Source organism: Schistocerca americana, chromosome 1 (assembly GCF_021461395.2).
Source record: "Schistocerca americana isolate TAMUIC-IGC-003095 chromosome 1, iqSchAmer2.1, whole genome shotgun sequence".
In the NCBI taxonomy this organism is placed as follows: Eukaryota; Metazoa; Arthropoda; class Insecta; order Orthoptera; family Acrididae; genus Schistocerca; species Schistocerca americana.
Window position 1 is genome coordinate 544,917,278 of NC_060119.1, and position 127,315 is coordinate 545,044,592.

The 127,315-nt window shown below is 41.1% G+C and overlaps 1 protein-coding gene across 2 annotated transcripts; it reads right to left on the bottom strand.

Annotated features, from left to right (window-relative positions):
* Positions 1-8,107: 8,107 nt before the first annotated feature.
* On the bottom strand, positions 8,108-66,711 carry LOC124605787 (serine--tRNA ligase, cytoplasmic). Of its 2 annotated transcripts, XM_047137681.1 has the most exons (12): positions 66,437-66,711; positions 66,047-66,117; positions 53,225-53,494; positions 43,462-43,704; positions 39,618-39,758; positions 37,804-37,959; positions 23,915-24,112; positions 17,612-17,801; positions 17,252-17,349; positions 11,352-11,481; positions 9,411-9,490; positions 8,108-8,321 (listed from the first exon to the last, which is right to left on the bottom strand). In XM_047137681.1, the coding sequence occupies exons 1-11, from the start codon at positions 66,570-66,572 to the stop codon at positions 9,429-9,431; spliced, it is 1,695 nt and encodes a 564-aa protein (XP_046993637.1). In that variant the 5' UTR covers positions 66,573-66,711; the 3' UTR covers positions 8,108-8,321; positions 9,411-9,428. The 2 variants fall into 2 exon arrangements, with proteins under 2 accessions (XP_046993637.1, XP_046993644.1); XM_047137688.1 differs by lacking the exon at positions 53,225-53,494 and having other exon boundaries at positions 66,437-66,710.
* Positions 66,712-127,315: the final 60,604 nt, after the last annotated feature.

A 127,315-nucleotide genomic window follows, 5' to 3' on the forward strand; every position in this document is an offset into this window, starting at 1 on the left:
TACAGTCAGGTGTCAGGATGCTTTTGATCACATAGTGTAGCTCATAACTGTAATCATTCTTATGATGATACCTCAGAATCATATTTAGAAAGAACACGAAGCACATTTGGTATTGGTGGTAAACCAACCTTAATACCGCAGTGTGCGAGTGTTCTTATATGTAGTTACATTGTAAGTTCTCTGCCACATAGCTCAGTGTATGTTGTGAGGAAAACATCAGTCGATTGTACAGTGCTTAAAGAAGTGTCTCCTGCAGACCAGTGTAGTAGTGTTCAAATGATTTTACTTTAAAACCGCTGTAGAACTTATTCATCTGCATGCTCAATCTCCTGGCAATATTGAGTCTGCATTATAGTGTAAGTTGTAAAAGCAGACCTTTGCTATCATAAGCATTTGAGGCCTTGCTCAGCAAGACTTGCCAGGCAAACGTTCTTGTTGAATGAAATAACACTTCACATCAGTATCTAGGAAGAACTGTACATTATGGAACATGACGCAAACTTCGTATTGGTGATAAATTGTTGCAGCCAGCACATCCAGAACCTTGTACTGCCGAGTGTGAGCATTTTTATATGGGGTTACTTAGCATGTTCCCTACCACATAGCTCTCTCTCTGTCGCACAAAAAGCATCAGGTGGTCATGCAGCACTTAAAGTGTGTGTCCTCCAGACCAATACACTACTGCTTTGTTGATTTTACTTTAATATATGTACTCACAGACTGTTTGATGATAAGTCTTCAACAATACGCTTGCATTGTGAGTGAGAGATCGGGGTGAGCTATTGTCACGTTCTGTTCTCTTCGTAATGTTAGTACAATATGAGGAGCATACTGTTATGTTCAAACCTGAATAGCTGCTGCCCTGCAAATGTCTATTTTCGTCAAGGAATTTGCTTCCTTTGCACTGGTCAGTGAAGTGACATGAAACATGAGCTGCTATGAATGACACGATGACAGCTTACCATAGGCATTGGTTAAAACCAAAAGCACAAGCTGAGAACATGTACGAGGGCAGTTCAATAAGTAATGCAACACATTTTTTTTTTTCTGAAACAGGGGTTGTTTTATTCAACATTGAAATACACCAGGTTATTCCCCAATCTTTTAGCTACACAACACTATTTTTCAACGTAATCTCCATTCAATGCTACGGCCTTACGCCACCTTGAAATGAGGGCCTGTATGCCTGCACGGTACCATTCCACTGGTCGATGTCGGAGCCAATGTCGTACTGCATCAATAACTTCTTCATCATCCGTGTAGTGCCTCCCACGGATTGCGTCCTTCATTGGGCCAAACATATGGAAATCCGACGGTGCGAGATCGGGGCTGTAGGGTGCATGAGGAAGAACAGTCCACTGAAGTTTTGTGAGCTCCTCTCGGGTGCGAAGGCTTGTGTGAGGTCTTGCGTTGTCATGAAGAAGGAGAAGTTCGTTCAGATTTTTGTGCCTACGAACACGCTGAAGTCGTTTCTTCAATTTCTGAAGAGTAGCACAATACACTTCAGAGTTGATCGTTTGACCATGGGGAAGGACATCGAACGGAATAACCCCTTCAGCGTCCCAGAAGACTGTAACCATGACTTTACCGGCTGAGGGTATGGCTTTAAACTTTTTCTTGGTAGGGGAGTGGGTGTGGCGCCACTCCATTGATTGCCGTTTTGTTTCAGGTTTGAAGTGATGAACCCATGTTTCATCGCCTGTAACAATCTTTGACAAGAAATTGTCACCCTCAGCCACATGACGAGCAAGCAATTCCGCACAGATGGTTCTCCTTTGCTCTTTATGGTGTTCGGTTAGACAACGAGGGACCCAGCGGGAACAAACCTTTGAATATCCCAACTGGTGAACAATTGTGACAGCACTACCAACAGAGATGTCAAGTTGAGCAGTGAGTTGTTTGATGGTGATCCGTCGATCATCTCGAACGAGTGTGTTCGCACGCTCCGCCATTGCAGGAGTCACAGCTGTGCACGGCCGGCCCGCACGCGGGAGATCAGACAGTCTTGCTTGACTTTGCGGCGATGATGACACACGCTTTGCCCAACGACTCACCGTGCTTTTGTCCACTGCCAGATCACCGTAGACATTCTGCAAGCGCCTATGAATATCTGAGATGCCCTGGTTTTCCGCCAAAAGAAACTCGATCACTGCCCGTTGTTTGCAACGCACATCCGTTACAGACGCCATTTTAACAGCTCCGTACAGCGCTGCCATCTGTCGAAAGTCAATGAAACTATACGAGACGAAGCGGGAATGTTTTAAAATATTCCACAAGAAATTTCCGGTTTTTTCAACCAAAATTGGCCGAGAAAAAAAATGTGTTGCATTACTTATTGAACTGCCCTCGTATGTTGTGTACCGTATCATTCTAAAAGCTTCTGGATAATTGAAAAGTATATCACCAGGTAGATATGTAAACTCAATATTTGAAATAGCACAAAATATATCAAACCTTTATGACTATGATTGTAAAAACCTTTCGCAGATACAGTTGAATCTTTCTTTGACTTTGTAAGATCTACAGAAGAAGCGGATGGAATGGTTCTTGGAAAATGACAGATACTGTATGACACAAAAATTCCCTCCTTTAAATGCAAATTTCATTGAGTTCGAGATGATCTTATTGATTTCAACATAAAACTGGTGTGAAAATTCGAGGATTTACTGTATGCACGATACTGAATATATCCAACTTTGCTAGCAAATAGAATTATCACTCATTGCTGACCAGTTATGATCACGAAACCCTTCTGCAAACTGAATGGCAAAGTGCACTCAGTCATGATAAGGTATCTGGGTGGTAACTTTGGCACCTACCTAGCTCCACAGAGCATCAGCCTTTGGATGTGGGCAGTCTGAGCAGTGCCAACTGGTGGGAGCTGTCAGTGTACTACCCAACCATGATATTATATTGCACTTGGACTCCAATGACTGTTATTTGAAATATGTTGTGATGTTACAGTAAACAAGTACAGTCATGATTAAAGAAAATGCATCATGCTGTGAATGCTTTCAGGACACTTGTGCCTATATTGTCAAGTGGTTCTGCATGTCCTCATGAAAAATGATGATAGAAACTCATTATAAGCCAACTGAAGTGCCCTCACTACCAGGTGCAATAATATTGTGATCAAATGTGTTTACGAATGGGTCTACTGCCTATCAGCCGCTAGATGGGTCTCCGCTGTGTAGCTGGTGATAGTGATATTGTCCATGGCATTATTGATAACATTTGTGTTGAAATACTATGCACATGATAATTTTCACCCATTACTTTTGTAAAATGATTTTTTTTTTCATCATATATTTTTTCGATGTTTAATTGAGAGTTATTATCTGAACTATAAGTAAATAGAAATGTGTGTCTTTTTTAAATGTGTTTGATATATGCCTGGTGTATATGTAAGTTCACATTTTGGATGGCTCTGTCCTGGCTGACTATGGCCAAACCAGGTTACTGTTTCATTCCCCCCCCCCCCCCCCCCCCCCCAGCCAGCAGTATCCATCCATCCATCCAGCCAGCCATTTGTCAAACCCACACATAATTTTTCTTTTCGATGGAATTTACAAACCTGGGTCCATAAAAAGATGCAATCCATGTACCATAAAATTTAGAATTCAAGAATAAGCTGAAACTGTTAGAGGAGGGTGCATCCATTCATGATGCAGATGATGTGTCTAGCATGAGCGGCCAGATCAGCAGAAATAACAATGGCAGTGCATGCAACACCGTCAAAGTAAGTCAATTCAACCCCTGTACCACATGTTATGGGGACAGTACCATATCTTCCAACATGTTTTATGGAGGAAAGCATACAACAACAAGAAAATGGATTTATTTTCACAACTCGTTTAGAAGTTCTGTACCTAACAGCTGGAATGACAAGCAAAAGATTAAATTCATTGCAGTATTTGTGCAGGGAGACTGCTTTATGGGTGAGCAATGCATAGGAAAAACATCTAAATTACAGTGAGTTCAAGAAGGTATTTTCGGCCAAATACTGATCAAGAGTGATTAAAAAAGAGGTATTCAATCCTGCTACATTCAAAGTAAACAAGGAAACCAGAGTGATTATTTTGAAGAATGCATGAACAAGACAAAATATTGGAATAAGGTCCGCATCCATAGCGTAGCGGTAGCATTACCACTTACAACGCAGGGGGGCCTGGGTTCAATTCCCGGCAGGGGACTAGGTGTTGTGTGTCCGTCATCACTTTCATCGTCATTGACGTGCAAGTTGCCGAATTGGCGTTAACTAAAGAGGACTTGCAACACGGCGGCCGAACTCCTCCGAATGGGGCCTCCCAGCCAACAATGCCATATGATCATTTCATGTCACCGGAATAAGGAAGTGGCTCCCACTGATGTCTTAAAAATATTAAAGTTAAAACTACCCCCTAACATCAGGAAAAAGTTAGTGGCCACACCTGATCACAGTGTAGACAAGTTCTAGTCTGCAATCTGTATGATTGATTTGCTGGGAAGAAGATTGGCACAACACCGAAAACAAGTCATGCATCAAATGGTAACAATTGCAGGCATGTAATGATAATTGCAATGCACGAAGTTCAAGGAGACAAAACAATGGGAGCTGGGAAAAATCCTTCCACCACTCTCAAAAACCAGCCACAAAGGAGTAGGCCCTTCATCATCCAGTACCACCCCAGACTGGAACAACTGAACCATATCATTTGCCAGGGGTTTTATTACCTATCATTGTGTCCTGAAATGAGGGACATCATACCTGAGATACTTCTCCCCCCTCCTAAAGTCCTCGTCCATCCCTATGCCACTCCCTATCCCAACCCTTTGCCACAACGATCATATCCCTGTGGAAGATCCAGGTACAAAACTGCCCAATCCAACCACCCAGAACTTCTTATTCCAGTCTTGTCATAGGTTTATCCTACCACATCAGGGGCCGGGCCACCTGCGGAAGCAGCCATATCATTTACCAGCTCTGCTGCAATGATTGCATAGCTTTTTATATTGGTATGATTACCAACCAGCTGTCCATCAGCATGAACAGCCACCGTCTAACAGTGCCAAGACAAAGTAGATTACCCTGTGGCACAACATGGCGCTGAATATAACACACTTGATTTCAATGGCTGCTTCACTATCTGAGCCATCTGGATCCTTCCCCCCACCACCAGCTTTTCTGAACTGTGCAGATGGGAGTTATTCTTACAACACATTCTCTGCTCCCTTAATCACCCCGGCCTCAATATACGGTGACCCATTGTCCCCATCCCCCCCACCTAACAGTTTCCAACCCCTCTGTCGTATCATCTCCTCCACAATCTCATCTTCCACCCTGTTTATTTGCAGGCCTCTACCAATGCATCCGCCCGTCTTTCCCCTCCTCTCCTTTTTTACCCACCTTCCTGCCCCACAACCTCCTGAAACTGCGCCTATTGGCAGTCTAGTCCCTGCACACTCCACAGGACAACATTCATCCCTCTCCCCACCCATACACTACTATCCCTTCCCCTTCCCCACCCCCTGCAGATAGCTGCTTGCATCCCACATGATGTTGCATTATGGTCCAAGATGCTGGAGTTGGAGGTCAAGCGTGCGTGAGGTACGGTTGTGTGTGTGTGTGTGTGTGTGTGTGTGTGTGTGTGTGAGAGAGAGAGAGAGTGTCTTTTAACCATACCTGTTGGCAGCTTGATGCACCTTCTTTACTGTAGGTAGCAGTCTATCTTGTCCTACATTGTTGACATTCCTACCTGGAGTTTCCATTGTTTAATTTAACTGTTTCAATATATTTAAAATTGCTAATTAATTGTTTGACACTGTGAGAAATTGTGTGTGTGTGTGTGTGTGTTTTGGCAGCAGTGGGAATCAAACCCAGGCCAACTAATCACTACTCAGTGCAGCTACCCACTTGCCCACTGAGCTATTACTGCAATCATCCCTTAAAAAACTCCTCATGCCCTAAACTTGCACTATACATAACATGCAGTTTCAAAGAAAAATGCTGATCTAGTGCTGTGAGCAATGTAGCACTCTTAGTGCCAAAAGGGATAACCTCACATCAGAGCACGCGCAGCTGAAAACAGACAACTGCATCCCTTCTCTGAATTGGTCATAGGGTACTGACAGTTATTACAACACTCGTTTTTTTTTTAAGAATAGTGGGAGAGTTATGTTTGTATGACTTGTTTTTTGATAACTTAAATCTCTTGCAGCTGCTTCCAAGTGTATCTATACAGATTCACAGCATTCCTTGTGTCACAGCAGTGGAGTATTGTTTCACATTAAACAACTGGAAAGCTTAAAATTCTAGATGGCTCAAATACAAAATTGCGAACTTCGGTGATGAGCAGTACTCAGATCAGCAACATGTAATCACTGACAATTCAGAGTGTGCTGTTTGACAATGAAACATGCAACACATCTTTCTATAATTGTCACTGATCTGAGGTTAATTTTTTGAAACTCTGAACTTCAGAAAAATAAGCTCTCTTTATGCTTTGAAGAACACTTACTGATACAGACTAAACTATCCAGTTGGTTAGTGCTCTTAACATATTATGAGGAAGTACATAAGCTATTTGAACATTTCATCAAGGTTGTGAGAAATGGGTTTCACATGTCACTCCCAAATCAAAACAATAATCAGAAGAACAGCAGCAACAACATTGTCTCTGTTCAAACTGAAAGGCAGACAAACAATGCAACACAGTGGTTAGCGTGTTGTTTTACACGAACACTACTGTGTTAACATTACACCCCAGTACTACTGACTTATGAGGGGCATTCAACAAGTAATGCAATACATCTTTTTTTTGTCAGTCAATTTCAGTTGAAAAAATTTGGAAACTGTTGTGGTACATAGTGGAATATTCTCACTTCAGTGCCTGTAGTTTCATGAAGTTCCAATAGGCGACAACACTACAGGAGCAGGAAAAGCGCCTGTAACAGAGGTGTGTTCCTAGCAGTGAGCTGTCACTGTGTTTCACTGGCAGAAAACCATAGCAATGCAGATTTTAACAGGCATTTGCAGAATATCTGCAGAGATCTGGTAGTGGACAAAAGCATAGTGAATCATTGGGCAACGTGTGTCTCATCATCACAACAATGATGCATAAACCTGTTGATCACACACCTACTGGCTGGTCACACACAGCTGTGACTCCTGCAGCTTTTTCACTGCCACAAAAATGCAAATGAACTCCCCTTTCTCCTTGATGATTCAAGGACCCATACAAGTCAGCACACCTGAGAGGAGCTCACAAAACTTCACTTGACTGTTCTTCCTCATCCACCCTACAGCACAGATCTTGCACCTTTAGATTCCCATCTGTTTGGTCCAATGAAGAATGCACTCCAACAGACAGAGTATGTGGATTACAGAGAGGTTATTGATGCACCAAGACGTTGGCTCTGACGTCGACCAGTAGAGTGGTACCATGAGGGCATACAGGCCCTCCTAGTAAGGTAGCATTGCATTAAACAGAGAATATGCTGAAAAACAGGTCTTTGTAGACAAAAAGTGGTATATTGGAATCCTGAACAAAACCAAAATTCTTTCCGAAAAGAAATGTGTTGAATTACTTATTGAGCACCCATCATATTTCCTTTAAATGAAGTACACCAACTTAAATCTTTTGTTATGAGCAGCTTTTCCCCCTTTTCATTCAGGTCTCCAAGATCTAATATTGTACACTTTTGCCAAACATTTGTTTCTCATAGTCAGATCATGTGAACTGTTCTGTTTAAGTTAATGCCTTCACCTTGATTTCTTTCACAGCTTCACTTTCCACATTTAACTATCTTCATTATCCTTAAAGTTTGTTATTCAAATTTAATTTCTACTGGACATAATCAATTTTGTCATCATTTCTTCTTCCTACATCATTACTGGCATGTCACATGTTCATATCTCATAACAGATTTAACATAAACTGAATAGATGCTAGGGGTAAATTTTTTCCTGTAGTCACACCAGATCAAGTCTTCACCGTAAATTCTAGATTTTTTTTCAAGCTCACCTCACATGTCACACACTTCACCCATCTAAGCAACCAATTTTACTTTACATGAACTACTGGTCTGCTCCCATTCTCAAATACCACAGTAAAGGAAACATCCATACTTCGGTGAGAGATTTTTTTAAAAAATCATTTCAATTTATTTTCTCATACAAATCAGTAATCGTGGGACTTACGATAAAATATGACAGTCTCTTTATTGATGGCAAATTGTACTAGATCAGCTATGCAATAGAATGATGTGTCTTCCAGATCACCGATGTTGCACTGAGATGAGAAGCTGATAATCTTTTTTCCAGTTCACACCAACTTTATATTCTGAAAATGAAAAAGTTCAAATACCTCATACAGCATTCATACAAAATTATTTTGTCTATAAGGTAAGCTCTGCAACAGCACTAACAAGGAGACTGAAAAGTTGCTGGCTTCGACATCTTCCACTTGGAACTGAAACAGGGATTCGGCATCATACAAAAGTTTAATATCTTGTCATATTATGTAACTGAAATATCACACTTTTCTTATTCTTACAACTATTTTTAATTTAAGGAAGAATGTGAAATGGTCAGCGGTCAAACAAGTTTCACATCTGTAGCATCATCAAATATACAACGGACAATTATACGGAGGGTATTCGCATTATGATGCCACAAACATTATGGGAGAACTGTCCATTTTATATCACTGTCATAACCTGCACATTTCACTACTTTAGTTGAATTCCGTGGGTTTGGCTACAAAGGATGCTGTCCACATTCTGAGACTTGGGGAGCAGGGTATATCTGCCAAAAAGGTAGTTGAGGTTCTGGACATTTCCCAGGAAGGAAGTGATTCAATTATTAAAAATGTCCTAGACATGAGGAAGCTCGCAGTGATGTGGGTCCTGAAATGTTTGAACAGCAGGCAAAAGGAGGCATAAATTGAGACAACCAAAGCTGTTATGGGCCACTTTTATGCTATAAAGGATTTTGTAGCTAGATTAGTGGCTGAGCATGGAAACTGGCTCCTCACTCATGATCCCTGAACTGAGGAACCATGAAACAAACAACATCACACAGTTCCTATGACCATGGAAGTTCCTCACCCAGAAATTGCCCGGATTTTATTGTTCATTTTCTGGGGCAGAGACAGTATACCATTGACAGAACAGAAGAGATGAAGCAATGATCAAACAAGTGCATCAATCTGAGGGGGGTTAGGGTTACGTTGAATAAATGCGTACAGTCAAAATTCTGACTATTCTTCTTCTACAAAGCTAGGAACTTTTCAGTTCTCCCTCATTTATGAAAATATTAAGTTGCAATAACAGCACACGTTACAAAAGTGCAAGACAGATTCAGGAGAACAGTAAACAACTCTAAAACAAAATATTTCTATGCTTGAAGACGAATCACGAAAACATTTTACCTAAACTGCTGAACCACGCTAAGATTCCTTCGCTGGAACTGCTGGCGCCTTTTTCACAAATGGAATCAGTTCTTGATATTCTGAAAAGTAACAATTGTTGGAACTCATGATATGAATTAAAAGAAATTATGACACAAATTTATGTACCTAAAGGACCTCAAATTAATTGTCTGCTTACAGATAAACAGTTTACACTGAAAATTAAATATGATTCTGCAGAATAATCATAATCAAATACATGCATAACACCTGACTGTTTATGAAATATAAACATTTATTAACTATAAAGCAAACACGTAAGATCATCATGCCATAGAATTTCAAACTACATTTTCTTCAAACAAAATATTACCATTACTGATCACACATGAATATTAAGTGCATATAATGTAAGAACTTTTAGGTAGTCATGAAACAGAGACAGAAATTTCAGTGGCATAACAGTAACAATAAATCTTTCTTCACTGACATGCCCCTCAAGTTTATCTGTTGTATTACATGCACTCATGCGAACGCAGCTCTCTCACACACATGACCACTGCCTCTGGCTGCTAAGGCCAGACTGTAAACAGCTGTGCATGATGAGAGAAGCCATCTGGATGGTGGGGGTAAGTGGGAGGCTGGGGCAGGGTGGAAGAGGGATAACAGGGTAGGGGTGGGACAGTAATGAGCTGCTTGTGGGAGCATACAATAACAAAGTGGAGAGAGGGTAGGGCAGCTGGGTGCAGCCAGGAGCTTAGACAGAGGGCAGGGGGATGTGGATGGAGGGGTGGAGTGTGGGATGGGGGGGGGGGGGGAGCGAAAAAGGAGAGAAGTAAGGAGACTATGGGTGTGCTGGTGGAATAGAGGGCTGTATATTGCTGGAGTGGAAACAGGGAAGGGGATAGGTGGGTGATGGACAATGACTAATGAAGGTTGAGGCCAAGAGGGTTACAGGAACGTAAGATTTATTTATTAAAGGAAGAGTTTCCACCTTCACAGTTCCAAAAGGCTGGTGTTGGTAGGAAGGATCCATATGGCACAGGCTGTGAAGCAGTCATTAAATGAAGAACATAGTGTTGGGCAGCATGCTCAGCAACTGGGTGATCCAGCTGTTTCCAGGCCACAGTTTGTCAGTGACCATTCATGCAGAGAGAAAGCTTCTTGGTTATCGTGACTATGTAGAACATAGCACAGTGATTGCAGTTTAGCTTGTAGATCACAAGACTGGTTTTCACAAGCAGCCCTGCCTTTGATAGGACAGGTGCTGCTTTTAACTGGACTGGAATATGTGGTGGTGGTGATTGTGGTAGGATGTATGAGAGGTCTTGCATCAAGGTCTATTACTGGGATATGAGCCATGAGGCAAAGGGCTGGGAGCAGGGGTTGTATAGGGATGGACGAGGATATCATGTAGGTTCGGTGGGCAGCAGAATACCACTATGGGAAGGGTATAGTAGGTAAGATACTCCTCATTTCATGGCACACCAAGAGGTAGTCGAAACCCTGATGGAGAATGTGATTAAGTTTATCCAGTCCTGGGTGAGGAAAATGCCGTCATGACTAAGTACCAATCAGGACTGGAACAGCAGAGCTATTCTGCCACCCACCGAACCTACACAATATCCCCATCCACCCTAAAATCGTACATCCTATGCATCTAGCTCCAACCAACATTCCACATTCAAAGTCTGTTAAGTCCTGTCATGCGGCCATAATCGCGTTGGAAACCTGTTCACATGCACCACCTGAGTACAAATGACAGCTCCGCAAATGCACTGTCTTATATACCTTGTGTACATGATACTACCATCATTTGTACATGTGCATATCACCATACCATTACTTTTGTCACTTCACTTTATTGAGCATGGTTAGATATAACAGCTGCGGAATCTTTACATATAACACATACCACAGGCAACATCACATTCAAATGAGCAGCAACTGCAAAACAATTACCTGGAGGCATGTAAGGCTTCAGTGCAGCAGGAACTTTAATGCCATCATCTGTCTGGTGGACTTCCAACAAGGCACAAATGACTCTAGTAGTAGCACACATTGTTGCATTAAGCATGTGTACAAATGGAATCTGCAAAAAATATGCCAAATGATCAAGTGAAATAGCAATGACAGTGAATCTGACTACATTACAGGTATTTCAAGTAGTATTACACCAACACTTGCAAGCTTAGTCTCAAACAAACTACAGACAAGTGATGGTAAAAATATGACTAGTGTTCATTTAATAACTGACCATTGTAATTGTTATTTACAGACTGGAAATTTTGCTGAAATCATTTCAGTATGCACTGTATATGTGATAGTGATAAGCTACACAAAGTGCAAGATTCTGCAGCATTATTTATAAGGTGGACTGAGGAGACAGTGGGCAATTTGTAAAAGTTATTATCTCCAGTGTAAGAAACGTTCAAGAATACTTCTGTCACTTTGGAAGCTAGTAAAATGTGATCAATAATAATAATAATGATGATAATAATAATAATCATCATCATCACTGCTACATCAACGCTGTGTTTAATAGCCTGCTAAAGTTACTGCAGTTCACAAACCTTTCTGACTAACAACAAATATTAGCTCAAATCTGAAGTCACAATAACTGGCACGTATGGATGAAAATATAAACAAAATATAAACCCACGACCTGTGCATGGAAAAGTTTCCTTTGCTTCAATTAAATACGAACATTGTGTGATATAAATCTGGTTTAGTTCGAAAATACTATTGCAGCTACCCTATTCACCAGAATACTGCACTATGTGATTACTATTTGTTCTCTTCATAAACATATGTAAGACTGATGTTCAGAGCCCTCACTGGGATGAATTATGTGCTGGGTGACCAACCAGGGTGTATACGTAGATAAGTAAAAAAAAATTCTGGATTTTTCCCAGTTATATATACATTTTCCCCCGGGTGAAAATACACTTTTTCCGTGTTAAGCGACAGTATACTTTCCCTAGGAACTTTAGAAGTTATCAGTTCTTTGAATGACTATGGTTTTATACACCAGCTTAGAATGTCTAGTCACTTTAGAAAATGAAACTCAGGGGGAAAACAAACACATTTTGGAAAGATCTTTGACGTGCAGCAACATGTACGCTGCATATTTTCAAATGCAAATCCCACCAAACACCACATATTACTTGCTGAAGCACTGAAATCGTGATTGCAAATGTGTGTTTGTAAGCCAGGCACAGTGCAAGTCATGTGATCTCACCAGCCGATGACAGTGGATATTCAGAGCATAGGGTATATGATGATGTCAGCCAACAGCAACATAACTGTTGAGTAGTTTGAACACACAAATAGAAAAGTTAATGTTTTAAATTAATGTACATAGTGTTGCTATGAGAAAAGCAAAATCTTTACATATAATATTGGTCTCGAAGATCTGTGGGGATGTAGAACCACTAGCTCACCTCCCAATGATATCGCTACCATACTGCAGCGAGAACAACTATATCTATTCCAGACCAGTTCTCTGTAGTACGCGCTCTGTGCTACACGCATTGTGTATATGCTGCGAAAATAAAAGTATTCATAGTAAGTGTCGGGAGTGCAAGTGATTATTTATTGTCATAATTACCAAGCCCGCTCTCCACTACCTATAGAATAATAAGCTGCAAGAGAAGCTAAGCATTCAAATATAATGTTGATCTTTTCTATGCTTGTTACACTTTAAGATACATCAAACAAATGTGTCAGTAAAATGTTTACTAATGACTTAAATGTCTGATCTTCCAGGCTTGAAATTCTTCTAAATGACTCATCCTCGAAGAGTTGATTTTTAATTGAGAGTCAAACACTCTGTGATTTAAGAAATTCATCGTACATTCTCGCACATGGTTCATCTTGCACAAAAGGAAATTTACTTTGAAAGTAAAGCCTAGTTTACACGACGCTACTAGGTTGCAGGCAACTGCACTACCAGTCACTGCGCATTTGCCCAACTCGGTGAAACTAAACACTCTCGGCGTGTTTCAACTTTGGCGACACTAGTTGCAAGAGTTTCAGATTGGGTGTGTTCATGTTTCTCACATGTTTTCTTACATTATGTCATAAAAGAAACAAGACATCAGAGGATACTCCAAGAGCATCAGAATTTCGTGAACCATACTAAAATGCATAATTTGGCTTATAGTGCACCTTCGCATGTCCAGATTACCAATAAAGTAGGAATCAACCTCAGTGTGGTTTTTGGAATGTAAATTTTCTTGGAGTACCAGTACTGTATTATCTCATGTTTGGTTCTTTATAATGGCATAATGCCATATGTGCTAGAAGACGAAAACGTGCACTTGAAATGCAGCGAACAGCTAAAACTAGCCAATAGCGTGGAATTAAACACTTTGTTTCAAATTAATTGACTGCCTCAGCGGAAAAGATTAATAAAAGCCAAATTTCTATAGCAAGCCGTCAAAAATAACTTCATTGTTCTGCAAGGTGATTAATACTTGACAATCAGAAAGGTGGTAATAAAATGAGATCTGAAACTAATAACATTTTAGCCCTCAGTGAATATATTTTAATTCACTTGATAGCTCGCAGTCACAGAAATCCGTTTTGTTTTCAGTTGACGTGAGAGCAGCGAACAAAGAGGAAACACCAAAATCACTAAACGTAAACAAGGGACATGTGGACACCTCCCCACTACAACTCAGACTGCTCTGCACAGCTGCCCAACATCTACAATACTTCCACCCCCCCCCCCCCCCCCCCTCCCAAGCGTTTGAGATGGATGCCAAACTTTTTTCAAAAAATGTTAATTTTGTAGTGTACACCTTTCTGAACAGTCTTAAACATAAAACATATGTTCGAGGAAATGTAAGACATGTTATTTGGTCTTAAGTGTGCCCAATTGCAGCGCCACGCCTCTTCACACAGCATTCTTCTATCGCACATCATTGTTTTTCGCTCCGTGGAATTCAAACGTGAATATTTTGTAATCGATGCCATCAAACTGTGTTCACAACAGTGGAAATTAAAATGTCCTGTGGTGCCTCTCCTGCCACCACTCGGTCAGTCTGACATCCCGCCCCCTCTTAAAGAAAAACTTGCAGTTAATACTGGATGGGATTATTTGTTACCAGGAGAACGAGGAATCTTCAGAAAATTTGCACTCTTTATTAGCTAATAACTTGTTATTTTGTGTGACATAACATTAAATATAGGATACATAAAACAATAAAGAGACAAGTAAGACAGTACACATTTCTTCAATTCTTACATCCTAGCATTTTTCTCTCTCTACTCTTGCTGTAGCTTTACATGGCTTGTTTTCCTTTCTGCGAAAGAATCTATTAGCTCATCAAAGTTTGTCAAACATTTTGCTACATGAAGAACCGAAATATCATTGTATAATAGTGAAAAAGCTGTTAATACAAATAGTAGCCAAGACTGATATGATTTCTTGATCTGATCACGTCTATTTTGTCACGGTCTGCTAGATGAAATGAAATAGGCCTGTCTAATATTGCAGAAATTGCAACACACATAAAATAAATGAGACTGTTTTGGCACAAAGTACGTGGTCGAGCTATTTAGGCGCACTCTTACATCCTCCTATTTCATGTACAATGGCCAGTATTACGATCAGACAGACAGCGAACAATGGGTAGCCCGTTGGCTCCAGCTGTTGCAAACCTCTTCATGGAGAATTTTGCGGATATTGCCATAGATACTGCACCATTGAAACCGAAGTGTTTCTTTCGATGCGTTGACGACACGTTTGTCATTTGGCCACACGGACGCGAGAAACTAGACGAGTTTTTGGAACACCTCAATGGCATCAACAGTAATATCCAGTTCACCACAGAGGTGGAAAAAGATAATGCATTGAACTTCCTCGACGTCCTTGTCCACCGTAAGGGTGCCTTGGCCACAGCATCTACAGAAAACGCACCCACACAGCCCTGTACCTGCACGTCACCAGCCATCATCATCCAGCACAGAAGCGCACAGTATTACAAACATTGGTGCATCGTGCAAGAGTAATATCAGACGACGATAACCTGCTCCATGAACTGAACCACCTACACAAGGTTTTCAGGAATAACGGCTACAGCGCCCATCAAGTGAAAGACGTGATTTCTGGGAAATATCAGAAGAAGACCACTGATGAAGAGCAGGAAAAGAAATGAAAGATGTAGCTTATCATACTCCAGACCATAAGGTCTGGGGTTGCACCAGTGTGTCTTGGACAAATGCACTCTACAAGACAGCATTCACCAGGTCTACGTCGTACACGCAAACGACCATCACTTGGGAGCATGGAGAGAGTGCTTTCACCGCTGAAGACCATGGTGCGCCATTCCATCTTCCAAGTGATCCTCTGATGGCACCAGTCGAGTTGTGCATGTCAATGCTGTGGCATGGTGTGAGTGGAAGATGGGCTAGAGGTGTGCGTGCCTATAGCCCCCCTACTAATAACCTATCCCCAACAGTTCGCGTTGACTCATCTGGACTCACAAGCCCTCTTATCTGTGCTGTGGTAGTTGTGATACCCTTACAATATGACAATCCTGGTGGGCGTTAATGTTGCATGGACATTAAGAACCTTGTCTACAGGTGTGAGAATGCCCACGTGACCATCGATACCAGCATCATTGCACATCTGACGCAGCATGTTCGTCTTATGTGGCAATTCTCTGAAAGGATCATCCCGTCACTTGAAAGGTCACTACTTGACCCTTTTAAACTTACTCAGTTGACTGTACAAAGCATGAATACGTCTGTGTGGCATGATTGCCTGCTTGCTTCACACACTTGCACCACACTAAGGCTTCTGGCTGTGAGCATTCCCTGTTAAAGGGTAGACATAGATGGTGCTCTAGTTGTTATGCCACAACACTATCTGTTGGTGGACGGCACTGAAATCATCATCAGTATCTCTACTGTCCCTCAGGAGGCATATGCATCACAGGATCAAAATCAATGTTATCTTTCCAGGTGTACCAACTTCCTCTGCCCTCAGCATGGAATGCAGAGAGCACATCTGAAGCAGTGAAAGGGTTAGTAAAATTTCAAATACCAAATAGATGTTCACTTTGATTTACATGACTAACAGTAAGTCAGTACCAGAGCACTGCATTCATACGAATGAAATATAATAAAACTGTGCCAAATAAAGGATTAAAGAGTAGTTTCAAGTACAAAATAATAGCAAAGGGCATCAGTTATCTTCGTTGATCAATATTTTCACTTATATGATACTAGGAAGATTCATACAAAGAAATGCTGGCATTCAATTGTGTGAAATGACATTTACTGATAATGCCATAAAATATGAAAAGATTGGCAAACTATCCAATAACAATGAGATTCAATTCCCTGCTCTAACAAAGACAGAAAACAAAGAAACCACTAAGAGAGTATACTTCCAAATACCGTGAAAGTTTGTTTGAAAACAGCAGAAAATGATTATGTAGCATCCATACATTTGTGTTCATTTTAAATTTTTTTAAGTAAGTCGAACATGAGCACTAGATTACAACGATGAAAACCACCATAAAAGAATGGCAAGAACTTACTGAAGGCGAAATTGCCGTAGCTGCTGAGAGGCGCTACAATGAATGCCAACAGCTCTATGTACAAAACTTATCAGAAACAAGATACTGAAAAAATTTGAGACGTGTAATTGAAGGAATGAGAAACAATGAGATCTGAGCACTCCAGCAAGCACAGAGACAAGGCGCAATGGATAAATAACCTTAAAATTGTTGTAAAATTTATGGTTGCAGAAAACAGTTTAGCTCTTGTTTGGTCGGCAGTACTCTAATACTAAACAGTTACAAATAGTCAGGAACAGTTTATTTAATGCGTCACAAATGGAAACTTACAGCAGTGTTCATCTTTTTTGTTTTACCATATCGAACAAGCAACCTTCTTGCCTGATAATCAAGGCAATTGCTGCATGAGACAAGTTCACGGAAGGCACCTGGGACAAGATGAGGAAATTTATTACATATATTTCCACAACAATTGCATTTTTTAATATAATACTGACAATGAACATGTGAGGATATGAAAATAATTTATTTCTAATTGTTGATGGTAAGCAACTTTCAAAATGAGTTGAAAACACAATTCATATTAACTATTGATCTAAATAAGTGATTTATTAATCTATGGTAATAGTAAATAAGAACATATTCATTATCAGGTTGCTGCTCATTTTGATATATTGAGAAATATCTCACCAGAACCAGGGAACCAAGCTTCAATATCCCATTTCTTGGCAGCTGCATGGTTCAAAGCACCAGACACGATATTTACTACTCTATATGGAATTTCGAGTTTTTTGCAGAACTCCTCAGCATTTCCTAACATTTCTTCCATCATTTCCCATGATTTGTTGTCGTAAGGAGAAGTGAGGCAAAATTGCTCTACCTGTAAAAATAAGCTCCTATAATACAGTGAAACATTAATTTAATTTCAGATAATCACTAACAATAACTGGTAACTGCATTATTCAAAAAAAAAAAAAAAAAAAAAAAAAAACCACACACTTCGGTTTCAATTAAGCTGCTAATACAAACATACATGTGTATAAAATCAGCACACTTCTATTTGAAAGGAATACGCTGCAGTTCGTTAAAAGATACAAGTCACTGTGAACCTCAATATGTTTATTTTCAGTGCTTAGTGACAGACACACAATGACCACATGTCACACTTACTGACCACTGTTACTGGACCACTACACACGTAAGGTAACACCCATTTTGTTGCCTTATAATCTAATCTACTGTTTAACTTAGTTCTAAATAAATGCTTAAAAAAATTGTACAGTTAGAAAAAAATCATTTTAATACTTTCTTTATGAGTGACATACAGTGTACTACTTCATCACAAAGGGGTTATAACAGAGGATTATTTATGCACACTTGTATTTAATTAATGTGCTATCTGCATTATACATCTCATTCCTTTTTAAGTTTCTTATTTTATTGTATGGAATATTTGCTATGCTAATATAAAATTGGTGACAAAAGAGTAAAAAAATTATTACATATAATGTGTGTATTTGTATAAATTTCTGTTGTGATTGTATGTAATGCATGTCGCAAAAAGATCTGTGTACTTTACATAATCTGTACGATTTTGCTACAGCAGAAGATAAACTTGTTAAAACAAGAGACTGTGGGTAGCCATGCAGGTGTGTGAATGTGTCAGTCAAATGGTATGCTCTAATTTTGGGAACTTTAATATGGATGAGAGGGAATATGAAGTCAAGACTTAATATGAGCTGGGAACTATTTTGGATGACGTGGAAGAGGAGAACTGAGACGTGTTTTTCTGAACAGGGTTAATTTTCGAGGGCCATTCACAAGTTTTGTTTGCAACGAAAGATTGAATAAATGTGCACATTTCATAACAATAAACTTGAAGTGGATAGGTACACTGTATCCAGATATACAATGTTTCACCTAACATTCAAACCTAAAAATCCCATTCTGACATTTCTATGCCTACAAAAGACTCAAATATATTGAAAGAGGACTAAGTATCATCTTTACAGCAATGATCTTCTAAAAATGATATTTTCAAATAATTAACTTAAAATCTAGCAAAAGGGCATATATATTTGTTGTCAACAACCATCTTCGGCTGTCCCGCACAAGACACACGTATTATGCAGCATTAACGAGCAGTCACCCATCACAGACGCAATATGATGGTACGTCTTTGCAGTTCCATCACTTTTCTGGAACCAGCAGCCTCAACAAGCACATAACATGAGTGCTATGCATTTTATCAGATTTAAACCTGACACTTTAAAAGCTAGTCACCGTCTTTTGATTCTAGAGTTAATCAAAATATCCTCAAACGATGGAAACTCCAGGTAGCATTATCAACAATGTAGGAAAAGATAGATTGCTACTTACTGTAATAAAGACATGTCAAATTGCAGATGAGCACAGTGAAAAGATTCTAACACAAAGCTTTTGATCACAACCTTCGTCGGTAACCCACACACAACAAACCAACGCCAGCACCTCGGGCCAAGGTGCTGGAGTCAGCAGTTGCATGTGAATTGTGCTTTTGTGTGTGCGAATGGTGTGTGACTGTGTGTGTGTGTGTGTGTGTGTGTGTGTGTGTGTGTGTGTGTGTGTGTGTTTTACTGGTAACTGACGAAGACTGTGTCCAACAGCTTTATGTGTCTTAATTGTGTCTGTCAGCAACTTGAAACGTCTTCTTTATGGTAAGTAGCAATCTGTCTGTTCCTACATTGTTAAAGTATCCTTGTTCTGATAAAAGAGGAATCTTTATTTTGAAGTCGAACATAGCAAATTACTTTAACTTTACTATGTCATGTCATACAACTGCAATTCACACATTGCTTTACAGTTTGAACACTTCAGATTTTTTTGGATTAGTTTCCTTAAATTAAGTTCTTTCTTGCAGGACATCCAATGATACCACAATACCCTGTGCGTGGGTGGCAACTCTGAAATCTTCAATACAAACCCCATTTTTGATTGCAAATTACGATTCTATGGCAAAATCTACATCTATTTTGTCTGAAGCACTTTCTTCATTTCACCACAGATCATTCTGTAATTGGAGGAATAGAAATGGGTACACAATCATAATTTACAACACACTACTCAAAGGCTCTTGAATATCCAAAGGCTTGTGGAGACTCCACCTCCATGCTGCGAGGGAGGACAGGCCAGTATTTCACAACTTTGAATTGGAAACCCCATTCACAATGTTGTATTTGTCCAATATACTGAACAGAGAATTACTCGACGTGCCACTATGGCTGTGGCTCGGAGCAAACACTACTCTGCTTTTACAATCAGAGTAAGTGTTCAAACTTAGTACTGCCAACTTCAATACACTTTGGGATCTGCTTTTCAAATGACCGTACACAGGACGCAAGCATATCTGCAGGAATGTCAGCACAAGTGTTTCTTATGCGGTCTACCATGTCTTCACGGCCTGCTGCCACTTGTTAGCAAACCTTGTCTTTTAAATATTCCCACAGAAAGAAATCCGGCAACGTCAAATCTGGAGACGTAGTAGGTCAATGAACAGTGACACCTCTGCTGATCCACAGACCAATGTAAACATGCTCTAATACCTCCCGCACTTCAATTGCATGATGTGCTGGGAAACATGATGTATGTTGTCAAACATTTAGGGTAACATCCTACAGCAGTACTGGTAGTTTCTGTACCAAAAATGTTTGATATTTGAGTCAATTCAACATGCCGTTGATAAAATATCGATCAATGGGTTTGTTCCCCATGAAGCCACACCATATGTTAACCAACCACAGACATTGATAGTCAACTTGCCTTAACCATTGGGGATTGTCTATACTTCAGTAATGCATGTTATGCTGGTTACTGCTACCATGGTTTGTGAATGAAGACTCATCGGGAAATTGTATCTCGGCAAAGAACGTGGGGGTCATTTGCATTTGTTGATGTGCCCATTCACAAAATACTACCTGGTTGTGTAAATCGGCGCCATGAAGTTCTTGATGCAGTGACACGTGGTATGGATGATACTTATGACAATGCAGTATTGTGACAATAGTACCTCTGGACACACCGGAATTGTGGTGTAAGGCGAGCGCTTATATGTTGATTGTGGTGCACTGCCACTAGTACAGTTATTTCATTATCTTCTCCTGTAACATGTTTGCTTCATTTCCTTTTGACAGTCTGTAAGCTGCCATCAGACACAAAGGCATTGTAAAGACCTTGTAAAAGAAAGAACGAGAGTGAGTTTTCCCCGGAAAACGCTCAGCATACAAGCCAACATCAGCCTCAACATTTCTCGTACATTCTCCGTAAATCAGGATCATTTCAATTCTTTCTTCTGTGGTTGCAACATGCATCGTCCACTTACATGTCTGTTCTCCAAATGATAGGTGGGTGTGCAGGCAATAAAAACTGCACAAGTATTGTAATGTTTAGAGCTGCTATCTGTTCTATGACTGTATGATACGGGAGCTCTGGTTACAGTAGACTGCCTGTTATGATACACTGTAGTCTGCTATATGGCCATGGTGGCATGTCAAGTAGTCCCCTGTTTCGAGGAATACGTTTCGGATAGGGTTCCAACTAGAGATATGAAATACTGGCCCGTTCTACCCTCACAGCATGGAGGTGAGGTGCCATGTGCCATTGGATATTGAAGGGACATTGAGTAGCATGTTGTAAATTACAGTTGTGTACCCATTCCTATTCCTTTGATTACAATGCCATCTTTGGTGCCCAAGCTCCTGCATTCATTTCCGTGTTCTTTTCTCTTTTGGGTCCACGTCTTCCTTGTCTTCCGTTTCTGTTTCCCCTCAAAACCTATGTGTCTCGGTAATTTTTTTCTTAAGTTTGATGACACTCCTAAGAGAAGTTTCCAATTCTTGTAGATCTCACTGTGAATGATGCTCCTTTGGTTTCCTTACCTTGAAAGTAGGTTACTATCCTTGTGGTTGTCGTGTCTTCTGTATTCACTGTTGTTTTGATGGGACCATTTTTCTTTAAATCTCTCTTTGGTCTAATGTTCCTCCACTAGAGCTTTTTTGTTCACTGTAAGAGTCTGTGTTGCATATAGGGCCTCCAATCGAGTAACAGCGCAATAGTGCCTAATTTTTGCATTTAAAGATGTCAGTCTCATTATTATCGATGCCTTTAATTGGTTGGTAGACCATTCCCATTATGTTAATGGATGAAAAAAATCTCCAACAGGTTAGGCTCTATCCACTCACCTATATATTTTAAACTTTTCTGTTTGTTTCATTTTTCTTAGTCCAACCTCCAGTTCTCTTGGCACTGATTTTGTGTTTGTGCTTTCTCAAAGGAGATTTGGATCCCAGCCTTCACTGCCTGCATTTACAGTTAGCCAAGCTGTTTTGCTGCCATATCTATTGAGTCTAAAAAGACCATGTGCAAAGGTTAGACAGTTAATGGTAAGATTCATATACCTGTAGCCTAGCCTTACCCCATTTTTTACCCCTGAATTGCTCATTCCTTTATGCCATTCTTTGATGACCTTTTCTGAAACAGAGCTAAAGAAAGAGGTGATAGTTCATTCGTTGTCTCATCCCTATACTGATTTCAAAGGCATCAGATTTCCCTTCTCTGAACTTCACTTTGCAGGTGGTGTTGGTCGGGGTTTGCTGATAATAACTTTCATATTGTTAGCCAAGTCAAACTCTTCAAGGATTTAAAAATAGGTGGTTTAATCAATTCAGTGATGTGCCTCCCTGAAACTGACGAATTTCTCCACAATTGTCAGCATACAAACCATTCATTCAATGAAACATCATCAATATGGGCTTTCGGAGCTGAAGGTCCCCTCGTGTACCCTTGACAACTGCATGACACAATGTTTTACACCTCACCTGGACCCTCAACACTGACATTGCACTGTTGATGATGGAAACATATTGCCTGGTCGGCCGAGTCTTGTTTCAAATTGTATCGTGCAGATAAACATGTACAGGTATGGAGACAACCTCATAACTCCATGGACTCTGCATGCCAGCAGGGTACTGTTCAAGGTGGTGGAGGCTCTGTAATGGTGTGGGGCATTTGCAGTTGGGAGTGACATGGGAACCCTGATACATCTTGAAATGACTGACAGGTGACACGTATGTAAGCCTCCTCTCTATCACCTGCATCCATTCATGCCCACTATGCATTCTGAAGTACTTGGCCAGTTCCAGCAGGACAATGCAACACCTCACACATCCAGAATTGCTACAGATTGGCTCCAGAAAAACTCTTCTGAGTTTGAACACTTCTGCTGGCCACCAGACTCCTCAGGCATGAACATTATTAAGAATATCTTGGATGCCTTGCAACACGGTGTTCAGAAGAGATCTCCCCCCCCCCCCCCCCTTGTGCTCTTAGGGATTTATGGACAACCCTGGAGGATTCACGGTGTCAATTCCCTCCAGCACTACTTCAGACATTAGTCGAGTCCATTTAACATCATCTTGTGGCACTTCTGTGTGCTCGTGGAGGACCTACACGATATTAGGCAGGTGTAGCAGTTTCTTCGGCTGATGAACAGCATCGGGGACAGTGCACTGTCTTGCTGAACTCTACTCTTGGTCTGAAACGATAAAGAATATCCCTCTCCAACTTCTTTACTTCTAGTACAGTCCTCATACAGTATCTGGATTTTCCTACCCAGTCCTTTAGATATATTCCTTTTCCTCAAGCACATCCAGATCTTCTCCCCTGCAACACTATCATACATGCAACTAACAGGTTCTTGCATTTCTCCCAGTATTTTTGCATCAATATGCAGGCACTGAAAAATTAGATCCCCTGTTGATCTGTTACTTCTGACAACAAACTGCTCCTACTCCAGATGTGGTTCTATGATCATCCTCAATTTTCCCTGTATGATCACCTCTATAATTCATAGATGATGACTAAAAATGGTCAGAGAACCGTAGCTGGAATAACAGATTGCAAACCTTTAACAATTGTGGTATTAGGTTTCACATATTAATTCTCAAAGCATTTGCTCACCTTCTCAAACTGGTGCACCCTGAAGATACCACGTGTGTCCCTCCCATGAGCTCCAACCTCCTGCCGAAAGCAAGTAGACAGGCCTGCATAGCGTATGGGCAGCTCCTGTTCACCAATCCATTCATCCCGATGGAAAGCAGCAATGGGTTGCTCTGATGTTGCTATCAAGTATTTCTCATCTGAACCCTTTCCTGTCACCTGTAATGGAAGTAAAGTAAGTTTATTGTGATTAACACTTCCTCAGCCACAAATATATGGTACCTTATCTTATGTTCACAGTTTCCAAACACAGTGCAACGTAAATAGATGCACTATGTCACAGGATACTCTATTCCTTAGTATCTTTATGAATAGTTTAGGAAGACATCCACAGAACAAAATATTTGCAGTATCACTAAGTGTTGCATAAAATAAATACTCAAATTTTCAAAAGTGTAAGAATTTCATGTGATTTATTGGTATACTAAAATAAAAACATGTCACATAATGGGGAAATAAACTAGTTTTATAGCTGTAGTTTTTAACTATAAAGAACTATAAGTTTGTCTGACCTGCTTGCATATCATAATATACAGTTTGTTACCTTAGAAGACAAGGAGGTATGGCAGACACAGATCAATTACACATGATTGTTGGTCAGGTTTAGGCAAATGCCAGTCTGGTTCCTACACTCCAAACAGTTGCAATATGATGACACACACAACACAGTTTACACCACTCCCAGACAGATGGCACACAGAACATTTTTTTCCTTTGCATTATCTGATGACTGTTGTGGCAAGAGGGGATCCAGCAACAAAACTAAAAACAAATACATAATTACCAAACCATGGAGTAGGGCCATTCCACGTCAAAGGGACCATTATTAAAAAGTGTCCCCACTTGACCATCTCCAAATCTAATGAAATTTGGTGTGAAGGTTCTACATGGTCTTTGATAGTTATATACCAAATTTCAGTTCAGTACCTTCAGTGGTTGAATTCTTAAGGGATTTTAAAGAGAGGCTACTCACCTCCGCATCATGTACGAAGTTGCAAATGTGCCAACTTTGCTAGGCTTTTTTAAAAGTTCTAGCAAACATTTGGTCATTTGCTTCAATATACATAGACCTCTTTTTATGCTGAATCACACCATGACAAAAATTAGGGATTTAGCCATAACTAAATAAAGATACATACCTCTAAAGTGGCTAAAAAATTCGTTGCACTATTCTGAGAACTATGGTTTGACCAACCACTGGTACTTTTTGTGTGAGCCAATCACGCCAAAACTTCAGATGGCTATTCCTACCTATGATGTCTGTATATCAATCAAATTTAATTAGTACTGGGTGCTCAGGTGAAAAGATATGCAACTGCAAAGTTGGGCAAAACTTTCTACCTGCAAATTTTAGGGTATTTTTGGGGGGCAATATCTCAACTGTGTCTTCTTCAATCCTCTTTTTCTTGCCACAGCTGGACAGAGCATCCTTTAAGCTTTCAAAGCTATATTGTTTAATTTCTGGATCTTGCATATTGATGAGTAAGAATACCTATCAAGAGTAGGGAAAATGGATTACTGATAAATAAAAAAATTAATGCAATTTTCACAGTTTGTCTTTTGTGCGGTGTAATCTTTGATGTTGACACTGTACAATCTTAGTGTTGAGTACTGAGTGCTTGAACAAACAGTAATTATTGTTGTAGCTTAAGGTAAGCACTAAAACAATATGTTTTGATAGCCTAATTTGTATATTTTATAGAAAAACAAAACTGAATATTGTCTGAAGTCATCACCATTCTATCATTGCAAAAGGGAACTACGATCAGGTAAGGAAATGTCACCAACTGACAAGGAGCTTCTTCAGTGTAGGTCTGGGCTTGATCTTACTGAAGATGCCCAAATTTGTTCATACCAGAATGCCTTGTTGACGACAAAATTTCAATTCCTGCTGAATTTCTGCAACCCATTTGGTAAAGAAAAAATAACCAAGAAGGTTGAGACCAGTAAACACTGCAATGGTTCATAGGCTGAAGTTACTGACTAATAAAGTTTTTAAACCTGGTCTGAAAATTTGTACCAAATGTTGACATGAAATGCCCAAAAAGAATCATCCCGCCAGGATAAGCAAGAATCACCATCCACTGAAGCCATGGGTGTTGTTGATGCTTGCTTTGCTGCTAACACTTCATTATCATCACTAGGAGAATCACTACTAAATCTTCAGGATCAGCAAAAGGGATTCAGTGGGATACATAAAGTGCAAGTGAACAAGGCAGTATTACTAAGGTAATTGCCACAGTTACTGGTGTGAGCCAAGTAGTTACTGCTCAGATACAAATGGAAGAGTGCCACAAATGTAAAAATCTTAATTGAACAAATTAAGATTAAACTTCAGATTTCAAGCAATAGCAGTAAAGTTCAAACTTTGACCCTGGCCCCAAATAGCTGCACTACTGAAAAAATGGCTAAAGACTTTGCTGTTTCAACTAAGGTGCTGAAGAATGCTAAGAAACTAAAGATGGAAGATGGGATTTCAGCAAAACCTGCAAACCGTAAAGGGGGAAAAGCTTATTGATGAAATAAAACAAAATGTCCTCACTTTCTTTGAAGATGATGAGTTTTCTTGCTCATGTCCAGGCAAAAAGGATTGTGTTGCAGTAAGAATAAATGGCGAAAGATTCACAAGGAGAAATGCCTGCTGCTTTATAACCTTAAAGAACTGTTCATTGCTTATTGTAAGCAATATGGAAATGAACCAAGCTTATCAAAAGTTTGTGGGCTAAGGCTAAAATGGTGTAGTACAGCTGATGCTTCTGAATCACATTCAGTAAGTGTATGTGCAATTCATCAAAATGTCAAATTAATGTTGGCTTCAGCAACATCCATTCAAGATGACTACAAAGATTTGATGAAAAAACTGTGTGCAATTTGGAATCAAAAAATTGTATGCTCAAACATTGTGAGGATTGTCCAGGAAAAATGCGACTAGAGGCTTTTGTTGAAAACTCTTTTAAAGACTATGACCCTGACGAAACAATGGAATACAAGCAATGGGTCCATGCTGTCAGAGACACATTGAAGACTTGCCAGAGATATCATGGAGGCATTGATTTTGAAAATTATCAGTTTAAGAAGCCACCACTTTGTGTCAGAACACCAAAGTTTATATCTTAAGCAGCTAAAAAGAAATCTTACAGAAAATGAATTAATTATACTGATAGGTTTTGCTGAGAGTTATTCATTTGTTTTTCAGGATACTGTGCAAAGATTCCATTGGGAGAATAGTCAGGCCACATTTCATCCATCTGATGTCTATTTTGATGGCAAAGAACGTCTGTTCTGTCATAATACCATTGCTGTCTGTGCCTTTCAAATAAAGTTGATAGCATATTTAAAGACAAAGACTGAAAACATTAAGAATATTTACTGCTTTGGTGATGATTCACCTGCTCAATATAAGAATTTCAGAAGTTCCATCAATTTATGCCTGCATGAAAAGGATTTTGGCATCGCTGCCAAATAGAATTTTTTTGGAACAAGCCATGGTAAATTGCCTTGTGCATTGGGGGAACAGCAAAAGGACTTGCAGCCTGTGCTAGTGTGCAAAGGACCTTGGACAGCCAAATATTGACTTCATATGATTTATTCAAAATCTGTGATGATAGTATTCCAGGTGTAAAGCTTTTTTATGTACCAAAAGAAGAAATTGAAGAAATCCACCCAGATCAATAAAAAAGGTTTACGATGGGACATGCAGTATCTGGAACAAGAGAAAATCAATTAATTGTAATCAGCTCAGAGTAAGCATAGTTTCCAATGATGCTACAGCATTCACAGTTAACACCTTCGAAGTAGATGAAGAAATCCAGCACTCTCAATTCCAAGTTTACAACCAGGACAGTATGTTACTTGTATGGATGGCAATTTTTGGTATGTTGGAAACGTGAAGTTTCACACGAACAACAAGACATCCTCATCAGCTTTATGCACTCACACGGTCATTTTGGTTCCTTCCACTGGCCAACTGCTAAAGATACCTGCTAGATTCCTGAGCAACACATCTTCATGGCTTTAGAAGCCCCAATGGCTTTAGAAGCCCCATCAACATCATCACGAGGAAGACAACACAGTTATCCACAATCTGTTATTGACAAAATTGTAGAAGTGCTTAATGAAAAAGGGAACTGACTCTTTAGTAGTTTTGTTCTGCAAATTTGCTGTGTTTCGTACTACACTTGCTTTTATGTCATGTGTTAAATTAATGTTTGAAACTGACTTATACACTTGAATAAAAATAATTAATTATGGGACTCAATGAGCATAATATTTGACCCCAGAAAATAAACGAGCTTTCTTTGAATGCTTAAAGCATGCTTTTTCCAGCTGTGGCAAGAAAAAGAAGATTGAAGAAGACACAGCTGAGATATTTCCCCCCAAAAATACCCTAAAATTTGCAAGTAGAAAATTTTAGTCAACTTTACAGATGCATATATTTTCATCTGGGCATCCAGTGCTAATTAAATTTGATTGATATATAGACATAGGTAGGAATAGCCATCTGAAGTTTTGGCGTGATTGGCTCACACAAAAAGTAGCAGTGGTCGTCAAACCACGGCTCTCAGAATAGCGTAATGAATTTTTTAGCCACTTTAGAGGCTTGTATCTATATTTAGGTATGGCTAAATCCCTAATTTTTGCCATGGTGTGATTCAGCATAAAAAGTGGTCTACGTATATTAAAGCAAATAACCAAATGTTTGCTAGAACTTGTAAAAAAAGCCTAGCAAATTTGGCACATTTGCGCCTTCGTACATGATCTACACCTACATTGATACTCCACAAGCCACCCAACAGTGTGTGGTGGAGGGTACTTTACGTGCCACTGTCATTACCTCCATTTCCTGTTTCAGTCACGTATGGTTCGTGGGAAGAACGACTGCCGGAAAGCCTCCATGCATGCTCGAATCTCTCCAATTTTACATTCATGATCTCCTCGGGAGGTATAAGTAGGGGGAAGCAATATATTCGATACCTCATCCAGAAACGCACCCTCTCGAAACCTGGACAGCAAGCTACACCGTGATGCAGAGCGCCTCTCTTGAAGAGTCTACCACTTGAGTTTGCTAAACATCTCCGTAACACAATCACGATTACCAAATAACCCAGTGACGAAACGCGCCGCTCTTCTTTGGATCTTCTCTATCTCCTCTGTCAACCCGACCTGGTACGGATCCCACACTGATGAGCAATACGGAAGTATAGGTCGAACGAGTGTTTTGTAAGCCACCTCCTTTGTTGATGGACTACATTTTCTGAGGACTCTCCCAATGAATCTCAACCTGACACCTGCCTTACTAACAATTAATTTTATATGATCATTTCACTTCAAATCGTTCCATATGCATACTCCCAGATATCTTACAGAAGTAACTGCTACCAGTGTTTGTTCCGCTATTATATAATCATACAATAAAGGGTCCTTCTTTCTATGTATTCGCAATACATTACATTTGTCTATGTTAAGGGTCAGTTGCCACTCCCTGCACCAAGTGCCTATCCGCTGCAGATCTTCCTGCATTTCGCTGCAATTTTATAACGTTGCAACTTCTCTGTATACTAAAGCATCATCCGCGAAAAGCGGCATGGGACTTCTGACACTATCTACTTGGTCATTTATATATATTGTGAAAAGCAATGATCCCATAACACTCCCTTGTGGCACACCAGAGGTTACTTAAACATCTGTAGACGTCTCACCATTGAGAACAACATGCTGTGTTCTGTTTGCTAAAAACTCTTCAATCCAGTCACACAGCTGGTCTGATATTGCGTAGGCTCTTACTTTGTTTATTAGGTGATAGTGCGGAACTGTATTGAACGCCTTCTGGAATTCAAGGAAAATGACATCTACTTGGGAGCCTATATCTAATATTTTCTGGGTCTCATGAATAAATAAAGTGAGTTTGGTCTCTCACGATCGCTGTTTCCGGAATCCATGTTGATTCCTACAGAGTAGATTCTGGGTTTCCAGGTATGACATGATACGCGAGCAAAAAACATGTTCTAAAATTCTACAACAGATCGATGTCAGAGATATAGGCCTATAGTTTTGCGCATCTGCTCGACGACCCTTCTTGAAAACTGGGACTACCTGTGCTCTTTTCCAATCATTTGGAACCTTCCGTTCCTCTAGAGACTTGCGGTACACGGCTGTTAGAAGGGGGGCAAGTTCTTTCGCGTACTCTGTGTAGAATCGAATTGGTATCCCGTCAGGTCCATTGGACTTTCCTCTGTTGAGTGATTTCAGTTGCTTTTCTGTTCCTTGGACACTTATTTCGATGTCAGCCATTTTTTCGTTCGTGTGAGGATTTAGAGAAGGAACTGCAGTGCGGTCTTCCTCTGTGAAACAGTTTTGGAAAAAGGTGTTTAGTATTTCAGCTTTACGCGTGTCATCCTCTGTTTCAATGCCATCATCATCCCAGAGTGTCTGGATATACTGTTTCGATCCACTTACTGATTTAACGCAAGACCAGAACTTCCTAGGATTTCCTGTCAAGTCGGTACATAGAATTTTACTTTCGAATTCACTGAACGCTTCACGCATAGCCCTCCTTACGCTAACTTTGACATCGTTTAACTTTTGTTTGTCTGAGAGGTTTTGGCTGCGTTTAAACTTGCAGTGAAGCTCTCTTTGCTTTTGGAGTAGTTTCCTAGCTTTGTTGTTGAACCACGGTGGGTTTTTCCCATCCCTCACAGTTTTACTCGGCACGTATCTGTCTAAAACGCATTTTACGATTGCCTTGAACTTTTTTCATAAACACTCAACATTGTCAGTGTCGGAACAGAAATTTTCATTTTGATCTGTTAGGTAGTCTGAAATCTGCCTCCTATTACTCTTGCTAAAGAGATAAACCTTCCTCCCTTTTTTTTAATATTCCTATTTACTTCCATATTCAGGGAAGCTGCAATGGCCTTATGATCACTGATTCCCTGTTCTGCGCTTACAGAGTCGAAAAGTTCTGGGCTGTTTGTTATCAGTAGGTGCAAGATGTTATCTCCACGAGTCGGTTCTCTATTTAATTGCTTGAGGTAATTTTCGGATAGTGCTCTGTCCCTACCACCCGTCCAAAACATCCGAGTGTCCCAGTCTATATCTGGCAAATTGAAATTTCACCTAAGACTATAACATGCTGAGGAAATTTATGTGAAATGTATTCCAGATTTTCTAAATGATTAATGGAAAATCTCATATGAGATGTGAAACAAATACTAACAAAGAGATAGAGGGCCTGGCCAGTACTTACCTCAGCTCAGTACAGCCGATAGATACACATAAAATACATAAAACAGAACCGAAAATTTACGTTCCTAGCTTTCGGAACAAATGTTCCTTCATCGGGGAGGAGAGGGGGGAAAGAAAGGGCAGAAGGGAAAGGAGATTCAGTTACTCACAACCCAGGTTATGAAGCGACAGGGAAAGGAAAATAGGGAGGGTAGCAAGGATGGAGGCATGGTTGTCAGAGGGAAGCCAAAGATATTCTACTGTAAGTACTGTGCCAGCTTCAAACCAAAGAGGATGCATACAGAAGTAAAGAGGTATATAGTATAAAGATAAACACAACTATGTAGGATGAAAAGATGCGTGAATGGCTAAAGAGGAAAGGGAAAGAGGAGAAGACTGAAGAGTAAATGGGATTGAGGTTGTTTAACGTAGGTTCAGCCCAGGGGGATGGCGGGATGAAAGGATGTGTTGGAGTGCAAGTTCCCATCTGCGCAGTTCAGAGGGACTGGTGTTGGGTGGGAGAAGCCAAATGGCACATACGGTGTAGCAGGTTCCTAGGTCCCTCGAATTATGCTGGAGGGCATGCTCTGCTACTGGGTATTGGGCATCTCCTAGGCGGACAGTTCGTCTGTGTCCGTTCATGCGCTCAGCCAGTTTAGTTGTTGTCATGCCGATGTAAAAGGCTGTGCAGTGCAGGCATGTCAGTTGATAAATGACATGTGTAGTATCACACGTGGCCCTGCCTTGAATTGTGTATGTTTTACCAGTAGCGGGGCTGGAGCAGATGGTTGTGGGGGGATGCATGGGGCAGGTTTTGCAGCGGGGTCGGTTACAGGGGTAGGAACCGCTGGGTGGAGAAGGTAGTCTGGGAATATTGTAGGGTTTAACAAGGATGTTACGGAGGTTAGGGGGGCGACGAAAGGCAACTCTGGGTGGTGTGGGGAGAATTTTGTCAAGGGATGATCTCATTTCAGGGGTTGACTTGAGAAAGTCCTATCCCTGGCGGCGTAATTTGTTGATGTTTTCGAGGCCAGGATAATATTGGGTGACAAGGGGGATGCTTCTGTGTGGTCTGGGGGTAGGAACATTGTTGTTGGATGGGGAGGAATGTATTGCTCGGGAAATCTGTTTGTGGACAAGGTCTGTGGGATAGTTGCGGGAGAGGAAAGCATTGATCAGGTTATTGGTGTAATTGTTGAGGGATTCGTCACTGGAGCAGAAACGTTTGCCACGAATACCTAAGCTGTAGGGAAGGGAGCATTTGATGTGGAAAGGATGGCAGCTATCAAAGTGAAGGTACTGTTGTTTGTTTGTGGGTTTGATATGGACAGAGGTGTGGACGTGAGCTTCAACAAGATGAAGGTCAACATCCAGGAAGGTGACTTGGGTTTTGGAGAAGGACCAGGTGAAATTCAGATTCGAAAAGGAGTGAGGTTATGGAGGAAATTAAGGAGTGTTTCTTCACCATGAGTCCAGACCACAAAGATGTCATCTATAAACCTATACCAGGCCAGGGGAAGCAGCTGTTGGGTCTTCAGGAAAGCCTCCTCAATGCGGCCCATAAAGAGGTTGGCATAGGACGGAGCCACCCTGGTTCCCATGGCCGTTCCCCTGATTTGTTTGTAGGTCTGGCCTTCAAAACTGAAGTAATTATGGGTGAGGATGAAGTTGGTAAGTGTGATAAGGAACGAGGTTTTTGGAAGATCTTCGGGTGGGCGTTGGGAAAGGTAGTGCTCAAGGGCAGAGAGACCATGGGTATGTGGGATGTTTGTGTAAAGGGATGTAGCATCTATGGTGACAAGAAAGGTTTCAGGTGGGAGAGGAGTGGGAATGGATTTGAGGCGTTCTAGGAAGTGGTTTGTGTCTTTGATGTAGGATGGGAGTCTGCGGGTGATAGGTTGGAGGTGCTGGTCTACCAGAGCTGAGATACGTTCGGTTGGGGCTTTGAAGCCTGCTACAATGGGACGGCCAGGATGGTTCTCTTTGTGGATTTTGGGTAATAGGTAGAAGGTAGGGGTACGTGGCTCAGGTGGAGTGAGTAAGTCTATGGAAGCCATTGTGAGGCCTTGTGAGGGACCTTGGATTTTTAGGATTTTTTGCAGCTCAGTCTGGATGGAGGGAATGGGATCCTGGGTAACAGATTTGTAGGTTGAGGTGTCGGAGAGTTGACGCAGTCCTTCTGCCACATATTCCACACGGTCAAGTATGACAGTTGTGGAGCCTTTATCCGCCGGGAGGATGACAATAGAGCGGTCTATTTCCAGCTCCTTAATGGCATGGGATTCAGCTGGGGTGATGTTGGGGGTTGTCGGGATGTTCTTCAAGGAGGACTGGGAGGCAACACTGGATGTGAGGAATTCCTGAAATGTCTGCAAGGGATGGTTTTGGGGGAGGGGAGGAGGATCCCTTTGAGAAGGCAGTCGGAACTGTTCTGGACAGGGTTCAACACTGGGTCTAGTATTTGGGGGCTGTGTTTGGGTAGTGAAGTGATATTTCCAGTTGAGGTTCCGGGTGAATGAGAGGAGATCTTTAACCAGGGCAGTGTGGTTGAATTTAGGCGTGGGGCTAAAGGTTAAGCCTTTTGATAGAACAGATGTCTCTGGCGGAGAGAGGGATCTGGATGAGAGGTTTAGGACTGAATTGGGACTGGTGATATGTGGCATTTGACTGTGGTTATAGTTGAGATTTGGTCTGTGTGGGGTACGTGCTGGGATGGGGAGATTGAGTAGGGTGGCTAGGCTAGGTTTGTTGGCTATGAGGGGGGTTTGTTGAAGGTTCTGTTGTGGTTGGTGTTTGTGAGGGATAGGGAGAGGGACCCCACTTCTTAGGTGTTGCACTAGTACTGTGTATAGTTTTTTCAGGTGGTGTGTGGCATGGAACTCAAGTTTGCAGCTGGCTTCTAGGATGATGTTCCTGAGTGTGTTCTCCAAGCAAGGGTTTGACAGGTGGAGGACTTTGAAGAGAGATAGGAGCTGTTGGGAGTGGTGGTTACATGAAGTAGTGCAGAGATTCAGGACAAATTGGGTAAGGGCTAAGGATTGAAGGTTCTGGAAGTCCAGGAGAGACTGGTGGAAGGAGGAATTGCACCCGGAGATGGGAACTTTTAAGGTAAGCCCTTTAGGGGTAATTCCAAAGGTTATGCAGGACCGGAGGAAAAGTATGTGGGATTGCAGTTTGGCTACGGTGAATGCATGTTTCCGGAATGAATGTAAATAATGTGGCATAGGATTAGGGTACATAGTGGGTAACTGGTGGGTAGGGAAATTAAATAACTAAAGTTGAAATAGTAATCATAAGAAGGAATAAAACGCGGAGGGAAGGACGAGAAGGAAAGAAATTGTGTTGGTAACGTTCAATACCAAAGGAAGACCACTAAATAAGAAAAATACGGAAAAAGTTGACCAGACCAAGCAAGTATGTCCAGATCAGGGGAAAAGAACACACGTCGCTTAAAAACCGAGATAGCGAGTGGCGAAAAAAAGATCGCGCGTGCCGCAAAAAAGATCGCGCGTGCCGCAAAAAAGATCGCGCGTGCCGCAAAAAAGATCGCGCGTGCCGCAAAAAAGATCGCGCGTGCCGTAAAAAAGATCGCGCGTGCCGCAAAAAAGATCGCGCGTGCCGCAAAAAAGATCGCGGGTGGCGCAGAAATGTCCCAAAAAATTTTCTTGTGGCAGAGAAAGATAGCCAATGGCACAAAAATATTGGCAGCAACAAGAAATCGACGGAAATGGATGATACTGGTAGGTGTAGAAGAGATTGTTGGCAGTGATTGTTGGCCGGAAAACAGCGGATAACGAACGTTAAAACTATGGAATGTTGAATAAATAAATCAATAAATAAAAAAGAGAACAGGACTATAAACGGAACAAGATAATAGGAGGAAGATGAAACTAGCACAGTTGGTGACGAAAATATTTATTTATGTAAATATAAAACACTGAAGAAGAGAAAGTGTTAAGATGACAGACGTAAGTGATAGCTAACAAAAGGGACAAAACAATGAAGGATGTGGACCATATAGGTGATCTAAATGATTAATGGAAAATCTCATATGAGATGTGAAACAAATACTAACAAAGAGATAGAGGGGCTGGCCAGTACTTATCTCAGCTCAGTACAGCCGATAGATACACACAAAACACATAAACAGAACCGAAAATTTACGTTCCTAGCTTTCGGAACAAATGTTCCTTCACCGGGGAGGAGAGAGGGGAAAGAAAGGGAAGAAGGGAAATTACACAAACATCCCACATACCCATGGTCTCTCTGCCCTGTGCCTTTGTAAAAATTTCGGCAAGATTTATCTCTGGCTTCAACCAGCTCTCCGTACCTATAATAATTTCAGCTTCAGTGCTTTCTATCAGCACTTGAAGTTCCGGTACTTTACCAACGCAGCTTCGACAGTTTACAATTACAATACCGAATGCTGCTTGGTCCCCGCATGTCCTGACTTTGATCCGCACCCTTTGAGGCTGTTGCCCTTTCTGTACTTGCCCGAGGCCATCTAACCTAAAAAAACCACCCAGTCCATGCCACACAATCCCTGCTACCTGTGTAGCCGCCTGCTGTGTGTAGTGGACTCCTGACCTATCCAGCAGAACTCGAAACCCCACCACCCTATGGCGCAAGTCGAGGAATCTGCAGCCCACACGGTCGCAGAACCGTCTCAGCCACTGATTCAGACCCTCCACTCAGCTCTGTACCAAAGGTCCGCAGTCAGTCCTGTCGACAATGCTGCAGATGGTGTGCTCTGCTTTCAACCCGCTAGCGAGACCGGCAGTCTTCACCAAATCAGATAGTCGCCGGAAGACAGGGAGGATATCCTCCGATCCATACCAACACACTTCATTGGTGCCGACATGAGCGACCACCTGCAGATGGGTGCACCCTGTACCTTTCATGGCATCCGGAAGGACCCTTTCCAAATCTGGAATGACTCCCCCCAGTATGCACATGGAGTGCACATTGGTTTTCTTCCCCTCCCTTGCAGCCATATCCCTAAGGGGCCCCATTACGCGTCTGACGTTGGAGCTTCTAACTACCAGTAAGCCCACTCTCTGCGACCACCTGGATCTTGCAGACTGAGGGGCAACCTCTGGAACAGGACAAGCAGCCAAGTCCGGCCAAAGATCAGTATCAGCCGGAGACAGAGCCTGAAACCGGTTTGTCAGACAAACTGGAGAGGCCTTCCATTCAGCCCTCCAGAATGTCTTTCGCCCCCTGCCACACCTCGAGACGACCTCCCACTCTACCACGGGTGAGGGGTCAGCCTCAATGCGGGCATTATCCCAGGCACCCACAGCCGTAGTCTGATCGGGGGATGCGTGGGACGGGCTGGCCGTCCATGACATGACAAACACCCGTCCGGACCCCCACAGTGATGCCCATTGGCTACAGCCTCAAGCTGTGTGACTGAAGCCAACACTGCCTGAAGCTGGGAGCGAAGGGATGCCAACTCAGTCCGCATCCGAACACAGCAGTCGCAGTCCCTATCCATGCTAAATACTGTTTGCAAAGAACGTCTGAACTAATCTACAGAGAGTACAAATAATTCAACACAACATTTAAATGGTTATTAAAATACAAGATTGCCTAATAAATGCAGTAATTCTGCTACTTGCGCCCTGCTGACACACTGCTTGGTGGCAGAAGGAGACTACACGATTTTACACTATTCAGGTACTAAAATGCGATGCTACAACTCTCAAATACTTCAATACGCCCGAAATTTATGAATTAAACTATGCAAGTACCCAAAAACACGCAAAGAAATTAAGAATTAAACTATGTAACAAATAAGTGAGCTAAGGGTATACGACTTGCTGCTGGCAGCTGCTTATCCAACGGTGGCAGGGAGGTGAGTAGCCTCTCTTTACAATCCCCTAAGAATCCAACCACGGAAGTTACTGAACTGAAATTTGGTATATAACCATCAAAGACCATGTAGAACCTTCACACCAAATTTCATTATATTTGGAGAGGGTCGAGTCGGGACCCCTGATCCCCTTGATGTGGAATGAACCAGTAGCACAAAAGTGATTTTCAAGACAACCATAGGAAAAAGAACTATTATAAGATTATGCATCCTGCAGGGATCACAAAAATTTGTCACACTCAAGGAGTTACTTTTGCATCATGTGGTAAAACTGCCTTGTCCACACGTTCATGGGTAATACACACACACACACACACACACACACACACACACACCTGCCTATGTTTGTAACTGACTGTATGAACACATTCTCATTCAGCTTTCCATGGAGAACCTTCATCACATCATCCTAATATCAGTGTTTCATTCTTCTTGGGGACTTATTAGAATACTTAATGCATTGTTTTTTGGGACAATGTAATATAAGAACGCTTTCTGGTATGTTCTATCCATTTCCAGCACACTGACAAAGAGGCTGTTTCACAGGCATTTAATAATCATTTTATCTCAAAATGTTCAGGACCTGACAGGATCTTCTCTACATATATATGTTAGCCATGCATGACAAAGGAGAAAAAACTATTTTTTATATCTTTGTAGCATATGTTTACAATTAAGTTGGCATATTCCAACTGGTACAATGACAAAACAAGTACTTATAATGAGTCAATACTTTCTTAGCAATGCATACCTTGTAGAGTTCTTCATCAAATTGCGAAAGTTGGGCTACCTGCTCCATAACCTCTTTCCGCATGAAGAATGGAGTGTACAATGGTTTATAGCCACGGCTGTACAACATGTGAAGTGATAACTGCACTAGACCATGCTGCATGAATACTGCTGGCCCCTGTAAAAAAGCTTTGCTGCTTAGTCACAATATTCCTCTTAATGAAATTAAAAAAAAAAAAAAAAAAAAAAAAAAAAAAAAAAAAAAAAAAAAAAAAAAAAAAAACACCATAAAATTCTGTCTGTATTTAAAGCATGCCTAGATCAGAATAACAATCTGATTAACAGTTTATTGTTCACCAGGTAATAGAAAATCAAAGTACGAGCTTTGGTACACATTCTACATGAGCTACAAGTTACAGAACAGAGCACAGTTCCAGCATTCAAAATGTAATCAACACAAGCATGGCAGTGATCAGTGATTAAAATACCAATGTATTATGCCAAATGGAAAAAAAATTATAGTGTGAGTACCCGAAACATATCTCGTCATAAATAAAACTTTACAATACATGGTTGGTTGCTGTATATCAAGTAATGACGTATAATAGTGTGTTGTTAAGAAGAACAACGCAATATTTTTTCAGATACACACGCATGCCCGAAGTAACTGTCACTGCGGCAACTACAGCCGTTATGAAATACATGAAATGTATTCATAGTTGCGGTGGGGGACAATGAAAATTTGTGCTGGACCAGAACTTGAATCCACATTTCCCGCTTTATCTGAGTGGTCTCCTTAACCACCTTGACTACCCATGCACGACCCACAGCCAGACCCAAATTTCCGTACGTCATTGTTCCTACATCACAACCTGTACTTACATAATTCCAGTACAGGGCGGACATTTTAACTTCAAGTTGTTGGCTGGTATTAGTGGATAAATATGATATTTCGAAACTGAGTGTCATGATGACTTTGAAAATCAATACTGGGGGTTGTAAATTGATCTCTTTTTTTTTTTTTTTCCGCAATCTCGTTTGTGCAGGACCTTTACATGACTTCTGACTGTTCTTGAATGAACATGAATTGAATTTATAGTAAAGACAATTTTTTTTCCTCCTCAATGGGCAGAAAGAAATGTAGTAACCCAGAGTACAGGCATTGCACCATCCAATACTGGGTTATGTTGATTTAGTTAGATGGCTGGCTTGGCACTTCACAGGAGCCTGCAAACAGTGGGCACTGGTGGCTGCCAAGTCAAGTCCGCTGACCCACAATAAAATAACCCTCAATGGCTTCACAAGAAAGAAAGTAATGATAGAACCAAACATCATGATCACTAATGAAGCAACGTCTCTATGCCTATCGATTGAATTTCTGTCCAAATTCTCAATGCCACTACTAACTTCCTTTACATTTACTCCAACAAAGTAGAGCAATAAAATGATGTTTGGTTCTATATAAAAAAAAAGGTCTGAAGAATGTGTTGGGGGTTACTGGACATTCTCTGTGTGTCACATCCGAGATCCTCTGCCTGGAGGACTGCTGCTAACTGCAAGCTGACTGGTCACTGCCACACCTGTGCCTGGAGCCACCAATCTACAAAGCCACTTCCTCAGCTACTGGGCGTAGGCTATGCTGACGATTCCTGACACTCAAGCTGATCTTGATTCACCATAGTACATATAACCCTATACAATCACCATCCCAACAATAAAAAGCATCTCAAAACAGACAACAGTACTCATTACTCACTAAGAAACAGATTTTGTGGGTATTACATCTGCCAGTGTATTCTGTTACATGACCTGTTTCAACCTGAAGTCAGTGTATACCTTGAGAAAATATGCTCTTCCGCCAGAAACTGTAACTCCTCTTTCACCATCCATTCCATCAATCATGTAGATTAGGTCAACATGAGACAACTTCTTGCGGTCAGTACAATTCCCAACAACTTTATCGACTGGATTCTCATCCTTGAAGGGGAAAAAAAAAACAATAATCTCATTAATACATCAAATTTTAAATCTATTTTAAACATATTCCAAAATGCTTTATTTACTGATAATACTGGCAGTTAATTAAACATTTTTAGTACTTCAGATGTAATCAAAATAAGGGAAATTTACAAACTCTGATAACACAAAAACATTGTGAGGTACATTAATTACAGATGGAAGGGGTACCTTGTGGTGTTGCCAAAAGCTTCCTCCAACCACAAAAAGTGAGAGGCAATTCAAAGTAATAAAGCTATTTTTGGGAGAAAGCAATCACATAGCTAACTTGTAGTAGTCATTGGTGCTCATGTTTACTAATGGCAAACCACATAGTGTGCTTGTGCACGGTACACTGCAAATGTTGCAATGCACCACCACGTCAAACTGGTAGCAGCCAGAAAACACAAACTGCCTGCAATGTGTGGATACTTCTTTTTCTGTTTTTGGTTATGCCTCACAATGACAGGTTTCATTCATGATATAGGGGAGATGCTGAGTCGCAGATAGGCAGAACAAAAAGATTCTCACAATTAAAGCTTTCAGCCATTAAAGCTTTTGTCAACAATTGACCACACACACACACACACACACACACACACACACACACACACGCACACAGACACGCACGCATGCACGCACACTCGCTCGCAAATGCAACTCGCACAAACAAGTACAGTCTCAGGCAACTGAAACCACACTGCGAGCAGCAACATCAGTGCATGATAAGAGTGGCAACTGAGTGGGGGTAATGAGGAGGCTAGGGCGGGGAGGGCGAGGGATAGTATGGTGGGGGTGACGGACACTGAAGTGCTGCAGGTTAGACACGGGGAAGGGGAGAAGTGAGGGGGGGGGGGGGGGGGGGAAGTAGCTGAAAATGAGAGAAATAAAAAGATTAGGTGTGATGGTGGAATGAGGGCTGTGTAGTGTTGGAATGGCAACAGGGAACGGACTGGATGGGTGAGGATGACGACTAATGAAGGTTGAGGCCAGAAGGGTTTTGGAAGCGTAGGATGTATTGCAGAGAAATTTCCCACCTGCGCAATTCAGAAAAGCTAGTGTTGATGGGAAGGATCCAAAGGGCACGTGCTGTGAAGCAGTCATTGAAATGAAGGATACCATGTTTGGCAACATGTTCAGCAACAGGGTGGCCCACTGCCCATTTGTTTCTTGGCCGCAGTTTGTTGGCGGCCAATCATGAGGACAGACAGCTTGCTGGTTGCCATGCCTACATAGAATGCAGCACAGTATTTGCAGCTTAGCTTGTAGATTAAATGGCTGGTTTCACATGTAGCCCTGCCTTTGCTGGGATAGGTGGTGTTAGTGACTGGACTGGAGTAGGTGGTGGTGGTAGTGGTGGTGGTAGTAGTGGTGGTGGTGGTGGGAAGATGTATGGGACAGGTCTTGCATCTAGGTCTATTGTGGGAATCTTTTTGTTGTGCCTATCTGACACTCAGCACCTCTGCTACGTGGTGAGTAGCAACTTTCCTTTCATAATATTCTTACATTCCATCCTAGAAAAACCATTGTTTGTTTTTCATTCATGTCATGCACAGTGTTCTTGCACTTCACTGGTTTGGTGAAATAGTTATTAATGAATTTGTTTTAATTATGGGATATTTACTGGCGTCAACAGAAATATGGGGGGCAGTTATCTGCTTTGACGCATGACATAGCTGTGCTGTAGTGTGTGATGTCATGGCTGCTGGCATATTTGAAATGGATTGTGTCTGAAGAAAGCATTTTGTACTATTTGTGGCACTCCGTGGTGTTGAATTTCAACATATCAGATTTGCTTTCGTGTACTGTCATCGTGTGATAGGACTGATGTATTGGTGATTGTTAGGCATTTTATACTACTTGTGTGCTTTGTAGTGGAATTGTGGGTTTGGAGCTTTGTTAGTGAGTCAGGGTAGTGTTGGTAGTTATTGGCTACATTTTTATTTTCGGCTATCATGGTGTTAGTTCACTGTGTTGTTAATGATTGAAGATCTAGGTTTTCCTTTGTATTTGTTTTGATGAGGAAATTCACTAGTATATTGTTGCATGTGCAGTAGCTGGTGATTTGGCAACAAAGATAAAGATCCTCCATTTGTATGGACTTGTGGTTATGAAAATCAAGTGCGGAGTTTGGGAGAAATTTACGAAGTTAATCAAAGTTGCGTTTTTGCGCCAGTCTAGATTTACATTTTGGCTGGTAAACACCTTATACATTTTCTTTTTATATTTTGGTCAGAAGTACTGTGTGTGTGTGTGTGTGTGTGTGTGTGTGTGTGTGTGTGTGTGTGTGCGTAACTCACATACAGGACTGTGTTTTGTTTCTATAATGAAACTGATGTTAATGGAATTTTTTGATGAATTTGCAGGATGTGTTATTAGCCACAATTAACAATGATTGATCAAGATTGACAGGTTTTGTGGATATAATTCTAGCTATTTTGTTCAAGTTACATTTTTGTTAATAGTTAGAGCAACAAGTTTGGTTTTTTGGTATTGTGGAATTTGTTCCAGTTATATTTGTGAAGTGAAGGTCTTAATCCAAGTTTTTCGACCAATCTGTTGTTTCTTCATATCCTGAACTTAATTATAACTATATAAGTCAAGTGAAGTTTTCTATACTAGTCTTTGAAGCAAGTTGTGGTTTGGGGTATTAGGAAATTTGCATGAGCTACACAGATGAATTTTTGATACTAGCTTTTGGAGAACTATACTGTGGACTTCATTTGAGCTATCTAGCTCAAGCGAAGTTTTCGACACCAGCTTCTCGAGCAAGTTGTGGGATCATGGTCTTCATTTGAGCTACATAGGTTAAGGAAAATTTCTGATACCAGTTTTGAGGATTTCATGTACTCTTGACTTCATGAATTTTTCAATAAGTTTTTGTTTGAGTATATATTTTATATTATGAATGACGTTTATTTCATTTCTCCATGCCAAAAACCATTGAATCCCCACATCTGTCCGACTAGTTTCATGTTGTTCTTAAAGTTATTTCGGTTTATATTCTGTAATGGGATTGTTTTTGTCTGTTCACATCTTATGTGTGAAATCATTGCAGCCATACTGCACAAGGCCAAAATGGCAGTGTCCACTATTTGATCCACGTCAAAGCAGTCACCTGGTATCAGACACTTTGCTCATTCTCTTGGTAATACTGAAAGACACACACACTGTTGGGTTGGAAGGAGATAAATTTATTTGCTATAAGCAGAGCAAATGGTGTAAACAAGCTGAAAATATTATTACATCTAATGTTTACTAAGGGTTATCCACCTAAGCACTAATTTATGGGTTGCTGCCATCTACCTGTCACAGCAAAAGATATATATCGCCCAATAATACAATCTGGGTGCACTCGACCACGAGTATGTCAATGCTGTTGTCACACCTGAAACAAAGTTACTACTTTTCCTTCAATCGAAAGATGATCATCTCATTATTACCAGCTTCTAGTCTTTAATTTTAATTCTTATGATCACTCACAGCAGAATTACCATGATATTCCTCAGGATAAGTGTGTGGAAGGCCCTCACCAACTTTTATCACAATTTGCATTAAATGCATTACAATTCGATTTGAAAGACAGTATGAAGTGAATGAGTAAATACATTCTGAACTACACTCATATACAAAGCCTCTGAACAAGTCTATGATTTCATCAAATAATTTTATCTTTTACACTCACCTCATCGTTGCTAATGTGTACTGAGCTGTGTAGAATGTTGCCAACCTCCCTTAATGCTGCATTTCTCTTCATTTCAGTGGACTGGATTTCATCCTGCTTTTCTTGGATTTTCTTTTCGTAAATCTCACGCAGACTTTTAAGTTGAGTAACAGTCAAATTTCTAGCACCATCTATAGTGATACTGTTCACACCATCAATAATTTCCTGTGGCAGGTCACAATTATCACCTTGATTCTCACGTGCCTGAAACAAAACAAATGAACATGGTAGCACATGATTCTGTAACATTTAAGTATGTGGGGGGGGGGGGGGGGGGAGGGGAGGGGGAGAGGAGGCCTTGGGGGGAGGGGGGGGAGGGGAGGCTGTGAACACACATGGACATAAAACACCTTCAGTGGTGGAGAAACGAAACCTTGTACATGGAGGAATAACCTTCAGGAATTTCAAAGTACACAAAAGCATGGATGACACTGTATAAATGAAGGATCTTGAAACACACTGAAGATCTACTGGACGGACAAAATTAATTAATGTTAGTTGCATCACCCCGTAGTTGAGATTTTGGAATAATGGACACACATTATGTTATAAAAACTTGTGGTAGGAGCTTTGATGCACACACCATGGAAGGGCAGAGGAAGAAAATTATGCCTACTAAAGACAGAAATTCTAGGTGTAAGGAACATCAGAGTGGATTATTAAAGTAAAGCAACAAGTTGAAACTTGAAGACAGGCAACGATCAAATAATATGCTGCAGATTTCATGTCATGAGGATGATGATATTGTGAATGCAAAGGTTGCAGCAAAAAATTTTAGTTTTCAATTAACAACAAATCACATATTAGACAACATTTTCACTGTTGTACAGCAACAAATTGCTGCCTATGCAAAGTAATTTCATTCAGTCTATTTGTCTTAGAAACATTTTTTTAAGTGATGAATCTGGAATTACATTTCAGTGTTAATTCTACAAGCATTTCAACATGGGCTGAGAAGGGCAGGTTTCCATAATACAATTTTATTATGGAAAAGAAATTTCAGAGAAACAGGTTCAGCTCTAGAGTGAAAGTCAACTGTTCATCCAATATTATTCAGAACACCAGAAAACATTAGTGAGTAACACATGCTGTGAAGGTTTGTCAGTGTTAGCCAGCTCATACACATACTTCTGCTATTGCAGTATAAGGCAAATACTTAACATATTTACACTGTCATTCATACAAAATGACTTTACTCCAGCGACTAAACATTTGAAATTTCACAAATGCATAATATTTTCAGACTCTGGGTTGGATTCTCATGATGGGTGACAAAGCTTGTTCCCATTTAGCTGATTATGCTAACAATCAAACTTTCAGTGTTGCATATCCACAAAAAAATCATTTTTTGAAAATATAATAAAGTGGATAGATAAAAAAAATCTACTCACCAAGCGATAGCTGGAGAACACACGTGGGAGGTGTTTAACTCTGCAAACTGTCATAGCCAGTGGCTCCTCCTCCTGGCAAAAGAGTTCAAGGGGAATGAGGAGTGATGAAGGAAAAGGACTGGTGAGATTTAGGATAATAAGTCTGCCCTGACCCGAGGTTCTGGGTGACTTTTCCAAACCCTACCCCTTTTCCTAAACCTCACCAGTCCTTTTCTTTCAGCCCTCTTCCTTCGTCTTCAACTCTTATGATAGAAGAAGAAGCCACTGGCTCCGGAAGCTTTGCAAACTTTAATACCTTTTATATGTGTGTTTTCCTGCTGTCGCTTGGTGATTGGATTTTTTACCTACCCAATTATATTATAAACTTCCACTGTTGGTTAGATATAACCCTGGATGTAAATACGAAGATCTTCACAGTGACAGCATGGAGTTGTGGAAAAGTATGTGATTGGGCCATACTTCTCTGAGGTGAATGTTAGATAAACAGTTATGGTGACTGCAGAATGTTATCCACCACTGCTTGAGAATTTCCTGGTACCTGAACTAAGATGACACCAAAATAGCAATCAAATGTGATTCCAACATTATGGAGAAACAATTCAAACTGACAGCATTGTTATGAATTCCTTGACAGTTAAATTCCCTGGCCACATAAATTCTCAAACAGTGACATTGCTTGGGATGTGGATTCCTCAGGCAAGGGCGCATGTAATTCTTTTTGTATAAATACCTTAAATTTAGCATTTCACACATACTGAACAAACTTGAAGGTACCACCTCCCCAGAAATCTCTACCACACCAAAACAAGTGTTAGGGTGTGTTTATGGCGGCTTGGGAAGACTACATCACGGGTGCACAGTGAGATACGACCACTATTTAGATTATGTCATTTCCAAAATGTAATACTTTGTTTTATAGTCTTATTTTTATCGCTCTTTAACGGCACATGAACCTCAATAAGTCGTAGCAATAAACATGTGACAAACTTGTGTAATAAAAGAGGCATCATTAATTAAAATTGTTGGATCTTTCGCTGGACCCTATATTACTGAAAATCATAATGAACATTCTTCAGCTTTGTGAGAATCTTACAAGCAATATAATTTTATCTTATGATGAACAGTGCATATATTCTGCCAACAGATTGTGATTATGTCACACTCAGAGCTGGATCCAACCTCCGGGGATTGTTAGTCCCATAGTATCGTTCGAGGGCTTTGTGCTGCTTGGAAGAAAGGAACGAGCCTTGACAAGTCGAAGCTTTGAGTTGCAACATGAGGAATGTTCAGATTTCTGAATCAGAGAGCACTGTCTGGGGAGGATCTCTAAATCTGAGGCTGAGTATGGCACATGTTTCTAACTTGGCATATCTGTTATATGAACATATATAGTTTATTCATTTAATATTATACTACCATTTTCTTAATCTCTTACTGAAAGGACAGCCATGGCCAGTGTAAAGTTACCAAGAAAACTCTGCTACAACATTTTTTTTTTTTAAACTAAGATCCTTCCATTATACGAGATGCACTCAATCTTTGTGCCTTTTCCAATGTCATTTATATGCCTTCTGCACTACTCATAAAACTAAAGAGAAACCACATGCCTAAAAATCTAAAAGATTACAGTAATGATAATAGATCTACGTAAAACCTCAAACATTGCATAATGTAGCAGATACATGAGAACTTAAATTACAACAAAGGATTCTGTAATAAAGGGAAAAGCAACACACAGAACATCATTAGAGAGTCAGACTTTCTCTGCAGGTTACTTCAACAGAGACCACCAATGAATAGCACAAGACTTAAAACAAACAGATTACTCTTCTTTTTACGCTGAATAGCTGAAGTACCTCTTCATATTCTGTACTGTGGTTAATGTTAGAAATGTCTGACTTATTACCTGACTCTCTACTCCACCTTAAACATGTTTTACAACTACTGTCTGCACTGTCAAGGAAATCAATAGCACTTGAAGAAAGCCCAGTAAAGTGTGGTGTACCACAACTTTAACTTATAAGGAGACAGCATAAATAGCAAGTTGTATTTTAACTGTCTTAATTAATTTCTGTTAGTTTCTGATATGAACCATGCAAACATCACCTTAAAGAATGTATGCTTGTGCACTCCAATTTATGCGACTCCTCACTTACAGACTTGACTTTGTCAGCCTTGCTCAGCATTATACTTCTATCCTTTTTAAAAGACAAAATTCACTCAACTACCACAGCCTCGTATTTCGCTTACTCTCTCATTAATTAGTTTGAGTTTGTTTCATTCAGTACCATTTCAGCATTCCCCCCCCCCCCAAAAAAATCTCTCCTCCCCCCCCTTACATGATCACTTATCTACTATTCCTCCTACTTTCTACAAATCCCAATAGTAGCCTCCTTTCAATAACATTGTTTTTGTGATCTGCAATCTGAAGACTGGTTTGATGCAGTTCTACATGCCACTCTATCCTGTGCATGCCTCTTCATCTCTGAATAACTACTGCAACATACATCATTCTGAATCTGCTTAGTTTATTCATCTCTTGGTCTCCCTCTACATTCTTACCCCCCCCCCCCCCCACTTCTCTCAAATACTAAATTGGTGATCCCCTGATATCCTTTCAGATGATCCCTTCTTTGGTCAAACTATACCACAAATTTCTTGTCTCCCCAATTCTATTCAGTACTTTCCCCCAGTTCTATTCAGTACTTCCCCATTAGTTACTTCATTGACCCATCTAATCTTCAGCATTCTTCTGTAGCACCACATCTCAAAAGCTTCTATTCTTTTTTATCTAAAATGTTTATTGTCCATGTTTCACTTCTGTATATGGCTGTACTCCAGAAAAATACCTTCAGAAAAGACTTTCTAACACTTAAATTTATATTTGATGTTAACAGATTTCTCCTCTTCAGAAATGCTTTTCTTGCCATTGCCAGTCTACATTCTATATCCTCTGTACTTCTGCCATCATAAGTTATTTTGCGGCTCACATAACAAAACTCATCTACTACTTTAAATGCCTCATTTCCTAATCTAGTTGCCTCAGTGTCAGCTGATTTGACTACATTCCATTATCCTTGTTTTGCTTTTGTTGGTGTTCATCTAATATCCCATTTTCAAAACACTGTCCATTCTGTTCAACTGCTCTTCCAAGCCCTTTGCTGTGTCTAACAGAATCATAATGTCATCAGCAAGCCTCAAAGTTTATATTTCTTCTCCCTTAATTTTAATTCCTACTCCAAATTTTCCTTTGGTTTCCTTTACTGTTTGTTCAATGTACAGACTGAATAACATCAAAGATAGGCTACAACCCTGTCTCACTCCCTTCTCAACCACTGCTTTCCTTTCATGCCGCTCGATTCTTATTACTGCCATCTGGTTTCATCCAAGTTGTAAATAGCCTTTTGCTCCTTGTATTTTACCATTGCTACCTTCAGAATTTCAAAAAGAGTACTCCAGTCAGAATTGTCAAACACTTTCTCTAAGTCCACAAGTGCTCTAAATGTAGGTGTGCCTTTCAAACAATGGCAAATCCAGGACCGAATGTAACAATATTATCAAAAGGATAGTTGGTACTAATCATATAGCGAGATGCTGAGTTGCACGTAGGTACAACAAAAAGACTGTCACAAAATAGCGTTCGGCCAAAAAGGCCTCTGTCAAAAATAGATCTCACACACACACACACACACACACACACACACACACACACACACACACGCGACCACACAACCACAGTCTGTGGCAGCTGAAGCCACACTAGTCATCAGCATCATAGTGTGCCACTAGTGTGTCTTCAGCTGCCACAGACTGTGGTCGTGTGTGTGTGTGTGTGTGTGTGTGTGTGTGTGTGTGTGTGTGAATAGCTCACATAATAATAGCAGCTGAGTATGTTGGTATCAGGCCTTATCATCACTATATTTTTCTAAATTTTCTCAAGTATAAATATATGTTGCCGATATTTTCTTTCAATATAGTTATTCAGTACACCTATTTTCTTCACAGGATGTATAGATGGACATCAATTTCCTGTCTATATTAAGTTTAGGTTCCCCTCATATTTACACTGTATCCAGAATTTCTATCAGGGACAACTTTAAAGTGGCATATTTTGTATATTCGTATTCTGTTTAGCCAAGAATTCAAACAGAATATATCATTTTTGTTTGTTTGCAGGAACATGTCTGCAGTTTTGATAAACATTGAAATTCCCAAGCCACGGCACAGAAGCATGCTGCTACAGAAGCCAAAACAAAATGGTGCACAGTCCAATGATGAAGCAAAGTATGAGGTCTGTTCAAAGAATTTCAGAACATGCATAATTTTACGTTGATGGTGTGTTGGAGCTAAATGCTGTTGGCATACCTGCACAAGCCTGTGTTTAATGTGTAACTGCTGAAAGTTTCACTGTTGTAAGTTTGTTAGATATAGTTCAGTGCTGTATTGAGCAGAATGTTGTGTTGCACAGTTTGTGAATTTCGAGGTGGCAGAGTTAGAAGAGCAACACATCTGCATTAAATTTTGCATGGAACGCAAGAAAACATTTACAGAGACACACTCAATGATTCAGGAGGCCTAAAGTGATGAACGCTTAAGCTGTACTCGGTGTTAGAAATAGTTCATGAGGTTTAAAAATGGCCAGACAGAAGGTAAAAATCCTGACACAGCATCTTGAAATGGAAGTTCGTCGTACAGTTTATGAGCCAAGGTCAGAAAGACCTTGCCTTGCAATCTGTGAAGAGATTTTGGACTGTGCAAATGAGAATGAAATGTTCCTTAAGGAGAACATAACTGGTGATGAGATGTGGGTCTAGATGTTGAGACCAATGGGTTGGGAAAGGTTCTCAAAGACCAAAAAACGCTAATCAGGTAGGGCCAAATGTCAACACCATGCCGATGGTTTTCTTTGACTTTCAAGAATTAGTTCAACATGAATACATGGCACAGGAACAAACTGTTAATCAACAGTACTATCAGGATGTGCTGCAATGCCTGCGTGAAAATGTGAGAAGGAAACGGCCTGCAATGTGGTGAGACAATTCATGGTTCTTGCTTCACAATACGGCACCCGCACACAAAAAACAAAATCACTGTGCTGCCTTATCCTCTGTATTTTCTAGACCTGGCCTCTGTGAACTTTATCTCATTTCCGAAGTTGAAAACCCTGTTGAAAGAATGAAAATTAGCAATGATAGATGAGATAAAAGAAAATACGCAGACAGCACTTGCACAATTCAGCAAGGAGCATACCAAGAGTGCTTCCGGAAATGGAAACGTCATTGGGGGCAGTGTATCAATTGTGGAGAGAGTATTTTAAAGAAGACCAAGCAAGATCAGTAAGAGATAAGTGTAGAAAAATTTTGTGGACAAAGTTCCAGAATTTTTTGAGCCGAGCTTGTACAGGGTTGTAATTCATTTTCTACATTTGAAGGAACAAAGCCGCAATAACCCATGCTAAGATGGTGAAGGTGTAAAGCAGTAAAGCACCATTTGGTGGTAAAGCACCATCAAATGACACAATAATTAGGTGGCACAGACTCTTACAATGTTGTCACACAAGTGTGAATGATGACGAACGAAGTGGCAGACCATCTCTCTGTGAAGAACCAGTCACTATAAGAGAAGTGGAGACCTAGGGTTCGAAGAATGATGTACCAGTATCAAAGCGCAAGTGGGGGGGGGGGGTAAAAAAAAAAAAAAAAAAAAAAAAAAAAAAAAAAAAAAAAAAAAAAACCCTCCGTCACTGATTGGTTTTCAACATCTTGCACGATATTTTCAACTTGGCACAGGTCCTGGGTTCTGCGACTGCTCACACCCTTTCAAAAAGCCGAACAAACCAAGGCAACAGAGCACATGCTGCAGCTGTGAGAGGCCAATTTACATGACCTTTTTAACTGTCTTATCACCACAGATAAGTGCTAGGTGTATCACCACAAGTAAAGCAAGCAGTGGAATGTGGATTCATCACCTGTAAAAAATGTAAACTACCAGCCATTGTCGTACAAAGTTGATGCTGAGTGTTTCGTGGAACTGCCACTGTGCAATGCTAACAGATTGTGTGTAGGGGCAACTGATCATAGGAGCATACTACCAAAATCTCCTGAAGGGATTATGGGAGGCTGTGAAGTTGAAGTGTCAAGGAAAGGTTTCGCAGGGGACTGCTCCACCACAACGATGCAGCACATTCTGCAAAGGCCACAGTCACACATGCTGATTCCTTGAGTTACCAAAGTTTGCCTCACTGCCCTATTTTCTCCTGACATGCCTCCTTCCTCTGTCCTTGAATGAAAACCAGTTGTCAGGCTTTCCAGAATGAAAAGGAGTTGATTTTCAGGGTTGAATGTTTCCTGAAGAGTAAAAATGCAGACTTCTACTACACAGTTTCCTGGTTGCAGCTTGATTTACTTGAGGTGATAATTAAAACTGGAAAATCATTTCATTTTGCGGCCACATTCGGTGTTATTTTTTTCAAAATTCAGTAATATTTTTTTATGAATTTTGTTTTTTACCAGGTTGTGTGTTTTTTCCTAATTCAGTGTCATTATTAATGAAAGTCTGTGTTGTTCTGAAATTTGCATTATTTTAGCCAAATTTACATTATTTTTTTTACTAAATTTGGTGTTATTTTTGGCTCAATTAGGTCTATTTATTGCATAATTTAGTGGTTTTTCCAGATCCGATATAATTTTTTGCTAAATTCAGTGTTGTTCTTTGCCATACTTGGTGGTGTTTTTCCAAATTTGACATTGTTTTTCCCATATTCTGTGATTTTTTCCCAACATCTGTCTGTTTTAGCATAATTCGATGGGAGCTTTTATTTTAAATTTTAGAATTATCTTTTGCCAAATTAGGAGTTATTTTTTGCAAAATGCAGCATTTTTTCCAAATTTGGTATTACTCTGCTACATTCAGTGTGTTTTGTCAGATTCAGTGCTGTTTGTGAAGCATTAAATGAACTGTCATTTTAAGATTATACACGTGTGTCACCCTTGAGGTGATTAGGAGTCAAAATGCAGCTTTAACATCCAATATAAGTAAACTGCTGTCCTCATATTTATAACATTTTTATGTGGCAAAATTACTAACTTCACAGTATCTCTTACAAATCACAGATTTCACATTATTTCACAAAAAACTGCTAAATCCGCATTATTTATGTTATCATTTTCACGAAATTGTTCTGGCCCTACTTATGTGATTACATCTTCTACTACTTTTATAAGTTAGACTTTTTTTAGTAATCAGTCTTCTGACTGGTTTCATGCAGCCCACCACGAATTCCAATCTTTTCATCTCCAAGTAGCACTTGCAATCTATGTCCTCAATTATTTGCTGGATCTATCACAATCTCTGTCTTCTTCAACCACCTACAGCTTCCTCTAGTACCAAGGAAGTTATTCCCTGACATCTTAACAGATGTCCTATTACCCTGACCCTTCTCTTTTTCATTGTTTTCATATATTACTTTCCTTGGTGATCCTATGGAGGACCTCCTCATTTCTTACTTCAACTATGAACACCAAACTGACATCAGTAACCAGTTGCAGCGATTTATAATACAATATAGATCACTGTAACTGCATACTCATGTAAATTTGTTTTTTATGCTCTGATTTTACTGTCACAATAGATCTGGTCTAGAAATGTGTTTTCAAATATTATTAGCTATTAGCACAATCAAGCTACTGAGTAAAATAGACATCTTGGAATTATGTTAAAAAGTGCCCAGGCAGGCAGTAGCTTTGGGTCACGAGTGAGTGAGAGTGTGTGTGTGTGTGTGTGTGTGTGTGTGTGCGTGTGTGAGTGTGTGTGTGAGAGAGAGAGAGAGAGAGAGGGGGGGGGGGGGGGGGAGGAGGATACCCTCACACGGGCATGCGGACATGAATTCACAATCTGCATAAAAAATCTAAGCAATTTTCTATTTTTCCAATATGCTTGTCCACTGTTCAGCATTTTCTCTATTTGGTGGATAGTGGACCAGAGGTTGAAAAAGCAATAAAATAAATGAGGAATCAATCGCTTTCATAAATTTCAGCACTGTAGCAGAACTACCTAACAATTTACTTTACTCAGGATGTCTTATCACGTCCACGTCATTTTCGTTTCTACAAGCAGAGCTATGTGCATCATACATGAGAAGAAAAATCCCTAAAACTAGTACAAAAACAGCATACTTTTTCCGAGAGACTGAACAGCTTTGCTTTGAACACACATCTCTCCTATATTCTGGCACATCTCATACAAGCAAATCACAAAGATTTTACTAACCTAATACAGTTCAAAAACCAGACGTGCAAAGAACACATGAATGCAAAGCAAAAACATTTGCTCACCTCTCTAGTTGGAAAAGCCTTACAAGCATCACCAAAGCTTGCTATATGATGATACCATCGTTGAAGATGAGGAAAGGAATCTGGAGGAGGAGAAGTAAAGGTTTTAAAAACGTATACATCATCCTGCGTTGGTATAAAACTGTAGATGTAGCTCCATTCTGACAGAATGTCATTTAGGGAGCCAAGCCCTGAGTTGCACATTTGCTGTAATTTTACTTTTTTTTCTATACTTGCATTTTTAGCATCTCCTCCTTTTACTACTCCACCTTTCTGAAATGAAAGTTCCTGTATCACATTTTAAGCAGCTTAGTGTATCACCACAATATTGTAATTCTTTTGTCAAAGATAGCACTCAATGAAAACTTACAAATCAACTAAATAAAGCACATCACAAAACGCAAACTGCAATACGTTAAAAATGAACAAAAGGGGAATTAAACTGTGCTGGCAGTAAATTTAAAGAAAAGAAAAAGTAATTGCTGCTGAAGCAAGGACAAAATCAAAAAGAGGTGTCAATATGGGAAAAATGAGGCGAGTACAGAGGTCACACGAGAAAGGATAAAATGCAAAATACTGTGGACAGTCAACAAGACAAAAGAAAAGGAAACGAAAACAGGAATCATAAGACGATGAATAAAATGACATAGATATTTAATTTTTCATTCTTTCCTATATTTGTTAGATTTTTAGCAACTACATCAATGCAGAAACACACGTGCATAGTTAAAATTTTATGCTGAACTGGGACTCGATCTCGAAACCTTGGTTTATTGGGATACACCTTCATTGACTGAGCTATGCAGACAACTCATGGCCCATCCTTACAGCTTCAATTCTGCCGGAATCTCTGTCTTACTTGCCAAATTGTGAGAATGGACTGTAAAATGTGCCTGGATAATTCAGTCCATAGAGCACTGCCATTGACAGACAAATTTCTATTTTTAAGTTCCAGTTTGGCACAAACATTTAATCTCTCAGCAGTTTTCAACAAAGCACACACGCACTGCTACAGTGGGAAATACTCATTGTGCATATCTGTATGAACTTCTAATCTCTTAGGAACATTTTCACACAAATAACGATCTAATGCTAGCTGCACGTATGTATGATAGGTTAACAAAGCATGCCAGCTGGGGCTTGAATCCAGTTCATTGCCTTTCAAACTGCACAATCAAATTATGTTCACATTTCAGTACCATTTCATCACTGCAATCTGCCAATACTTTTTCCCCACCCAAAGCTGCAATGATGCACTCTTCAACAGTGTATATACCACTATACCAGAAAACTTAAGAAATAATTCTGATGTTCCAGACAACTTGAAAGGAGGCAAAAAATCAAAACGAGAATTGGTACCTGGAATGTTAGAACACTGCTACAAGCAGGAAAACTAGAAAACCTTAAAAGAGAGATGGAAAAGAGTCGTATGGACCTCATAGGAGTTGCTGAGGTAAGATGGAATGGATGTGGAGGGTTGCAGTCAGATGAAAATGTATTGTACTACTCAGGAAGAGAAGTAAAAGGTATGAACGGAGTAGGAATGATTATGACAAAGGAATTGGCTAAATGTGTGGAATATGTGGACTTTGCAAATGACCTGGTTTTTGGTGTAAGGCTGAAAGGAGCACAAAAAGATTTACTGATAGTCCAGGTGTATATGCCAACTTCAGAACATGATGACCAAATTGTAGAGGTAACGTACAATGTAATAGTGAGAATAACGGACAAAAATAAAAAATAAATGGTGCAAATAGTAATGGGAGACTGGAACACCATTGTGGGAAACGGGGAAAGAGGGAAACAGTAGGCAGTCATGGTCTTGGAAAGAGAAATGATAGAGATGAATGGCTAAATGACTTCTGCAGGGAATGGCAGCTGATAGTGGCAAACACATTGTTCAAGAACCAGAAGAAGAGCCTCTACACTTGGAAATCACCATGGGATAAATATAAAAACCAAATCCAATTTATGCTGGTAGAAGAAAAATACAGGAATGGAATCAAGATGGTTCACACATTACCAGGTGCAGATATTAATAGCGACCACAACTTACGGCAGAAATAGAAATAAGAATGAAAAAACTGAAGAAGGTGACCATGGCGAAGAAGTGGGATGTAGAGGAGATAAGATCCTACAAAGAACAAATTACAGAAAAGCTGTCACGTGAGTTTCTAAACACATTGCGAGACAAAGAACCACCTGATAATGCCAACGAGTACTGGAATATGCTGAAAGAAGGAATCATTAAAGCAGTACAGCAAAATATTGGATATGTAAAAGGGCAAAGGGCAAAAGACATCGGTCACACAAGAAATGATTTACAAGATGGAGGAGAGAAGAAAATTTTAAAACAAGAACACTGAAGATGCAAGAAATATGTGTACCTAAGGTTAAATAATGAACTGCGAAGAGAAACAGAGCAGGCTAGGAAAAAATGGCTAAAAGAGGAACGTGATGCAATTGAAGAACTGGACAGGAAGGGAAGATACGACTTACTATACAATCATAGTAAAGACTATGACATGGGATCCAAACTGAGCAGGAAATGCTACTATGGAAATTTTGAGTAAAGACGAAGAAGTAGTGTACAAAGATTGTGACAATGTCCTCCAGAGATGGGAAGAATATCTAAAAGAGCTATATGACACACGTCACAAACCAGAAACTCAGGAACTTGAATCACTCAACAGTGTAAGTGATGACAAGAAAGGACCCAACCATCATAATTGAAGAAGTAAAGTCTGCTGTAGCTGCAATGAAAAATGGCAAAGTGATAGGTACAGATACGGGAGAAATATTAAAATGCTTGAACCAAGACGGAATAAGAGAAATATTGAGGTTATGTAATAAAATATATGACAGTGGTGAATGGCCTGAGGACTTTCTGACAACAGTAATGATTCCATTACCGAAAAAACAAGGAAGCACAGGACAGCACAGGACAATCAGCCTCATTTCACATGCAGCCAAAGTGATGTTAAGAATAATTAATAAGAGACTTGAAAAAGTAATGGAGGAGAATCTTGGTGAGGAGCAGTTTGGCTTTAGATGGAATACGGGCACCAGAGATGCAATAGGGCTCTTACAAGTCTTGGGAGAAAGGTTTATTGAAAAAGGGAGAGACCTATATTTGTGCTTCACCGATCTAGAAAAGGTATTCGACAGTGTGGTTTGGGACAAGCAGGCAACTATAATGAGGGAAAAGAGAGTGGACTAGAAAACCAGAAGACTTGTAAACTCATTGTATCTTCATAAAAAAGCCCCAGTTAAAGTGAGAGGAAAAAGTACAAACTGGATCAGACTAGGAAAAGGTTTAAGACAAGGATGCTGTCTATTACCAACCTTTTTCAACCTCTACTTGGAAAATATGATTGACCAATGCTCATTAGATGACAAAGGAGTAGAAATTGGAGGAAGAAGAGTAGAGTGTTTCAGGTTTGCTGATGACATGGTCCTTCTAGCACAGGGGAAAAAGAATTACAGGATTTGGTGGACACCATTGAAACTCATGGAAAAAATTATGGAATTAATATTAACACAAAGAAAACAAAAGTATTGGCACTAGGAGGAAATAAAGAAATAAAAATTATGCAGAATGGAGAAATATTAGAACAGGTGCAAAATTTAAGTATCTTGAAAGCAGGATAGACACCAACTGGAAGTGCACCACAGAAATTGAAACAAGGATAACAATGGCAAAAGAGGAATTTTCTAAGAAAAGGAGAATTTTCTGCAGCACTCTGGACAGAGAGGAAGAGACTCATAAAATGTCTTGCATGGAGTGTTGTTCTGTATGGTGCTGAAACATGGACTTTGAGAAAGAAAGACAGAGAAAGGCTGGACGCTTTTGAGACATGGACATGACAGAGGATGGAAACAATAAGTTGAAGGGACAGAGTAAAAAATGAAGAGGTACTGAGAAGAGTGGGAGAGAAAAAGACAGTTACTAGATGTAATAAAAAGAAGAAAAAGAAATTGAGTTGGGCATATATTTAGAAAGAATGACGGACTGATAAAAACAGTTTTAGAAGGTTATGTAGAAGGGAAAAGGAAATGGGGAAGGAAGAGATTTCAGATACTGGATGACGTGATGGACGGTAAAATATACAGCAGCCTTAAGAAGGAAGCAATGGATCGCAGAAAATGGAGAGGCAAAGGACCTGCTAATATAGCAGAAAACTGATGATGATGATGATGATGATGACGATGTTGATGATACTGCTAGAAACTAGTCTTTACTTTTCCTGTGACTATATAACATTATGTTAGTGGTAATTTAAAATCAGCTGCTACTCTGCAATCTTAATTTCCAACAACAAAAGACTTGCAAAAAATATCTGGGAGAAGATAGTGTGCGCTGAGGTGACAGAAGCCATGTCCTAATATTATGTCGGACTTCCTTTTGCCCAGCATAATGCAGCAACCATTAAGGAGCTGGAGATATGATTTCAGGCACATGAAACTTGTCTTGAACTACTCTCATAATTAAAAGCAAAAATGAATGCTGTTGTTTTCTATAGGTGCCCAGATATTGTTATGATTTTCATGTTTACCATTCCTTGCCTTCAACACTTCAATTTTAATGGCTACTGATTATCAAAAATTGTAAAGATCATAGCCTACTTCTTGACTTTATGAAACTAAGTGGTTAGACTGAACCTAAATGGCTAGACTGCCCACTGCTCTCTCTACTGCAAGGTTCCTACAAATTTTAGTTGTGGTTACTCACTGTGGGGCATTCTAAATGTGGACATTCTTCCAAATGGTTCCACATTTGGAGTGATTGAACTAATGATGCTAATTTCACACATTTTCAGTTTCAATTGGGTTCACGTAACCTGCCGTCAGCGAAACACTAACTGCCCTTCCTGGAGGCTCTATATTAATATCATATAAGAGTATTACCTCTTAAACATGGCATTACAATGAAAATACTTTTCTATAACTATTCAGAATGAGTTGTGCAATGTTAAGTCATACATCAAAATCATCTAATAATGCCTTTCTAAGAAACTGAAGCTGCTAATACTATCGTTTATGTGACCTTTAGCTGGAAAACTACAATACAAGAATCTTTGTGTATTGTTTAGTTTTCTCATAACTTTGTGGTAGAACAATAGTTAACAATTGTTACAATATTCGGAATCATGAATACATCATAGTTATGCTGCTTTTGTTTATTTTCATTTTGCAATACATTCACTCTGTGAAATAACTAAATGATTGAGTACATAGATAACAGGAGTACACTTCTGAAGAGGAGAGCTGCACAAATGGTTTATTTTCATGAATGACAGGAGTACAATTCTGAAGGGGAGAACTGTACAAATGGTTTATTTTCACTATAACAGGTTTATTTTAGAACAAACAGCAGTGGTGAAATGCTTCGTTAGACTGAAATGCTTGTATTTGTGACATGTCGAGTCACTGATAGCGTAGAAACCGACCATTAAAGTCTGGTGGGTGCTACAACATGTGTTCCAGTGCTCGATTGATTTTCAAATAATGAGATTGTAGAGCCACTGTGCAAGGCTGTCCACTTTCATTTACTTCAAATGATCATTCTCATTTATAACTACACACTGACAAGAAATCCTAATTCAACCTTGTCAATCAATAAAGTTTTGTCTGTAGAGAGGGTAGAATAGGAAGCACTTGTACAAATTTAATGCACAATATAGCTGCATCACTGATCCATTGATCACGTGGACCAAAATCCTCCATGGTGGGAATGCTTGCTTACTGTCACTTGCAATGACTTTCTGACAACAGTACAAGATAGGTATGATGTGTCATTTACAGTTTGGTATAACACAAGCATTTGTCATTAATGATTATTTGCTTTTTACTGCAGACAATGTTGGTCACCACAGACCTCAAGTGGTTGATATGATGTCCTGATTGTAGCCTACATTGATATTCTGTGTATATACTTGATTGACCAAACTCCCAGTCCTTGCAGTCACAAAAGTGAACAATATTGGCAATACAGTTCAATCCCATATCACACTGCACAATAAATCAGCTGTTAAACTAATGAATGGAATACTCGAGAGTAATTTTCAAACACGTAAATTTGTAGTAACTAACACACAGCCTCACCACTTCCACAGGAATCTGAATTTTTGTCAAATAACCTTTGTTGCCTGCAAGAGCAATCCTCCTCATGCAGTTGCATGTATTCTGATTAAATTATTTTCCTAACATGCCCACTGCACCAACGAAATCTGAGCAAGAATCGCCACGGCCAAAGCTGCTTTCAACAAGAGGAGGACTCTGCTGACCAGAAAGTTGACTTTGGCATTGAGGAAAAAACTGGTAAAGTGCTACAGTTGAAGTATTGCACTGTATGGAGTAGAGACATGGACCATGAGAAAGAAGTAGAAAAAATACTTAGAAAGCTTTGAAATGTGGTGCTAGAGGTAAATGGAAAAGATCAAGTGGACAGATTGCATAAAAAATGATGATGTACTGCTAAGAGTAGGAGAGAAGAGAAGTATTCTACGTACAATTCTTCAGAGAAAGGCCAACTGGATTGGACATGTACTTAGACACGAGGGACTCATACATGATGTCATCGAAGGGAAACTCAGAGGAAACGCAGGATGAGGAAGAAGAAGAATTCAACATCTGGACGACATGAAAGATGGAAGGAGATACAACAGACTGAAGGAAGAAGCTGAAGACAGGGAACACTGGAATCAGAAATTCTCCGTACGAAGACATGGATCTGCCACTAGGTAGAATACTACATAATAATAATAATAATAATAATAATAATAATAATAAAATGTTTACAAAAGCACTAGTTTAAAGAAATATAACAAAAGAATTAGTTTTAAACTGTACTAGTGCATCAACAATAATGAAATTTTCTGCTGTTACCATCTTACATCAAACATTCTTCAAGCAAGGAATAAAACTACTGGACATTTGTGTGGTAGAAAAGGGAATTTTGGGGAAAAAAAACTGGGGAGTTTTATGCAGCTTGGGGTAATTTTCAGACAGCATATTCCGAATGATCATACAAGATAAATTTGATGTATTTCAAGCAAAAAGTGTCAAGTTGCAAAAAATGCCACAAGTGAAATCAAGTAAAGTAAATCCTACTCACAGGACCAACTGCTAGGAGCGACAGCAAAAGTGAATGAATCTCCCAATGTATCAGAATGTTGCCAGGAAATATGGACTAAAAGAGGACTTGTTTTATTCTCACCTCAAAGGACAAGAGGACGGTCAACCAAAGTTTGTGGTATCACCTGCCTTCCGTGGCCTGTGACGTAAATGTACGTTGTATGACGTCACGGTGGTGCAGGCAATTTGAACTGGACCTTGCCAAGTTGGGCTATGTAGTGACGCTCTGTAATGTGTAAAGTTTATGTTTCTAAGTTGTTTGTGAGGTATGTTAGCAATTCATTTGATTGACATGGTGAGTGCTGTGTGTGAGCATAATACTGAAAGAGTTTGTGGCAGTGTGTTATTTTGATATTGGCAGTTGTGACAAATGGATTTGTTTTCGTGTTTGGGATTATTAGGGCTGTATGATGTGTATGGTCAGATACTTACATTCTGTTTCTTGTTAGTTACAGATATGATAACTATGTTCACCAGTAGTTCCTCGCATATGGCTATAGTGAACAATATGTTGACAGCCATTAATTTTCAGCAGTTATTTGGTCTCACTGCCAACTACATGAAATGAGATTGAACCACGTGGCTGCACCTTGGACCACATACAAGTGTATGTGGCATTATTGATGGGTTAACATATGGCTGTCTATCCAGAATGGGTTACTGATTTGAGGATTCTAGGCTGGCCATTCAAAAGATTACGTTACTGATATTGTATTATTATCCATCTACTGAGTTTTATTCTCACAAGACAGACATAAGCGACCATCCTGTGTTAGATTGGTTTTTGTTTTGTCAGGAAGTGTGTTCAAAATTTTATGAACTGTAGGGGAATGTGCAGAGGTGGGGAGGTTGTTGAAACCAAAGACTCTGCATTTGGGAAACAAAAGTTTGGGAAGGGGGAATCATCTTGTGGGCAAATGGCTGTAGGACGCTTTTGTTTCAGGTGCTGGGTTTTTGGACGTTTTCTGTGTGGTGGAGAGATGGACAAAAAATTGAGTTTAACTGAGGATTATACAACTCTTGTGTCAGGTTAATTTTTTTCATATAAAGGCTCAGGGAATAGTGGGTATCAGCATTTGATAGCGAGACACAGTGTCGAAATTCAGGACTATCGTACTGGGGCTTGTACAATAACATAGATAGGTATTGAGGGTTATGAAAACAGTAACAGGGAGGGGGAAGAGATGCTTTTCATCTCCACTCTCATTTTAGATGAGTGTGGCAGGAGGAAGTGTGTTCCTGATTATTTTTGTCCTTAATGTTGTTAGGTGAATAGTCTTTGGGGTGTGGGTTTTGTTGATTTTTGGGCAGTTGGGGAGGGGGGCACCTAGTAAAGTTATATTTTCGATTTTAGCTATGTGAGCCTGTTTTGATTTTGTCATACCGCTGACTTTGCTTTAGTTATAATAGTCAAGTGAAATGCTAGATAGGCCTACCAGATTTGTAGATGTGTGTATGGTTTTGATGGCTGAGCTACAGTGTGTAGGTCAAGTGAAATTCTCGCACCATGTGGTGGTGTTACGTGCGGGTTCGTGCATTTCACTTAAGCAATATAGGTGAAGTGAAATTTGCGCCACAGAGTTTTGGGTTTGAGTGTGAGGTCATGGTACCATGGACATAGGTCACGTGGAATTTCTGATACTACTGTTAGTGTTTTCAGGTTCTTTGCAGTTTTCTTGACTGCTGATGATGTAGTTTGCTTGATTTTAGCATCAGTATTTGTTTTCATGTCTATATTATTAGGATTGTCATACATTTAGTTTGTCCTACCCATAACCCCCTAATTCATGTGGGTTGCCAGCCCATTAGTTTCACTGTATTTCTACTATTAAATATTTGTCATTTTACTTGTCTCTTTTCTCATGTGTAATGAGTGAAGTCCTGGTTGCAGCAGTTTCCAACATCCGGATGCTGTCACGGGGCAAAGCTGAGACGTGGTACCACAGTCTTCATTTGTCCCACTTGAAGGAAGCCAGTTATCCCAGAAGATTAGGAAGTGGAGCGATCATGCTCGCTAAAATGTATGGTTAGCTATGGGTTGAGGTAGCAAAAGAAATGAAAGACACTATAAAAACGTATGTGACTGAGCACAATACTCATATTCCTTTTAGCAGTAACAGATCACAAGAATGGCATGTTTTGACAGTGAGTCCAGAGTCCTTATAGTAAACTAGAATATGTATGTCAAATGATCCATTCATAATATACAGCTTTTACCATTTGGTGAAAGACACAATGGAGTGACGTGGTGTAAAAGATGCCCAAAATGTATTAACAATCCTGATTAAGCCAGTTTCTGTCTAGATCCTTCTGAAATTAAAGAAAGCTGTGATGGAAAATGAAATAAGATTTCATAAGTGGTTAGGAATGTGGAAGTGTTTGCAAAAACCTTCTAATTCCTGGAGCAATCAGGACAGAGTCTTCCTGGCAGATTAAAACTGTGTGCCGGACCGAGACTCGAACGGGACCTTTGCCTTTCGCGGGCAAATACTCTACCACTGATCTACTCATGCTCGACTCATGACCTGTCCTCACAGCTTCAATTTTGCCAGTACCTCATCTCCTACCTCCCAAACTTCACACAAGCTCTTCTGCGAATGTTGCAGAATGACACACACTTTTAATCTGCAAGAAGTTTCATATCAGCTCTCACCCCAATGCAGAGTGAAAATCTCATTCAGGACAGAGTCGGCTGAATCGTTGCACGTGAAATCCACTGAGGACGATGAACAACACGACAGTAATGTCAGAAAGTATAACAAGCTACTGAAGTTTAAAAATGAGAAGCTGATGTTCTGAAATACTATTTCTGTTTTAGAAGTTCATATCTTTTAAAGCTCAGTGTTTTGTAATTCTGTGATAAATACCACAATATACACCATGTGATCAAAAGTATCCAGACACCTGGCTGAAAACGACTTACAACTCCGTGGCGCCCTCCATAGGTAATGCTGGAATTCAATATGGTGTTGGCCCACTCTTAGCCTTGATGACAGTTTCCACACTCGCATGTACACATTCAACCAGGTGCTGGAAGGTTTCATGGGGATGGCAGTCCATTCTTCACGGAGTGCTGTACTGAGGAGAGGTATCGATGTCAGTCAGTGAGGCCTGCCATGAAGTCAGCATTCCAAAACACCTCAAAGGTGTTCTATAGGATTCAGGTCAGGACACTGTGCAGTCCAGTCCATTACAGGGTTATTGTCATGTAACCACTTTGCCACAGGCCATGCATTGTGAACAGGTGCTCGATCATTCTGAAAGATGCAATTGCCATCCCCGAATTGCTCTTCAACAGTGGGAAGCAAGCAGGTGCTTACAACATCAATGCAGGCCTGTGCTGTAACAGTGCCATGCAAAAAAGGGGGTGCAAGCCACCTCCACGAAAAACAAGACCACACCATAACACCACGGCCCCCGAATTTTACTGTTGGCGCTACACATGCTGGCAGATGACATTCACCAGACATCTGCCATACACACACCCTGCCATCAGATCACCACATTGTGTACCGTGATTCGTCGTTCCACACAACGCTTTTTCACAATTCAATTGTCCAATGATTATGCTCCTTACACCAAGCAAGGATTGTTTGGCATTTTCGGGAGTGATGTGTGGCTTATGAGCAGCAGCTTGACCATGATATCCAAGTTTTCTCATCTCCCGCCTAACTGTCATAGTACTTGCAGTGGACCCTGATTCAGTTTGGAATTCTTGTGCGACAGTCTGGATAGATGTCTGCCTATTATACATTATGACACTCTCCAGCTATCGGTGGTCTCTGTCAGTCTACAGAGGAGGCCAGCCTATACGCTTTTGTGCTGTATGTGTCCCTTCACATTTCCACTTCACTATCACATCAGAAACAGTGAACCTAGGGATGTTAGGAGTGTGGAAATCTCGCGTACATAAATATGACACCCAATCACTTGACCATGTTTGAAGTCCGTGAGTTCCACGGAGCGCCCCATTCTGCTCTCTCAAGATGTCTAATGTCTAGTGAGGTCGCTGATAGTGAGTACCTGGTGGTAGGTGGGAGCACAATGAACCTAATATGAAAAACGTAGGTTTTTGTAGGTGTCCAGATACTTTTGATCTCACAGTGTACATTTTATCTTGTACTCACCCCAGTTATGTAGTGGACCCTCTTGCATTTTTTTTTGCAGTTCATGTGCACTATACACACATAATGTGCATCAACATATGTTTCCTGAATTGACCTTGAAGTTTTAACAATATGGAAGGGATAGACTGCTACATACCACATACAGGAGGCGGTGAATCACACACAGACACATTGAAAGAGTACTAGAGCTTTTGGACAAAGTCTTTCCTCAGAAGTAGAACTATCACATATTCACATGACAACAATTCACTCACACATGACTACTGTCTCCATGCACTACGGCCACACTCCAAACAATTGGCAGTCAGGCCTGAGAACTTGGAGAAGGTAGTAATGTGTTTGTGGGTTGTCTGACAGTTCTACTTCTAAGAAAGGACTTCGTCCAAAAGCTTAAATATTTCTGATTTTTCTTTACACTGCACCAGTCTAAAACTTAATGCCTCCTCTATGTGGTGAGTAGCAATCTATTCTTTCCATATTATTGTTACTCCACGGTAGAGCTTCCACTGTTACATTTTACCTTGTAGTTTTGGTTTTTGTGATGAAAAATACATTTAAATATGATACAAATATAAAAATTAGGCTACACTATGAGTTAATCTATTGCCACAACCATTATCCGGCATCCATATTTGATGGCTTGGCCAACTCTCAACAAGATTGTCATCTTTCAACTTAAAGAACAGCCTGTCACCACAACCATGGCTGCAATAGATTTTATTTTATTTTTCTTATTTGTTGGGAGGGGGTGTCCAGTGCCCCACCTAGTCTCCACTTGTAGTGAAAGGTGCTATGTAAAACATTCAAATCACCTGTTAATGACTTTGCAAAATGTCCAAACCATCTATAAAACCCCCAAGCAGGAAAAATTCAATTAAAGAAAAAATACAGGAGCACTGTACACTTATTATAAATTGAACAAGTGAGTGGAACTGTTAAGGCATTAGTTCCAGTTACACGATAAATTCTCATATTCCATAGAGGCCTCCTGATGCAGGTTTTCCTAACTTATTTCAGGCAAATGTTGGGATAACTTGTTCAATATTGTTTTTCCTTTTATTAACCTTTAAAATCCAGATACTGAAACGCTCCTTGGATGAATAAATTTCCATACTTTTACTGTAGGCACTCCACTCAAGCTATATTAACACTATGCACTCACAATAGAATATTCTGGTGTAATTGAAACAGCATGTCTAACACTAGTTTACCTGGCACAGCTTACAGAAGAAAAATGACTGTAGAGGCTGTCGTGATAAATATCGCTGAAATTCATCCCCCTCTCTCTCTCTCTCTCTCTCTCTCTCTAAATAAAGGTTTCTATCTTCATCAGCCTAACTTGTTTTTTTTATCTTTCTGCATAGATAGACTAATGCATGTTGCAAAACTTCTTGTCTCTTTCCAGCTGAAATAATTATGTTTCTGACAACTCACACAGTAAACAAAACGCTCCATTATTTCCAGTGGTCTAGATCAAAAACAGTGGTGACGAATGAATACAGCCCACATGGTTACAGTATACTTGTAGCTACATTTAACAAATTTTCTCTGTATTATTTACCTTCATTTTCTCGCCTATTACTTTGTTGCACAGATTTTTCAGTTTATTCAGGTTATCCAACTGATGACGCACTGAAAAAAATGGGGAACATGTTTGTTAACAAAATTAGGCACTCTAAGGACACGGAAATAGGGAGTACTTTGCAGTTTCAATGCTATACAAAATGACTGCTCTTTACCACCAACTAAACACGAGTATGTATTGGGGCAATGTTTCTCGCCAAGAAGCGAGACCCGCATGTTAGGGAACATTATTGATACACGGCCGTTTTGGCTATTTAACACATGGTCATACAGTGACCGCAACCACATTGATTTCAACGACAGTTACGGTGACTGCACTAGCAACATATTTCTTAATGTTCTACAGTCTTAAACATATCGCACTTACACTGTCTCCATTCTGTATCTTTCTTTACAACTTCATCAACAAGCCCGACGTCTTTAAATCTGTTCGCTTGATTTTTTCTAATTTTCTCGATATCACCGCCTTTTTCAGGCCTGAAGAGATCTAAATCTAACACCATTATTCGTATTTAATAAATTACTGTGAAATAAATAACCTAGGCAGATCCGTCAACAATCACAAAAATTACGTCAACTGACACGAAAACACCATGCGGCAAGTTAGTCAACACAGATTCAAGCCACGCAGCTGGCAGCTCCAAGCACCGGCGTGCTCAAAGATAACACACGACATGGTACTTACAGAAATCAGAAATCACTGGCTGCAGGGAATTTGGTTTCCTACTTTTGTTTTTGGACCAAATGACAGCATTATAGTATATCGATTTCAAATAATTGTGAAGTTGTCAGTTGTATTCAATAACAGCAGGAAAATTATGAGCTATATAGGAGTGGTGGTTAATAGGTGTGCAAACGCAGAGGGAGAGAGGGCGTAATTTTTGTGGTGCTTGGCGGACCTATTTCGGATATTTACTTCACAATAATTCATGAAATACTAAAATATGGTTTGAGAATTAACCAGGAGAGGTATGTGGTTTCTCCTCCTCCTCTATTCCTATCTTTACCCCAGCTAGCGACTGTAAATGCGCGCCTATGTCAGAACGCTATTTCTACAGTATTATTTCGTACGAGTAGCATCATAAAGAAATTACTTCTACCGAACAGACGTGTCTATCGCTAACATTAATTATGTAACAGCAATGCACTTGGTTCATGCAACAGCCGCATACACAGCTCACTCAAGTTCAACAATGGATTTATTGCTACTACTTCGCTACAGTATTGCAGGATCTCAAAGGTTGACAAGCGGGTGCTGAAGCAAACACGCTATTTGACCGGAGTTCACCCAGTTTTACCAGTTGATCGGAGCGGGACTAACAAGGGAACATAAATAAACGATCTTCATGAAACTTGATGGGAATGTAGAGGAGTCTAAATAATGCAATACGCTTTATTTCGTTTTTACCCAGTTTCACTTTTAAGGACTAAAACATACCATGAAATATAATTTGGAGTATTATATTTAGAGAAAATATCTTCAAAATCATAATATATTAAAAATATGTTTCATATGAAAATTGAATTGTAATTAACATTTTTGATAACAGTATAATCAACTTTTGCAATAATTTGAAATTTTGCAGAATACAACATCATTAATTAATTTTGAAAAATAAATTTGTTATAAGATAAATTAAAGGAGTTTTCACACCACATTCATCCATGTGTATTAAAGCTCATTTTTGAAATATGATTTTCGGAAAATAATCTGCACACAATGCACTGTCAAAGTATTTTCTACACACCTGACTGAAACACCTAAATGTTCATCATTATTCCAATTATTTATTTTACTTATTTTTGTTTTTTGTTTTAAATTGTTATTTTTATATTATATATTAACGTTTTTATTTTCTTCAGTTTACCATTTCATATATGCTTCTTTTGTTAGTTAAAATAATGAGTCACTTATTATTATGATACAAAATCAATATAACAATGCAATATATAAAGAAATACTTAAAACATGATGTTTTTTTCACCATGCACATAAACTAAACGAAATTTCTTCACATAATACACATGACAGAAAATACAGTGTAAAACAGAATTCAACAGGAATCTTAAATTCCAGTGGGTAATCCTCTGAATATTCTGATTTCTACAAGGCATATTTCAGTGAACTGCAAAACCTTGCTGAAGAGAAATGATTATGTACTAGTGACAGCAGCTTGATTACATTGTTTATCAAGTGGATATTGATATCTCAATCATTCATCAGAACTAGAGCAGAAAATCATTTCACAAAGTTCTTCCAACCTCGAAGGACATATATGACCCTTTGGCTGTACCTGTGCTATTGAGCCTTTTGGGGTCAATCACCACATGATATATAAAAAATATGAATAAGTTCCTTGACCCCAGGTATGATGCTCAAAATCTCAAAATGGTTTTTCCATACTGAGCATCCCCCCCCCTCTTTGTAGTTTAAAAAATTATTAATGGAGAGTCTTTGAAGTGCCAAATGTTTTTGTCATAGATTAGAAGTCCTGTAAACCAACGTCTGATCAGGTCAAAAGATATTTGAAAGAATTTTTCTTTCACACTCTGGTAGAAAAATCTATATTATTGTTAGATGATTGTGGTGGTCAGGGTTAAAGAACCATTTTGAGTATCATATCAGAGGACAAGGAATTTGGTCACATGGTGACTCCAAAGGACTCACTGGGACAGGTACATTCGTTGGCTGTATAAGTTCTTCGAGGTTGGTAGGTCTTTGTGAGAAGAATTTCTGGTCTTGTTCTGCTGGATGATTATGATGACAATCCCCACTTGATAAATAATATAACCAAGCTGCAATAACTAGTAAATTGTCAGTTCTCTTCACTCATGTTCTGCAGTATACTGAATTGTAAAAATAAGTATATTTAGAGGCTCACATGCTGCAGTTTGAGAATCCTACTAAATTCTATTTAATATTGTGCTATTTGTCATGAGTATCATGTGAAGACATTTCGTTCATTCTATATGCATAATGTTAAAAACGTCATGTGTCATGCATTTCTTTACCGATTATGATTATGCATTGATTTTGTACCATGACAATGAGTTACTCATTATTTTCAACACATTGGTGAAACAGTAAACTAAAACACAAAATAAAAAGGTTAGTGCAAAGTAACAACTTAAAAATAAAAGAAAAATAAGTAAAATAAATAATTAGAATGATAATGAATATTTCAATCTTTTAATTCAGTGTGTTGAAAATACTCCAACAGCACACTGTGTCCAGCTTATTTGTCAAAAATGGTATTTCAGAAATTAGCTTTATTAGACATGGATTTACATGGCGTGAAAGCTTCTTTAATTTAAGCTGTAACAAAAATTTTCTTTTCTCAAAATTTATTGATGATGCAACGGTATTTTCTAAAATTTGAAATTACTACAAAATTTGATTACACAGTTTTCTAGAACATTAAATACATTTCAGTTGTTACATGAAACGTTTTTATATGTCAAAGTTTCACAGATGTTCCTTCTAAATATAATATACCAAATTATCTTTTGGGTTGTGTTTTACTTCTCAAAAGTGAAATTAGACAAAAACGAAAAAATACATATTGCATTACTTTGACCCCATTGTATATATGTCAAGTTTCACCCAGAACGTTTACTTACAGATTAAATGATCATTTGTAAGTTAAACTGTTTAAAATCATTTGACAGAGTAATGAGCAAATGGAAACTGATCTCACGTAACTAATTTCCAAAGTTCCATACCCATTAAGTCACAAATACGAGTATAGAGAAATGAAACAAGCTGAATATTTTTGACCCTGAGCCGTTTCCTAAAATGAAATACTGATTTATGAACAGAGGTGTTCCACAGCATCATTCACCTCAGTAAAAAGACAGCAGTTTCTGATTGACACTCTTTTCTCATGACCATTTTGTTATGATGGAAAAACTTAAGGGGTACAGTGTTTACTTTTAATTTATATTTCTTTATTTTAGAAATATGAACATTAAATTTGTTTTTATGTTCTTCCCTATTAATATTTCGATTCGTGATGGGCTCATAATAGAAAGGTAGATTGCATCAAAAGTGCTCTGTCAATGATGGGGTTGGTATCGATGTGAAAGTTCTTTAATAAAGGAAAAGGTGAATGAAAAGGCATAGTGCATTTGTACATAGTACTCAAAAGTTGACATATGGCGCTTCTCATACCAATGCCTCATGAAACTGCAGACAAGCTAAAATAGAAATTGCACCGATGCTGCACCTGCTTCTGCATCAGATCTAATTTGACAGTGGTTACAGTATCCTGTGTACACTGAAAGGTATTTATTTCGAGTTTCAAATGTGCACAATGGGTTGTCAGTGGAGAGTAACAAATAGTGCACGGTCGCGACAGCCATAGTGTTTTGTTTCAAAACTGCCTTTCTTGCTATTTCCTTAGAATTAATAACAGAATTTTCGTTTCAGGTAATTGTATTGGTAATTGTTTTGAGCCTGACAGGTAAGTACCAACATATCTTGTTTACCAGTTTCCTACTATACAATTATAAAGTGACCTTGGCTCCATATGACACGTTCAGTTCTGTGCAACACAAGAGATAACCTTTACTTTAACGATAGTGTATGGAATGAATCAATAAAGAAAATTAAGTTATATAGTTTTTAGGAGTGTACAATGACAAGAATTTGAGATGGAAGCTTTTTATTGGAGAACTTCCAAGTTACCTAATATTTTCTTACATGTAGTTGTCCAACTACTTGTTCTGGCAAAAAATATAGTCGATTATAGATGCAAAGCTGTATGCTGATATTAGATTATCCTATAAGTGTACTGACGAGCTCTAAAAAGCAAAATAGAACAATAATATGCATGCCCATAATTACAGGCATTATGAAAGAAGTCAATAAAAATCAGCAAGAAAGAATAGTAATGAGTTTTTGTGGGTTCCAGGACAGAGAGCCATTTTTCTAATGATATAGCAGGCAGCTTAGCCAACGAACAATGAATCTGGGGGAAAATTCTGAGCTTAATCAATGAAAGAGTCCAAACTGACTGACAGTGTCAATGGGATTGGACTAAGATCTCAAACAGAGTTCATTATGGCTGGCTGCAACCTATACTGACTTCAGATTATGCCCATTTTCAAAATCTGAATATCTTTACTTCTAGACATACTGGCCATAGCCTCATAACACATTTACTCTCTTACAAAATATATTGTCATCAGTCAATCAAAGTTGTCAAACAACATTCTACAGCTGCAAAATAACTTCATGTAGTACAGTACTAAGTATTAGTATGATACACAATAAATTATCCAACTAAATTGTTTTTACCATGAATATAGTGATTTAAACAGATTCATAGGCACCAAAAACAATTTAAATAACAAATTAATACATCTGTTTGAAGAAATCATCCATTCTATAGAACCATTTCTTGACAGATGAGGCTGTATATGGCAATTAGAGTCACTAACACTTGTATGCTGTTGGAATTTACTGGATTACATTTTTGATGAGACATGAAATTTCAACATTTTTCTTTATGTACAGTGCTGATGAACAACTAATTTATGAGTATTCTAATATGGACTCCATATTCAGAAATCAAAACATCCACTTCTCACTTCCTCTATATAGATAATAGTTCAGTTTACATTTGCTTGCACATTGCCTCTCAAAGTTTTTGTAAGCCCTACTTAACAAGGGCTGTTACATAACATGCTTAGTTTTGCTATGTTTGTAGTACACTGCTCTGTTCTGTGTCAAAATGCTGCCTTCCTTTGATGTCTTATCATGTCTTGAGGTTAACCTACTCTTAAATTTCTGATGTGAACAAAAATTATTCACAGTTAATTAATGGCATATGAATTTGCAAGTAAAATATCCCAGACAATGGTTAGATCTCGATCTGAACATAATAAATACTATATTTATATACTATACTTATGTATTATAACTGCAAAATTTAGAAATATTTGCACAGTCCAGACAAATGCCAAACACCATTGTTAACATGTGCTGTCCTGTGTAGTGGCTTTAACACTTTTCCCCCTAGAAAATATGATACTCCAGGATTCCCAGTACTCTTGATGCTACAGGCAATTCTTTCTCCACAATGTCATGCATACTAATTGTGGTTATTCAATGTTGTTCTGTAAATACCCACATCTCCTTCTTTATACTTCCATTTTATTTTCTTCTAGATGTTCCTTTTGTTTTCATAATTCTTTTAAGTTTCTGCTTTTCTTACTCCTGCAACATATTTCTTCTTTGCTTTCCTTGTGTTGCTCTCCGTTTCTCTTCTCTTCTTTATTATATACTTCTCCTTCTAACTTTTTCCCTATCTCAGCCTTGAGGTATTACTAGTGACATTCCATGAAGACTCTCTTCAGATTCTTGGTAATTATAGCAACCTTTCGCAGGTTTAACATCTCATGAAACTACTTCTTCCAATAGATCTCTTGTGACAAAGTAAGTTTTCTTTCTCTGCTTTCATGATCTATCACAGGCAAAAGGAGGCAGTTTTGCATATACTACATGATAACTGCTTAATCTGTCTATACACAAAGATCAGCTGTGGTAACACACTTTGTTACTAGCCTTGCGAATTCCCTTTTATTTTAATAGAAATATGTCGCCTTTCTTTTAACAGGACCTTATACACATCTTAAGAGTATTTGGTGGATACTGCTCTGTCATAACTCTGATTTCAGAGATATCTTCCTGAAAGTCCCAATATATAGTACAGTGTGCATTTCTTGCTCCACGTGACCACACCACTGATTCAGTCTGCTAGGGTATCTTCTAAAGCCTTGCCCCTCTTTTTTATAGTGTCTGTGACAGATCTGTACATGGATTTGACCTCCTCCCTAACACTTGCGACAGTTTTCTGCTGTTCTTCGGGTTCTCCTTCTGGATGCAGCATTTCTACATTGTTCGTACTATCTGACCTAATATACGGCCCACCTTCTTTTGGAACTGATTTTCTTGTTTCCAAAAATGCCATCTTGTGGAATGTACACTCTCTATGGCCTCCTCACAAGCCTTTGCTACCTTTTTCTTTTAGCTCATGATGGATTTCCTTTCTCTCCTAATGACATTATTCTATTTCTGCTGTGCTTCACTATTATCCTCTGTTCGTTTGCCAATACAACAGTCTTTGTCTCCAATAACTTTTACATTTATTTATTTAGCGTATGGCAGTGCGTATCATTTTATGCTTCTTACAAATGTTTAAAGAAATACATACATAAAAACATAATAAAATATGTTAAATAAGAAGTATAAAACATACAGATAATGGGCAACGCAATTAAATACAAACATCAAAATTATATATGGTCAATACAATTAAATACAAACATTAAGATTACATATAAAGTCTTTTGTGGCACCTGTTGCCATGAGAAAATCACTGAACTTGCCACTGTATGCTCTTCTGTCGCACTCTTGGACAATGTGGCAGATGGTCTGTCTGTTGGCTCTGCAGGCACAGTTGGGAGTTGGTGTCTTTCCCCATTTGTAAAGAGTATCTGACATCTTCCGTGATTTGTGTGTATTCTGTTAAGGGATAACAATATTTCACACAGTAGTTCATATCCAGACGGTCTCTCAGTGATTCATGGGAGGCTTTGACAATGCTCAAGGCACACCCATCGCCATTGTTGCCTCCAGGTCTTCATTACATTAAAGTTTATGTTCTGCAATTCGTTGGCTGTTATCATTGTTGGTTGTCTAGCCCAAAATCTGTTTCTTTCCAGGTCAGGCATGTCACAGTGTATAGGGTGCTTGGTGTTGTCAGTTATCTTCCTATATTTGCAGAGAAGAGCATTCTTCCGGCGCAGGTCTGCAGGTGGTATGTGGCTCAGAATTGGCAGCCAGTGTGTTGGGGTTAATCTCATAGTTTCACTGACAATTCACATCATGCTATTCAGTTGCACATCGATCTTTTTTATTTGAACACTGTCCATCCAGACTGGAGCGCAGTACTCGTGGCCAAGTCGACATGTCCAAGTGCCGACATGTGTAGTGTGTCAGCCAAGGGGTCCCAAGTAGTGCCACACAGCTTTGTGGAGAATATTATTCCTCGTCTTTAGTTTGGTTGCAGTATTTTCCAGAGGTCGTTTACAAGTGAGCACTCTGTCTAAAGTGACGGCAGGGCACTTTGTATGCTCATTAGACGGATTTCCCCCGAGACGAACGTCAAGTTGTTTGCTTGCTAATTTATTATTGAGCTGGAAGCATGTAGTTTCAGTTTTTGTAGGATTTGGCTGTAATCTCCATTTACGAAAGTATGTACTTAATGTCTCCAAGTCAGATGTCAAGGATGTTTTTATGATCTCAAAGTTCTTGTGTTGAGTTGCCAAGACACAATCATCTGTGTACCCAAAGTTCCTGGAATATGTGGATGGTGTATCGGCAATATATAAGCTGAACAGTAGTGGAGCCGACACAGAGCCCTGTGGTAGGCCGTTGTTCAGGGTTCTTTGGACGCTTATACGTTCTCCTGTTACAACTTGGAATGTTCTGGCAGCAAGCATGGCATCTATAAGTATGGTAGTTCTCAAGCAAGGGATTATTTGCATGAATTTGTACAATATGCCATGTTTCCAGACAGTGTCATAGGCAGCAGACAGATCTATGAAAACAGCTGATGTTTTTAATTTCCTTTGGAACCCAGCTTGTATGTACGGAGTTAGTGACATAACCTGGTCTACACAGTTGCTTCCAGGGCGGAACCCCGCTTGCTCTATGGGAACCGACTACAGAATTTTGGTGGCAATGTGGTTACAGAGAAGTCTTTCCAGGAGTTCATAAACAGAGCTCAATAATGCCACTGGGCGGTAGCTCTTTGGTTCGTTACTCAGCTTCCCTGGGCTTAAGAGAGCAGCAATTTTTGATCATTTCATTTGCTGAGGGACTGTGCCGTGTGTTATAATATCTGTAAAGAATTCTGATAACCATCTTTTCGCATATTTTCCGCAGTTCAGAAGAAACTCCAGATGGACTCCATCAAGTCCAGGTGCTTTTCCTGATCTTACGTCATTGAGAGTGCTCGTTACGTCTTCTGCCAAGAATTCACAGGAAAATTCCGTTTGGTCATCACAAAGGAGATTTTAATGTTACAAGTGCATGCTTAATCTGAGGGGTGTGAGCTCTATCTCGCAGAGTTTTAGAGGTTGATACTATATGGGAAGCAATCTTGTTTGGATATATTGGTGTTTCTTTGTGCACACTCTAATTGTCGTCATTTAGTTTTCTTAAAAGGGACCATGCTTTTCTACTAGACGTTCTGAAGTCTAGTTCTTGAACGGTTTCCATCCATCATACTCGTCAAGCCACATCAAGATTGTGTAGTAGGTCATCAGTAATTTCCTGGTGTTTGGTGTTGAGGAATGCCTGGTATTAATTTTCACATTCTTTCTTCCCTCCTGGTATATATTGTTTACAGTGCCTTCTAGGTATTTCCTTTTTTGTGGAGCTTATGACCGGTCCAACAAACCTCTTGTAGTTTTTTAGTTTAGGAGGCATCCAACCTAGGCACTTATCCAGGTTGTTAGAAAAAAAATTTCCAGTTTGCTTTCGGTAAATTCCACTGCAAGAGAGGAAAGGAAGTAACCACGGGAATTTACTTCCAATTTCTATTAGAGCAGGTCGATGTTGGCTCTGTGGGAAGTCTGGTAGAATATTACAAGAGATTCTCAGCGGTATGTTTTCCTTGTCTGTGGTCGCGAAGCAAAGATCGGGATTATATTCTCATCTCCGTGCTGCTGAGTAGAAGGAATCTCTATCCTTTGCGTCAAATACGAGGTACATATTGTTTTCAGCAGCCCAGTTTCAAGTGCTTCACCACTGTCATCGTTCTCTTTGTATTCCCATTGGGTGTGATGACTGTTGTAATCGCCTACATAGACAGATGGATGTTGCAGAAGTGGTAGGACTTGTGGTGGCCATGAGACTGCAGGAGGTTTGTATAACCACTTTGTATGATGTTGTTGTTGGTAGATGTTGAATGCAACTGAACATTTTCGATATTGGATCTCCATAAGTTGCCACATCATAAGTGTGGTGGTATGTGGCACCAACTAAGTTCAAATAGTTCAAATGGCTCTGAGCACTATGGGACTTAACATCTGAGGTCATCAGTCCCCTATAACTTAGAACTACTTAAACCTAACTAACCTAAGAACATCACACACATCCATGCCCGAGGCAGGATTCGAACCTGCGACCGTAGCGGTCGCGCGGTTCCAGACTGAGGCGCCTAGAACCGCTCGGCCACTTCGGCCGGCACGAACTAAGTCATAACCGTATATTTTATATGTTTTCTTAGTTGTTCCTCGTTCTCTGTGTGTGTTTCCTGAATGGCAGCGACATCAATGTCGTTACCAATTAGAGCCTTTTGCAGGACATCACTCTTTGCTCTGCTTATTCCTTCTATATTTGGCTGGCAGATCCTGAGGCAAGGTCCAAGTTTTCTTGTCAGCTGGCCATGAGAATGACCAATGTGTTTCGTCTGTGCTATTTCGATTAGGATGTGCTAGTAAATAGCCAGGAGATCAATATAATTTTCTAGCTGCCAGTTAGCGCTAGTTCATTTAGTTCACGTCTATAATGACGCTATCCAGTAGTGCACATGTTGTATTCTACTACGGATGTGAACTAGCCTTACATATCATCATGCTTCTGTCACATATCATTCTGTCACATACAGCGAGCCGTCTAGATGCTCAATGACATTTGAGACTGGAAAAGGTCTGTCCAGTCAGCTAACATGGAGATGGCTCGGCAGGAAATAATCAAACAAAGGCAAGACTTGAATAACAACAATCTTGAATTGCTTGTCTGAGCCAGAATTGGATAATAACTTGAATGAACTGCTTCTGACTGCAAGATCCCATGGAGGGAGACACATGGCGAAGTATGAGTGCAAGCAGAGCCAGAGTGAATACTACTAGTCCAGGCCCTGGGCTTGACCTACACAGACGTCCCTTTTGGACTGCTGTCTGTATTGAACTCTCCCACAGGTTACACCACATCTGCCTTTATACTGTGCAGCTGGCCGCTCTGCCCCTTCCATGTTGGTGCACCTCGACACTGCCCTATCAGGTCTCGAGTATAACCACATATGGTTACCACGAACAATCTGCCGCCCTCTCAACTCGACACGTGAGCTCCTGTGATATCTCGTGAGTCTACACAACAATTCCGGCCAATGCCCTAAACAACGCTCTTCCTGTGGCGCCTCGTTTGTATTCTGAGTACTTTCTACAAAACGTATTCGTTCTGGGTGCCGTTCTGTTACCTTCCAGGCGTTGCATTTTTTAAAATATGCGACGATTCTGAAAATCTTTCATCTTCATCATAATAGCATATATTTTTTTCTACCACATGCTTCTTTTTGATCCTGTAAATAGTCCATAACAGCTTCCCATCCAAGAATATCCAGCTCTTCACACCTTTTTGGTATTTCTAATGTTTATTTTAGCTCATGAGTAATCAAATGATTCATTTTGCTCCTCTGAATCTATCACGAATTGCACAAACAAGGGTGTATCCAGTGAGACAATGGAGGGCACCTTATTACTCATTACCTAGGAAAAAAATCGTTTCTTCAACCAAACTCGAATTCTGGCCTGCCAAATAGACAGACAAATCGACTCATTTTCAGTTTGAAGAAAGCTGGAACATGTAATGAATACTGACTAGTAGGAAGCGTATGCAAAATATTTGTCACGAAATCGCAAAACTATCTCGTTACTCATAGCGTAACTAACATAAGCCGTCCCCTACCCCCAGCTCAGACTCTAGCTATGCTCTTATTGAAACAAGCTTCACAAAATGTACGAAACTGATGGTGGCAATCTTGGGCAACTAACCACAGAATATCTAACATAGACTCTGCACTCAGAAAGAAAATCACTACCTATCCGCATGTGACTTCTCACATACTGTTCATCGTCAGTTCCATGCTTTATCTCTTTATTTGGCTCAGGACACATGCCATATCAAGGAGATCCTTCGCCACTGGCAGAACTGTCAAAGCTGCACACCCCCACCCCCTTCTTACAATAAGCTTTCTGCAGTTTTTTCTGTGCAGATGTAGGAAGTTTTATAATTTTTCAAGTAGGAAGAACTCACAAATTGCGACTTTTGTAATTTTGTAAATAGACAGAATGCACAAATTGCAATTATCATTCCCCATCAGTTGTCGACTAGTTCAGAACAAATGAAAACTTGTGTAGGACCATGACTGAAACCTGGGTTTCCCACTTGTCACGAACAGCCACCTTAACGACATCGGCTACCTGAGGACGCTTCCAGGACCGGCCCAAATCTCAATTTGTCTTAGTGTCTACTCTTTTTCGCTCGTCATTGTCTTGCTGTGGCATGAAAGAATGCAGTGCAGTGTCTGAGACAACTGTGGCTGTACAACTGTCACGGTATTTGGGAGGCGCAATAACTACTGCCGCCTACGACCAGAACCTGTAGGAAGTAACTGACATCTCCAGCCTTCCTCGGTACAAGGGCAATGCTATAGACCATCACCAGATCTTTCAGAGTTGCTGAGAGATTATTTGAGCACATCCCCTTCGACATCAACGAAAGTACCCTGGTGATTTGCAGTTTCAATCTTCGCCAGCCTCACCTGTTTGGCAGACTACACCATTCTCCTCGGGGGCCTGTCACCTGCGCAGCACCATGATTAGTTGAGCTGCACGCCAAGAGTGATGGCCACTTAAATCCACTGAGATAGCATCAGCAACTTCTGAGGCCAATACTTAGCCCCACCGCTGGACTGGATGCCAATACAGAAGAGAATATGCGAGTGTGAACTTTAAAGCATAAATTCTTGTTCCGCTAATGTTGTGTCATTAGTGCCCAGTGTGCTGACTGGCCTGGCACACTTTATCATCCTAATAACAGTAGAGATCTCATCGTAGGCCACTATAAAATCGGCACCAGAAGTGTTTACATCGGCTGCTGAAGCAGAACCACATCTGCAATATCATCAATCATTATTACCATTTTCTGGACTTCCATCCCCCCACAATGTAGTGGGTTGAGTGAGCATTTTTCTGTTGGCCTTTCTGATCTTTTTCTCTTTGTGACCATGTCAAAGTGCAAGGACATTAGTTCCACTCTTAAAGTGTCTTTTCTGATACTGCAGGAACCTTCATACCTATTGTTTAGAGGTAAATCCAGAAAAAAGTATTCATAGCCAGTGAGGTGCGAATTGTGTAATTTTTTTGGGCCATGAGTTGCCATGCACTAATTCAGTACTATTTATTTGTGCGCTTTGTAGAAGGTTTGAACTCTTGGTGCAGGACAGTTCAGAGTTACATTGGCTTATGATCCGACATAGAAATTAATTTGTTACATTGTTGTTTAGTGTAAGGGTATTTTTCCTATACTGACAGAAAACAAAGCGAGCCTATAACGGCTCCATTTTTACGCATTGTGGTATGGAACAGTGAAAATGTGTAAATTGTAAGAAATTCAGTAAAAATCCAGATGCGATATAGTCAGACAGGATAGTGTGCATAAATGTAATATAATCAGATTTGATAATTGGTTATAAACCTATGCTCTGTATGTCTATACCTCTAATTATCTAACCTGGAAATCAACCATGCCAAACAGCAAAGCTTACAGTTCTACTGTGCACTATATGTAGGTTGTATGACAGTTTGTTCATTGTAAGCAAACCACTTCGGTATACAAAACCTTTCCAGAGATTTTTTCATAGTGTTAAGACTATGAAAAACCCTATTGACCATGAATATGAGAATGCACAGAACCATTATACATCACTAGAGGGTCTGACTACCTTGTTGGCAGAGATATAGAACACAGTATACCTTCCTGATGTCAGGGAGGCAATGTGCATTGAGCAGACAGACTGTTACCTTTTAAAGGTACATGTTGAAGATCGTGGTTTTAATGGCTTATTCGCTAATGGCAGGATGTAATACCTCGATACTAGACAGTAAGGCTCTGTAATAGTTTAAAAAACTATCGATTTAAAGTGAGTAGGATACTAGCTCATATGGGGTTGATCATGGCGTTTTTTCCGGTTATGACTACTAAAATCGAATACGTAAGAGTTGTATTGTTTATCTGAATGTGTACATGACGTGGAAGAAATTAGTTTTAATGGATTAATCGGTAATGGTAGTATACAATACCATGCACCAGTACATCATTTAAAAAAAGGCTGGCAGGACCTACAATGATTCGCCAATGGCGGAAGGATGTGGCTATTTATTCACATAACTGTTTCGTCAGCCAAGATAGTGGTGTGGGAAACATATTTTTTGTTTGCAGTTGCTATAACTATCAAATGCACGACCCTCCCCAGAGGTTATTGATAGCATGTTAGGAAAATGGAAAAAATATAATGACACTCATTCTGATAAAACAAAGGTGAGTCCTATGTTGTCTTGCTGGTAACGATGTAGAGCAAATTATGATATCCTGATAAGTAAAAGAGGAATTGTTTGACAACAAACGTAAACCATTATCTGTTAAACTATTCACATATGTAGTGCAAGATTGTTCTGCAACTTGTCTACTGGGAAAGTGATACTAGATTAGATGTTGTTGATCATGACTTCTTTTTAATGCTATGACTGCTAAGATTAGAATATATTGTTGTGAATGTGTACATATTGTCAAAGAGCGTAGTTTTAAAGGATTATTCGGTAATGGCAGGATGTAATACTTCGATACTTCACAAACAGGATCTGTAATAGTTCATAAAACTATGTATTGTATGCCAATAGTTTTAACATGGGAATCGATTACACAAAAGACAGCGATACTTGGAGCTGTTTTGTGGCGAATCTGATGTTGGAATTTAGAGTTACTTCGCCAGATGATGAAATAATTTCGTCTGCCCAAGTTACTTCCTATAGAACAAAGGCCATAAAACTGGCTTTTTTATGCCATTGCAGCTATGGCTGGCAGAAAAATAGTCATTTTTGATGTGTTACGGTTCCACTATGCAGTGAAAATGTCATTATGGTGTTGTACAAATAAATAAATACTTCTGACTGGCCTTTGAATCTAAAACTTTTTTCACATGAAAAACATGTATAACGCTTTCGTGGTGTGTTACAAAAAGATACAGGATTTGATAGACAGTATGAATATACTTACTTGCTTGAGTTAATAGATATGGGCTACAATTATTGTGAGAACAACTTTCAAATAATTCTATTTCACTGACAGTTCAGTGCTTGCAAGTATTGTTGCAAGCTATGATCTGGTGCTTTTAGCTAGTGCAGGTCGCCTACATCAGGGGCAGGTATGCACTCAGGGGCAATCCTATTGCTTTCCATTGATTGACATGTCATTAACCTATTGTTCTCCTTTGATTGACAGGTCCTTCACCTATTGTTCTGCTAAAAGGATCCTTCCTTTTAATTGACAGTTGTTTAACCAATTGTTCTCCACCCCCTACTCCTTCCCCACACTCCTCAGGAAACCTCCCCCCCCCCCCCCCCCTCGCTGCTACAGGTACACTTTCAGGTGTGAGTTATTGGAATAGCCCCTCTCACTCTTTTCAATTTGATTGACTACTTAATTAAATTGATAAATTAATTATCCTCCCCATGGGAACCCCCTCCACTCCCACCCTCCCTCTCGGAAATTGGTGGGAAAAAGACTCAGTTGATCGGCCATTTGGAAGGAATTTGACTGCAGTGCATGGAATATTGTTTAAACAATTTACACAATGTCCAAAATATTGTTTAATTATTTATGGCTGTGTATGGAATATAGTTTATTTATTCAGTTAAGGAATTTGTCCGTAAATCGATTGTAGTGTATGGAATATTGTTTAAACAATTGAGACAATGTATGTAATATTGTACGTTTAAACAATTTAGGGGATTCGAGGCAGTGTATGGAATATAGTTGATTTATTTATTTAAAGAATTTTGAGGAAATCGATCACCACCCCCACCCAACCATCCCTGACTTTCCCGCCCCCTCCCCTGCCTGGAAACTGACGCCTCTGTGGTAGAGAGGAAGGATCTAATGAAGGGAAATTCGAGGGTATATTGTTAATTTATACAAAAAAAATCAGTTTGCAGGGGCTGGAGTTCTCTTGTTCATCATTCCATGCTGTTTGGAAAGATGCAGGTCTTGTAAGAAGTAATTAAATCGATCACACTTCTTTTCATTCCAATTGCACAAGGAGTACCATAATGCAAAACACATCACACATACATACAGTTAAAAAGCGATCACGAAGCATGCACTGTCCGCCTCCTCTGTCCACTGGACAGCGCATGGTGTCAGGAGTCAGGATGCACCAGCAGCCCTGCAAAGTGACGACGCAGCCGTCAGCTTCCAAACCATGCACAGGTGTCAGTTCGGGTCCCGCAAGGATGAGGCGGCGGCATCCATTTCATACATGACACGTGAGAAATACCTGTCGAAATATGTGTTCACCTAGGCACCTTTGCTTGCGTGATGACGCAGAGCTGCGGGTCCAGTGCTGAGAGAGATGTAACAGGACAGCCCACCCATTACTTTCAGCCCCTTCTCAGAAATAGTAAAGTGCTGCAGAAATAGTTAATAATCGGTTTTGTTGTAGGTTTCGTGAGGCCTCAGCTTGTCTGAATGGAAATTCCTGTCCTAACAGAACCTGTTTACGAAAATAGCCCAGAATAGCGCCGAATCCGTTCCTCCTGGTGGTCCTAACGACACAGCCCATCAATCACATGTAATGTCCTGCTTTCGAAAATTGTCTCAGGAATGGTAAATGTTCTCAACGCCAAAAGCCTTCATCATTTCTGTGCACGCTCGCGAAAACACCGTTAATCATAAAAGTATTCTTGTTGTCTGGAAAGAGAGCACTTTCTAAGCACAGAGGTGAAAATCAGAACAATTACACAAACAGATCTCTCAGAACTTTCTGCAGATAGCTTGCCCCATCTTGTTCAAAACGGCCTGTAGAGGCTCCTATGTGCCAGCGCAAAGGATTTCTTGTGAATGATGGAGCGTTCTGACTGGCTCTTACTGAATGTAGCTGCCAGACTGCTGTTGCTGCCGGTGTGGGAGCACCATCCACCATTGTTTTCTGTAGATGAGACTTTCAGCGGCAAAATTATTTTGTATGGATCGCCATATTGCACTGACAGTTAAACCCCACAAAATTGGTCTACAGATCATCAAACACACCTAATTGCTTGCTGCTGTGCTTTCCACGGCCATCTTCAGACTCACAAGAATATGGGGAACCAGGCACATATTTATCAGTGTAATTACAATTAAATATTAGGATTGCTGCTGCAGTCTGACACGAAGCAATGTACTGGAAATTTCTCCTCTTGATGGTTGTGGTTCTGGAACGAATCTCAATATTGATAGTGCACATTAATTTCTACATAGAAAAACATATTTCCTTCCCCTTATGGCTATTGATGTGCTGAATCTATACCTCCCCCACGATAGGACACACAGTCATTTTCTCTGTACGTGCTGGAACATAAGCCACAGAAAATTTACATTGCAAACATATACTTCAGAGAAACAGTGCAGTTCTCATTTTCATGTGTACAACACCTGAAAAAATTATGGCATGCCCACATTCACACCAGCTAAATGTCTCGATTCTCCTCAGTTCTAGGAAGTTATTAGACGTTTAAGTTTTCCAGTCAACACTTCTGGAAGGTGCTGCATCCTGTCAAGACTCTCTTAAACAAGTGTTACAAAGCACAGGCGTCCAACACTATGTGATAATCAACAACTCCACCATGGTCAAAAGGTTTGGAAAGATACCATCGATACGGATAGGTGTACTGTAATCAACTCTGCTTTGCCACTGAGGATGGAAGCTTGAATATTACAGCGTGAAACTGATCTTCAAACTGGCAATATATCACCGAAGAGCGTGTCGATGTAGTAAACATACACAGACATACAGAAAACAGAGCAAATGCACTGCAAACGTGAAAGATGTGGGTGGAGGCGACAGGATGCAATCGAGTACAGAGCTATACTATGTCTTCCAATCAGAAACATAGTGCATTTGTGCTAGGTGTTGGCTGCTGTACTACATTTACATGCAATTTTAGAAAATGGAACGAGAGGTTACGTCTTGATCGCATGGGTAGAAGTGACATTAAAAATCGACAGACTTGCGAAAAATGACGGAAAATACGTATAAATTGAGGGAAAATACACTGAAATACAGGGAAATTGAGGAAGTACTCGAGTGTCTTCTGGCTGGCGCAGAAAAATTCTTGTACATGGGAACAAGCATCCGACAACGAGAGGAATCCAAGAAAACGTCGACTTGGAAGCGAAAGGAACCAGGGAAACAGTAATTTTTTTCCGACGAGGTAGCATTCTACTGTATGTCTATTGAGGTAACAGTGATACACGTGAGTTGACTACTGTATTTGACGCTTTTCAGGAAAACAGAGAACAATGTGCCTATAAATTTACGTGCATCTGCGTTAATGGATATCAGAGAGTGGACAGGGTGGTTGATTGTGATGGAGCTATAACGAGGTATGATTTAATGGCAGACTGAGGATGCATTCTAGAGTTGGAGACGTGGCTGCAGGTCAATTGACCATTTTTTCCACTTTTCTGTCAGGATCCAACAGTCGTGTGACATAGCCTGCGTTCAACTTGTATTCAACCACATATTCTGTATGTGACTTAGAGCACTGTCTACTTGCGATCGATGACAGCAAACCTCTTGGTCATTAGATGACTTCCACCTCATGTGTGATGAAACGTGACCAACCTGTTTCCACACATTCCTCTAAACGAATAAAGATTTAGGCAATGTTGCCTATTCCCCTGTCGCATCTTGGGTATAAAATCGAGACTTCAGTTTCATAACTAAGATGATTCTAAGATATTGGTAGGTGTTTGTGAGACACTGCAATCCCCATGTATACATCTGCTTGACAGACGTGCTGTTTACAGAGTTAGTGGCAGCATGACGTGTAATTTCACATGTCGTATGCCTCTGTTATGCGTTTATCTGTTTCCTTAAAAGATGTTTGTCCATTACAAACGATCGTTTTATATAAGACTGATGTGGGCATAGTATAATTTCCTAACCTTGCTTGGATGTGAACAGTGGACGCTATACATCTGTGGAAAGGTATATTGCGCACGTATCACACAGAGTCGATGTTTTAAGGATATAGTTTTTCATTTTACAGTTTGTTATCATAGCTTATTGTAGAGAAACCTGCAACAAGGATGTATGTCATGTGCTGGAAATATATTTCTTACATTGAGATATTAACAGCGCTGCATTCCACATGACTGACAGGTCGAAAACTGAAGCAATCTAACATTATAGCCTGTTTTAAGTGCAGAACTGTGTAGCCTTAGGAGAGCGTGTGTTTATGTTCTCTCTTACCAATACCTTCCTGGTACTGTTCCCAGACACTAGAACATTGCTTTAAAGTTGATAGCTTAGTTGATTTACGTAAAATGCTTCAAACTCCATTCGTCTGGGGCTCCATCATGCATAAAAACCACTCGTTTCTTGTTCTACTTAACTGTCTGCTATTACAACACTTTGAAATCTGTTACTATACACTGATAAGGGGTGCTAACCTTCTTGAGAAGGACGCATCTGAAGAAATCTCGTGCACGTGGATGGGCGAGGACTCGGCAAGCTCTATTCATTCACGAGATGCGGAACATAGCAGTCTACTTCTGGTCAGCTGCAGATTAAATTTGTAGCAGTGCTGCAGGGGCGGGTAGATCAAAGACAGTGCGAGAGGGTCTTTCAGTATCTAATTTTATCCTAAGACTGCAAGAATGCTCTGTGAGTCCTATCTGCATAGAGATAGATCGTAAATCATTCACTGTGCTTGATGTGCTAGAAATATGTAGAGCGCTGTCTGGTATACTTTGATGATGTATACGTTCGAGAATTAACAGTGAATGGACATACTGCACAGTCATCCATCTACTTTCGCAATGATACTCGCAAAGTAGAGAAGTGGCAGTTCAGCGATGATACTGAAATTGGGAAACATGCTGTCACATCATTGGTTGGTGCTGAAATTACTGTCATGCTTATTATTACATTACACCGACAGTGTCTTTTCTATCTCATCTGTCCACTGGTATGCTGTTGGTTAGCACATAATGATTGATTGACAACGCTTGTTTGAGTTGGAGAAAGAGTTTTGGTGGAGGGGCAACACCTTCTGGGAATGGCTAGCACCGAAACAGTGATCGCATACATGACTGCAATATGAGAAAACAGTTGAAACGGAATGCAGAGCCATCAGCTATTCCATCACAGTTACATATGAGTTTAAATGCAGAGGTCGTCAGCCACCTTCAAACAGCAGTTTGGTAACGCTCCACAACTCCTCCAAACTCTTCCAGTTTCCTTATGTTGTATCCGTCTTTTATTTAAAATTATCCAGTGTGTGTGGTGTGTTATGGTAGTAGCAGTTGTTGTTGATGTTGTGGTCTTCAGTCCTGAGACTGGTTTGATGCAGCTCTCCATGCTACTCTATCCTGTGCAAGCTTCTTCTTCTCCCAGTACCTACTGCAACCTACATCCTTCTGAATCTGCTTAGTGTATTCATCTCTTGGTCTCCCTCTACGATTTTTACCCTCCACGCTGCCCTCCAATGCTAAATTTGTGATCCCTTGATGCCTCAAAACATGTCCTACCAACCGATCCCTTCTTCTAGTCAAGTTGTGCCACAAACTTCTCTTCTCCCCAATCCTATTCAATACCTCCTCATTAGTTACATGATCTACCCACCTTATCTTCAGCATTCTTCTGTAGCACCACATTTCGAAAGCTTCTATTCTCTTCTTGTCCAAACTGGTTATCGTCCATGTTTCACTTTCATACATGGCTACACTCCATAGAAATACTTTCAGAAACGACTTCCTGACACATAAATTTATACTCGATGTTAACAAATTTCTCTTCTTCAGAAACGATTTCCTTGCCATTGCCAGTCTACATTTTATAACCTCTCTACTTCGACCATCATCAGTTATTTTACTCCCTAAATAGCAAAACTCCTTTACTACTTTAAGTGTCTCATTTCCTAATCTAATCCCCTCAGCATCACCCGATTTAATTTGACTACATTCCATTATCCTCGTTTTGCTTTTGTTGATTTTCATCTTATATCCTCCTTTCAAGACACTGTCCATTCCGTTCAACTGCTCTTCCAAGTCCTTTGCTGTCTCTGACAGAATTACAATGTCATCGGCGAACCTCAAAGTTTTTACTTCTTCTCCATGAATTTTAATACCTACTCCGAATTTTTCTTTTGTTTCCTTTACTGCTTGCTCAATATACAGATTGAATAACATCGGGGAGAGGCTACAACCCTGTCTCACTCCTTTCCCAACCACTGCTTCCCTTTCATGCCCCTCAACTCTTATAACTGCCATCTGGTTTCTGAACAAATTGTAAATAGCCTTTCGCTCCCCGTATTTTACCCCAGCCACCTTCAGAATTTGAAAGAGAGTATTCCAGTTAACGTTGTCAAAAGCTTTCTCTAAGTCTACAAATGCTAGAAACGTAGGTTTGCCTTTTCTTAATCTTTCTTCTAAGATAAGGCGTAAGGTTAGTATTGCCTCACGTGTTCCAACATTTCTACGGAATCCAAAGTGATCTTCCCCGAGGTCCGCTTCTACCAGTTTTTCCATTCGTCTGTAAAGAATTCGCGTTAGTATTTTGCAGCTGTGACTTATTAAACTGATAGTTCGGTAATTTTCACATCTGTCAACACCTGCTTTCTTTGGGATTGGAATTATTATATTCTTCTTGAAGTGTGTGGGTATTTCGCCTGTCTCATACGTCTTGCTCACCAGATGGTAGAGTTTTGTCATGACTGGCTCTCCCAAGGCGATCAGTAGTTCTAATGGCATGTTGTCTACTCCCGGGGCCTTGTTTCGACTCAGGTCTTTCAGTGCTCTGTCAAACTCTTCACGCAGTATCTTATCTCCCATTTCATCTTCATCTACATCCTTTTCCATTTCCATAATATTGTCCTCAAGTACATCGCCCTTGTATAAACCCTCTATATACTCCTCCCACCTTTCTGCCTTCCCTTCTTTGCTTAGAACTGGGTTGCCATCTGAGCTCTTGATATTCATACAAGTGGTTCTCTTCTCTCCAAAGGTCTCTTTAATTTTCCTGTAGGCAGTATCTATCTTACCCCTAGTGAGACAAGCCTCTGCATCCTTACATTTGTCCTCTAGCCATCCCTGCTTAGCCATTTTGCACTTCCTGTCGATCTCATTTTTGAGACGTTTGTATTCCTTTTAGCCTGCTTCATTTACTGCATTTTTATATTTTCTCCTTTCATTAATTAAATTCAATATTTCTTCTGTTACCCAAGGATTTCTATTAGCCCTCGTCTTTTTACCTACTTGATCCTCTGCTGCCTTCACTACTTCATCCCTCAGAGTTACCCATTCTTCTTCTACTGTATTTCTTTCCCCCATTCCTGTCAATTGTTCCCTTATGCTCTCCCTGAAACTTTCTACAACCTCTGGTTCTTTCAGTTTATCCAGGTCCCATCTCCTTAAATTCCCACCTTTTTGCAGTTTCTTCAGTTTCAATCTGCAGTTCATAACCAATAGATTGTGGTCAGAATCCACATCTGCCCCTGGAAATGTCTTACAATTTAAAACCTGGTTCCTAAATCTCTGTCTTACCATTATATAATCTATCTGATACCTTTTAGTATCTCCAGGATTCTTCCAGGTATACAACCCTCTTTTATGATTCTTGAACCAAGTGTTAGCTATGATTAAGTTATGCTCTGTGCAAAATTCTACAAGGCGGCTTCCTCTTTCATTTCTTGCCCCCAATCCATATTCACCTACTATGTTTCCTTCTCTCCCTTTTCCTACTGACGAATTCCAGTCACCCATGACTATTAAATTTTCGTCTCCCTTCACTACCTGAATAATTTCTTTTATCTCGTCATACATTTCATCAATTTCTTCATCATCTGCAGAGCTAGTTGGCATATAAACTTGTACTACTGTAGTAGGCATGGGCTTTGTGTCTATCTTGGCCACAATAATGCGTTCACTATGCTGTTTGTAGTAGCTAACCAGCACTCCTATTTTTTTATTCATTATTAAACCTACTTCTGCATTACCCCTATTTGATTTTGTATTTATAACCCTGTAATCACCTGACCAAATAGTCTTGTTCCTCCTGCCACCGAACTTCACTAATTGCCACTATATCTAACTTTAACCTATCCATTTCCCTTTTTAAATTTTCTAACCTACCTGCCCGATTAAGGGACCTGACATTCCACGCTCCGATCCGTAGAACGCCAGTTTTCTTTCTCAGGCTGATAACGAAGTCCTCTTGAGTAGTCCCCGCCCGGAGATCCGAATGGGGGACTATTTTACCTCCGGAATATTTTACCCAAGAGGACGCCATCATCATTTAATCATACAGTAAAGCTGCATGTCCTCGGGAAAATTTACGGCTGTAGTTTCCCCTTGCTTTCAGCCGTTCGCAGTACCAGCACAGCAAGGCTGTTTTGGTTAATGTTATAGGGCCAGATCAGTCAATCATCCAGACTGTTGCCCCTGCAACTACTGAAAAGGCTGTTGCCCCTTTTCAGGAACCACATGTTTGTCTGGCCTCTCAACAGATACCCCTCCGTTGTGGTTGCACCTACGGTACGGCCATCTGTATCGCTGAGGCACGCAAGCCTCCCCACCAACGGCAAGGTCCATGGTTCATGGGGGGAGGGTAGTAGTAGTAACAACATGATTTACGCCATGCGATGTCTAGTTTTCTGTGAGAAGCAATGTATCAGAAGGTATTAATGTCAGTTTAGAACTTGACACAGACCTCGAAGTCGTGGAGGAAAAAACAAAATGTATGGCAATGTACAAAGCGTGTTATAGCAGAAAAAAAAAAATGTTTCAAACAACACATTCTCACAGGGAGCGTCTCTTGCGACTTCTAGTGGGGTATGGTCATCCACCTACAGGACAGGCGATGCAACTTTACACTGGTCTGTGCAATGGATCAATGCCTGTATATTTAATAGGATCATCACATGTGCTCGATGCCAGCATGCAGACAGTGTTTGTTTTTAACATATGGGAGGAGAGAGACGGGGGTGAAAATCTTGTCGAGTACTCTATCGGATGAAGTTAGTGGATCTTTTATAGTTCGTAATTTTTCTTGTAGGATGGTACTGAATAACGATGTTGGGGTGATAGACGTGAATGGGCCCTGAGGGATGCAGATCTGCTTCAGACAGCAGTACCTGTATGTAGTTTGGGGATGCACCACAGTGCAGTAGCAAAATCCTCGTCCTCCTCCTAGTCCCCGCATTTTCTTTTGTGCTACCTCGTGTTACAGGAGCAGGCTTCATTTGGCGCTGACCTGACACATCATACACTGTTGTCGAAGCTATGACAACATGTTCCCTTTTCCACAAAATGGTCAAAACTCGGTCATATTGCACTAACTCAAGTCACTCTGATTCTTCACAGGTTGCAAAAGGTGGTAGATACAGCTCTCTCCAACTTCTGCTCAGTTCCGACTTAAATTGGAACGATCACATGTGCAAAGCTGCAGAAATGGCAGCAGTTGCAAGAGGAATAGGAACTATCTAAAGTTTTACTACAGCAGACAGGTTCGAAAAATGTGGTTCGTTTCGAGATATGAGAGTGCCAGATATATGATTCACTAGTGCCTGTAATCATTAAAGGATACAATGCAGGTACGTGGTTCAATAGAAGGACTTGATTCCAAATCATAGACATCATTTCTACCAGAAAGCGTAGCACTAGAGATCTGAAAAGCTATTGCACATTTCTTATGACCTCAAGCAGCGCACCATTTACTGTTTGTGATCCTTCTCAATCAACCACCACCCATAACTCAGTGGATATATCACCAAACCTCTGATGTGGCATGGAGACTGAATGCGGTACAAATTCTGGAGAAACATCTAGCGGCGGAATGAGGGAGTTGCAAGTACCAGTTTCATCCCACGTTCCTTGGCCGAATCACTTTTTAAATTCGGTAATTTTATTACGAGGTTGCAACGTTGGCGACGTGTAACCGCACTGTTGGTCTGATAATATACATTCCGGCGATGACCGTTTATAAAGGGTGGTCCATTGATTGTGGTCGGGCCAAATATCTCACGAAATAAGCGTAAAAAAAAAACAACTACAAAGAACAAAACTCGTCTAGCTTGAAGGGGGAAACCAGATGGCGCTATGGTTGGCCCACTAGATGGCGCTGCCATAGGACAAATGGATATCAACTTCGTTTTTTTAGGAACCCCCATTTTTTATTACATATTCGTGTAGTACGTGAAGAAAAATATTTTAGTTGGACCACTTTTTTCGCTTTGTGATAGTTGGCGCTGTAATAGTCACAAACATATGGTCCACAATTTTAGACAAACAGTTGATTACAGGTAGGTTTTTTACGTTAAAATTCAGAACGTAGGCACGTTTGACCATTTTATTTCGGTTGTTCCAATGTGATACATGTACCTTTGTGAACTTATCATTTCTGGCATAGTGTTACAGCATGATTACCTGTAAATACCACATTAATGCAATAAATGCTCAAAATGATGTCCGTCAACCTGTATACATTTAGCAATATGTGTAACCACATTCCTCTCAACAGCGAGTAGTTCGCCTTCCGTAATGTTCGCACATGCATTGACAATGTGCTGACACATATTGTCACACGTTGTCGGTGGCTCACGACAGCAAATATTCTTCAACTTTCCCCACAGAAAGAAATCCGGGGACGTCAGATCCTGTAAAATTGCGGGTCATGGTATGGTGCTTCGACGACCAATCCACCTGTCATGAAATGTGCTATCCAAAACCGCTTCAACCACATGCGAGCTATGTGCCAGACATTAATCATGTTGAAACTTCCTGGCAGATTAAAACTGTGTGCCCGACCGAGACTCGAACTCGGGACCTTTGCCTTTCGCGGGCAAGTGCTCTACCAACTGAGCTACCGAAGCACGACTCACGCCCGGTACTCACAGCTTTACTTCTGCCAGTACCTCGTCTCCTACCTTCCAAACTTTACAGAAGTTCTCCTGCGAACCTTGCAGAACTAGCACTCCTGAAAGAAAGGATATTGCGGAGACATGGCTTAGCCACAGCCTGGGGGATGTTTCCAGAATGAGATTTTCACTCTGCAGCGGAGTGTGCGCTGATATCAACGCACACTCCGCTGCAGAGTGAAAATCTCATTCTGGATTCATCATGTTGGAAGTACATCGCCATTCTGTCATGTAGTGAAACATCTTGTAGTACCACTGGTAGGATATTACGTAGGAAATTAGCATAAATTGCACCATTTAGATTGCAATCGATATGATGGGGGCCAATTATCCTTCCTCCCATAATGCCGCACCATACATTAACCCGCCAAGGTCGCTGATGTACCACTTGTCGCAGCCATCGTGGATTTTTCGTTGTCCAATATAGTGCATATTATGCTGGTTTACATTACCGCTGTTGGTGAATGACGCTTCGTCGCTATATAGAACGCGTGCAAAAAATCTGTAATCGTCCCATAATCTCTCTTGTGCCCAATGATAGAACTGTGCACGACGTTCAAACTCGTCGCCATGCAATTCCTGGTGCATAGAAATATGGTACGGGTGCAATCGATGTTGATGTTGCATTCTCAACACCGACGTTTCTGAGATTCCCGATTCTCGCGCAATTTGTCTGCTACTGATGTGCAGATTAGCCGCGACAGCAGCCAAAACACCTACTTGGGCATCATCATTTGTTGCAGGTCGTGGTTGACGTTTCACATGTGGCTGTACACTTCTCGTTTCCTTAAATAACGGAACTATCCGGCGAACGGTCCGGACACTTGGATGACGTCGTCCAGGATACCGAGCAGCATACATAGCACATGCCCGTTGGGCATTTTGATCACAATAGCCATACATCAACACGATATCGGTCCATTTTAACAGGGGTAATGTATCACAAAGCAAATACCGTCCGCACTGGCGAAATGTTACGTGATACCACGTACTTCTACGTTTGTGACTATTACAGCAACATCTATCACAAAGCGAAAAAGTGATCCAACTAAAACATCCATATTTATTTACATACTACACGAATATATAATAAAAAATGGGGGTTCCTATTTAAAAAAACGCAGTTGATATCCGTTTGGCCTATGGCAGCGCCATCTAGCGGGTCAACCATAGCGCCATCTGGTTTCCCCCTTCAAGCTAGACGAGTTTCGTTCTTTGTAGTTTTTTCGTTTGACGCTTATTTCGCGAGATATTTGGCCCGGTCACTATCAATGGACCCCCCCCCCCCCCCCCCCCCTGTATTCAGTGTTGCGGTATTAGTTGGGAAAAACCATTCATTTGGAGGTAATGCAATACCTCGATTTATAAAGCCAGCATAGCTTTTAACATGGATACTTGTGAGCACCTGTAGAATCAGGACCGATAGTGATAGTAATATGGTTGTGTTTTTTTAACATCTGGTGGTTTGTGAGACGATTATGTTTCTATTTCTAAGACATCGTGGTACCACTCACTGATTTTCGGTCAGTATTATTTCGTATTGTCAGCAATCAGTTATTTGTGAAGTATTATACTTTGTAGTAGGGGATCCGTGATAGGTGTGCCTTGAGCATCAGGCTTGTAAAGTATGTATTTGTGTTCCAACATGTGCAAAGGAAATAACTATGTCCAGTCGTAAGGAAGGTATGGATTTGACATGGAATGCTGTGATAGCAAAGGGAAGAGTATGTCATGTCATAAGAATGGTACAGATATTTCTATTTCCAGAGCCATAGCCGTCAGCAGGGGTATTTCTGATATTTCGCTCATTGTCGAATGTTGTTCAATTGAGACCGCAATCGTAACATTTAATTTTAGGTATAGCAATGAAATATGTATGTTTCCTAAGATGATTCTATCTGTGGGTGCGTGGCGCTCAGCTGCGGCAGTGGTCTATGGCGGGAATTATTCACATTTCCAGCTAACAGCAGAAGCTGTCTGAATGGAGAGGCCTGTTGGGATGCATGAATGTAGCTTCCTTAATCATGATCATGGCGTCCTCTAGAAGGCCGAATAGCGGACTAATACTTAGTATGTGTTGGAAATTTGAGAAGATTCAATATGGAGATGTGTTTCCGCTAGACCATTATTACCTCTCATGTAAATTGTTCTATAGACTGCTTCTTCACATTTCCCGTCTTTATGTAGTTGAGAGAACATCGATGTAGTTTGTGCTGAATGCATCTAGCAAGTGAAAGACGGATGGAAGACACGTTTATTGATTCTCTAGACATGAGATACACCTTAGTTGTCTTTGTAAATTATAATAATGACTTGGAATCTGTTACTTCACCGACATTTGTATTCGTGAGTGGAAATACCAGTTTCCTCTATTTCTTTTTTTTCGAATTCTTATGTAAAGGTCTTCACAGACAGGGTAAGTTTCTAGTTACTAAGTGGTTTACAGCACGCTACACCTCGCTAAGGGTTCGGGTTTCTAGAGAAATAATTTCAAGTCTATATCTTCGGAATTATACTGTGCAAGTTATACAAGCGGCATGCAAGCGATATTGATGTGTGCTTGATATCGAGAAGTATCGCGTAAATGGTATGATATTCCAGCAAACCAAGCAAGCAGGTCAGGGCCAGGAACAATAATGCCTTTGTGCCGAGGGGAACTGACCCTGATTTTGTACAACAGTTCGGAGAGTGATTTCAGTCCACTGAGGGCGCTCTGCTCATGCATCAGGAGTGGATGACTTGTGACCCTCGGCCACGGTGAATGACTATCCGATCTTGTGGGAAAATATCTAGCGCTTTCAAGGAGTGTACCTATGGTGCATGTGATTATGCTGTCTGTATTCACAGAATATGTACGAGTGTCTGGCGGTCGATAGCTATATGCATGACGCAAAAGGGTGCGAATTTGTATGGCGCAGGATACGAATTGTATGTTTAGAATTCGACACAGTATGTGGTGATATATTGTCGGTTTGGAGATCGGTTTCACGCTGTAATATTCAAGCTTTCATCACCAGTGGTAAAGCAGAGTTGATTACAGTACACCAACCCTTATCGGTGATTTCTTTCCAACCCTTTAGACTGTGGGGGAATTCTTGATTAGCACATAGTGCCGGATGTCTGCGCTTTATAATACTTGTTTAAGAGAGTCTTGACAGGATGCAGCATCATCCAGATGGTTAACTATTTCTGCAGCACTTTACTTTTCTTGAGAAGGGGCTCAAAGTAAGGGGTGGGCTGTCTCGTTACATCTCTCTCAGCACTGGACCCGCAGCTCTCCGTTGTCACGCAAGCAAAGGTGCCTAGGTGAACACATATTTCAACAGGTATTTCTCACGTGTCATGTATGAAAAGTATGCCACCGCCTCATCCTTGTGGGACCTGAACTGACACCTGTGCATGGTTTGGAAGCTGACGGCTGTGTCGTCACTTTGCAGGGCCGCCGGTGCATCCTGACTCCTGACACCATGCGCAGTCCAGTGGACGGGGGAGGTGGACAGTGCGTGCATGATGGTAGTGCAATTGGAATGAAAAGAAGTGTGATCGATTTAATTACTTCTTACAAGACCTGCATCTTTCCAAACAGCATGGAATGATGAGCAAGAGAACTCCTGCCCCAGAAAACTGATTTTTTTGTATAAATAAACAATATACCCATGAATTTCCCTTCATTAGATCCTTCCTCTCCACCACAGAGCCGTCAGTTTCCAGGTAGGGGAGGGGGCGGGAGGATCGGTGATGGGTGGACGGGGGTGGTGATCGATTTCCTCAAAATTCTTTAAATAAATAAATAAACTATATTCCATACACTGCCATAAATAATTAAACAATATTTTAGACATTGTCTAAATTGTTTAAACAATATTCCATACACTGCAATCAAATTCCTCCCAAATGGGCGATCAGCTGAGTCTTTTTTTTCCCACCAATTTCCGAGAGGGAGGGTGGGAGGGGAGGGGGTTCCCATGTGGAGGATAATTAATTTATCAATTTAGTTAAGTAGTCAATCAAATTGATAAGAGTCGGGGGCTATTCCAATAACTCACACCTGGAAGTGTATCTGTTGCAGAAAGGGGGCGGGGGGGGGGGGAATGTTTCCTGAGGAGTGGGGGAGGAGTAGGGGGCAGGGAACAATAGGTTAAGGACCTGTCAATCAAAAGGAAGAATCCTTTTAGCAGAACAATAGGTTAAGGACCGGTCAATCAAAGGAAAACAATCAGTTGGCCCCTGAGTGCATACCTGGGCCTGATGTAGGCAACCTGCACTAATAAAATGTACCGGTACATAGCTTGTCCCTCTACTCTTTTGTATACATAAATCTGAACAAAAGTTAGACACAGATTCATTCTGTTTTTTTTTTTTTTTTTTTTTTTTTTTTTTAATGCTTGTCCGAACTCTAGGTCCCTTATAAGAGGATCACACAATCATGATAGCTCCATTCCTCAGACACATACACAGTATGGTTCCTTGCGCCACTCAAAAAACAGGAGTAGAGAGAATCACATCTATCGATCTCTAATTTCTTTTATCTTACGGGAAAATCTACGCTTGCTACCAATGTCACTTCTCAATAGTGTCTTTAGCGAAAAGGGCATTGCCTCCTTTCAATTCTGTTAATATTAACGTGGTATCGCTGCACAATCGATACCACACAGAGGGGCACCGTCGTCGAAGACCCTGAAGTGGCAGCACAATTGCATCCACCAGCATTGCTACTGCAACTGTCACCGTCCAACCTCGAGTGGTGCCACGCCCACATTCACGACCCCTTTGTGGCAGCATCACCATGGCACGCGACTCGACAATATATACAGGGTGATTCAAAAAATCTTTACGAACTTTCACGATGCACCAGGAACATGACAAGGATCGGTAATCACATAAGAATTGGGGGTTGTAAAGACCATTCTGGGTTAGCAAATAGTGTTGCAGTTATTTAGGCACATGCCACGAATGGACGCCCACTACAGGAGATGCTCAAAGTTTTATCGAGATGCATCGAGCAGCGCCTGATACCGACGCTGCATTGAACAATGCATTATCTCAAAGGTACCTGCTGTACCTCGAGGACTTCCTGCTGTCGCAACAATCCTGTACACTAGATCCTCCGGCGATGTAACAGGTGTTTCATAGACAAGGCCTTTGAGATATCCCCACAGAAAAAAATCGATTGACTGGCAGATAGAATGATTGTGGTGACCATGTGACTAGCACATCCTGACCAATCCAGCAGCTGGGACAGGTTGCCTGGAGATGTGCCCTCACTTATCTGCTGAAATGCACAGGGGCTCCGTTGTGCTGAAACCGAATGCCGCTACGAACAGTCACGGGAACATCAATTATCATGTCCGGCAAAACCTCTAGTGGAAATATGAGATACGTGCGACCATCAAGTCGGCCCAGATGAATGTACAGTCCAATTAAGCAGTCTCTGACAATGCCGGCCCACATGTAACTGTAGCGCCCTTTCGTGGCGTTTGCGACCCCAGTTCCTATATGATTACTAATCCTTGTTGTATACCATATGTGCCATGTCAGTTGGCAAACGTTTTTTGAATCGCCCTGTAGAGGCGCCTTCTGCAGTAGCAATTCCAGTTACTCGCGTCACACCCCGCTTGCTCTTTCGGCTGCAGCTAGTCTAGTCTACGATGGTGCCAGTGGAGGCACTTACCAGTATAGTGACGCACACTGCTATTCAGTGTTTATCTCGCCTCAAGAAACGTCAACTCACTGCTAGGACAGTAAGCTTTGAGGAACTTTTAATTTCCCAGGCGCCACAGAACTATTATAAAGAAACTTACAATTGTGACCCGCGAACGCCGTCAGCAGACAACGGACTTTCGAATGGTTCAAATGGCTCTGAGCACTATGGGACTTAACATCTGAGGTCATCAGTCCCGTAGAACTTAGAACAGCTTAAACCTAACTAAACTAAGGCCATCACACACATCCATGCCCGAGGCAGGATTCTAACCTGCGACCGTAGCAGTCGCGCGATTCCGGACTGAAGCGCCTAGAACCGCTCGGCTACCAGGCCGGCAAAGGACTTTGTACTGCACTACGTGCAGGTATTCGCTATATAAGCTGAGTACTCTCAGTACAACTATTTTACATTGATGTTTATTTATTCATTCCACGTTTGATTTATGCTTCAGTTCCCGTGCACCTTTCTGAACAGAAATGTATTTTTTTTACGCGTGTTTACCACTCAGACACATATCATTTGGCGCCGACGTTAAGCTCCCTGACATGTGATGACGATGAAAAAGAAAATTTAGAAGGTGTCGTTCACTTTGAGAAGTAAATATGTGTTTGTTTCAGATCCAGCCGTTGCCCACCAGTAATAAGTGTATTAACGTGTTGTTGTTTACAAAATTCTGGCAGGAGACTTCTTCTGTTGTGTATACTGTATTTTGTTGTGCAGTGCTCAGATTTCGCTTTTGCTTACAGTTAGTCATTGCTTGTGGCTTTACTTCTATCTGCCGGCCGCGGTGGCCGTGTGGTTCTAGGCGGTCCAGTCCGGAGCCGCGCTGCTGCTACGGTCGCAGTTTCGAATCCTGCCTCGGGCATGGATGTGTGTGATGTCCTTAGGTTAGTTAGGTTTAAGTAGTACTAAGTTATAGGGGACTGATGACCACAGCAGTTGAGTCCCATACTGCTCAGAGCCATTTGAGCCATTTTTTTTTACTTCTATTTGTGTACGTCATGGCCAAGTCAGAAAAGTCACTAACAAAAATCTCTCACTTTCAGGCACAACAAATTCAACAACTCATGGACGGTATGAAAAGATTCTTGGAGCTGCAATCATACATAACGGCATCGCTTCCTGTTACCTAAGCTCCTCCGTAGCAATGTACAGCCTCCTGTGCACCAAGTTCTGGAAATTCAGTGCTCAACTGGAAGACTGGACTGAGTATTTTGCACAGCTGCAGGAGCACTTTTCAGCCTATCACATACAAGCGGCTTGCTTATTTTCTATCAAGTGTCGATGCTGAAACTTGTAGTAGCTTAAGAAAGCATTTTGACGAACAGATTCATGCAGCAGCTGCAAGGTTTAAATTTATTAGATTGTGTAATAAGCCAGAACAAACTAACAAACAATGGGTCGGAGATTTGAGAGGATTAACCAGATAGTACAAGTTTAAATGTGAATGTGACAAACATTATAGTGACGAAATGTTGCGCGATGCAATTACCCAAACTGTGTCAAACAGTCGTCTTAGAGATCAAATTCGTAGATACCCAGATCATATTCTCAGGCAGGTTCCTGATTTGTTTGATCACCAAAACACACTAGATAGTGCGGTGTTGGGGTTCGACTCGCCACACACTTCCGTTGTTCAGGCTAGTGGCAGTACTAAACAGGCCGGGAGCGCAGGTTACGTGCCGCGGCATAGTGCGAATCGAACCAGCCTGGCCTAGCCCGTGCGACACGGCGGCCGTAGTAAACACTTGCCTCACGCTAAGCGAGCTGTAAACAAAGTTAAATCATGTCCTCAGTGCTTCAAGGCACATAAGCAGCAAACTTGTCCTTACAGGGAGGCACAATGCTTTACATGGAGCAAATATGAACACGTCAAATCAGTTTGCACGCAAAAGCAATTTCAGAACAAATCAAGTGTTCATTCATTCAAAACGCAAGATAACAGTGTGAATGTAATTGTGTCAAAACCAGTTTCTGAGGCGAGTAGTGTTAATTCTAAGTCAGTTTTCAAGTCAGTGGTGAAGTCAGTCACGAAGTCACAGAATCTGTCTTTAACCCAGAGAAAAGCAAACAAGTTATTCGTCTCTTTGAAATTTGTCATCAAGATGTGTGTTTGCAAATAAACATGGCAGCATCATTCATTCTATTAAACAGGAGTACGTACGAACGATTAGGTCAGCCAAAACTTTCAAAATCACGAACCATGCTATCTATCTACAGTGGGGGTGATATTCTGATTCTTAGCGTGCGTAGTTTCCCTGCCACTTTTAGAAAGTAACAAGAACAGTGTCATTTGTGGTGCTGTGCATAAAAGACGGCCAGATATTTTTGGCATGGACGCCTTTGGAGTGCTTGGTTTGCAAAGTCAGGACGATGTTCTGTCTTTCAACACATTCGTGCCTAATAACAGTGTATCTAAACCGTGAAATGGGTTTCAGGATCTCTTTCAAGACTTGTTAGGCATGGTCAATGATTTTGAAGCTCATATTACACTGAAAGTAAATGAACAGTCAGAATTCTTCCGGGCATGGCCAGTACCACACGTTATTTGGGACAAAGTGGCAAAAGATTTGCAACACTGGCAAGAACAAGGTGTAGTGGAACGAGTCAATCACAACAAACCACTGGTCTTCGTCTTCGGTCGTAATAATCAAGCTGGATGGCAGGTTTATTTGTGCAGATTTTAAGTCCACTGTGAACCTATTTTGATTCCCACTCATTGTAGAGACTAGGTACTGGCAGATATCTTTCAAAGATGGCTTTGAAAGATGCCTATCTGCTGATTCCCTTAGACAAGAAGTCATACCAGTGTTTTGTCATAAATACGCACATGGGTCTATCCGGATTTCGGCATTTATCTTTCGGTAGCGCTTCAGCGCCCGCCTTTTTTTCAACAGTACTTGGATCAGCAAACGGCCAGGTTTATCCCTAATGCTGTTCAGATAGCCGCTCCCTTGCATCGCCTCCGTTGGAAGAAAGTTCCATTAATGTGGTAACAAGAATTTGTGTCAGACTTCAATAAGCTGAAAGATGCATTACTAACAGTAAGTGACAAATGCCAGCAGTAGGATGAGGAGGGTATCATCCCATATTGCAGATTGTATACATTTAGGAGAAAGCATATGTGCAGGGGAAAATTTGATGATTTATGACCCTTTCCCCCTCCCCTTAACTTATTTTTACGCTAACTGATTTATGAGCCTCTGAGAGTTGTTTTATGACCCTCTGAGGACAATCTATCTTCCTTAGAAACCCCACACCCCTCTTTCTTACACTGTTGATTCCAAATTAATTGGCTAATTAATTAAACTGATCAATTAATTACCCTTCCACTTCTGGGTAATCCCCCAGCCCTCCCTTCCCTTCGCCCACTCTCCCTCCCCTTCCTCATTTGGAAAATAGCGGGAAAAAGGCTCAGCTGTAGTGGAAAGGAAGAATCTCATGATATGAAATTGAAGTCAATTCCAATTACCTTGCAGAGAATATACTGTTTTGTTGCTTGAGGCTTTCCCGACGGACATGTTGTATGTATGGTTCTCGGGCGAGACGTCGGATGTCATAGTGAAAACTCCACAATATTTCGTCAGCGCAACTGGCCGACATCTTCAGGTGCGACGAACACACTGCTAAGGCAGCACCAGGGCCCCCTATTTATGCCAGTTTTAGGCAGGAAGTACGCATGCGTGGAGGCGCCAAATTCGATGGCCAAAAGCGACGATATCAACTGATAGCTGGAAGGACAGTAACGCCACCTACAGGATGAAGGACCAAATACTTCGGCGCACGCGCGGAGGCTGCCGCCGCTGCTCTGCGCGAAGAACAAAGGGGAATGGTCATCTTGCCATACATCGGCGGTGTCTCTTCCAAAATAGGAAGACTATTGAAGAGGCATAAAGTTAAATGTGTTTTTCGTCCGCCAGCAAAACTCAGAGCTCTCTTGGGCTCATCTAAGGACAGCCTTGGCCTAAGAAGACCCGGTGTTTACGAGATGCCTTGTAGCTGCGGCATGTCGTACATCGGACAAACTTGTCGCACTGTAGAAGAGAGATGCACTGAACACCGACGCTACACTCGTCTGGAGCAACCAGAAAAGTCTGCAGTGGCCGAGCATTGTCTCAGTACAGGACATTCTATGAATTATCAACATACAAAAATTCTCGCATCGACGAGTTCGTAGTGGGACAGTGTTATTAAGGAAGCAGTGGAAATACGTAGCTCGACGAATCTTGTAAACAGAGACACGGGCTTTCAGCTCAGTTCAGTATGGGATCCTGCACTGGCCATATTGATGTCGCTTCGAGCAGAGAGGAATACTATTGGTCATAAGACGGACGACGATTCGCCAGCAACATAAATATTCTGTTGACAACGGGAGGATAATCAAGGCGCCTACGTGGACGCGCAGTTTTGCTTGCGGCTTCCGACGGAGGTCGCTGGGGCGGCCGATGGCAGCGCAGAGTAACAGCGGCAGCCTCCGCCCTTGCGGCTTCCGACAGAGGTCGCTGGCAGCGCAGAGCAGCGGCGGCAGCCTCCGCGCGTGCGCCGAAGTATTTGGTCCTTCATCCTGTAGGTGGCGTTACTGTCCTTCCAGCTATCAGTTGATATCGTCGCTATTGGTCATCGAATTTGGCGCCTCCACGCATGCGTACTTCCTGCCTAAAACTGGCATAAATAGGGGGCCCTGTTGCTGCCTTAGCAGTGTGTTCGTCGCACCTGAAGATGTCGGCCAGTTGCGCTGACGAAATATTGTGGAGTTTTCACTATGACATCCGACGTCTCGCCCGAGAACCATACATACAATATACTGTTTATTTACAAAATTCAGTTTTCTGGCGTTGGATCTCTATATTTGGCAAGATAAGCTCACTACATGTCCTAATTATGTAATTACACAGCTGCAGATTGGAGATGTTGTCTTGTTGGAAAATTTTCGTATGTCCTCACCTTGCCATACAGCGCTCGACTGCGCTAGTGCACAGTGTCACCACCAGGGGATGTCCCATCCCTCATCCATCGCTCTCTCCCTCTCCAACCCTCCTACAAAAATTGGCAGGAGAAAGACTCAATCTGGGATGGGGAGGAAGGATCTCACGACACAAAATTCAAATCAATGCCAATAATATATTGATGCATACTCTTTATTAAATCAGTTTGCAGGACATAAGGCTCCCCACTTAGGTAGAGCTCATGTCAGCACCACCCTATCCCCACTTCCCATGATGTGACAATTGTAAGTACTGAGGAATGGAATGAAGTGCGGCATAGCAGCCCCTGTTTTGTGTCTCCAGCCCGTGCATCTGTCGTCCAGGCGCCGCCACTGAGGTCAAAACCCACCCAATGTCCGAATTACAGGTCACAATACTAAATACAACCGACCACAGAAAGAATGTCAGCCTCTTGTGATCTTGCGGCCCCAAAAAATCATCAGGTGGTGGCAGTCTGTTGATCAGGAAATTCCAGACTCGCTTCGTGTCTCTGCCTCTCTCAAGAGGCCACTCCCTGTTTGTCTCTGCCAACCAACGTCTCCAAACGCGCACATGGAGGTTTTCATCTCTCCTCAGAACACTGTGCTCCTGTTGACTAATGCTAGAAACAGAGCGAGAGCTGACGCAATTTCGATATCAAAAATAGAGTGAAATAGACCATTTGCTCCAACCATCAAATTAATTGTTTAACAATTTAAATGAGTCAAATAGATCGCTTAAAGCATTTACCACAACCTTACAACGATACGTCTTTCAATAAAAATATATCTTCAACGTTTGAGAATCAGACACAAACATTTTACAAATCAGGCAATTACATTTCTGCAAGAAATAACTCTACTGCTAAATATATCTGAGGTCTTGTAAGCATGAACGCTTTACAAGCGCAGAAACACATCGACATTTAAACACAAATCTCCCAGTATTTGCACAACTGCCATACAAGACACTCAGGGATGGGAGAGGGTATCATTGTGGCTGCCCAGCCATCAACCGACCAATTTAAATGAGGGAGAGTAACTGACCAGCGAAACATTCGCCATATTGAATCTTCTCACGCAACACATATGTCCACTTCTGTCGCTGCCCTACAAGCGTACTGGCTAGTTCACTATTTACCTGCCCAGAGGATGCTGCGAAAGCCGCCGCTGGGAGTTGTCCTCGTGGCTGCGGGCAAGAGGTGACTAGCCGGTAGTAGGAATCTTTTCTTTGTACTCGCCGGTCGCTGGAGGCTAAGCTAGCCCGACTTCCAGTCAACCGAAGCCTCATGGCCACTCATGCCACCAGCACTGCAAGACAAGCAGGCGCCAATTGGACATATAGTTCTAATAGGAATTTCACCACAGCATAGACTCTCTCCAGTTTAAAAAATCCACTTTACCCAATCCGAGACAGGGATGTTATTGATCTTACACATCGAATTTCTCACACGAAATGTATATTCCTCCCTTTTATGCGAGTTAAGATGTGGAATCCAAAATTTTCGCGACTGGTGCTGCCATCTGGAAAGTAGGTGTAGTGTTGGCAGAAGAGCCAACACTGTTTTTCTACAGGAGTCCGAAATGCACGCGTTTAATTACACGCTGACTGGCGTGAGGTCTGGAACAGGACAATATCTTGAGAATTGTAAATAAAGTACGTAGATGATGTAATACTTAACTTTAATCCACAATTGTAGAACATCTCTCGTTACGGTACATGCTTCATAATATTAATTATCAATTGAATACGGCGCCTTGCTAGGTCGTAGCAAATGTAGCTGAAGGCTATGCTAACTATCGTCTCGGCAAATGAGAGCGTATTTGTCAGTGAACCATTGCTATGAACGTCGGCTGTACAACTGGGGCGAGTGCCAGGACGTCTCTCTAGACCTGCCGTGTGGTGGCGCTCGGTCTGCCATTACTGACAGTGGTGACACGCGGGTCCGGCGTATACTAATGGACCGCGGCCGATTTAAAAGCTACCACCTAGCAAGTGTGGTGTCTGGCGGTGACACCACAGTAGGAGTAGTAGATCTTTGCACTGCTAGGTGGCGAGAGCTGCATATCTGATGAGTCAGTGTGCAGATTAGCATTTAGCTGGGAAGACGTGTTGCATATCTACAGTGATTTCCGTAATACTCTGTTTGGTGTGTGGCGATTTTACGATGGATGCACGAACAGAACAGCACGTTTGTATCAAATTCTGTGCGAATCTCGGGAAAAGTGCTACAGAGACCCTTGCAATGATTCAACAAGTGTTTGGGGAACAGAGCATGAGCCGTACGCATGTGTTTGAGTGGCATGCTCGGTTCAGGGCTGGCCGTACAGACGTCGAAGATCATGCTCACACTGGAAGGCCCATTTCCAAACTTCAACAATTGATTCGTACAGATCGACGTCGAACCATTCAAAACTTTCCAGATGAAGTGGGTATTGGTTATGGGAAATGTCAACTATTTTTGACTGATGAATTGGGCATGCATCGTGTCGCTGCAATATTTGTGCCAAGGATCTTGACTGCCAATCAGAAGGCACAACGTGTTGAAGTGTGCACGGACCTTCGTCAGACTACATCTGATGATCCAACCGTCTTGTCACGGGTTATCACCAGCGACGAGAGCTGGATTTACCGTTATGACCCAGAGACAAAGCAACAATCGTCCCAGTGGAAGAACCCAGACTCTCCAAGACCCAAAAAAGCGAGACAGGTGAAGAGCAAAGTAAAGAGCATGATCATCGTTTTCTTTGATACCAAGGGAATTGTGCGTGAGCTGTGGATGCACTCCTCAGACGAATGAGTGCATGTAATACAGCTATTAAAACTCCCCCCATCTGGCACCAACATCTCGCTAATTGAACACTGACAGTTCAACAAGCACTGATATCACAGCGTCTTGTGGTGGTAACACCGAATTAAGTTGCTACTGCTGTAGGTAGATAAGAAATTTAAACAAATTTCAACAAATTTATACAAAATTAAACATATTTGTAGAAATTTAAACAAATTATATTCGAATTGAATGACATCATGAGCAGCCTCGAGTGGGAGCAACACCATACTAACTCCCCTCAGCTGCAGGAGTAAGCTCTTAGAGCAAAATTTCCTCTAAAATTCGAAATTCCCGCCCATTTTCCAAGAGGATGACATGCCATGACCCCATGGCGAACAAACTTGATGGTGGTACTGCCTCTAATTGTTTAAATAAAGACTGAAAATAAAGACTTATGTCCAGCACAGGCTGAGTCGTTTCCCCACCAGTTCCTAGGAAGAGGTGGCGATTGGGTGACTTAGGTTAGTGGAGCTAGCTCAAGTGCCCTTCTTTCCCACCATTTTCTTAGGTTATTGGAGATAACCCAATTGACCTATCTTCCCTCCATAATTCGAAATTCCCGCCAGAGGGGCGTGGCACTTTCCCGCCAAAAGCCGCCATCTTGGATAACAGTGCTCACGTCATCAGCTAACGTCATGGCCGCCATATTGGATGACGTCAATCGCTTCATCAGCTGGCATCATGTGATGTCACATACTCGTGTTGTCAGCTGACGTCACGGCCACAATCTTGGATGACGTCAGTGGGGACAAGCCGGCCTTGTTCCACTACTCACACTCGGTGCGAGCAATTACTTAACGGTATCAGCACCCCCATGGCTGTATGATGACACAAATTAACGTAATTTTCGATCTATATTGGTGTTTGACTAACAATTTTTTAAAGATGAAGCCTGAATTTGATTTGATGAAAGTATACACTACCTATGATAGATGTCAGTATTATTCTTTAATTATCATCACTTTTTATTGTATGTGTGCAGTATGGATAGCACTAGTGAAGATATCATTTGCACACATTTTACAAGGAATACAGTGATGATTCTGCATAACACAAGCCCTTGGTGGGTTTCCGGCATCAACTAGTTCATGAAAGTCGCATAAACTGCATCCGCAGGGTAGTTCCCAGCTGAATGGATGGTAACCTCGAAGATAGGAGAAATGAGGCTTTGGAAGGAAGTATACACACGTTTTCCCCTCGTTAAAGTATCTTTACTACTTTTTTTTTTTTTAATTTGTGGTAAGGTCTTATGGGAGCAAACTGCTGAGGTCATCATTTCCTAAGTTTACATACTACTTAATCTAACTTAAATTAACTTATGCTAAGGACGACACACACACACACACATGCCGGAGGGAGGACTCGAACCTCCAATGGAGGAAGCCACGTGAACTTTGACAAGTCGCCTTAGACCACACAGCTACCCTGTGCGGCCATTCTTGATGGTTTGATATGTTTCCCAACCGAGCACTGAGACACAAGCTGACACCATAACGCACACTGTACCAGACAGCACCAATGTTAGAAACTGTAATAATATTTCACAAAGGAATGCATGTAACTACGTTTGAATCGTAAACTTCCCTCTACATGAAGAACAACGCTCCATTTGTTAGTAACTCTCCAACCTAATCGCAAATCTGGTTTAATATTGGATATTCTATTCATATGATTAGAGTGCGAAACTGTGTTGGACACTGTATCGATACAGGCACGTGTATCTAACGTCATCCAGGATCCCGAAGAAAGATTGTGAAGACAGTGTGGAATCGAAAACAGTATCAACATAGACACATGACCGAGCGAGGTGGAGCAGTGGTTAGCACACTGGACTCGCATTCGGGAGGACGACGGATCAATCCCGTCTCCAGCCATCCTGATTTAGGTTTTCCGTGATTTCCCTAAATCGTTTCAGGCAAATGCCGGGATGGTTCCTTTGAAAGGGCACGGCCGATTTCCTTCCCAATCCTTCCCCAACCCGAGCTTACGCTCCGTCTCTAATGACCTCGTTGTTGACGGGACGTTAAACACTAACCACCACCACCACCATAGACACATGTATCCAATGGCCACAGTATCAACATAGACACACATACCAAACGTCACACCATCCACACCAACTGCCACAAAGTCCAGCGTCACAGCCAAAGCTATTTCGCCATATGTATAGTAGAGAAAGAACTTTTTATACTTAAACAGTAGGGGACTTAAGCAGAGCGTAACATCCATCAATGTGCTGACGCAAGGCTGCTGCGATTGTGGCACAGATGTCCTCTGTTCGAGACACAGTCAGATGGCATTCAATGCATAAGATACTTCTGCACCATCCAACGACCGAAACATACACTGAATTCAGGGCCGGCACAAGGCACGTGCGAAACGTGCGGCCATACGGGGCGGCACTTTCCGTTGGGCGACAAATCTGCCTTCCCCCTTTTTTTTAAGTACAAACTCAACATTCATGCCCAAGAGGGGATTCGAAAACAAACCTCGGAGGGAGCGGCTTCGGGAACTGTGGCATGGCGCCTCGACTACCTGCCGGCCTCGCCTGTTGAACAAGGGGAGGGAGGAGGACTAATTTCTCCCTCACCACCGTCGTGTTTACCCTGGAGGAACAGAGAGGGGAAGCAGTTTGGCGTACACGCCAGTATTCGTATGAGTGGAGCGCTGCCAGCCTGTTCCGTGCCGTGCGTTTACTCACAACTAATTTTGCAGAAGACGAAATCTAATTTGGAAATTCGAATGCAATGTTCGATACTGCGGTTACATGTTAAGCATGAAGCAATTTTGCTAAGCCTTTCAATGGCAGTTTCTGAGTGTTTTATTCTTCCCGCATTATGGAAAAAAAATGGTTGAACATCACTACAGTCAAACATGTCCAACACCTACAATGGCTAGAAGCATTCTGAATGGATAAATACGCTGCGAGTAATTACAAGGGATAAAGACATTGCTAATAAGCCTGGCATAAGTTGGATTTCGACATATTTTTGAAAATTTTTGCTATCTGTTTCTGAGTGATAGTTGGACGTTTTAGTTTTTGAGCCATGAAACACCTGTCTCCGCCTGCATGAACAACAATTAAACTCTGACAAGCACTTTTGTTTGACAATACTACTCGCACACTAGATGTAAGCATATATTAAAAGCTTTGAGACCGGCCACTCAGTGGCTGAAACCTAGGTAGATCTGAAAAGTAAAAACAAAAATGGCGATTGATTGCTGACATTTCCTACAGATTTGTTTAAATAAAATTCCACAAACGTTTCGTAAAAAAAAGACTGGGTGGGGGCGGCAATTTAGCAGCCCGCACGGGGCGGCACTTGGGCTTGCGCAGGCCCTGACTGAATTCACAGTCCAGTGCTGCGACTATCATTCTGAGAAAGCTGTACTGCAGGTAACTGTTATGATCCAGAATGAGATTTTCACTCTGCAGCGGAGTGTGCGCTGATATGAAACTTCCTGGCAGATTAAAACTGTGTGCCCGACCGAGACTCGAACTCGGGACCTTTGCCTTTCGCGGGCAAGTGCTCTACCATCTGAGCTACCGAAGCACGACTCACGCCCGGTACTCACAGCTTTACTTCTGCCAGTATCTCGTCTCCTACCTTCCAAACTTTACAGAAGCTCTCCTGCAAACCTTGCAGAACTATCATATCAGCGCACACTCCGCTGCAGAGTGAAAATCTCATTCTGGAAACATCCCCCAGGCTGTGGCTAAGCCATGTCTCCGCTATATCCTTTCTTTCAGGAGTGCTAGTTCTGCAAGGTTCGCAGGAGAGCTTCTGTAAAGTTTGGAAGGTAGGAGACGAGATACTGGCAGAAGTAAAGCTGTGAGTACCGGGCGTGAGTCGTGCTTCGGTAGCTCAGATGGTAGAGCACTTGCCCGCGAAAGGCAAAGGTCCCGAGTTCGAGTCTCGGTCAGGCACACAGTTTTAATCTGCCAGGAAGTTTCAACTGTTATGATCTTCGCAGAGTGCCTCTAGTTTCGTTCGATGTGTGTTGTCATGAACTCTACAACTGATCATACCAGTCCTCTCAATGCCAGTTTTCCTTCAAGTATAAGTCATCTTCAAGGAACCTTCCAGCAAATCTAAGTCCTCCATCCACTTCTACTATACTTCACAAAGTGAAAAAATGGTTCAAGTTACCCACTATATATCAAACGAATTTTCGTTAAATATATAGCCATCCCATCAGCTATAAAACTAATACAATTAAAGCGAATTCCTTGACATGAATCAATGTGTGGAAGACAGCAGCATTTGACATCCGAATTTAAAACAGTACGCAGCACTAAAGTCATGAACAAGAACAGAACAGAGTACTAGATCACCACAATCTCTCTCTCCCTCATCATAACTATCAAGCAAATGGATGGAGAGACATATGTAGAGCTGGCAGAACCTCACCAACACTATAGGTGTTTTTTGCTGTACATAGGACATCCAACATATGTAACGGATTTCTTATTGCACTGTCTTCTGGGTGTAGATGTGCTGTGATGATTTAACACCGTCCAACAGTCAGGTCCACATGTCAAAGAAAAGTCAATAGAGAAATACTGCATCGGTCTGTAGGACACTGCGTTAGTCGCTAGACATACAAAACTTCCGTCATCCCTCCTATAAACGGAAAGCGACTGTGTACTGACGCGATTTTAAGCTATTCCCCCATATAAATTAGAAGTGTTTTACGTTGTACATAGAACATCCACCATCCTCAGTGGGTTTATTATGGTATGCCGTCTGTGGTTTAACGTGATGTACACCAGTGAGCCATTGACCTCAATGTCACTGCAAGGACGATGACCATAAGTAATTTAAGCATACACTTCACGGGAGTATGTAGATCTGTGGTATTATCTCCTGCCTGGCTCTTTTGAGAGACACATTTCGTTTTCGAAGAGAATCACCAACAAAGTTATGCTGTGAGTAGCATTAGTATCATTGCTGTATCTTTGAAATCTCCATAAGTTTAGATGATATAACTTAATCTCAAATACAAAGGCCTTTCAAACATACTGTGGTTTTAAACATTGTCTACGATAAACTGTCAGCTTTTAGCAGTTCGTTACCAGTTATTTATACAAAAGCGACTGTTATCAATACACTAATTACTAGCTAACATGAAGCCCAAGGTGTAACAAGAAAATGGTGTACTTCACATCATCCCACATACGTCTGGAGGAGATTCAAATTGATTTTCAATTTTGCGTCTGAAACAAGGAATTTTACTTTGAAACTGGTTTTCCAACAGTTTGTATTCAGTCTAAAGCAATTGTGATCCACGTTGTAAGGTTTCAGTTTGTAGCTCGGCAGAAGTGACGTGAAACTCCTGTACTTCAAGTGTTGCAAATAGTTCTCGACATGGCAGAGTAGCCCTTTTGATTTGGACTGCGAATGTCCTACACCTCAAGGTATATTAAAGACTGATAAATACATTTAACGTTTCCAGGGCATTTATAAATCAGTTCCGATGAATTGTAAAGGTGCTTGTGCAGGAAAATGTGCTATCATAGTTCATACCGATGTGTGGATCACTGTGGCTCAGTCAGTAGACTACTGGAGGCTGTAGAAGTAATAGTAGCAGTAGATTCAATAGATTCGAACAGTAGGCCCCATGACGAATTCATACTGCAGATTGCAACAGCTGTGCAGCAGATTCATAGCCATGGATTCTCAGCTAGTTCTACCGCTGTGACCCACACACTCTTTTGATGGGTGACAGTATTGTTTTATATTATTTTCGCTGCAGGTAGCCTTGGTGTGATATATATTTGATATCGATGTAGATGGAACATTAAACGCGAGCCATCGCTCTTATAAACAGAACGTGATTTATGTGCAGCCTAGCACTGCATTTTTAAGTGACTTCTCACGTAAACGTTTACGTTGTCCATAGGGTATCTAACATTTCTAGCAGTTTCTGTCCACCACTCGTCCCGAGCGTCCAGACTTAATAGCATCGAGAATATATTGAGGACAGCTGCAGAACTGTTTCCAGACAGACTCCATGATACACACAATTGTTTCCAGAGTTTGACTATCCATTATCTCCTACATCACCACCATATCATAGTGAGGTGTTACTCTCTGCAACGTTAAATGTGTTATTATAGGATTGCCATCAGATCAAAAGTATTGTTTAATTTAGGACAGGTATTATGCAATGCCACACTTAGAACGAGTGAACTGACTGCTATAAATAGCACTATAGGTCTATACAAGACTGAGCACTTTCTTGCAGGCAAGTTTCTTCCCATTGATTCTGCACTTCGCCCAAGTGACCTATTTTCACCAGAATGACAATATGACATTTAACGTTTTTGAATTTCCTGCCAGTTTACACTTAGGGCAACAACTCTATTTACGCAGTGATGCCATAAGAGTGTGGGGAGGGAAACTCTGTAACACAAGTGGAAAGTATTTGAATTTCCCATCACTTTTTCAATTTCCCGATGTGTTACACAGAGCAACTGGACTACATCAGAGTGGCGGGGCGAGGGAAATCTGGCAACAGCACATGGCATCATTGATCATGTCATCAACGGTGTTATTGGATATCTAGTAACAATTCATTTGGTGCTCAATCTCTCCGTGTGTACCTACTGTCAAATACCAAAATGTGCAGATAAGTATTCCTCCTTCTTACATGAGGCGTAACATGATCTTCTCATAAACAACAGTATTATATCTATGGCAGTTCCAGTGAAGCGAAACACAGTGTAGGCCCAGAACAGTAATCGTGGACGGGCTAGAAAGTATCCAGCGATCTATTTTTTGTGCCATATTCGAAAGCATTCATCAAACAATACATAAAGGGCGTAACTTGCAATACTTCCATATCTAAAAGTGCTTTACAGACCATTAAAATGAAACAGCCAATCACAAGGCATCCCCAGCGTGCTAGAAAGTATACAAAAAATCTGACTTTTTTTACGTCTTTAAAAAGTATTTATACAGAAAATTATGTACAGAATGTAAATTGCAGTATTTCTACATCTACACTACTGGCCAATAAAATTGCTATACCACGAAGATGACGTGCTACAGACGCGAAATTTAACCGACAGGAAGAAGATGCTGTGATATGCAAATCATTAGCTTTTCAGATCATTCACACAAGGTTGGCGCAAGTGTGGACACCTACAACGTGCTGACATGAGGAAAGTTTCCAACCGACTTCTCATACACAAACAGCAGTTGACCGGCGATGCCTGGTGAAAGGCTGTTGTGATGCCTCGTGTAAGGAGGAGAAATGCGTACCATCACGTTTCCGACTTTGATAAAGGTCGGATTGTAGCCTACCGCGATTGCGGTTTATCGTGTCGCGACATTGCTGCTCGCGTTGGTCGAGATTCAATGACTGTTCTCAGAATATGGAATCGGTGGGTTCAGGAGGGTAATACGGAACGCCGTGCTGGTTCCCAACGGCCTCGTATCACTAGCAGTCGAAATGACGGGCATCATATCCTCATGGCTGTAACGGATCGTGCAGCCACGTCACGATCCCTGGGGACGTTTGCAAGACAATAACCATCTCCACGAACAGTTCGACGATGTTTGCAGCAGTATGGACTATCAGCTCGGAGACCATGGCTGCAGTTACCCTTGATGCTGCATCACAGACAGGAGCGCCTGCGATGGTATACTCAACGACAAACCTGGGTGCACGAATGGCAAAATGTCATTTTTTCGGATGAATCCAGGTTCTGTTTACAGCATCATGATGGTCGCATCCGTGTTTGGCTACATCGCGATGAACGCACATTGGAAGCGTGTATTCGTCATCGCCATACTGACGTATCACCCTGCGTGATGGTATGGGGTGCCATTGGTTCCACGTCTCGGTCACCTCTTGTTCGCATTGACGGCACTTTGAACAGTGGACGTTACATTTCAGATGTGTTACGACCCGTGGCTCTACCCTCCATTCGATCCCTGCGAAACCCTACATTTCAGCAGGATAATGCACGACCGGATGTTGCAGGTCCTGTAAGGGCCTTTCTGGATACAGAAAATGTTCGACTGCTGCCGTGGCCAGCACATTCTCCAGATATCTCACCAATTGAAAACGTCTGGTCAATGGTGGCCGAGCAACTGGCTCGTCACAATACGCCAGTCACTACTCTTGATGAACTGTGGTATCGTGTTGAAGCTGCATGAGCAGCTGTACCTGTACACGCTATCTAAGCTCTGTTTGACTCAATGCCCAGGCGTATGAAGGCCGTTATTACGGCCAGAGGTGGTTGTTCTAGGTACCGACTTCTAAGGATCTATGCACCCAAATTGCGTGAAAATGTAATCAAATGTCAGTTCTAGTATAACATATTTGTCCAATGAATACCCGTTTATCATCTGCATTTCTTCTTGGTGTAGCAATTTTAATGGCCAGTAGTGTAAAATGTCAGAAAGCACACACACACGTATACATGCACGCACAATCTCTGTCTCATGAACTTTAACGTTAAGAAGTGCTAATCCTCTACCATACGTGGTGTAAGGCACAACAGAGCCTCAAATTAAATATCGTCCACATCTAAATTGTTACATGATACTAGTCAAGTGTCACAATGTTAATTCAACGTCTAAAATGTCTGCAAAAAATATCACCAATACAAAACATGCAGTGTTTATGTTAACGCTCACAAGATTATTTTCCACACATGCCTACACACACACATACACATATCTGTCAAACTGCTACATAGAACATGATAGTGAACTCTCAAATGAAGTGCTCCAATGACTCAGTGCGACAGACAATTGACATTTTCATCTGAGGCCTAAATGAGGTGATGTAACAAAACTAACCTTACCAAGCTTGAAACTGCAGGAAACACATGTTGGCTAAAACATGGTGCTAAGCAGGCAAGTACACAAACAGGTAGCCTGAATTACTGCCAGCTACTGGAAAAAAATGTACATTTTTAGGCCTACACTTGGTGTAAGGCGCAATGCACCATCAAAATGAAATATTTCCCCATTTAAAACGTTGCATAATGCTGGGGTGAACACACACCAAAACCAGATAAGTGACGGGTAGGGTGTTACAGTGGTACACAGAATTAATTGGCATGACGCGATGCAACAACATTCAGTATTCCAGACAGTAGAATACGGGAACAGATCCTGAAGTACTCAGATCCATCGCCGGCCGCGCTGGTCTCGCGGTTCTAGGCGCTCAGTCCAGAACCGCGCAACTGCTACGGTCGCAGGTTCGAATCTTGCCTCGGGCATGGATGTGTGTGATGTCCTTAGGTCAGTTAGGTTTAAGTAGTTCTAAGTTCTAGGGGACTGATGACCACAGATGTTAAGTCCCATAGTGCTCAGAGCCATTTGAACCATCAGATCCATCACTTCCCTAAGTGCTGCAAATCTTTAGAGCAATATGATTCGGGTGCCATAGCGGCCGATAAGTTTCAAGTCCCGATTTGTCGGGTCGAGTCGACCCTTGCTCGCGACCGCTCCAAGCACGCACAATAACGAGCGCGCACACAGCCGCACTGACAGCCACGTAGACATGTAAAGAGGCCCGTGAATTTAGTGAAGTCTTCCCTTAGATGGATTGCCTATCACGTAACGCAACGTGTTACATGTGTGAAAAAAAAGGCCATGTCCAAGCAGTTTGTTTGCAACCGCGCAAAAACGCCAAATTTGCCCGCGCTCAGAAAAAAAACAGGCTCGTGCACATGCAGTGAACGTTGCGTTTTCCAAACCCACAACATGTTCTGACAGAAGTAAGATTAAAGTTGTGCCTCATTCTCGCTCTAATGCTGTGCAACAACATTCTACCAAACTATTTGTCTCATTACGCATTGCTGGTCGTCGTGTGAACTTTCAGTTAGATACAAGTGCCTCAGTAACTTTGATTAATCGTGCCACGTACGAAAAGTTAGGCTCACCATGCCTTTATAAATCTAGCAAGCACCTTACTGCTTACAATGGACAGGAAAATCCAGTGCTTGGACAGTGTAGTTTGCCTGCCACTTACAAATCTCACACCAAGACAGTGAATTTTACTGTGTTGTAATCAAGAGACAGTGAGAACATTTTCGGTTTAGATGCCTTTGATTTATTTGGACTTAGCATCCACGAGAACGTACTTTCCATATCAGCTTTTACACCAAAAGACAGTGTCGCTAGCTGGCTTAAAGAATTTCCTGAACTATTGTCAGAAGGAAACAGGAAAAAGCTAATAACTTTGTAGCGCATGTTACATTGAACGACAATGCACAGCTGAAGTTCATCCTCGCCCGCCTTTTTCCAATTGCTTTAAGAGACAAAGTACCCGGCGCATTGAAAGAATTGCAGGATTACGGTGTAATTGCTCCCATTCAAGCTAGTCATTGGGCATGTCCACTAGTATTGTTGCCTAAGCCTTTTGCTCGCATGCGCATTTGTGTTGACTTCAAGCCCACAATCAACCCACAGACAGTAGTTGACACTTATCAGTTATCTCGCACTGAGGAACTCATGGACTTGCTTGGCTCAGGACGTTACTTCTCTAAGATAGACTGCGTGATGTCTACATGCAAATTCCGTTGAATGCAGAACCAAAGAAAGTGTTTGTTGTAAACACGTACTTAGGACTATTCGAGTTTTGCGTTTGCCCTTCGGCGGTGCTTCCGCATCCGCCATTTTTCAACGTTACTTGGAACAGCTGACTGCAAAAATGTCATTTTGCTCAAGCTGCCTTGACGATATTGTGGTCTCAGATCGTACACCAGAGGAACACATTGCCAATTTGCGTGGTCTTTTTCGAGTGTTGTCAGAAGCAGCACTCAAGTGTCGTCTCGAAAAGTGTGACTTAGGTCATGGGATAAACAATGAGGGTGTGCACCCCCTCCAGACTCATTTACTTGCAATCCGTGATCTGCCTTTTCCTCGCATTGTGTCTGAACTGCAGTCAGTACTTGGCAAGATGACATACTACATTCGGTTCATACCGAATGCCGCTCAGATCGCGGCTCCATTGCATCACTTGTGTCGCAAAAATGTACCTTTTGTGTGGCACAGACTGTCAAGACGCATTTCAGAAATTCAAAAAGTCTTGCTTAGTGACAGATCTTTAGTGCATTTTGTCTCTTCCAAACCAGTAGTTTTGCAAGTGGACGCTTCTTTCTACGGAATCGACGCTGTGCTTTCGGACAGAATTGGTGCACAAGACAGACCTATTGCTTTTTTCTCAATGTCGTTAACTCAAACTCAGTGCAATTATTCACAAATGGAAAAAGAGGCTCTCGCTATTGTGTATGATGTGACCAAATTCCATCGCTATCTGTATGGTTGCAAGTTCTGTTTAGTGACAGATCACAAGCCTTTGCATCATCTTTCAAAGCTGGTTCCTACACGCACGGCTCAAAAATTGCAACGGTGGGCTTTGTTTCTTTCGCAGTATCAGTATGAAACTGTGTACATACCTGCGGCCTATCTCCCCTTCCGATTGCCCCAGACTCTGATTTTGATCGAGCTGCCGCATCTTGTTGCCAAATCGATGCGCAGGACTCGGAATCGGTGGAATCTTTTCCCTTGCACTACGAAAAAATAGCACAAGCCACGGAAGCAGACCCAGAAGATTTTGTTGCATTACATTCGTACGTCTTGGCCTCGTTCATTGAACAGTATCCAGAATTAAGTTATGCGCCGATATTTTGCACGTCAGCATAGCCCTTCCGTTCAACAGGGTGTGATTCTCGTTCTAAATGACAGTGGACAATCGCGTGTGCTTGTTCCCAAAGTGTTGCAAAAGGATGTGTTGCGATTGCTCCAACAAGGGCATTGAGGAATTGTTCGCACTAAACAGTCAGCGCGACGGCACAGTACTTGGCAGGGCATGGACGCCCATATTCAATAGATGACGTCACAGTGCCGCGCATGCGTGGTAAACCAATCCGCTCCGCCACAGACATTCTCAGCTTCGCCTAAAACTCAGTCGCCATGGCAACAAGTGCACATAGACTTTGCAGGACCATTTTGGAACAATCGTTGGCTCATAGTGGTAGACTCATTTGGCAATTTCCCATTTGTGATGCCTACGTACACTAATACGTCACGCAGCACCGTTCAAGCATTGTCCTTCATAATTTGCATAGAAGGTTTGCTAGAAGTACTTGTGTCGAACAACAGACCACAGTACACTCCACGGAATTTTAACAGTTTTGTGAACGAAACGGCATTCGTTATCTAACAAGTGCTCCGTTTACCCACAGGCCAACGAAGAAGTAGAACGCTTCGTACTCACTTTCAAACAATAGGTGGCCAAGCTTTGAACCACCCACACACGGGTACAGGCGTTGCAACTCTTTCTCGCCTCCTATCACTCCCACACACGAGACGGAGCATCACTTGAGAAACTTCTACAAGGCTGCCGCCATCAGATGCTGCTACACCCACAGCAGCATGTGGCGCTGCCAATCGTCCACAAGTATCACTTTGCGCCACGCGATCCTGTTCTTCTCAGGGTTTATGGCAACCGTAGGCGCTGGGAAAGAGGCGTGATCCAGGAACGCATTGGCTCTTATATATACTTGATTGCGGGTCCCGTCGGTTTGCAGCGCCGCTACCAGAACCAAATTCGTGCGTGTCATTTGCCCCGTGATTCTGCTGCTTTTCTTCCCGCAGATTCACGCCTTCAAGGGACCGCAGGGCCGTCGCAGCCGCTCGCTGGTGCCAACAGGAAACCCCAGGAGGTGCGGATGGACGGTGCGCCGTCGCCCCCGCCGTCCCTGGACCTGGACCCGCCATCGCCATCGCCGTCATCGCCCCAGGACACGCCCATAGGCGTGGACGTGTGCTATGGCAGCAGTTTTCAGGAGCATGTTCCTGTTTACATGCAAGCCAGATGGTGGGGTATGGTCAGGAGTACGCCATCCTCCACAGCTACGGTTGCTGGCTCATCTGTACTTCCAGCGTCCTGCCTCCCTCCCCATTGTTGTTTGCAGCCTCACTACATGACAATGGTGCGGATTTTTTTTTTTTTTTTTTTTTTGGGGGGGGGGGGAGTTACAGTCACAGTTAACTCAGCCTCTAGCTTAGCCAGTCAGTACCAAGCGACCAGAATAGAGTACATAGCGGAACTTGTACTTCACCAACAGTGAGGCTAATGTGGACTGTTAAGGAAGAGCCTGTACCTAAACAACTAGCTTAAGTAAATTTTTTTTTTTTTTTTTTTTTTTTTTTTTTTTTTTTTTTGTCGTCGGTTTTCTGACTGGTTTGGTGCAGCCTGAAACCAATTCCTCGCTGGTGCCAACAGGGAACCCCAGGAGGTGCGGATGGACGGTGCGCCGTCGCCCCCGCCGTCCCTGGACCTGGACCCGCCATCGCCATCGCCGTCATCGCCCCAGGACACGCCCATAGGCGTGGACGTGTGCTATGGCAGCAGTTTTCAGGAGCATGTTCCTGTTTACATGCAAGCCAGATGGTGGGGTATGGTCAGGAGTACGCCATCCTCCACAGCTACGGTTGCTGGCTCATCTGTACTTCCAGCGTCCTGCCTCCCTCCCCATTGTTGTTTGCAGCCTCACTACATGACAATGGTGCGGATTTTTTTTTTTTTTTTTTTGGGGGGGGGGGGGGGGAGTTACAGTCACAGTTAACTCAGCCTCTAGCTTAGCCAGTCAGTACCAAGCGACCAGAATAGAGTACATAGCGGAACTTGTACTTCACCAACAGTGAGGCTAATGTGGACTGTTAAGGAAGAGCCTGTACCTAAACAACTAGCTTAAGTAAATTTTTTTTTTTTTTTTTTTTTTTTTTTTTTTTTTTTTTTTTTTTTTTTTTGTCGTCGGTTTTCTGACTGGTTTGGTGCAGCCTGAAACCAATTCCTCTCCTGTGCCAACCTCTTCATCTCAGAGTAGCACATGACACCTACTTCCTCAATTTTTTGCTGGATGTATTCCAATCTCTGTCTTCCTCTACAGTTTTTGCCCTCTACAGCTCCCACCAGTACCATGGAAGTAATTCCCCTCGTGTCTTAACAGATGTCCTGTCATCCTGTCCCTTCTCCTTATCAGTGTTTTCCGCATATTCCTTTCTTCTCTAAATCTGTGCAGAACTTCCTCACCCCTTACCTTATCAGTCCGCCTAATTTTCAACATTCGTCTGTATCACCACATCTCAAATGCTTCGATTCTCTTCTGTTCCGGTTTTCCCTCAGTCCATTTTTCACTAGCATACAATGCTGTGTTCCAGACATACATTCTCAGAAATTTCTTCCTCAAATTAAGGATATTAGTAGACCTCTCTTGGCCAGGGATGCCCTTTTTTGCCATTGCTAGTCTTCTTTTCATGTCCTCCTTGCTCCATTCGTCATAGGTTATGTTACTGCCTAGGTAGCAGAATTCCTTAACTTCATCTACTTCGTGACCATCAACCCTGATGTTAAATTTCTCGATGTTCTCATTTCTACCACTTATCATTACCTTCGTCTTTCTTCGATTTACTCTCAGTCCATACTGTGTACTCATTAGACTGTTCATTCCGTTCAGCAGTCATGTAAGTCTTCTTCACTTTCACTCAGGATAGCAATGTCATCAGCGAATCGTATCATTGATATCCTTTCACCTTGAATTTTAATTCCACTCCTGAACGTTTCTTTTATTTCCGTCATTGCTTCCTCAATGTACAGATCGAACAGTAGGGGCGAAAGGCTACATCCTTGTTTTACGCCTTTCTTAATACGAGTACTTCGTTCTTGGTCATCCACTCTTATTATTCCCTCTTGGCTGTTGTACATATTGTATATGACCCGTTTCTCCCTATAGCTTACCCCTACTTTTTTCAGAATCTCTAACAGCTTGCACCGTTTTATATTGTCGAACGCTTTTTCCAGGTCGACAGATCTTATGAAAGTGTCTTGATTTTTCTTTAGTCTTGCCTCCATTATCAAACGAAACGTCAGAATTACCTCTTTGTTGCCTTTGCCTTTTCTAAAGCCAAACTGATCGTCACCCAGCGCATCTTCAATTTTCTTTTCCGTTCTTCTGTATATTATTCTTGCAAACAACTTGGATGCATGAGCTGTTAAGCTGATTGTGCGATAATTCTCTCACTTGTCAGCTCTTGCCGTCTTCAGAATTGTGTGGATGATGCTTTTCCAAAAGTCAGATGGTATGTCGCCAGAGTCATACATTCTATACACCAACGTGAATAGTCGTTTTGTTGCCACTTCCCCCAATGATTTTAGAAATTCTAATGGAATGTTATCTATCCCTTCTGCCTTATTTGATCTTAAGTCCTCCAAAGCTCTCTTAAATGCTAATTCAATACTGGATCCCCTATCTCTTCTAAATAGACTCCTGTTTCTTCTTTCACGTCAGACATGTCTTCCCCCTCATAGAGGCTTTCAATGCGTTCTTCCCACCTATCCGCTCTCTCCTCTGCATTTAACAGCGGAATTTGCGTTGCACTCTTAATGTTATCACCCTTGCTGGTAATGTCACCGAAGGTTGTTTTGACTTTCCTGTATGCTGAGTCTGTCCTTCCGACTATCATTTCTTTTTCGATATCTTCACATTTTTCCTGCAGCCATTTCGTCTTAGCTTCCCTGCACTTCCTATTTATTTCATTCCTCAGCGACTTGTATTTCTGTAGTCCTGAGTTTCCCGGAACATTTTTGCACTTCCTCCTTTCATCGATCAATTGAAGTATTTCTTTTGTTACCCATGATTTCTTCGCAGTGCCTTTCTTTGTACCTCTGTTTTCCTTCCCAACTTCTGTGATGGCCTTTTTTAGAGATGTCCATTCCTCTTCAACTGTACTGCCTCCTGAGCTATTCCTTATTACTGTATCTATAGCCTGAGAGAACTTCAACTATATCTCGTCATTCCTTAGTACTTCCGTATTCCACTTCTTTGGATATTGATTCTTCCTGACTAATGTCTTGAACTTCAGCCTACTTTCAACACTACTATATTGTGATTTGAGTCTATATCTGCTCCTGGGTATACCTTACAATCCAGTATCTGATTTCGGAATCTCTGTCTGACCACGTTGCAATTTAACTGAAACCTTCCCATATCACCCAGCCTTTCCCAAGTATACCTCCTCCTCTTGTGATTTTTGAACAGAGTATTCGATATTACTAGCTGAAACTTTTTACAAAATTAGTCTTTCTCCTCTCTCATTCCTTGTCCCAAGCCCATATTCTCCTGTAATCTTTTCTTCTACTCGTCCCCCTACAACTGCATTCCAGTCCCCCATGACTATTAGATTTTCGCCGCCCTTTACATACTGTATTACCCTTGTGACATCGGCATGTATACCTGAACTACCGTTGTTGGTGTTGGTTTGCTGTCGATTCTGATAAGAAAAACCCTGTCACTTAACAGTTCACAGTAACATACTCTCTGCCTTACCTTCCCATCTATAACGAATCCTACTCCCGTTATAGGATTTTCTGCTGCTGTTGATATTACCCTATACTCATCTGACTAGAAATCCTTGTCTCTTTTCCACTTCACTTCACTGACCCCTACTATACCTAGATTGATTTCCATTTACAGATTTTCTAGTTTCCCTACCACGTTCAAGCTTCTGACATTCCACATCCCGACTCGTAGAACGTTATCCTTTCGTTGATTATTCAATCTTCTTCTCACGGTAACCTCCCCCTTGGCAGTCCCCTCCCGGAATCCGAATGGGAGACTATTCTGGAATCTTTTGCAAATGGGGAGATCATGACACTTCTTCAATTACAGGCCTCATGTCCTGTGGATACACATTGTGTCTTTAATGTAGTGGTTTCCGTTGCCTTCTGCGTCCTCTTGCCGTTGATCATTGCTGATTCTTCCGCCTTTAGGGGCAGTTTCCCACCCCAAGGACATGAGAGTGCCCTGAACCTCTGTCCACTCCTCCGCCCTCTTTGACAAGGTGAACGGCAGAATGTGGGTGACTTCTTATGCCGGAAGTCGTCGGCCGCCAATACTGATTATTAATCAAAATTTAAGCAGCGGCAGGATTCGAACGCCGGACCGAAGATGTTTCTAAGATGAATCAAAGACACCACTCTTAGACCATGGGTCTCACCCCATGAATCGAAAACACTGTTAATACATGTGTTCAGTTCTGTTACACAAGGAAGATATTGGCCTCTAAACAACATCCTCTCGTTGCTTCCCATGGTACAAGCCCACAGTGACATCGAGATGTCTCAAAACAGTCCATGACGTCCCTTGTTTGCTACGTTTCAAACACCATATTGGGTTCATTATATTTCGGTTGTTTCTGAATTATAACATGCGTGTTAAGGCAATATGTCATTTTATGGGAATGACGCAATGAAGATTTTCCACTCCAGCTGCGATTTGTTATACTCAAATGTCAGATAATGACACATTAGTAATAATTTATTCTGCCAAGTATCAACAATTGTCAAACATTGCACAGCATACGTTAGTTGTGGTCATGTGGATAAAGTCATGTTGTTTAATGTACGATGGAACAGGTCTGAAACTTGGTACATGCAGTTCGTTTTGCTTTAGCGTTTGTAACAGATTTTGAGAGTTTCGTTTGTGTACTAGAAGTATGTTCTGCAATATTCACTGTTATTTATATATAAGATCATGTTCCCTCGGTAATGAATTCCTTCCATTTTGTGACTTCAGTCTGATTAAAAAACGATAGACGAAATTTCTACGAGTGAAATAACCACCAGTCATATAGTCCCTTTTCTCGCAAAGATTTGATCTTTATTCCAAATACACAAGTATTTGGCTGTTTATTTTGGAATATTTCTTGATTTCCGAAGATGTAGTTAAGCAGTTTGAAAACAGCCTAAAAGTTCAGCTAAAGCTGATATTAGTACAACGAGGGGCAATCATGTTAATAGTCTTGTCATTGATACTTCGCTGTTTATTCGGAATATGTCGCGATTTTTGAGCGTGTGGTTAGGTAGGTACCTAAGAGCACAACTTAAAAAGCTATGTCTGAAACGAGCACCAATCATATTTAGTCTTTCTTGTCATAAGTATTTAACTGTGACGTATTCTGAACATCACTTTCGTAAATTTGTGGGCCAAGACAAAGATCACACCACACGAGCGAGGGACGTCAACTGACCACTTTCCAATTTCAGCCGAGTGCCAGAAGTATTTCCGATTTCTAGTCACTCGTACGAAAGGTAGATATCTCGAAAATACAATCACTGAAACAAAATAAAATCATTTATCATAATAACTAATGGCTTCAAGTTCAAAAGTTAAGGCGTTCGATACACTTCCCCACAGTCGCTCAATGAACAAAGTAAGAGCATATGGACTATCAGGCCAATTGTGTGATTGGATTGAAGAGTTCCTAGATAACAGAACGCAGCATGTCATTCTCAATGGAGAGAAGTCTTCCGAAGTAAGAGTGATTTCAGGTGTGCAGCAGGGGTGTGTCATAGGACCGTTGCTATTCACAATATACATAAATGACCTTGTGGATGACATCGGAAGTTCACTGAGGCTTTTTGCAGATGATGCTGTGGTGTATCGAGAGGTTGTAACAATGGAAAATTGTACTGAAATGCAGGAGGATCTGCAGCGAATTGACGCATGGTGCAGGGAATGGCAATTGAATCTCAATGTAGACAAGTTTAATGTGCTGCGAATACATAGAAAGATATATCCCTTATCATTTAGCTACAAAATAGCAGGTCAGCAACTGGAAGCAGTTAATTCCATAAATTATCTGGGAGTACGCATTAGGAGTGATTTAAAATGGAATAATCATATAAAGTTGATCGTCGGTAAAGCAGATGCCAGACTGAAATTCATTGGAAGAATCCTAAGGAAATGCAATCCGAAAACAAAGGAAGTAGGTTGCAGTACGCTTGTTCGCCCACTGCTTGAATACTGCTCAGCAGTGTGGGATCCGTACCAGATAGGGTTGATAGAAGAGATAGAGAAGATCCAACGGAGAGCAACGCGCTTCGTTACAGGATCATTTAGTAATCGCGAAAGCGTTACGGAGATGATAGATAAACTCCAGTGGAAGACTCTGCAGGAGAGACGCTCAGTATCTCGGTATGGGCTTTTGTTAAAGTTTCGAGAACATACCTTCACCGAAGAGTCAAGCAGTATATTGCTCCCTCCTATGTATATCTCGCGAAGAGACCATGAGGATAAAATCAGAGTGATTAGAGCCCACACAGAAGCATACCGACAATCCTTCTTTCCACGAACAATACGAGACTGGAATAGAAGGGAGAACCGGTAGAGGTACTCAAGGTACCCTCCGCCAAACACCGTCGGGTGGCTTGCGGAGTATGGATGTAGATGTAGAAAACACATACAAGTCACCTATAGTAATACGTAAATTCGTTTTATATCTCTGATTGCGGACAAAAATTCACTCTTTGCACCAAAATAAAATCTAATTATTTTTCTACTTAGATAACTTATAGGTTAATAGACAAGTGTATTCGACATATGTACAAGGCATTACATTCATAAAAATACATATAAAATTGAACCTTTAATGCCGCAAAACTCAGATGGAAACTGCTGCTCTTCTAACTACAGCATAAAGCGTACTTATCGACAGGAATTACCAGTTACCACTTATATCAATATCAGCCGAACATTATTGTGATCCTACGCTGGCGTCAGTTTTTTCTGTCAGACAGTGGGAACTGTATAGCACACTGATGGAATAGGAAACTGAACATTAGTAATACACATCTGTATAGTCCAGAAACAAGTGTTGCAATGCTTTAAAAGTCAACCAGATGCATTCAAGGGTATAACTTTATCTTGCATTGGAAAATGTTTGCTGTCTTCTGCTGATAGTACTAAACATTACAATAACCCTCATGCTTGGGTATTACCTTTATCTTGCAATACAAAACGTTTTCTATCTTGTGCCAGTAATGTTAAACGTGTGCCATCACACAATGGAGACTACATGACATTTCGACGAAAAAGCAAACTGAACAGTAGTACAAAATGAGGGTTTCTATGCTTTCAGAGTCATTTAATATTACAGCGACTCCATGCCAGGTATCAGCAAGTCCCAGCATAAGTTAGCAACGACATCAGTATCTTAGTTAGCAAGTACTGTCATCTGCACATGCATATTGATGCAATCCTCTTACCAAGTCATACTCATAGTTCATTGTGTTGACATAAATGATTATGCACTTTCTCTTGCAAGTTGACACATGTTGATGTGTGCACATTTGGAGGTAACAGCGATCACCTTGTCAACTGACTCTCAATATCCCAATGATGTCCCCTATGTGTTCAGGGTAATGATGGTCACCATGATTGGGGTTACGGTAGTTAGTATGTTAACTCTTACTGGGTCTTAAAACTGGGAATGGAACAGGTCAGAACAGAATGGAATGGTTTATAATGGAACAGAATGGAATGGATCGGATCAGATTGCACCAGAGTGGAATGTAACAGGTCAGAATGGAATGAAACAGAATGTTAGAATTGAAAGGAATGGGACAGTTCGCTACAGAATGCGTCGAAACGGAATGAAACAGGTGAAAAGGAACAAAATAGAACATAATGTATTGGAATGGAATGGACTGAATCAGAATGGATTGGAATGGAATAGAACAGGTTGTAATGGAATGTAACAGAATGGGAAGGAATAGAAAGGATAGAAAAGAATGAAACCTGTTGGAAACTAATGGAATTTAATATATCTTAACGGCAAATTACCGATGCCAGCGAATCAAAACTTGTTATAACAATAAAACACTTAGTCACCTTCATGACATCACGTGCACAAGTCAGTACCCTATCCATAATTTCACAAGTTAAGCCCCCTTTACCGCATTGGTATCATGGTGTCACATATAGGTGACTGGCCTTGTTCAGATGATGTTATAATCCATGATGGTGAATCCGAGACGTCATTGTGGCGTTTGTTTTAATGACTAGTAAAATAATGTACTTTGAGTGGCTGTTTCATTATCGTAACTGTACAATTCCATTGCGATGCCGTGAATACTGTTCATTTTCATGACTGGCACTATATTGCTGTTTGGTGTTCCATTTTCATGATTGGTATAATGACACTGTGGTATCGTGACACTCCACCATTTTGGATTGTGGCATTAATGACGTCATAGTAAAGGGACATTGCTTGTGATGTGATGGGTAGTATATTAACGTAAACACTCGGCATCATGATTCTGACTAAGTGTTTAGTTTGATGTAACAAGTCTTGACTTGCTGGCATTGATCAGTCTCATATTACAATTCCAAACCATTCCATTCTGACCCATTCTGTTCTGTTTCAATCTACTCCATTCCAACCCATTTCGTTCCAGCCCATTCTGTTCTGTTCTGACCCATTCCACTCCATTTTGTCGATATCCATTCTCTGCCATTCTGATCTGTTCCATTCCTTTCCAGTCCCTTCTGACTCAGTCTATTTCGATCTGATCCTATCCATACTGTTCCTTTCCAGACCTGTTCTGTTTCGTTATGTTCTGTTCCATTTCATACAATATTAACAGTCTGTGTGAATTACATTTTGACCCATTCTCTTCCCAGTCTTAAGATCAGATAGCAGAATTATTCTGTAGTAAATGACGATGTATGGGGCTTGATCGAGCAGCTGTCTTCTCAGTAGCTGACACTGCCAGTGGCTGGCACACCCAGTAGGTGACAATTGGTAACCAACATTACCCTGAAATCATGGTAGAAACTATTAGGATAATAAGAGTCAGCTGACATAGTGACTGCTGTTACCCCAGTCGTGGTGACCAACA

What these genes read in the sequence shown, in the direction of transcription:
- LOC124605787 (XM_047137681.1), bottom strand. Translation starts at nt 66,572, where the DNA reads ATGGTGTTAGATTTAGATCTCTTCAGGCCTGAAAAAGGCGGTGATATC. An exon ending in GAAGAGCATATTTTCTCAAG is followed by an intron (nt 37,960 to 39,617) that starts GTATACACTGAC and finishes GCTTTTTTACAG; the next exon opens with GGGCCAGCAGTATTCATGCA. An exon ending in TTGATGAAGAACTCTACAAG is followed by an intron (nt 24,113 to 37,803) that starts GTATGCATTGCT and finishes CTTCCATTACAG; the next exon opens with GTGACAGGAAAGGGTTCAGA.